This window comes from Wyeomyia smithii, chromosome 1 (assembly GCF_029784165.1).
Source record: "Wyeomyia smithii strain HCP4-BCI-WySm-NY-G18 chromosome 1, ASM2978416v1, whole genome shotgun sequence".
Lineage (NCBI taxonomy): Eukaryota > Metazoa > Arthropoda > Insecta > Diptera > Culicidae > Wyeomyia > Wyeomyia smithii.
Genome location: NC_073694.1, coordinates 57,578,103 through 57,692,505, shown reverse-complemented (window position 1 = coordinate 57,692,505; position 114,403 = coordinate 57,578,103). Strand labels below are relative to the sequence as shown.

Here is a 114,403-nt window from a genome sequence, read left to right as displayed (position 1 = left end):
ACCGGAATGTGGGCACACGAGAGGGTTCGCTCCTTCTAGGGAAACCTAAACCCGTAGTTTTGAGTTTATCATCATTTGTCGCGGTTGCCCGGTTGCGGCGGCACAAATAAGGAAATCGGAATGCGTGGCTCGGTTACGAAATACCCACTGGCAGAAGACCACTTACGGCCACATGAATTTCCCGGCACAAAAGTGCCGCGCGAATTGAGTACCAACCAAATCACGTTTACGTTGTCAATAACTATAAAATTCAGCTAATTAGCTGGGGCCATCCAAGAGGAACTCATCAGTCTTTCGATAACGATGACAAGTGGAGGTTAATCAATCGAACTGTTTTGTTTTTATTCGCTGGTATTGGTATCACTTAAACTTCCAGCGTGCAAAATTTATATTGTTACAATAATAGGCTTATCTCTAATGGATAATAATTGTGACAGGTGCGCGGATGCAACACCAGCCACCCGAACAAATATTGACGTAATCGAGTGCACACATTGTAAACACACCATACAACCGGTTTAACTATATAAAAGTAAAGAAAACAGTTAATGACGTTCTGCCACCATGGTTGAAGTAGTATTGATGTCATTGTTTGCACTGTGGATTGCATTACCTGTTCAATTTATGAACTTTATTTATCTGTCATTCAATGATCTTATCTTGTTCGGAGCGGAAATAGGTTACTGTGGCCATCTCTTGCAGTTTGAAACATACACTTTAACTCGATAGTGTCGATTTCGATATGTGTTCTAGCGGTTAGACTCGTACACTCGTACATGTTATCTATTGACTTCGTTATCGGTATAAAGTTAAAACACTTTACCTTACAGCTTGCAATTATCGCAGCCATTTGTGTTGTACGAATTTCATCGAATTTTATTTCTATGGCTCAGTGTGAATAGTTAAAATCAAATTCATGGACCCAATTGTCATCTTATTCAAATTAAAAATTTTATCACGATCTCATGCAACGTCTTAAGTAAGGGTTTCGACTTCGAAAACTTTGAATGATGCTAATAATGAGACAAATGTTCTTTTGACACTGTTACATCATTCTGAAATCAAACTAGCTATGTCCACCAACTGTAGTCCTACGTCAAACATGCGCTCGTGTCTTGAACATCAACTTCTTTCCTTTTTCATTTTGTCTAGCAGGAAGCATGCTGCTTCCGGAGGCAGCTGCAAAGAACAAAACGATCAAATGTTTCGAAGCAAGAAGTAGGAAAATTTAAACAGTGCACGTAGGTGGTATCGTGCTGGATCGAAACCCGTACAGTATCGAAATCCGTACACCTTGATGTTTTTCTTTAGTTTTAGGCATTACAAAAATGAAAATTCAAATGATAGTTACATGGACATGTCTGTTGAGCTGTTGGCCTTCTGTTAAATTAAACTTTGCGCCAGTAGGCCATGATATAAAAATATTAAAAATAAAAAATCAATCGTGAATCGGTTCCAGTTGTCATTTCGTTGTATCGTTAGAGAACTTACTAAGGAAACGTTCTTCAGATCGAAACGTTTTTCAAGTGGGATATAAGTGTTTCACTCTGTGAACCTTTTTGAAATTGATGGAAGAGGTAAGTCTTTGTCATTTTTGAGCAGTATATTGTCTGGTAAATAGTGTAAACTGTATTTATTCAACAAAAACTGTGCCGTATGGATTGTGATCCTTGTTAATTGCTTGAATCGAAATCCGTACAGCGTGTGTATCATGCATATATTGTTGAACTTTCTTCTTGTTTTCAGCATATAATGAAAGAAAACAAGTATAAATAAACGGCAAATAATTTCGAAGGAGCTGTGACTGAGGTGCGCAAAAGAAAGTCGTACCGGGAAGCTTCGAGAGGTTCCGGCGTTCCGGTTACTACAATAAGGGGTGCCGCAACGAAACGCTACGAAAATTGCACTATTTCAGCTGATATAAAAAATTAGAAAACCGCGTGAAACTTTAGGAACCAATTGATCCTCAAAAAATATTTATTCATAAATTTAAAGATAAATTATAAATAAAAGATGTTCTTTTTTGTACTTCTCCATCTATACGGATTTTGATTCATTGCTGTATGGACTTTGATCCAGTCTTTATCGCGTGTGTGCCGGATTTCCATTCAAAAGTGTACGGGTTTTGATTCAGACAAAAAACTGTGTACGGATTTCGATTCAAAACATGTTCTATTCAAACATGATTTTTTCGAGTTTCAGAGTGGTTTTAATCATTTTGCTTGGAAATAGCGATAAAATATAAGTAGACCTATAAGTAAACATGTCAGTTTAAAGCAATATTTGATTTCTTGATTTTATATTGACCGTCGAAGATTATCATGAGCTTAGGTGTACGGATTTCGATCCAGCACGGTAGTTTTGTTACTCATCCAGGGCAGATGCTCGAACGGTTCGAGCTGACAAAATCCGTTTCTTCGAAGTATGTCTTGAGAAAGCACAGAAATAGGATCTCTTGTCTACGCATGCTGAACGAACTGTTTAGTTTTATTTGAATCATATTTTATAGGAAAAATTTAATTCGCTAACGCTAAGTAGCTCAGTTTTGAGATGCTTAGTCAGACTGATGGCTTCGTTAAAGACATTGACAAAGAAACAGATTTTTTGGGCTAAACACCATTTTGTGACACTTTACATGCATTTCGTGTATTTTTCTGTTACTGCATTCACTATACAGCTTTTTTACTTCACTATACAGGCCATTTTTTAAAAAAATGGGATTTTAGTTTTGCTTGTCCGTGATGAGTCTGAGCTAGTAAAGTTTCACAAAGAACCACGGTACACTGTTTTCAAAGCTGTAAAAACGTGATCGAAATTATTTTGACTCGAAAAAAATGGTTTTAGAGCTTCAGTGTCTTCAGAAAAGTTGTTCCAATAATTATTCTCCATTCTATAGAAATTGTGCTTTTGTGATTAATTCACCGAAAAGGGTGAAATGAATTTCACTTCTTACATATAAAAATCCACTTTGTTGAAATTGTGGCACATTTTATAAGCAATAACTTCGCCGAAGACATCATGCTTCTTCCTGCCTATTCAAATGGACCTTTGTGGAGTATTCTGTTGAATGCCCATTAATATCTTTTTCCTTTAAATGTATCTTTTTAAAGTGAGTTTCAATTTTTTAATGTTCTACAAAGTTGTTTACTATAACAAAACACACAACCGAAGAAAGTGTTTTATTAACTCTAACATTTCTTTAGTTAGTAGATATTGATTTAAAAATCATACACTCAGTATCTAGCAGATATCTCCACTAAAACCGTAAATCTCCGCAGACGAAACCATTTCTATATTGAAGTAAAAACTAAACATCATTAAGTCTAGATATAGACATTTGGCGCTCTTTGTAGATATCTGTTACTAATTTTGTACATTATTTTATTAAAAAAATTTAACAACTGAAGAAATATAATAAATATAAAAATAAACATTATTTGGATAAATTGTGCCTTAAAAATTGCAAAAAAAATCACTGTGAAAATTACATAGAACAAATTGATTTCAGGAGAATTCTATAGAAAACTCCACAAAAAAAATAGGCATGTGCCACAACTTTGTCGAACCAAACGGGTTTTTATATGGAAAAAATCGAAAAATTAAGTTTGTTTTCGCACTTTTAGGTGTTTCAATCACATATTGCATCTTTTATAAAATGAAGAGAAATTAATGAAACAACTTGCTCTTAAGCTCTACAATCAACTTTTCTTGGGTCAAGATAATTTCGATCACGTTTTTGAAGCTTCAGGAACAGTGTGCACCGTAAAGTTTTATTTGATTTGAATATATTCATCATCCTTTATGTACAACAATTCAGTAACTTCCGCTTTGTATAGATCGATAACGGTGCCGGCTACGCCCTTATGGTCAGTTAGGGAAGAAAGTAAGTGTTAGAATCTTTGTTGATACAGTGGTAAGACGGATTTTATTTTACTTGTGATGTTTCCGCTACGTATATATAACTGTACTGCTCTACCAATGCCTCGTTAGTTTTTCTCCTGCTGTAGAGCCACAACACAACTGCGTCCATTAATTACGACTGTTGTTGTATGACCTATATTTGATTTGGTATTAGTTAAATATCCTCTCACAATTAAGGTGTGATGTACTTTGGTTGGCGTAGTACCCGATCTCACTTAGGATCGACTCGTTTCATGAATTTTAATACCTTACTAGGATCACAGTGCCAAATTTCAAGGGGTTCTAGTAGCCCTTTCCCGAATATTGACTTCTTTTGATTGAACAATGCTCTGCAGTTGCTGAGTATATTTTCAACAGTTTCATTTTCAAATTGGCAAAAACGACATTCTCAGGGTGGCCACTTAATCGGGAAAACGGGAAATTTTTCATTTAACCGGGATTTTTTTACCAAGATTTTTCAAAGTATTGTGTATGATGCAATTACAAATGATGGAGAAGTTGGAAGTGCAGGACTGCAAGTTGGCCCCTTAAAAGTCACATTTTTCTTCAGCAGTCAATTTTTTAACCAAAAAGTCACTAAACTTACTTTTTTAACCCGCTGACCAGCTTATCAGTCCTGCTTTTAAAATGAAATAAATGTTGACACCAAATGTCTTAAAATAGCATAAAACGTGATATCTATAAAAATTGAATGGACCCTGTGGGACTTCTCAAGATGGTAAAGCGAATTGAAACCAGGGTCAAAAACCGGTCCGGAGTCTGGGAATGGAAGTTGCCAGTTTATCGAGAAAACGTTTTTAGTGAAAGAATCAATCATAAATTCTCATATGTACAATAGAAACTGTTTCAATTTCTAAGAGCAATGCAAAATAAGATTCACTGTACAATCTTACTAACATTACTAGTTACTAGTAGTTATTTGAATAAACAAATTGAGGATTAAATAAGTGAAACACAGTTCTGATTCTCCAGTTTTCCAAATAGATTTTTATTTCAACTTGTCTTTTTGAAGAATATTTGGCGAACTCTAGCGAAACTACCTACCATTTCCGCTTAGAAACTGAATGCTGGTGTAAATTTGGGTTTGGGACGAACTTGCTATGCGGAGCAGTTAATTGAAAAAAACATTACAAACTTGACACAAAATAGAGCAAGCATTATTTTGGAATTTTTTGAAAAACTAATTTTTGTACATATTTCAAATTCGTATTTTTTTCTGTAAATTATACAATTTGAATGTAAAAAAACTATTTTCGATGTAAATACAATCAAAAATGTTCTTAGAAAACAGCATAATCGTTTGGGAGGTTTTTCAAGAAAACATTTTATTTATTTCATTTGTTGTTGCATACGACTTTTTACATGCTTTTTGTTTTGCAACTGATCTTATGGTACGATGCTGGCCTAACTAGTCAGTCGTCGTAGGTTCGTGTCTCGGTCAATCGCCAATCGCCCCGTGCACTAAACAGTAGGCTGCTCAATCTGTGACCAATAAACAAAAATACTTTAAATATTCTAAAAGCCAAAATAATTAGCTTGATTGGTGTGATGTTTCCGGCAAAGCTGTAGATGGTAGTTCTATTTAAAAAATTGATTGAATATCTCAAAAAGCTTATTTTCTGAATTCTAAGTTGCCAAATGTTACAACGTTGATTGTTTGAACACCGAAGAAGATAAAATTTCTGAAGATTTTTTTTTTTCGAAACCAGAACGATTTGTTTGATTGGTGCGATGTTTTCGGCAAAGTTGTTGGCAGTAGTTGAATATTAAAAATATTATAAATTAAACATTTTAAAGAGCTGATTTTTGAAAAATCTTATTGTATTTTTTAAAAACTGCATAATGTAAACTGAACATTGATGATCATGGAGAAATAAAAACTAAAAATTCTTTAGAAAAAATCCTAATAAAAAGGATTTAAGAAAGTTTCAGGAAACATTTTTTTTTTGAAAAGTTCAAAAGAAATTAAAAATAAATTTGTTTCCTTTTCAACGGTTTCTGCAAGACATGTTCGTGCAGTAAAGGAATTTTAATTTGAAAAATAATAATTTAAGATTTTTTTCTGATTTCCAGGTTATCTTTTTAAGTTTCGAAATCACTTCTTTTGAAATGTTGGTCCCCAATATCATTTTTTCTATCAGCTTGACCATTTTGAGCGCTCGATGCAAACAAGTTGAAGATGTTTGCAGATGACCATAGAGATGCAACTTTGATGGACTAACAAATCAAAATGCTGAAACAGTTGTGAATTCACTTCTGAATAGTTTTGAATCTATGTAACGCGTGATAAACGAAATACAGTAGAATCGCAGTATTTTTCCTGAACGTAAAATATCATTATCTTTAATATAAGAAAAAAAAAACACTAATCCGTGTCACAAGTTTTGTTCCCTAAATAATCAATTCAATCAAAATATTTTTTAATCTTAGGTTAAGTAGTTTTATGTTCACATTTAACTTCCCATGACTTTTTCCGATGATTTGAACAACGGAAAAAAAATTGTACGCAAAGTGCTGTTTTGTTTGTTGTTGTTGCCCTAATAGGTTGTTATGCGTTGAACGGTGCTTATATCATATTTCAAGAAGACAGATAGACAAACATAATGAATGCACAAAACAGCTAACACGATTATTGACTGCTTAATGGAAGATTTGCAAATTTGAGAAAATCGCAAAAATTATATTTAACCTGTCTACTATGAAAAGGCAAAAGTTGCATTTTATGTAACTAATCAACTGTTTGTGTAGAATGTCCCGAGCAAGTTCGGTAGAAATGATATGCCGTCGATAGAACATAACCTAGTTACCATTTCTGACAATCGGGAATTTCTTGGAATCATGCGGGAAAAAGTCGGGAAAAATGCGGGAACTCGAAGATGTAAAATGAGTGGCCACCCTGCATTCTGTAAAGTGAGTTCTTGCAATTTTATTCAGATGATACCTACTCGGACAGTGGCCGGTCAACAGGCCCGTTAGTACCCGAAGATAATTTTTTATTGAGATTAAGTAAGATCCAGGCTTCTCCTGCGCTCGGTTCGATGAATTTTTTTGTCTTGTCGAGATGTTAGTTCACACGAACGATTATAGTTACATCGTTTGCATAGCCAATTACCTCATACTCTAGTTCTGCTAACTTTTCAAGAAACTCACCTACAACTAAGGACCACTCCTTCAATATCAAGAAAAGCAACCAAAGCTGTTTCTTTGGCTTGAAGCGATTTCTGCATTTTACTAACTAGCGCCGTTTTTATAGATTTACCAAGCTTCTTGACTTGATAAATTCGTCCAAATTTTTTTCCGTAGTCTTTTAAAGAACAGAGGAAAGACTTATGGGTCTAAAGGCTTTGGGAGTCGTGATGTCTCTTTCTCCTACTTTTGGAATAAAGTCAACTCGAACCTCTCTCCAGGATTTTGGTAACTAATGAAAACGCTGGCTCGGAAGAGCTCAGTCAGCTGGGGAATAAGAGCTTCTTTTTCCTGTTGTAGTGAACCTGGAAAGCTTTCGTCCTTTCCAGCAGGTTTGTAAAGTTGAGAAGAACTTAGAGCCCCTAGCAGGCGTGAAGATTTATCAGGCTTCAAGATAGCCATCTGTTGGCCATAAATAACCTACCTCATCTGAGTCCTGTACTTTAGCAGATATAGGTAGTGACCCTGGAATATGAGTGAATATGAGTTCTCATCATTGCTTCCAGAGTTTCTAAGGAATAACCAATAAAACAGTCATCCTCTTCCAAGACCATTTGAACGATCTTTTGAATGAAATTTTTGCAGCCTCGCATCGTTGTTGATCTCCCGTTCCAACGCGTCTCCAGTCCTTTCTTTTGTCTCGTTAGTTACTCTTTAGTCAAGTATCGGCAATTATAATTATAATTGCCTGGAGGGGTGTTTTTTTTACATTCTTTTGTAAGATTTGGACCTCTGCGACCATTGTATTGATCTTTTGTGGTATACCTCTTCTTTAGTCCAGGTACTTGTGGCAGACATATCACTATTGATAGGAGTGATCGTCCTTGTCATATCGCACCCTTTCTCCCAATTTGGCTGAATTTCATATGAAATGTATTACCTCATTAGGATTTGCAGACCAGACCTCGAAAGGCTCCATAGTTCCTTTTCCAAAGGCTCTTATTCTGCGCTGTATTAATGCACTGCATTGGCAGAGCAAATGTTCTGCGGTTTCACATTCGAACCCACAGAGGCGACAAATCTCGTCATCTGACTGACCACTTTGTTTTAGGTGATGCTTACTCGGACAATGTCCGGTGAACAGACATGTTATTGTGCTTAATGGTGGTTTATTTTCATTCAACTTTTTTTTCGGAATTTTTAGCGTAAGGGAAGAGACCAAAGTGAGGGATAGAAGGGAGCCTGAGAATAAACCCATGCATTGAAGTCTTTCTGGTACTTATGATGAAGTTGAAATATTCTGCAAAGGTTAGCTTGGTGTCTCTTGATGTCCTCTAGGTTACAGAGTTCGCTTTGATGGTCGTAAGTTCGAATCTTAGTTAGAAGCAGACCATTTTTGATTATCAAAGGATTTAAGCATGGGTTTATTCTCAGGCTCCAGTTTGCTTTCTCTCGAACATTTGTATGCCTCTGGAATGCGTCGCTTTCGCACCGATTAAATCGCGATACATATACTTATCGGTCGGTCTTCGTATAGAATTAACTTTGTAAACATTTGTTTATTTCTGCAGGTTGGATAGATGAACGCGCGTCGCGCTCATCATATTCATCGCATCACTTCATACTCATCGCTCATATAATCGTATCACTCATCAAGGTGAATCCTGATCCAACGTTACTCTTTCCTACTAACAAAAAAATCTCCTTCTTGTCATCTTTGTGGAGATTAGATTCTTACCACCTGATTGCGAGGACGTGGCTGGCGCCATGTTTGATCATTGAAAGTGTTGAGTTACTAAAACTTGTACAATGAGAATGGTCGGTCACTCCCTCCCAGACCCATTCAATTGATTCACTGTGTCATTTTACTGATTTGAATCAATCAAGGAGTAGCAACAATCGATATGTGCAATCAGTCAAGCTGAGCTAAGGGCTTCTACGTGCCTACCATTGCGTTAAGAATAAAAGTTACAAATTCCAAAAGATTCGAAGTTGTTGAGCGACTAGTGTAATGATTTTTTACCTCCTGAAAGTTTTGGAATACAAGAGATAATGGTAACTCCATCCTGAATCAAAAATAGGCACTAAATGAGAACATTTCTAAGTTTAAGGGAATTTTTCGTTTTTCAAACAAATTGTTAAGAATTTTAGGGATGAATGCAAAGAAGTTACGGTCACGGTCTTCTTCGGAGAATGTAGTATAAACTTCCTGAAAAAAAATTGCAAATTACAAATTTCGGTTTAATTTTCACCTATGTTTCCATCAAATGCATTCATGACGGGACATTACTACTTTACAGATTCAAGTTTACGTAATTTGTAATTTTTTTTTGGCACGATTTACTTGTAATTTCTAAAGGAATTTTGCAAATTACAAACAATATCGCACGGTAGTCTGTGGGGCCATTAGCGGTCTCGAACTAGATTAGTTGAGAGAATTCGTTATCGATATTGTTTTTGGCAAGCCCTCCCAGTTGGTCTCGAGGTACGATGCTGGCCTAACAAGTCAGTAGGATCGAGTTTCGGCTCGGGAAACACTGTTAGTGTCAGTAGGATCGTAGCGCTAGCCCCGCAATTGTCCTGTGCATCAAACAGTTGGCTGCGAAGTCTGTGTATATCAAACAGAAGTCATGTTCCAAATCGAAATGTAACACCAAAACTTTGCCTTTTAATTGTTTTCGGCACATTTTGCATGCGTAGGATAAAAGTACAACGATACACCGTGCCCCGGTGCTGAGTCGAGAAAATTTCCAGCTCGACAAGATCCTCGACCTGATCGGGAATCGAACCCGACATCACAACCGTGTGGGAGAGCTAGTCGATGGACATCGCTAACCACAGAGCCACGGAGACTACTCAAATTGGTTTTGCAAATTGGTGCTAGTCATTATTTCTTTTTCACAATTTGTACCCTTTTTCCTTCCGATTGTTTTCTTTCATTTGTGGGTTGAACAATATTGGTAGTCTACTATATTGTGTTCTTCGTCTTCTTTTCATTAATACAGTTTCTGAAATTACATTCTGTATACATATTTGAATTAAGTTTAGCCGCTATAATGTCGACATTTCCTTCAGTATATGCTAGATTCTGCAAATTCATTGTAAGAAGTCTACATTTTGCTCATTCGTAATTAGCTTCACTGAATTTGACACTTCTTTTTATAAATCATTGGAATATTTCATTTTTTCATAATGATGATTCATGAATAAATTTTGAAATCCAGTTTGGTGAGTAGTTTTCAATAACTATCCGGTCGGTTTTATTGCCCTTAAACAGTAGATATCGATTTTTTTAGCCTTGCTAAACCGATCAACACAACAATCTCACCCCACATTTCCCTAAAGCTCGACTTAATGATATACAAACTTGCGCGCATGCTAATTTATGGCTCCGATGACGAAGTGATCTCGCGCGTCCCAGCGACGACAGACATCTGCGATCGTTTTCGACGAATTTCACCCATTTCCGACGGGTCCCGTTTCGGACCCGGCCATTGAGAGATTCCCCTGCTCGTAAAGTTTGCAACGGTTCACAGTCTGACGTCATGTTTAGAAAAATGCACCCTCAATGCCGTGTGAGTCGTGGCGCGTGTTTTGATTTCGCTATGCACACAATCGAGCACATTATGCTGCCCGCGGGTGTTCTAGCCAGCAGCCGGCAATAGCCGGATGAGTCATCTCCGCGCACAAGTTGCTGTCTCTTTTCCGTCGGAGAGACGCGGTGCGTGTGATTATTATATTTTCAAGCACATGTGCGTTCAAACAATTGCAGTTTTTGTTTTGATGGGGCTTATGTCATTGCGTTGCCTTTCGTGCTCTGGTGAAGTGGAATTTTTATTGTTCATCTATCTTTCATCTGCCATCGCATCTGTTGGTTTAATGAGTCGATGCTATTTTCATTCGCACATTTGTTTTTCTAACTTTCAACCGTGAGAAATCGCAATCTTCAAAATGTTCACTATGAGTTTCAAAATTTGACGATTTTTCATCTTGAAACTAGACAAATAAAGATCCAACGCCCAACCCAACCGAATGTTTTCCTAAGCCACAGCAGCAGCAGCTCTAAATCAACAAGCTGTACATCCAAGGCAAAAGTGCCGGAGACGAAAACGGTGCTCTTATGGCTGCTGTTATTTTTAGAACGGACGAAAATTTCGAGATTCCTCATTCATACTTTCACACGTCGATGGAAGCTCACTCCGAAAGAAAATGGAACCAAAAATACGAAAGATATGATGCAGGAAATCCTGCCAAAAATGATGCTGCTATCTGGGGAAAAAACTCGGGAGCAGTGAGCGCTGCTCCCCCTTTGGGTCAAGCCTCCACCTACCTTGAAGAGGTTTCGAAGAAGTTGGACTCGCGATTCATCAGTTCCGATCTAAATTTAGCCATCTCTTCCTCCATCTTTCGCATTTCGGAATCAAAGCGCTCGCGGATGTTGGCAAACTCCGTATCAATCACACTGAAGTCGCCCAGCTTGATCGGGATGTTGCGTTTGTTTGCACTGTCGGCCATTTTTCGCTGCGGTCAAACAAATCTCCGGGATTGGGATAAGAAGCTTCTGGCACGGGTTCACACTTTGTTTCTCTTACTACTGAGTATCGATTATCCGAATCGACCTTCGCCGGTTTTGCTGCGACGAAACGGGTGCACTTTTTGAAGTATTTTTAAAGCACAAGGTCACACTTTTCCACCTATCTGTTGTCGCACACAGTCAACCTAATTTCTCTTGCTGATATCAACCTGGTAGCTTATAGCACCTACGATAATAATACAACTCGTACAGTTCACTACGAAAGACTCTCTTCGACTGAATGTCTCTTCGCTTGCGGTAAACGCTTTTATTTCATCCTTGCTTTTCATTCATGAATGAGATGATCATAACAGTCGCAGAAAAAGAGAGCGAGAGTAAACCGCCGGCACCGGTGGAGAGCAAAAGAGCAAACACAATTCGAGAGAGTACACCAGAAGATTTACCGTAAGTAACCCGAGTAAAAAATGACGCGTTTGAATTCTGCTGGGACAATCTAGAATGTTTCGGGCGTAAACAACAAACTTCAAAGAACGCAACGTGACTTAGTCAGACAATGTCGCCCACTTGATAGCAGATCATGGTGAAATATTACCTGATTCATTTGTGTGGCGATTATTAATACTTCCCAAAACTGATGGTTTTCATTTGTTAAAGTAGAATATTAAAAAAATAGATGCTATATCACATGAATTGATTTAACGTTTTTAAAACAAGCACTTTTACGCAAACAACCGGGTTTTCACCTGGTTGATACTACTAGCGAACATTAATACTACTAGCGAACACCAGAAGATTTACCGTAAGTAACCCGAGTAAAAAATGACGCGTTTGAATTCTGCTGGGACAATCTAGAATGTTTCGGGCGTAAACAACAAACTTCAAAGAACGCAACGTGACTTAGTCAGACAATGTCGCCCACTTGATAGCAGATCATGGTGAAATATTACCTGATTCATTTGTGTGGCGATTATTAATACTTCCCAAAACTGATGGTTTTCATTTGTTAAAGTAGAATATTAAAAAAATAGATGCTATATCACATGAATTGATTTAACGTTTTTAAAACAAGCACTTTTACGCAAACAACCGGGTTTTCACCTGGTTGATACTACTAGCGAACATTAATGATTTTCTTCACTTCGTTTGGAACCTAAATGCTCACTTTTTGCTTGGAACTATTAAACAATGATTTACGTGAAAAAATTTGATTTTTCTCAAAATCGACAAATAACAAGAGAACGATACAAAAATGTATGAAATTTATTAATCCGACCATGCCATTTCTAGCAGTAGATAATATTTCGCTAAATCGTAATTAGCCAACCAAATTTACGATTTGGTCAGTTTTATTTCGCAGCGGAGCAGTAGAAAAAGTCATAAAAATTAAGCATTAGCGTACAAAAATCATTTAAAACCGTGGACCTGCTTTCCGATTAAATTGGCCTTCAGGGGAGGGGGGGGGGGGCTGTTTTGTTCTTTCCTTGTTCAGTTTTCTTGGTGCTATCTTTAAGTAAAAAGCTGTTATTCGATGATTTTTACCATTTCATATGTTGATATACTGCTTCGTGGCTCTCTACATACTCTTTGCCTAATTTGAATTACAGGACCTAAATCAACAAAACCGTTTGTTGGGATGTGCATGTGCGACCCATGCAATGATTTTTTTATCATTCGTACGAAAAGATCGATTCGAACGAATTGTCAAGTTCTCAATTTCGGGAAAATAAAAACAAAATTAATTCGCGAGTTTGTGATCGCTTCGTAGATCTAAGTTTAGCGTTTATCAATTCTCGATGCTCCATTCTCATTTTCCGGTTAGCACCAAGTTTCTTGTCAACAGTTTCCAGCCCCGGCCAGTTTGTTCTTCGCCAACTCATGCTCAAAAGAAATTTATAGAGGTAAAGCAGCATTCTAGTCATTTCATGTCCTAATAAGTACTTGCTGATCGGTCTCATTTACATGTCATCAAATTCCATTCCTGTAAACATCCCCCGCGATACGAGTGGTGGGCGGCAGGTGTGCTGTAGTAATCGAAGCACTGTTTTCGTCTGCTGCTGTATCGGTATTAATTCCATTTTTGTTATGATACCTCCTAACCGACCGACTATTTATTCCACCAACGCGATCCGTTCTGAATGTGCCGAGTGACGAGTGTGATTTAAAAATGGACAGCGAGTAATAATGACGATGACGACGACGACGGTGGTAGCGGCGACTAGCGCTCTAGCTATATTTTCTGTGTCTTGCCGAGATGAAATCACGCAACCTCGTCTCTCAAGGGCTCTAAATGGTCAAGTGTAACATTCTAGAAGCTGTGAATAAAAACGATGACGTCGATTCGAAAGCTGATCAATGGCAGTTGAAAATTAGCGATCCAAATGAGAAATGTAATAAATTTATATTCCCTTAAAAAATGTGTATAAGCTTTTGAAGCTGTATTGAACGAAAGATTTGAATGGTTGATGTTTGAGAAGAATTCCGAAAACCAATTTGAATTGTCAACACGGGTTGAACGGGCATTGTGATCGTATAATAATAAATTTGATTAAATTAGGCAGATTAACACTTGAAGCATCGTTTATCGAAATGCCGAAAATATGCATCAGTTCGATAGCATCAACTTACACTACGTAATCGACAGCTTTCTTAAAATAATCATCGATAAGTCGCGAATTGCTATTCATTTTCTATTTACCCTTAGCATTGTTAGGAAACTCAAATAAATTTAAATAGTCCATCTGAGCAAAGTTTAATCACCAAAACGGAAGCTAATTTTAGATTAGGATTCACTTAATTCACACGGATTAGAAAAATGGCGCAGGAGTAATACAAACGCCTGGGGCTAACCGGAAAGTGGCCCACTAGGTAACTACGGGCCTGCCTCTACATCAACGTTAACATTTGAAAATTGTGCGTTTACAGTTAAAAACACTAGAAAAATGCCATAGTTATCTCTACTATTTTGATTTGGAATGAATTTTTTCCAACATGCTGGGTACAACTCAAGGTTTTTCTGGAAATATAATTTTCTCGAATAACATCAGAAACTGCTTCTGTTTTGAGAAAGGGTTGGTTCTGGAGTATGCCTAAGATCTGTCTTGAGTCTTCGTAGCCGCAAAGTCACCGATTCCGCTCTGGCAAGCGGGTAGTCATGGGTTCAACTCTTAGTGTAATCAGGACATTCGTACTCAAACTCGACATAAGCTTCGATATTTTGTAGGGACAGATAAGAGAATAGTAAGTATAGTGGGAAGACAATCAGATTTAGTAATGCCCATAATCTGCAAAAGTATCGATACCAGGCCAGCTGTTCCTACCTTTTTTACCAAAATGATTCAAAAGGATTCGGATTATCCATTGATTAGCTGAATGGCGCGGAGAGCAACTGCATAACTTACGAATCACTTTAAATATAAAACAATTGTATGTATCTTTGAAAATAAAATGGGAGACTTCTCAACTGCCACAGTACTCAATCGATTCAAAGAGTGAGCTACACATATTAAGTGTCTTCTCTAACCAGCTAATATCCTGCAGTGCATATACAATGTTTGCCCCTCAGTCCGTAGTTCAACCAGATGTCTTTACGATTATTTCACAGGGCTAGCACGTTGCAATCCGGGAACAAGATCCTCTGACAAAAAGAATGCCTCACGTTACTTCGTGTTGCCTTAGATTTGAATTTTCAGTAACACAAAACCTTGTTCATAAAAATCGATGCTGCTTTGTGTCGTTTATTAGCCGGAAAAGCATATGAAAATATATGTCTGAAATCACTGTTCATACATGAACTACATGCATAAAAATGATCTCACCTAGCCATAAATTTTTGTCCGTTCATTTGTTCAGTTGAGAAGGATAAATCGACAAAATGCCAAGGCGAAAGTATCGATCCAGCTTAACAGCGACGTCACTCGTATCTATGAACAAATTCGATACTTGGGGTCAATGGTATCGATACAGCGTCAGGTTGCGACCGAACCCACAAGCATCAACACAGTGCAGGTTATGCTTCTTAAAAAGTGAGCTGCAAACATGAAAAAAATGTGGATTGTAGCAAAACGCTCGGTTAACGGTCGCAATAAAAATTGAAAATTCATTCAGGAAGAATTCTTCTGTTGGTTATGTCTTTGTAGTTTGATAGTTTCAAAAATTTTAAAATTATCACAATTTGAAGTAAAGTTCTAGCAGGAATTGAACCATACTCAAATCAAAACTATTTTTTTTGTATTATTTGTCTTCGTCGACTTTCAGTCACGTACTTACTCTACCTTACCCTAATCTTACCAGTCAGCTCCAGGTTTCTTGCTGTTGGAAGAAGTTGTCTCCATTCATTTCAGGCCATGGCTGCAGCTCGCCTGTCATGTCGTCTGCGGAGACCCCGCTGATTGTCCTCCACTTGTCGAGCCAGCTCGCTTCGTCACCTCGTTCCAATCGGGTCGTTATCGTGAATCATTTTCACCAGGCATCCTTACGACATGCCCAGCTCACCGTGGCCTCCTGATTTTCGCCGTTTGGACGATGAGTGGTTCGCCTAGCAGCTGGTGTAATTTGTGGTTAGTCTACCTCTGCCGCGATCCATCTTCAACTTGCACTCCACAGTGGATAATGGTGCGCAGCACCTTCCGCTCGAAAACCCCAAAAACGCGTTGGTCCTCCACGATCATGATCCAAGTTTCGTGACCGTAGACGGGTCCGATCAGTATTTTGTAGATGGTCAACTTCGTGTGTTGGGGAATTTTATACGATTTTCTACAGGTTTTATTGTCAGCAGTTGATACTGTCTTCTTCAGAACCTCTTCCTCTGTACTTGGTCTTCGAAGCGTCCATGTCTGATGTCTGACTCAAAAGTGCTTCCGAAACTCTAACTACACACATCATCCTATCCATCGTCGACTTGACCAATTGCGTCAGTTTATTTGGGAAACCTTATCCCCTAGGGGTACACGAGAGCCTTCAGGAGGTACGCGACAGAAAAATCGGTAATGGCGGACAAAGCAATTTTTTTTAAAATACTCAATTTGTTGTTCAAATTTGCTCTTGAAACATGACTGTAGCAATCAAACAAACCATTGTTCAATGTGAAACCTGAACTAGACTACCACAAAATAATTTACCACTACTCCCTCCCACCAGAAGACTGGCATCTCTGGATCGATCCCATATAAATGTCAAATCAAACAGCGCACTCCATCTATTAAAGATGGAAGTTTGCTATGAAAGTGCTGGTAATTACATCGCTGCGAAGACAGAGTGTGCGTATGTGGTGGTCCAGTCTGTGCGTTCGGCTTGCGCTCGCATCGTCAGCACACAGACTAGCACTGCCAAAATTGTCGCTCAATCTCAGGCAGAGTTCCCAGTCTTCATATCATATCAATGTTTTTGCTCCCACTCTGCAAGAACATGCCAACCCATGGGGTACAATTGATTTGAAAAATATCGTCAAGGGGTACGCGGACAAAAAAAGGTAGAGAACCGCTGGTTTAGGGCTGGGAGGGAGAAACGGATACGAAGCTGTGTGAGTGTCAAAATGAACCAGAATGAGCTGTCACTAACTGTCAATTTGAACCAAGAGAAAAAAAGCGTTTTTTCGTGAAGAGTATTGTTATAACTGAACGGTAACGTGTTGTTTGAAAAAATATTCATCGCAAACAGTTTTTGTAATCATTGTCGTTTTACAAAATATTTTGGTTTATTTTTATGTAAAATAATAAATTTCATGGTTAAGGCTTTGGTTACTATCTCACAAAATAGTGAGATGTAGGATTGTTAAATTTTTGAAACTGCATGAAACCCTGAAAAACCTGCCTCAGGTTACGCTCTCGTACACATTTTCAGAATGTCTGCGCAAATATATATAAACTCAAAACTCTGAAGAAATTTTTATGCAACGGCAAATTGAAAAAACGCAGACTCGAAAATTTATGTTTTACAGACAAATTTGCACATTCAGCATTCCTGAAGTTAATAAAAACTTCGTTTGAGTCATGCATGCGTTACAGCAAGAAGATTGCTACACGCTATCAAAAAACGACGCATGTCCGTGTTCTCTGTTTTGAGTGTAGTATTCGTTTCTCCAGGTTTAGGGTTTAGGGTATCACCGTAAACGACATGAACCAGTGACCACATCTGGTTCCTGTAAATCAGGATCCGGTGAGATAAATTAGTACAATTGTCGATTGAACCGACCAAAATTGGTACCAAAATTCATGAAACGACTCCAGGAGTTGATTTTCATTCATTTTAAGTCCATTTGAAAAGTTGTTCCCTCCCAGCTGGTCTCGAGGTACGATGCAGGTCTAACAAGCCAGTCGTCGTAGGTTCGAGTCTCGGCTCGGTAGAGACTGTTTGTGTCAGTAGGATCGTAGCGCTAGCCCCGCAATTGTCCTGTACACTTAACAGTTGGCTGCGAAGTCTGTGTATAGTAAACAAAAGGTCGTGTTCCGAATCGGAATGTAGCACCAAGGCTTTGCTTTTGATAAGTTGTTCGAAATGGCCATTTCGGAGCAGATTCCCGATCTCGAACATGGTCCCGAAGATCCGGATTTACGGGAACCCTATGGGGACCAATGGCTCTTTAAATCCCGTATAAAAAGAATAGACATATTTTCAATATTTTGACGGGTCAAGATCGAAAATCGGACAAGAATTGAAGAAGTAAGAAACATTTAATTTTGGGGGGTACCCGGGTACTCTACCGAGTACTAACGTGTGTTAAAATTGCCGAGTACATAACGGTCGAATGTTTCCTGTAAAATCCTGTAGAACATGAGACATAACAATACACTTAAAATCATCAAAAAGAAAGTTGGATATGAAACTTTCAAGAAACAGAAGATTCACGGATTATCCCGCGAAAATGTTGCCGACAGAGTTCAAGATCTCGATTGCTTTTGGAGACGCACGCTGCTAATACCATATTTTTTTCAGAGAAAAAAAAAATTAATTTGGAGGCTGTTTTAAACGAGCAGAATGATCATGTACATAGGGCATGTCTTCAAGATGTTCCAGTCGATAAGTAGAGAGTGTAAAGATTCCAGAATGCTTTAGCTGTGATGGTTTAGGGGGCAATATTCAACAGCGAAAGGTTGCCACAGCTATTAACCAACACAGACGTGAAAATTAACAAAGAGTGCTATCAACAACACGTCATCAAAAACATTTGCTACCTTGTACCAAGAATTTTTCGGAAATAAAAGATTCTGCTTTCAACAGGATTCACCACCAGCGCATAAGGCCTTGGGGTTTTTCAGAAGTGGTACAAGGGAAATTTACCGCGTTTTATCAGTACCTCGGAGTGGCCCGCATCCTCTCCCGATTTGAATCCATTACACTTCAGCATTTGGGGATACATGATAGGAAATCTGGGTAATGTGAAATACATGACTTTGGGCACTATTAAGTACCTTTGTGATAATTTTTAAAAGCGTTTGTGGTATTCAAATGCAAAAGTGAAAGATTCGAATTGAACTAATCCTACTGTAACTTTACTACTTTACCATATCAATAAAAAAGAATCAGAGAAGAAATATTCATCTGAACTGCTTTTACGGCATTAATGATGTGTCACTTTCATGGTGACACCCTGTATATAACATTTGTTGACAAAATAAAAAAAATGGCTCTAGAAAATTTATAGCTTTTTAACCGTTCCTGTGAATTTGGTGCCCCTAGTATATGCAGAAGTGCGTCGAAAGGCTGCAAAGCTGCTTCTACGTTTGCTTACAGGAAAACTCTTTTAAGTTGCTTAAAAAGTTATATTTTCTAAGGGCACCAAAATTCACAGGAATGGTTAAAAAGCTATAATCTTCCATTACATTGATCGACAAACTCTCGTCTCATGAACGGCGAGTAATAGGGCTCTAAGATTTTAGGTAATAAACCGTTTTACGGACTGACAGAAAATTATGTATCCATACGAATATAGATACTGCCTTCATACACTGTCATTGGTGTATTGCTTCCTGCCAAAATTTCAATAAATTAAATTAAATGAGTAACATTTAAACAATAAGTGTTGAGTTGTGGGTGCATGAGTTCATCTTCATGCAAGCATTGTATTCCGTTCCAATGGGGGTTTTGTAGATTCTGTGCATAATTCCTTATGATCGATAAAGGGTCAAAACATCACATAAAAGGGTCTAAGGACACGAAACCAAGAGCTGAAAAAGGGAAAATGTAATTCTGTTCAAATACGATGCTCGATTTCAGATCAGTACAAGACTAAAGATATGAAATTCGCCTCCTTACTGATTATTGGTGATTGATACCTGTGAAAAAAAAAGAAAACCGTTATTATAATCATTGGTAAAACCTGAACTCAAGTTTAAGCTTGGTTGGCATCGGTAGCGAGAAGGTAGCTTGGCTCTCAATACAATCTAGAGTGTCTCAAAATAGATGATTCGAAAAAAGGAAACTGAATCACAAGATTGAATTTCACAGTCATGAGAAAAACAATATGCCCCATTCCACCTGATTATAGCCAACCAAGTTGCTTCAAATGGCAATAATCACATAATTCGGTGACAGCGAACACCGGTTGTAACTGGGTCAAAGTGACCAGACCAGAAGTTCTATGACCAGGGTCATCACGCCCAAGTAACTGTGAGAATCGTTCTGGTGTATGAGCACTTTTTTAGGTTATTTGAAAATGGTTTAAAATGGTATGTGGCCTTCAATCCTAAGTATCGAGTCAAAGGCTTAGAAAAAACTCATACTAACATTTTAGGCGGTCAAAAAACGATCCATTAGGTTTCGATTTTCTACAGGACACTTACCTCTAATAATTACCTTTGATATCGATGCTTGCTCATACTGTAAGATTATAACTGGTTTTGCGATTAATTTACAGATTATGTTCCCTGATACCGAATTTTGAATTTTGCACGCTATGACCAGAAATACCAAATTAGTCAGACGCTTGGAAATGCATGAATTTCCTTTAGGGTGATTCACTTTTTAGTATAGTGCTCGGAGAAGTAGCAACTTTAACCGGCCGGTTACACGTTTAGCCATGTCAAATATATGATATTGCTAGCAGCAACTCAGGATGACAGGAAGTGATACAAGAAGCTATGTCCTTTCTCTACTTGTTGGTTGACTCAACTAATAATTAAGGCCGCTTCAGTACTGGCGATTGGATTGTTAAGATGCGAACTCTAGACTCGACAGCGCGTTGCTACTGCTCCCCACGAAACACAAACTCACCGTCTTCATACTTACAATATAGCAATTTATTTAACATTTATCTATTTACACGATCCTCTCGTTATCCTTACCACTAGCTGTTTTTTGTATTGTTTCAATTTGATTTTATTCCTTCATTCTCATTTGTTTGTTTTGTGTTTTTAACTCCTGCGCTCGCCCGCGGGTGCGCCTGGTCGCTAGAACTGCGCCCTACTAAAATACCGAGCCGAATCGTGCCGATTCGAACCGCGATCCACTATATTAGCTGCGCGCTCTCAATTGCCCTGTCATTCACGCCTTCTACTATTAAACTAACTGGGTATCCTTTCCGTTCTAATAAATTTTGTTCTCAGTCCTTTCGTTTAACTACGCTTTGAACAACAATAGATGTGGGTTTCGACACAAAGGGAAGGAAGAAGTAGGATGAGGATGAAGGGAACAACTAGGTAAATAAAATATAAAGCAAATAACTTTAAAGAATATACAATTCCGCTTAACGACGACCCGCCGAGAAGTAGATGGGTGTAATTGGTTAGGAGGAGGAAGAGATGCAACAGGAGCACGGACACGGACATTCTCATATCCTACTGCTGCTACTGCTCTGATGATTCGAATGTTTATGATGCTGCTGCTGGTGGTGTTTGTTGGGAGGATGTGACTGATGGGAAAAGTGGGAGCTTTTACTGCTTCCGGGATTACTTAGACTACTACTTGGACTACTACTGCTGCGACTGGTACTGGCAGAGGATCCGGCCAATTGCTGCTGCTGCCGGGAACTGAATCGAGTTGCTTGGTGATTCGAGTGTGAAGATGAAGCCGGCAGATTGTTGAAGCAGTTTACCTTCGCCAGCTGTTGTTGTTTTTGGAGTAATTTTTGCTCTGCTTGGTCCGCAGCAAGCTGATTCTCCCACCATTCCTGGATACTATCAGCCATCTTTTTCCGTCGAAACCGTAGCGCCTCCTTAACGCACATTTCAATGAACGCCGTTCGAATTTGCAGATCTCCTTTAATCAGATGCAGGTGCTCCAACAGAAGAGAATAGTTCCGCCCTGGCCTTCGAATGTCTTTGAAAACTATCGAGCGGGTTTCGTAATTTTCCTCGCGAATTCGCTGCCGCTCCTGTTCGGTAAGCGGTTGGGGAGGCTTAGGATGACTGACTTGGGGTTTCAATTTGGGTGGTACGGGTAAAATGTGATCGCCACCGTTCAGAAGAATGCGTTCGCTTGTTACGGTGCTTTCGGGCAACTTTGTTGGCGGGGCTTCCGTTTTAGTGGCTTTCGTGGGTTTTATTGGTTTGATCGGCTCGGGTGCGGGAGGTGATTCTTCTGGTGTGGCGTAACTGTTACCTCCATTGTGACAGGTTTTCAAGATGTTTGATATTTCCAGTACATCTTTCATGTCACTCGGACTGGGCGCTAACGAAGTGATGTTCGTACTGGCGATGCCGCTATTGCTACTACTAGGAATAGTACTTGAAGTAGAAAACGTATTCATGATCGGAACCGCCATTATGGGCGTTGACGTGGTCATGGTCGTCGTCGCCGTTGTTACGTGCGTGGGATAGTGGTGCGGTGGGTGAGAGTGATGAAAGGGTTGATAAGGCATACTGATCGGCGAAGGTTGTGCATAATCCGAATGTATCGTTGTCGGGACACTTGTCGATTCCCCGGGAGGAGGTGAACCAGCACCAATACTTCCGCCTTCATCCGGACCTTCAATAAACTCGCGTACATGGGCGTTGATTGGGCTTTCCTCGTCCTTGTCATTGGGGAACTCGAAGTCCACCACTAGCCTACCGTCCTGATCGTCATCGAGCTCGGATTCCGAGCCGATGCTGCTACCTATGGAGGCAGTATCATCATCTGACGAGAAATCTGTCAGTGATGAACTCTCCGATGTTACACTAGACGAAGAGCTTAAACTGCCAGTGTATTTGCGCTTGAAAACGTAATCTTTTCTAATTGGCCCCGCTTTTCGCTTGCGACTCAGTCTTACGTTTGGATCTGTTCGATTCTTAAGCGCCCCGGCACCTAGCTCCCCTCGACCACCCTTCATCGGAGCCACGTCGTTTAAATCTGCTTCGTCCACCATCACCATATTTTTATCCTTCTTATAGGGATTACCGAACATGTGCTGCCTCACGTTGGTAGGTTCCAGTTCTCTCAGCGGTGTTTCTTTGTTCTTTAGATACTCCTGATAGTTACCCATATCGGAAATCGGTAGACAATGCCCACTATCCTTGGTATACATCGTGATTCCACTTGTCGGTAGTCGGAAGAAATTTTCCCGCATTCTGGCAATCTCGTCGATCAGGTCCCGCCTGGGTATATCAAACGGATTGCGATAATTTTTCGTCGCCGCCGGTCGCATCACAGTCGGTACCACAATGGTGTAATTGTCCAAACTGGCAATATCAGCGTGCATCTTATTGAAGGCATCCTTCAGCATTGGATGCGACACTAGATCACGCTTCAGTTGCAGCCCGGGATTGAGCTTCACCGTTTCCAGCTGATGATAGGCCGGTTTGGGTTGCTTCAGCTGTTTGAACACTCGCAGGCACAGATTTTCCTGGTCCTGTTTGGCGGTGTTTTTCATCTGTTTCAGATAGTTTGCCACTGCTGGACTTAGATAGCTGTCTAGATTCTCCGGAAGAATGTACTGCACCAGCTGGTACGGCACGTTTGGAGTCGTGGCCAGTGCACGTCTCAAGAACGGACAGTAGTACTGGGGAATCGACTTGACGTAATTGCTAAACTTATAAATCCAGTCGTTAGGCGGATTCAAATTATACTTGTGGAATAAGTCGTTAATTAATGGTAGAAATGTCTGATAATTGTACGGTAACACGTACAGATTGACCACTGTCATCGTACTGCTCGGTTTCAGGAAACCGAAAGGCATCTCGATCCCATGCATCCCGCTCGAAACAATCAGCGGCCACACCTTGTTAGTTTCCTTTTTCGACAATATCTGTAACGTCAGCGGGCTCGGCTCTAGTTCGTACTTATCTATGGGAAAATTTCGCAACATCACCGGTTCATCACAGCATGGAGTAATGATTTTTATCTTCGGATGAGCGTCTCTTGGCGGCAGACTGCTCGATTTCGGATCCGGCCAGTACGGCTCCGGAATAGGCCAGAATCCGACGGGAAAGGTTTTCTGTTGAGGATGTTTCTGCACGTAAATCATGCGCTTCAAAGGCTGGAACTGCAGATCCGCACCGCCATTCTCGCCGTTGTTCGTCATCAGCAGCTGATCGAAGTGAATAACAACACCCGGCTGCACCTTTTGCACCAGACTTTCAATGCACTGATTCAGCACATACTGGGATCGAATTTTATACGATCGACCGCCGGTCACCTTAAATGAAAGAGCAATCAATTAATAGAAGCTCATAACAAATCGAAACTAAGAAACTTACCTCACACATCTTCTCGATCATAGATTCGTCATGTGGTACCTTCCCGTCTACACGTTCATCCACTCGATTTCCACTCATACGCAAAACCAACGAAAACAGCCGTTGGTCCCAACGGAACGGTTCCTTTGTTAGCTTGGTCCCAGGAATCTGCGCGTGCAGTGGCAGTATAATCTCCTGATGTACACCGTTGCGAAACGAGTACTTTCCGCCGTCGGTGAGTACGATAATCACCGAGGGCTCCAGATAGAAGGGACACCGACCCTGTCCGTAAGTGTCGATACCGCTTTGCATTCGGTTCAGATTGAGCAGATCGAAGGCATTCTTCAGCGCCTCACCCATCGATGTAAGTCCGTTGCTCTGCAAGTTTTTCAGCTCGTTCATAAAAGTGGCATGATTCTCCTTCCAGCCGGCCTTCACGTTGTTCGGTGGATCTTCGAACGTCAGCAGCATGTACCGATCACCCATACAGTCCTGCGACCGCTGCCGATACTTGAGAAATGTCTCAACAGCTCCCTTCGCAATATCCAAATAGCTCTTCTGGACGCCGTTGACGTGTGCCTTCTGACACATGGACGCAGAAGTGTCCACCAGGAACAGAATGATCGTCATTTCTGCTTCGCTACGCTGACGCTATGGCGCTTGGCGGGCCGCGAGATCTCCGATGAGCTAAACGCTTTTTTCTCTTAGTAATACAAGGCACACAGTGCGGGTGTAAACTCATTACCCAATAGACGCTGCGTCTCCGTTGCCGTCAGTGCTAGTATCACCGCCGGAGGCGGGCATGGGAATGGCAAAACGGGGGGTAAACAACAATGTAAGGGCGCTTATCAGCTTCACAGTGGGCTAGGTGGATAGTTATTCAACCTTTTATTGGCGTTCTTTCTGTTTGTTTGTTGCGGATCTGCGAAGAAGAAAGTGAAAATCAGATGATATTTTTAGATATGAATGCAATCCATGGTTGCAGCGGGAAACGCAAAAGCCGCGTAGACGTAGATAATTGGTGAGTTGAGATCTGAAGTATCCTCTTTGTTGCGAGTTGACGTTTTTCTGTGGGTGTGTTGCTTTTTGTTTTAGTGTTGTCTCGCGTGGAGACATAAAAGCCCCAATCAAATTGGGCAAAATATAGCGATATGGGATGCGGTAAAGTAAAATAGAGACTTCACTGGGTCTACGTTAAAATTTTGGCAAAATGTTTCAAGCAATAATCGGCTTATTATTTTACCTGAAACTTTTCAAGTTTAAAAATTAAATTCTCTGATTTTTCCTAACATTTTCTGAAATATAACATTAATTTTCCTGATATTTTTCATCATTCAGCACAAAAAAAAGCAACATAGATGAACGCAACTCTATAATTCCAGAGAAAAGAGTATTCGATCGAATACCAAAACAGTAGAGGTCGCGCATTAACCTTTCTTGCGTCCAAGAGCCGCTTAACCCTCTCTCTACCATGGTTACTCTAAGCAGTGGTTCCCAACCTGTTTGGCCCCTCGGCCCTCTTTGCGAAACACAGAGAGCTTCGCGGCCCCCAAAAAGAATTTCAGATACAGGTTTTGCAATACGAGGCTTTATTTTGTAGTCTCATATCGTCCTCCAAGACTAATTTGTTCCACGTCTCGGTTCTAATACGCAGAAAAGTTTGAAATCTGCTTTTACAGAAATATCTGGAAAAAATTTTAGTTGCCCGTCAAACTTACCAAGAGCTTCGCGGTCCTCTTGCCGGCCGCGGACCTCCGGTTGGGAACCACTACTCTAGAGCCCCACCGACAAGTTTGGATGCCGAAAGCCTTTCGAAATGTTCACCAATGTTACTCAAAATGCATTATTATATTCTTGAACCATATACTGATTGTTCAAGAATATATTTTCAAGAAAAAAAAAACAACTGGCCATTGAACTGAAGATAGTTAAAAATAAGAAAGTGGAAAATAAAGGAAAGAGAAAAATGACAAAGGTATGCGAAATCTCTTAAAAATATGACAAAAACGTGAACATGAAGAAACTGGAATAAATAATTGAAAAACGGTGAAACAGTCATATGAACAGCATAAAAATATTTCAAGAACGAAAGTTTAAAAAATTTAAAAAAAAATCACATACAAAATGAAGAAGGATAAGAAAAATTTAACAAAAACGACAAAAAAAAAAAACAAACAAAACGGATTTTTAAACCCACAACATTAATAATATTATTAGAAATTTGCTGAGAAAAAGCGTATACAGTCTAAATCATGTGAAGTAATACAAATAGAAAGCAATTTTTAAAAATGACTGCCAAAGCAGAAATGATTTAAACTTTGTAAGATTTACATTAATAACATGAGAACAAAAATAAACAAATGTGAATGAATGAATTAAAAAAATAAAGCAAAAATCCAAACAATTTTCACAAAAAATGCACGGACTCGCGATAGAAAATTGAATAAAATCAAGCAATCAAACAAAACACAATAACAAAATTGAACGAACTTAAAATATATGAAAATAACTAGATATATCATGTGAGCTCTATCTAACTTCATAACTTTGAAACCAGTTAACCGGTTTAGTTGTTTTTTAGAACAAATTGAAGATAATTAACTCCAGTTGGAAGCAAAAATTATATAATTTTTAAAAATTTTACTATATTGTCGAGTTAAATTTACTTAAATTTCCAAAATTTTTACCATATGGTGAGTAAAATGCGCCCTTCAAAAAGAGGTTCAAGAGATATTTTTTATGTTTGCTCCGAAAAGATCGACATACAAATGAAAAGGGCGTATTTGTTTATGAAAAACACCAGTAACTTTCAATAACTTTCAATAATTCAATTTGTGATATTTTCGATACCAACTTCGATATCATCGAAAATTTTAACCACCCTTATTTTTGATAACATGACAATAAGCACTTCATCATGCGTTAGAGCTTTGTAAAAGCAAGTCTTTCTCTAGAATATTGCTATCGAGCTCTAGATTGAAATTTCCCCTCGAGTTCGATTTCTTATCTCAACATATTCAAGAATACCGCTTATCTCAACATATTCACTGAGTCACGGTGAACAGCTCGCATATTGACATCTATGTGGGCAATTATAGTTCTACAAAACACTTAAACCAAGGTTGCGCTATTTCCTGCTCCCCATCGTTTCGTTAAATTATTTCCAAAGCGACATCCGGTAGCAGGGGTGATAATTTGTTGTTTTATTGGAATCATACATAACGCCAGCTAATAAGAGGCTTCTTTTCGATCAGATGTTCGGAAGTGTGGGATGATTTTACCTGTTTCATGAACAAGTCATTTGTAATTTCTATATCCATTCACCCCAACAATGAAACAAAACGATTCCAATCGCGCCTTGTCATTACTCTAAGCATGACACGCGTACAACGGCCCAATTAGCACGATTATGATAACTAAACCCGCCAGCAGCCTGTGCTCAAATGTGCGTCTCTCGATTCCATTCCACTAAGCGAGCATGAAATTAGTAAATATCGACCCCAGAAGAGGCTAGGCTACCAACTAGAGCTGCGGTAGAGGAACAATCAATTTTCTAACGGAACAGTAGTACTACAACTGTGCTTAGCAGCAAACAGACAACTCTCAAAAACTCGACGTTGAAAATTAATCACAGTTAAAAAGCAGTCGTCGTTTATCACGATGTAAAATCGAATAACAGAACGGCCGTCTGTGGTTGCTATTAACGTCCTGCCGCAGCGGAGATAGTCAAGTCAAGAGAATGAGAAACCATGCGAGTGCATATACTCATTAATGTGCATGTGTTTAGTGTGCTAAACATTGAGCTAATTGCTCTTTATCGCCATCAATGAAACATTCTTCGTTCAGATACCACGGCAGCCATCAGGTCATTGCTTCCTGAGTCTGTTTTCGTGGCCCACTGCACTGTCAACTAGCGTGAAACGTTCATACCTATTTATACGAGTGTGCACTCACTTTTCTCTCCCTCACGAGGAGGGGGCGCCGATGCGTGAGACGGCCTTCCCCGAAGTTGATAAGCTTGCCACCACTTTTCTCACCGGACTTCTTGCTGCAGCAGGTCGCCAACACACGGTGATTCCGGTGCAGTTGAAACACAAACAACAGCACGCACGCTAAACGGTGGCCCAATTCAATTATATAAGACAACAAGGCAATTAACATTGATTTCGCTCTCGACCGTTCTCAAAACCAGCGAAGAGGAAAAACGGCAAACCCAGCCGAACATATGATACGGATGAACTACAGTAGTGTCCGTTTGGTGCTTGCTTACCTTCAATCTACTGACTTAGAGCTAGTGTTCCACTGAAACACGAAGCTACGTACGTGTATTACTAATTTCAATAACGTTGTTGTTAATGAAATTTTGAACGACCAAACCATTCTTCGCAATCGAAAGTTTACCAATAAATGGCCTAAAACACAATGCAACGTCACTGAGTAAATGCAATTGACGACGAAGAGGGAGCAAGCAGCCCAGTCCAAATCACATGGCTGGTTGCATCCTCCTGCTGCTACCGCTGCTGCTGCTGCAGCTATTTTTCTTGTTCTCTCTTTCTCTCCGCCTGTTCTATTGCTGAATTACGTGCACCTCTACTATACCGCTAATGATAAATTGCAGTTTGCATTTGCGAGCGATCGCGCGAATGGCAAGCAAATTCGCACGCCTCTGGCTGGTCGTAGTAACACACGGGCAACAGCAGTCCGAACGGTTTGGATCGGAGGGTTAAGCTGCAGGTTGTTGGCATCCATCGATGAGCACAATCACTGCCTGCCTGCCAGGACTAGTGGAAGCGGTTTGACGTTACCACCTGAACCGTCGAAGATGCACTTGATGCTTTACGCAGTTGAATTCGGTGACAATCTTAGAGGGAAAAATATAAAAAGTGAGCTTAGGTGAAGGATAAAATGTTATGCTGCTTAGCTTATTGTGGTATTATTTTTTGATGATGCTGTTACTACCATACATGAACTTCATGGAAGTACTTGAAGAAATCTCTTCGCAAATCAAGATCGGTTTTTTAAACAACGTGACACAAGAATTGCGTGCGAGGTTTCTGGACAACTGCCCCCCGTGAGAAAAACACGACTCATTGGTTATTTCTTCATCACGAAAAATTTTATGCGAGATGTCTCACGGTATCTGACCGTCTTGAGATAAACACTAATATATCTCAAATATAATGACACTCATATGTGAGGCGTATATTTCTGACACTTCACATCAGAGTCGAGGGAAAAACTAAACAGGGACAACCATCAGAAAAAACAGGAGGGTTGTATGCAAAGCCACGACCGCAAGGTTGAAGTAGAATACTTTTACAAGAAAGATAACCCGTGCTGCTTGCGTGTCATTCATTTTTTCTAGTAAATAAACGTTGACTAATCAGATCAATTGAATTTTGCGCTTCAACAAGGATTGACCATTTTCAAATATATAGTAAGTTGCTTGTCATGGTTGGGGCTTGACAATTTTTAAATTTTGAGATGAAACTTTTTCGGATGCCGTGCTCATGACTGAAAGAAAAGATAATTCAGTACGTTTTGAGACACGGAGATGAAGTAAAATTTATAACTTTTACAAATTTTAAAATGTGAATTAACTCATTATAAAATATTAACTCTTCGATCAAGTTTTTATTTCGTCCTGAAAAGAACAATTTGTTGTTCATTTTAGTATCGGATAAGATGCCGATCATATCTTTGCGTTGTCACTGACAGTGTGAATAAAATATTCCTTGTGATAAAATAAACTGTGGAAAGCTGATTTAACATTAAAAACTAGACGGCTCACGTGTTGTCAAAATGAGTCAACTTTTCATTGAATGCATTTACTAGTGGCCACTATCGCACAGAGACTGCATTTCACTAAAGTGCCTCACTGCATCAGCCGCTATCGATGCTGAGATCCGCTGCAATTAGTTCGCTATCCATAGCCATGCCACAGTTGTGGCCGCTATACGCTGTCATTGGTATCCACTGTCCCTGCATAAGCTGGCCCAGCTGATATCGTTACTGGAATCCACTGCAACTAGTGCGCTATCCATTGCTACGCCATAGCTGTGGCCGCTTTCCGCCATCGCTGGTATCCACTTCACTGCTAGTGCTGCTGCTAAGGGAGGACGACTGCTGTTGTCGCTGTCTAGAACTATTATGAGCGGCTCCGACTGAAACAGACTCCTATATAGGCCAAATAGCATGTTTTACGCGGATTTCGTTTTTTTTTTCTACGCGGATTTCGGAATTTACGCGGTTTTTTTTACGCGGATTCCGGAATTTACGCGTTTTTTTTCACGCGGCACGTATCCCCCGCGTAAAAAGCGACCTTAGTGTATATGATTTTGTCGACCGTACTTGGGAAGCAATCATATAAAGACGAATCAGAGGTCGAATTTTTCGTTTTGACAAGGTTTGACTATTTTCAATAGTACAATAGTGTGAATAATAAAATTACAATTGTCTTCTTTTGGGAAGAATCTTAGAAGATTTTCCAATCTATTGCTGCAAGAACGAAGGAAATCCATCGAATACTAAACGATTTATTAGCATTTGAAATTGGACATATTTTTCACTTTTTTCGGTTTTAGATTTTCAATTCACATCCCTATGTAGCCGAATTTCCTGAGAGAAGTATTCTACTTCAAAAATTATGTAAAAAAAAATCAACTTAATCAATTCAATTAATTTCTCAAAAAACAATACAAACGAAGGAAAGAACATTTAGCTCTGCGGCTCCCGACATTTTTGTTGTAGTTTTTGACACATTTTCAGGAACAAATTTTCAGGATTAGTAACATTTGTATACAATATTCCTTTTATTTTGATATTCGTGGAAAAACATTGTATCGTCAGGCGCCCTAATTCCGTGCAGTTAAGAAGGATTAAAGTTTCATAAATTGTTAAATTATAAATTTCCCCGTATTTGTTATGTTGAATATGATTTGGTTAGCATATTTTATATCATTTCAAGTAAAAATGGTACAATTGTCTATTTACTTTGAGATATTAAAACTAACTTAATAAATTTTTAAGTCTTCAATTCCATGCACTGTGAGAAGGGTCAAAACTCCGTGGATTGAAGCTGCGCGCTTCGCAAAAAAAAACCCTGTTTAATTCATATAATTGCAAATCATACCACAGTATTGATTTCTAGAAAATCTATTGAATATAAGATTGTATCCAATTAGTAATTCGAAAATCTGCTGCTCATTTACAACAGATCTCTGTGTGGATATCGCGCTGGCAACCCTCCCAGGGGTGTTTGGGTGACGATCAGCGGTACGAGATATGTAGATTTCTCTGCAAGAGGCAAATTTTTAGAATCCGTGTGTTTGCAGATTTTTGTCAGTCTCTTATATTTACGGTGGCTTGCTGAAAGTGTGTGCTAATTTTTACAGAATTTTGCCTGCGCGAGCGAAATTTTTTCGAATCACGGATAGATTTTTTCCAGTTTTTTGCGCAGTTGCATACATTTTTCAATAAAACATCTGGCAGCTCTCGTGACAATATATGTAACCGCTTACCCACTTCTTGCTAGAAACACCATCCGTAAATGAGTTCTCAATTTTTGTTGTTTTTAAATATTGAGCAACGCAAATTCGTAAGTGATTAGTATTAACAGGAAACCTACTCTGGCTGTATTGATCACCCACTTCTCGATTTCATAGTTCAAGGCTCGGGAAAGGCTTGTATTATTGTGATACCGACTCTTCCGTCTGTTCTACAGAAAACAAGCTAGGATTCTAAACAACTTTGCTGTATTACGTACTTTTCAGATATCAGGGTGCCCACTCATTTTACATTTTCGAGTTCCCGCATTTTTCCCGCATGATTGCAAGAAATTCACGATTGTCAAAACTGGTAACTAGGTTATGTTCTATCGACGGTCGAACCTTAAAATTGGAAGTACCGTGGAATGGGGTGAAATTGATCAGTGGGGTGAAATTGATCACCTGAAAGTTTGTGATAGAAAATACTAATGAAAAGAAATTGCTCTTACAACACTAGGCAATGTTAACGTGTCCTTAAACGCAACTTTTGCATGATTCACATACCTGTCAAAGTTAACCCTTGCATGCCCGGTGCAATTTTTCATATTTTCGAAAAATTCTTCTAACTCAGTCAAAACTCAATCAAATTTGATCAAACTAGTTTCCAAATAACAAAAAAAGTATTGAATTTACTTCAAGTAATCTTAGTTGAGGGTTAATGACGTTAAATTTGGAGAAGTGAGTAAAGTTTGATAAAAGCTCAAAAAATGTAATTTTCAACAATGATCATTCCATACCATTAAAGAAATACTGATGAATTCGCAGAAAACCACAAAGATTTCATTTTCAGAGCTAGTTTCTGAGCTTTCGCAACAAACCGAATTGAAGTCGGTCTAACGACGATCAAATAAGAGCAAATTCAGCAACAAGCAGCTCGTGAACCAAAATAAACAAATTTTAACCCGAAATATCGTTATTTTCTTTTCCAAACTAGCAGTAAATGATATTTTTCAGCACAGAAATCATCATTTATCTTTAGCATATCGAAAAAAAGCACATTGCCAAAAGAATGTATGGATTTCAATGGTGATCAATTTCACCCCAATTTACCTCATAGTACCTTATAGAATTATCGAATTTATTTCATGAAATAGACAATAGAAATTTCACCAATAGCCATAGAGGTTAACTGGATCACATACCAGTACTTGTTTTAAAATTATACTATTTCGGGAAAAATGTACATGAAGCTAGTTAATTGGAAATTGTTATAAAAATTGATCAATTTCACCCCGTTCCATGGTAATAGCGCATATCACTTTTTCCGAATTTGCTCGGGACATTCTACACAAACAGTTGATTAGTTACATAAAATGCAACTTTTGCCTTTATACAGGTTAAATATAATTTTTGCGATATTCTCTAATTGGCAAAGCTTCCATTAAGCAGTCAATAATCGTGTTAGCTATTTCGTGCATTCATTATGTTTGTCTATCTGTCTTCTTAAAATATGATATAAGCACCGTTTTTATTCAACGCATAACAACCTGTTAGGAGAACAATAAACAAAACAGCACTTGCGTACATTTTTTTTCTCGTTGTTCAGATCATCGGAAAAAATCCTGAGAAGTTAAGGATGAACATAAAACTACTTAACCTAAAAGTAAAAAATATTTTGATTGAATTGATTATTTAGGGAACAAAACTTGTGACATGGATTTGCGTTTTTTTTTTTTCTCAAATTAAAGATAATGTTATTTTACGTTCAGGAAAAATACTGCGATTTACCTGTATTTCGTTTATCACGCGTTGCATAGATTCAAAACTTTTCAAAAGTGAATTCACAACTTTTTCAGCATTTTGATTTGCTTGTCCATCAAAGTTGCATCTCTCTGGTCATCTGCCAACATCTTCAACTTGTTTGCATTCAACGCTCAAAATGGTCAAGCTGATAAAAAAATGATATTGGGGACTAACATTTCAAAATAAGCGATTTCGAAACTTTAAAAATAACCTGGGAATCAGAAAAAAGATCTTAAATCATTGTTTTTCAAATTAAAAGTCTTTTACTGCACGAACATGTCTTGCAGAAACCGTTGAAAAGGAAACAAATTCGTGTTCAAATAATCATCGTTGTAACATTTGGCAACTTAGAATTCAAAAAATAAGCTTTTTGAGATCTTCAATCAATTTTTTAAATAGAATTATTATCTTCAGCATTGCCGGAAACATCACACCAATCAAGCTAATTATTTTGGCTTTTAGAATATTTAAAGTATTTTTGTTTATTGGCCACAACCAGCAGTCAGCTGTTTAGTGCACGGGACGATTGCAGGGCTGGCGCTACAATCCTGCAGACACTAACAGTCTCTCTCGAGCCGAGACACGAACATGCGACGACTGACTAGTTAGGCCAGCATCGTACCCTAAGATCAGTTGCAAAACAAAAAGCATGTAAAAAGTCGTATGCAACAACAAATAAAATAAATCCGGAGTGATTTGCGATAAGGGCGCAACTGGCAAAAGATAAACATTGAGGAATATCAGTTTGAAGATTTGCAAGTACATTTTCAAATCGTAATTTCAAAGGAAGTGACTAACATTGACATCAATACCAAAAATCGACGTAAAATAACACTGTCTTATAGTTTCCTAACAATACTACATTAAATTTGTGCATTTATGGCTAAAATCTGCGCTTTTCTTTTAACCCTTTTCGAATGAGCCCTAAATCATTCTGACAACGAGATTCGTCCATCTCTATTTCGCCTTAAAGCATTCTGACAACGAGATACGCCCACATTTTTTTCGCCTTGTTTATATTTTTTCTTCAGGTGCGCCCCTTTAAATGCGCCTTTATTTTGCAAACAATCTTGATCCGCCCTTTACTGTCGCCTGTCTATGAAATATTTCGCAAGTAAGCCCGTTGTTTCAAAACAATGTATAGGGCCTAGTTCCAAAGTATCTTTTGTTTTGGGTACACTGTTTTGTCGCCCTTTACTAAAAACTTGATTCAAATAATTTTATCGATTTATACAAAAGAATGGATTCTTGCCATGAATTGTGTGAGTCTTTTCGAAACCAATGGTGTAATAAAACGATTTGTTTACATTTTGTTAGTTGCGCCCTAAACGCGAATCACTCCGGAAATAAACGATTATGCTGTTTTCTAAGAACATTTCTGATTGTATTTACATCAAAAATAATTTTTGCCTTTCTCCTAGAAAGGTATAGCAATCACTTGCAAAACCGAAAGTATAAAAGTGCTCCAAAGGGCCGAATGGCATATATCACTCGACTCAGCTCGACGAGCTGAGCATTTTCTGTATGTGTGTGTGTGTGTGTATGTGTGTGTCTGTGCAGATTTTTATCCTCACTCACTTTTCTCAGAGATGGCTGGACCGATTTTCATGAAATTAATTGCAAATGAAAGGTCTCGTTGTCCCATAGGACCCTTTTAAATTTCATTGTAATCGGATTTTTAGTTTAGAGGTTATGGTTCAAAATGTAAAAATCATGAAACATCATTATCTCGAAAACTACACAACCGATTTGAACAAAATTGATTTCAAATGAACGGGCTACCTAAAATACCCTTAACTTTTGAATTTCATAATAATTGAATTTGTGGTTCAAAAGTTATAACAAGAACGTGTTTTGAAGACTACTTAATCTCACTCATGTTTCTCAGAGATGGCTGAACCGATTTTCATAAAATCAGTGTCAAATGGAAGGTCTAGTTGCCCCATAAGACCCAATTAATTTGTTTTGCAATCAGACTATTACTTTTCCTGTTATGTTTAAAAATGTGAAATCCAGCTATGAAAAGGAACATATTCCGAAGACTACTTGAACTCACTCACTTTTCTCAGTGATGGCTGACCCGATTTCTACAAAATTAGTGTCAACTAATAAGTCTAGCTGCCTCGTAATGTAATCGGACTGTAACTTCGTTTGTAAAGTACCGAAATGTGAAAATCACGAAACTTCATTATCTCAGAAACTACACAACCGATTTGATCAATATTAATATCAGATGAGCGGGCTAGTTAAGGGTTAACTGATGAATTATGATTGAACACGTGGTTTCAAAGTTTGGCTGCCCTATACGTTCCCATTTCATTTGATTGTAATTGAACTTAAGCCATCGTTATGTATTAAATTTTTAATAAAACAACGAAAGTCTATTATTTCAAAGATTACATGACTAATTTGAACATAACTAGTGTCATACGAACAAGTCATCTCTCAAACTTACAAATAACAAACTTCATAACAATTTGATATGTGGCTTAAAAGTTATGGAAAGAAAAGAAATTCAAAGGCTATTTAAAACTATACCTGTTTTGATTGATATATGTGGTCTCAACATAATTTAAATGTGGTTTTGTACTATTTGGACGTTCCAAATTCGTTGATTCCTTACGATGTGTTTAAAGTCTGCAAATGCACGACGAATCGGCCATAGGATATGATCAAAGTCAAAAGACAAATCGTTTGAAATGAATGGTTTTATCGAAATGACAAAATCTTCGACTTTTGGCTTTTGGCGCCCTAATTCTGAATATATTCATATTGGGTGGTATTCGGTCATTTTCAGCAGATTTTCTGGCATCAATCTGACACCGGAAATACCCATATTGAGAGGTATTTAGTTATTTTGGTTCTTTTCCAGAAACTAACAGTGGTCGTCTTTAAATTCAAAATGGTGTCAAGGGTCAATGTTTGGTTTCTATGCATCATCTCGATTACGGTGATATCCATGTTGAGTATTATTTGGTCATTTTCGACTGTTTCCTATAAGTTGCCATTTAGCGATTCAAAATGGTGCCTGAGGTCAATTGTTAGCTCATTGCATCATTCTGGTTCCAGAGATACTCATATTGGATGGTATTTGGTTATTTTAGGCTGTTTTTCACAAACCAGAAGTCGCCATCTTGGATTTCAAAATGGTATTTAAAATAATTTCTGGCCTCTGAACGTCATTCTGGTTGAAGAAACACCCATATTGGGTGTAATTCGATCATTTTCCGCTGTTTCCCAGGAACCGGAAGTCGCCAACCTAGAATCCAAAATGGGGTCTGTGGTCGATTTCAGCAGCTATGTATCATTTGTTACCACTAAAAACATTCACCTGCCAAATATGGTTCCATTTAGTTGATTAGTTCGCGAGATGTGCAGAAATTTGTGCAGACACATGTGCTTCCATAAGAGGGAGTGGCGTCGAACCATTATGGACATATTTTTTACCCTTTAAAACATCCACATGCCAAATTCGGTTTCATTTGCTTGGTTTGTTTTTGAGTTGTGCAGAAATGTATGTTTCATTTGTATTGGACCCCTCCTTTCCAGAAGAGGGAGGGGTCTCATACTATCATAGGAACCTTTATCGGGACCAAAAACCCCTACATACAAATTTTCACATCGATCGGTTCGGTAGTTTTCGAGCCTATATGGATCAAACAGACTGACAGACCGGACTACATTTTTATATGTATAGATTACAACATCAAGATTTTAGAACCTAAAGAGTGAATATACATTTAATAGATTTGCATGAACGCTTCATTTAATAGATTTGCATGAACGTTCATGTAAATCTATTTTTACAAATAAAAGTTTGAATGAGAAAGGCTGGGTCTGACCGCTAGGTGGATTAATTTAGGTTTTTACAGTCAAATTGTGTGATTTACAGAAAAATACAAATTTGAAAAATGTACAAAAATTAGTTTTTCAAAAAATTCCAAAATAATGTTTGCTCTATTTTGTGGCAAGTTTGTAATGTTTTTTTCAATTACTTGCTCCGCATAGCAAGTTCGTCCCTAACCCAAAAACCCACCAGCATTGAGTTTCTAAGCGGAAATAGTAGCTAGTTTCGCTAGAGTTCGCCAAATATTCCTTCAAAAAGACTAGCTGAAATAAAAATCTATTTGAAAAACTGGAGAATCAGAACTGTGTGCTACTTATTTTATCCTCAATTTGTTTATTCAAATAACTACTAATAACTAGTGATGTTAGTAAGATTGTACAGTGAAACTTATTTTGCATTGCTCTTAGAAAATGAAAGTTTCTATTGAACATATGAGAATTTATGATTGATTCTCTCACTAAAAATGTTTTCTCGATATACTGGCAACTTCCATTCCCAGACTCCGGACCGATTTTCTACCCCGGTTTCAATTCGCTTTACCATCTTGAGAAGTCCCACAGAGGCCATTCAATTTTTTTAGATAACAACAGATTTCGACGTTTTATGCTATTCTAAGACATTTGGTGTCAACATTTATTTAATTTGAAAAGCAGGACTGATAAAAGTAGTCAGCTGGTCAGAGGGTCAAAAAAAGTAAGTTTAGTGACTTTTTGGTTAAAAAATTGACTGCTGAAGAAAAATGTGACTTTTAAGGGACCAACTTGCAGTCCTGCACTTACAACTTCTCCATCATTTGTTATTGCATCATACACAATACTTTGAAAAAATCTTGGTAACAAAATCCCGATTAAATAAAAAAATTCCCGACTTTTTCCCGCATTTTTCCCGATGTAATTCAATTCCCGACTTTTTCGCGCATTTCCTGTTTTCCCGATTGAGTGGCCACCCTGAGATATTCTCCAACTTGCTCAAAAGAGTCGGGCGGACAATTTCTTCAAAAACTACTTTGGCAGCAACCACTGGCACAAACACTTCCGGCGTTCCCCAAGGGAGTAATCTTGGACAACTAAAACTACGTCTCTCAGAAAGTTCGGCTATATAGGGATGTAGAATAAAAATCTAAAACCGGAAAAAGTGAAAAATGTCAATTCGAATGATAATAAATCGGTTGATTTTCGATGGATTTCCTTTGTCATTGCAGCAATCAATTGGAAAATCTTCTAAGAATACTCCCAAATGCAGAAAAAAAATTATTTTTTTTCGAACTATTGTACTATTGGAAGTTATCAAGCTTTGTCAAAACGCAAAATACGATCTCTGATTGGTCGTTATATGATTGCTTTCCCGAGCACGGTCGACAGAATCATAGACCTAGTAGTTCGGAATGTACTATTTGGCATGTTTCAGAAACTGCTCATATTAGTTCTACAGCGACAACAAGCCTTGCTTAACAGCAGCAGCTGTGTCAGCGGATAGCATCAGCAGCAGCAGTGGTATCAGCAGCGATATTGGCAGGGCCAGCTGGTACAGCGGCACTTCCTCTAGTAAAAGCTGTCTTTGTGCAGTAGCGAGCAGCATCATCAGTAGGTACATTAGCCGACATTTCTTCTAATGAAAAGTTCCCGTTTTTAAGAACACACAAACGATTTGGAATGCTGGCATTAAAATATATGGTGCTTCAAAAGTTCAGTGTAATAACAGCCTTCAACTGTGTTAACAGAAAAAGGCGATGCGATCAACATCATATCCGACATGAAAATAAACAACAATTGTCCTTATAAGAACAACAGACAAATTATAGAAGATTTATTATTTTCTCGTTTTGCACTAGAATTAAAATCATTCACCCACTTTTTACTATTTACTTTTTATTTTAATCTGCACGCACTCTAACTGTTGCAACTAGTTTGCGTTGTATATTGTTTGTTCCATTTCAATTCAGTGATGTATGTGCAAATTGAAATTCGGTAGCACCTCAACTCCTTTTTGGCACAAAATTTCAAACATATTCAATACAAGTAATGTAACAAACAACCGTATGTAGTTCTACGTCAACCTCGCGATCGTGGTTTTTCATACAACCCTTTTGATTTTTCAGTCCGTTTATAATGCACTGTTTCGAGAGATTGAACTACGCAATCATGTTGACTCCGTCTACATTGGTTTTGCAAAAGCAGTCGACATGGTTTCGCATGCGTGTGATAAACCAAGAGCATTAGGTCTCCCTGATTGGCTGGATGAATGGATCCGTTCTTACTTAACCAATCGATATGCTCTCATAAAGTTACATTCAACTTGTTCGGAATCTTTTTCTATCACCTCGGGTGTTCCACGAGGCAGTATCCTGGTGCCGCTGATCTTTATATTGTTCGTGAATGATTTGTGTTCTCGTGTATCATGTTTCAAGCATTTGTATGCAGACTACCTGAAGATGTACAGGATCATCAATTTCAATCTCGATTGTTCGGCTCTCCAACGTGATGTAGACAATCTACTACGATGGTGCGAAGAAAATGTAATTATAATCAATGTCAAGAAATGTAAAATAATCTCAGTCTCCGTGTAAAAAAAAAATTATCCATGATATTCGCTTTTCGGAGCCTAAATAGGAGCAGCTTCTTGGTTGTCGGCGTGAAACATAGAGTAGAATTTCCTTAAGCAATTGACCGCAGTCGATGATTTCGTCAAATATGTCGCAAATAAGCATTATCTTGATCCTTAGTCGCCTTGCTCCTTGCGGTTCCAAATTGATTAATGCGCAGCGAGCTAATGAAGAGTATCTTGCCATGGTAAATTGCGTATTCTAATGAACAATCTCTGTATCCGTTCAATTTTGATAACGAGCGAAATATAAAACGGAGCCCAAATAGGAGCAGCGTATCCGAGAAGTCTACCGTTCTCTCATCAAAAAAGAACAACTATAGAAAGTTTCAGCGAAATCGGAAATGGCCGATCAGAATCGATTTGCGAAGTAGCATGGAATGATCTACACAGAACTACATACTGCCAGAACAATCCACTCAACTCTTGCCTCCTTTTTTTACGTGATTATTAAATCTACATCAACGGACAATAGATGTCTCAATGACGATTAAGTGTCTTTACTTATCGATATCGAATTCCTTTTTCGTCATTTGTGGCAAAAAACACAGAAAAGCTGAGTCAGACTGTATCACGAGAAAAGCTCAAATCGAAGACGGCAGCCTCTCTATTAAAGACTCGCTGTGTACCGACTATAGTGCTGTATTGTCCGTAGTCAGTGCGTTGGAAGGGTATCATCAGTATGCATCGTGTGCATCGTATCGGGGCAGCAAACAAACTCTTTCAAACGATTCAATCCTCACCATCCCGTTTTGGTAATATGGGTGCTAGACAACGGAACGGTATTCGTGAGTAGAACAATATAATCCCTTGAGGTAAAGTCCTTTGCGATACGGTAAATGAATCCAGAAGTGTTTTCGATGTGTTATCCAGTATGTAGGAAACATGTCCTTTGAAAGTTAGCTGGCTATATTTCTTTATTTCACAAGCTCACCTCGTTTTGACCTGGATCCAATCTAACTGCTGTCAAAACCCTTCTTTATTCGCTTGATTTTGTCCCAGTATTGACCTGGCGTGCTGCTTGAAGCGCACCGTAAAATTCTACAGTTTCAACCTACCACCACATAAGCTTAGTTCATAAACACTATTATCTGGCATCTCTTGCTTACTTGCGCCGTAAATCACGATGTCGTTCCTTTATTCCTCAGTAGATTTGCTCTGACGTAGTGGAATATAGAAATTCGTTACTAGATAACACTGAGATTTTTTACATGATCGACTCGTTGAATTCGGTACCACAGAACTTCTAGTCTAAGGCCTTTGTCATACTGAGCGCCAACGCGAGCGATCGGACGAGAGCCTTGCCGTGGGTTAATGAACAGCTCTACTTACGGCTATTCATTCACCTACGTCAAGGCTCTCGCCCGATCGCTCGCGTTGGAGTTCAGCATGGCAAAGGCCTAAGATAACAGGATTAGCTAAGATAATTACAGAGCATTTTCCAGCATTGACGAGCATACATTTCAGGTTGCACCAGTTCATGAAGCTATCGAACTCTAGCTGGAGGCAGGCTGCATGCACCATGGAACGGATTTTTATGTAATTCTTTAAATCGTCAGTGAAGGATAAACAAGAAGATCAACGGTTCCAAATGGCTGCCTTAGGGAATTCCAGATAAGGCACTGGAGATCTACCGAGACGAATCCGTGTTGAAAGTGAAGTGTGGCAGTAAAGGGGTCATGCTCAAACAATTAAAAATAAGTTAGGAAAAAGAAAATAGTTCACAATGACGGTATTTCTCGGTATTTGTTAGGTTATTCTGATCAAGGAGTTTCAAAAATAATGAACGTAAATATAACGGGAAAGGTTGGAGTATGATAAACCCATTATCTTTTTAGGAATTTCATCAATTTGAGAAATGATATATCATAGTTCAATTGAGGCAATATTAGATTGTGTTCTCTTTCAAACAAAAATGATATTGAATGTATGCACAACGTCACCCAGCTGGGTAATGTTTTGTGAAATTAATTGATGATTTAATTTGTTCCAAATATATGCCCCAAATCTTTTCCAATTAGCACTGTGTTAACATCGGGTGTAAACTGCAAAAAAAAACACATGTATGTGATCAAAATCAAAATTAGCGCAACAGATCAATTCCCTACAGGCATAAATTAAACCTGCTAAGACTATTAAGTTGAAATTATTTATATAATTTCTTGAAGCACTTTAATTACTTCCTGCTGTAAAACAGGATGGATGTTTCACCAAGTAAAGGATTTAAATAAACAATCTTCTTTCAAATGCAACCGTAATTACAGACATTGTAACATTCCCAACAACTCTCCAGGAACTTGATTACTCAAGTGAGGATAGGACTATCGGAAAAGTTGTAACTGTTTGCTAGGGTTTCAAAGAATTGAAACCTTTGAGGAGAATATCAAATCAAATCGGTTTGTCCTAAATCATCTTATTGGCATTGGTGTCTCTTCTACCAAATATTTGTCCCAGCCAGGCTTGTCAGATCTACGGATTTATCCGTAGATCTACGGATTTGTTCACTTCTACGGATTTAGAAATATATGAGAAATCCGTAGAAAAGAAGTAGAAAACAGGGTAAATCCGTAGAAATCCATAAAAATCCGTAAAATCTACGGATTTTCACGAAATAGTTCTGGGATTCCCAGCATCTGTTATTAGCGGTTTCCGTCCACTATTCAGTTACTTTCGATTAACAAACAAAAAGTTTAAGGACACCGCTAGATCAGTGGCTATTAAGATGGCAATCTCACATTTGTGAATACAGTTAAAATTAGTGTTTAGAACCGTTGCGTACTTATGTTCCGCATCTGAAAGAACTGTAATAGAAGTAATCATCGCCGAGTAGATGTCAGCAGTTATATAAATGTCTTACAAGAATAAAATTTCAATCCTGAAGCAGTTTCTATGTGTGACAAAACTACATTTAAAGCATTGAATTGGAATATTTGAATGCATCCTGAAACTGTTTCTTCTCTCAACAGCACAAATGAATGCTAGCAAGGTCACTACAAACAATTCGATTACCTTACTTGGTATTACTGTTTACACCAAGGCAATCACTAATTTATCATCAATTACTATTAGCATCAAATTGATCACTGCCCAATTAATGTTTAGACTTAATCTTGTACTAGGCATGACAAATGCAGTGTCATTATTTTATTTTAACTTAAGCATCTTCAGTCATTTTCAATTTTTCTTGTTCTAGTTTTTTTAAATTCTCTTGCTTGACAATACCGATAAGAAACTAATTTCATGAACTAATAGCTAAACTGTTTTGAATAAGAACCTATCTATTAAATCTCTAATACAGTGCTATATGTTTAAGTATCAGTAACACATTTTCTTTTCAAAGATTTCCATGTTAATTTGTTCTTGGATGTACAAAAGAGGAAAAAGAACAAGTTTTTCTAACCTTACCACAGTCGAGTGATGAACTCAACTTGCTTTCCTGTGTTATCCTGTGTGAAGCATTAAACGTCACGTCAATCGAAATTGCCATCCGAATCGTTGCTAATTCGCATTGTCGTTTGCATTGCGTCAACAAAGGCTTAGCAGTGCGCTGGGCCCTTTCTGTTTACAGCGATTCCGCGTTCCGCGAATCAGATATCTTAAAATATAAACATTCCCAAAATCATCTGGTGCTCAAATCAACCGGAATACTCCTATCGTAGACCCAAACCATCGTAAATCATGGTGTCTCGAGCAAAATGCACAGAGCGGCGCTGCATCTCGCGTTTGCCTTCACGAATTTGCAAGTGATACCGTTCTCATGCCGCTCACGACGATCCGTTTTCTCTCGCCGTACTCGCGGCTCATGCGCTCACCAGCGAGAGCCAAATTCGACAGGCAGCGTACAAAACGCTCGAACACGCACCCACCGTGAGTAAACGAAAGCGCTGTTGGCCAACCGAATCGAACGCTCTGACGGTTGGCACCGTTGGTGCGAGCAGGACCGCCGATCACGTCTCACCCGCGAGCAGTATCATCCGTCTCGTCTGCCAGCGGATCCCACCGTGGAGCGATGAGAGTGTGCAAAGGAAAAATTATTTCCATTACCCTTACCTTGCCTCGAACGCAGCAAATCCGCCCTGGACGGTAGCGCGTTAGGATCCCCCGGATGTCCTGAATCGATCGGAAACCGTCTCGTGACCGTAAAGTACACCCGCAAGTTGCTTTTGACCGAAGAAAATGTCCACCACACAGTAATCGCGAACAGGACGATACAGACCACCGCTTGTTTTGAACCGTTCTCTTCCACTACTAGTTGACAACTGACAGACGGAGAGGTTCGCGACTCTCAGTACGGCTCGAAGTCGGTCGGTTTGCCTTTTTGCACACGCATACCGCCAGCACCTTGTCTAACTTCGAACACTTTGAACAAAATCAACGCAGTTTAAGAATTTTTTTAGCATACCCTCTCGCTCGCTCTCGCGCAGAACAAAGGAGCAGAAGAAGAGTTGGCTTTTTCTGTCAGCTCTGTTACATTCGGTAGAATCGGTAAAGTGTGCGTCATTGAATGAAAAATTCGATCGTAAAGCGACAAAAGGGGTAAGTCTGAAAATGGAGCACATTGGGGTTAAATAATTTGTATTGTTTCCTAACAAGCAAGAACATTCACGAAAACTTTGGGTTGCTGACGTATACAAATTGATTCATCTCATAAACGAGTGTTATTGCGACAATAGCTTTTAATGTAAACTTAATTTAAACAATATACAATTTAAAATACAGCTTCTGAACATTTTTTTTTAATCACTTGAGGAATTGGTCCTGACGACTCTGTTGATATTGGGTTGGTTTTTACTTGCGAAAGTGAAGGAAGGGAATACTTTTGCTTTTGTTTTCACACATAAATTGACAATTGCATATGAAAATTCGTGTAGGAGCGAATAGCCTTAGAAATATCTTTTACTTGTGTCAGGGCCAACAAAAGGTCAACAAGACTTTTCCTAATATTATTACACTGTAGTACATAGGGTAAACGTGGCGCGTAAATCAGACGTTTCCCGCTTTTGTAGGAAATTCGCGTAAGAAGCGACTTCAAAAATATACATTGCATAGAAAATTTAAAATTTCGATTTTTTTTTAAATTATAGAATCAAAAGATCAAAGCAAATTAGTACGAATAAACAGTAGCTCTTGTCGCAAAGCGTTCTCAAACGGTTTTTTTTGATGTTACGATCAATTATGTTTAAGTAAATAATAGTAATGTTTGCAATAAAAAAAGATTGAAAACAAATAATTGTCGGATTTCTCCATTTTTAAAACTTATTCGAATATTTTTTTTTCGACTGGTCACTTCACAACGCGACAATTCTTATTCACGTCTGTCTCAAAACTGACAAACCCACAAACCCGAAGGACACTCAATGGTCAAGAAGGGATACAGTGCTGCCACCTTGAAAAGTTTAGTTTATGAGTTAATTCATACTCGCATATGAGCGAGACGATTGAATGCCGTTAACGCGACTTGCTATTCATTCACCTTTACACGATTGATTTATTCAATCGTAGGGCCGATACACGCTTATCGAAAACGTTTAATCCTAATTTTATTATGCCGATTTTTAAAACATTTTATCGTACCTCTTTTTTAATTAACCGCCCTATATATTCCGCAATATTATCTACAATAATTTAAACAAAAACCTGACATTCAAAAATACCTTATTACAATTGAGTAACGTTAATCTCATAACCCAAGATATCTCAGCGTTAAAGCTTTTGAATTATCGTGCAAACTGCTACACTACTTTACAAATAAATATGTTTTCTGTATACAGCGTTTAAAAAATGAACACCGTGTTGAGACGCTTTACATACTTTTTGCGTACATTTCAACTGATGTCTAGTAACCTCCTAAACTTTGTAGAGTCGTATAACAGGACATTTAATAAATAATATAGATGAATTTTACTTTGAACGTTTTAATTTTTGATTCGCTTAATCTTTAATTCCACAATACCCAAAATCACTCTAGAAAAGCATACTTCAACTAACCCCAAATAAATCTTCCTTTTTAATAGGACGACCAGAAAGGTGCGATCGAGCGTGGATCCGCGCTACCAGCATATTGGAGAATAAAATACCGCAAACCTCACAGGACAATCGCGCGCCAGCTGGAATTTTCTGCTGCTCGTAACTAATGATACTTAAACCAGAACTAGCAGAAGATTTCCGTGCTCGCTTTGGTATCCTTTTCTCCTTGGGCTTCTGAGTATGCGACTCCAGATGAGTAGCCATGTTATTAGTTTTTGTACCGCAAACTTGACAAATTGTTTTTAGACTTTTTTCGTTCAATGGTAAGCTACTTTCTTTTTCTTTGTGTATGTCTTGGACACTGTCTTGCAGTTCCAGGTCCATCTGTTGCTCCTCAAGTGTGTTCGCGTCATTATCCAGAAAGTCTAACTGGGAAAAATTGGATGATTCTGTGGGCTCTAATTTTACCATCACCTCTGCTCTACTTGACTCATAACAAGCTGTGCTACCATCCTCTTCTTCGTGTTTGTCCTGAACACCATTGTGCAGTAACCCCACGGATTCCATCGTTTGCTCTTTGAATATATTCGCGTCATCATCGACAAAGTCTATTTGATGATTAGGTAGTGACACTTCTACTGGCTCTGATTTCACCATCAAAAAAGCCTCCGAATCATCAATTTCGATTGGTTTCTCTTGCTTGATAGAGACGGGCTTAGCTGGATTATCAATCTTTGAGACTTTCTCTGTTCTACTTTTGCCAGGACTCTTAGAATACGTTCTTACAGACTACAAGTAAAGCGTTTTTAAAAAAAGGTCACATTTTACACATAAAGCAAAACTTACAGTGCCTGGACGAAAATTTGGTTCCTTCACTTTAACAGGTTTCTTCTGAACTTGTGGCGAAAGAAACACTGGAGGTTTAAGCGAACACAGCAACTTTTCCATGCCGTAGAAATGTCGTTTAACTACTCGGCAAACCGTTATAAACATATCTTTTTCGTCGTCATTTACAACCCAAGATTTTCGGAGAGCCATTTGTTCGTTCAACTGGAGCACTTCGTTAGCTTTAAAACAAGTGTTCAAAAAGTCCTGCATCATGTTCCACATCGTGAAACAATTACAACAAACTGGAATATTCTCTTTAGCTATCTGCAAAGATATGTGATCAACTTTGAAATTGATATCATATGTTTACCGTAAAAAGTCTTACTTCAGCAGTGAGAAGTTCCAGGGCGAAATTGTGCAGCGGACCGCGCGTATCGCCTAATATTATTGTGACCAGTTCCTGACGATTGCACAGGCAAAGACACAGCCTGCAACGCAAGTTCTCCGTACTGCTAGAGCTCATTTTGTCTCTATGAAAATGGTAATAAATATTTTATCGCTTCGAGCTTTAGTTTTGCTTCGTTCTGTATTTATTTTGAAAACAGCAAAAAAAAGAGACAACTCAAAGTTCAGAAACTGTTATAAATTTTGACAATGAGCTGCTTCAGGGTCATTTACAAATCACGTAACGGGCCATGGCTGAATCTACACGCTTAATTGTTTTTACTCTAATCTGATTAAGATTTACTCAGTTTGGTATTTTTCAGAGGGGATTCACAGCTGTCAAATTTCATGTATTGTGTCGCTAGCACTAAATTGGAGTTCGGAAGTCTGACTTTCGACTTCCGAACTTTCTCCCGACTCTAACGTCAAACATAAGATTGACAGTCAAAATCAAAACAATATGATTGTTTTGAGCTAAACACATTGGTTAAAATTTCATATAATTTAAGTCTCCGGAAATCTTGTGTGAACAAAAAAAATCTCCGAAAATTGCGAAAAAATAATTAAATATCGGGTTACACTACAGCTGTTTCACATATAAACATGTCTAACATGATTACGCAAACAGTATTTCATCAACATGCTTTGCCCAACACCGTTTATCATGCGTTATACGGCTATTACTTCCTGGGAATATCCAGAACGGAACTTGCACAAATATACGGAAAATCTATATCAACTATAGGTAAGACTGATTTTGATTATGTCATCAGACGACTACCTGATGCTAAGTCAAGACGTGGTATATATTTTTCACTAAAAAAAGATGAATTACAATGAACAGTTACAAGATGCTTCACCTGTAACCTGGTGCCGGAATGGGGGGAGGGGGATGACACCCTAATTTTTCGCCCGGGTGTCGCTGTCACGTTACGCTACTGAATGGAAACCTTTTTATTTTTTTATATTTCATAGGTAATTGGATAATTAAATATGAACATGACGGAGTATATAAACGAAAGCAGAGATTACAGGTTTACAAAAAATTCAGTATTGAAAAAAGACACTGGATTGTTGAACTCTTCAATCGAGAACCCATACTGTTTTTGGATGAAGCGAAACATAGATTCTACCAAAAGTTTTTCGTTTCCATCAGTGCATCATCAATATGTATCATTTTTCATGTTCATTCGAGAGTTATTATCCATTCCTTGGGATCTCAGTAATCTCGTTTTCTTGGACGAAGTAAGCTTCGACAATCGCGATATGCTGCGCAAAAAGGGATATGGTGTGGCATGGAAAAAAATTATTTTTCGCGGTGAATTCTGCAGAAAACCACGAGTATCGTTCCTGTGTTTTCTCGGCGTTAGTGGAATGATTGACAGTTTCTGGACCGATGGAACTTTTAACAGATTAAAGTTTTTTGATTGTTGCCGAAAGTTTGCCCTGATGAATGAAGAGGTACATGAATATCCGGGTTTACACTCTATCTGGATTATGGACGGTGCAAGGATCCATTGTGATGCAAATATGATACGCTACCTTCGATCGATTGGCATAATTCCGATATTTTTACCACCGTATTGTCCATTTTTTAATCCAATCGAGATTGTATTTAGACTTATAAAGCGACTATTGAGAAAAGAACATCTTGAAGGTTCTCCGATCCTCTCTGATAGTTGCGATGTAGTTACCCGTTTCAGAATATTCCCAGCGACAAAAATTTTTGAGCACTGTGGTTACCTTCAGGGTGGTACATTTCTGCCAGAGAATGGATTGCGTCATGAAATAATTAGATAATTTTTCTATATTCAAATTTATTCAGCTTTTTGTACGCCATAATGGCGAACGCTAGTTAGTTTTTTATTTTATAAAGCATTTGATTGATTAAAATAAAAACGAAAAAAGAATATTATATTGCTTAGTAACGCTAACGGTCTTCGATGTGATTTTTGAACTATGGAATAGCTGAAGATTTCAATCTTGGTGATCCACGTCCTCACAATCAATCACGCTGTTCATGAAATTATTGCTCAAATCGGTATCCTCCGGTCGAACTGTGGACTCCATGGAGGTTAAAAGATCGTTTCCAGCAAATCCTCGTTGTTCCAGTTCTTCTATTTTCAATAGGGCTCCATCTCATAACATTTTAGCATTAATTACAACCTGTTTTACATTTCCAATCTCTCTCAGCCATCCACTATTATTGTGTTGAGCGACAATTAATCCTTTATGTACGGCCTTCAATCTGCTTTGCTCAGACGTTGCAACCCAACGAAAATATTTCGATAATTGTAATGGTGGTGTTGCAGATCTTTTCAATTCATCATGCTTATGCGCTGGAGATGAGTGAATAAAATTTGCCCATAGAAGCCATGAGCTGTAATGGCCTTCCAGATGAGTATGATTATCGCGGAGTTCATCCGCTAGAGCTGAATCGTCTCTTATTGAATGTGCCCCAGCTTTATCTGTATTTTGTGGAGAAAGTAACTTGCGCAATATGGCTTGATGTTGACTGCTAGTTTCCACATTCATCGACCAAACGTACACATATACTCGCACCTGCTTATCTTTCCAACCTCTCAAAATTCTAGCTGTGAGAGAATCTATTGAATAGCATTTCTTTTTAGTAGTGTCTTGCAGTGAGACGAAGTCATTCGCATCATTCACTGTGGGAGTTGCATTTTCTGACCATTTGGGGATATCGTTATCAAATATCACCTGCCGTTCAATTTTTACCTTTGCAACATCACATAAAAAATCTACGATATCAGTAACCGTATCTCCATAAACAGTTAGCCTTGTCCATTCTTTTGGACGCAATTGGCTTTTAAAGAAACGTTGAAAAAAGATGGCAGTGAAGGTGAAAACATATTCATTATGCACTGAACCAGCTTCACCTTCCCTATCGAGTGTGCCAGTGGCCTCTCCACATACTCGTATGCATATTCGCTGGTTTCGTCGAAATTCCTGGGAATAAATTTATCATTTGTACATTTGTACACGAATTAAAAGACTTTATACAACTCACGTAACGGATCCCTCCATATTATGTTCAAAATTAACTTTTAAAATAGCAACGATGTTCAAGTCAGATTAAATACTTCTTGTTGATTTCACTTGACAGTTGCTTCGCAGTGCTGCGAGAATATAAGTTTTGTCATGATTTTGACGTCGAAAGTCAACTGAGTTGCCAGTTTAACAGCGCCCTGTTGATAATTTTTATTTAAACGCACAATATGTGTGCGTTATCGCAGATCAACTCTGGTCCATGACGTTTGTTGGTCCATGATGTTCATAACTATGAACTATAATGGGAAAAAAATCACTACACAACCCATTATTCATAAAAGTTTTCCGCGATTTCTCGAGTTTTGATAAAAAAAAAGTTTCAGTTCAATAATATTTCACATCGATCAATTTCATGACCAAAAGAACAAAAACCAAAACAAACAGACGCCATGTTGCCAAATATGTTGGTTACACGATGTTTGACGGATAGATCCCCCCTGGCATTTTTACACTAAAGCAACTGGATTAGCAAAATGTATCAAAGTACCTTATGTTTTTTGCTACAAGAAAACCGTATTAATTTCATTAGATTACCTTATGCATTTTAATTAGGATTAAATAATTCAACGCACTATGCATTCCATACGACAACCTTATGAATTTTGAAATTATAGAAATAAGAAACCTAAGAAACTAAAAAAATGATTTTCATGGAATTCAATGTGATAGGTTTATGAAATTCAATATTCATTCCCATGTTCATCACCATTTGAATTTTTCTAATAATCTAATATCGCAACATCCCTTTCACTGCTTTACGGCTTCTAACTGTTATGCATTATGCAAGTACAATTTTTGTTTATACGAGCGCATTGCATAATTGGAGCTCGTGTAGGAGTGGCACATTCGATATCAATCAATTGAAGAATACTAACTATAACAAAGCTAAGAACTTTTATTTCTACCTCAAAACCTTTATTCAAATTCTTCAAACAAATAACAGTGAGAAATTTTTACTTTGTCTACAGTAATTTCTCCTGTTCATCTCATGAATGCTCTGTTCTCTAAATCAACTACGCTAAAAGAGTCAATTCTTTGTTTTGCCTCATATGCCATAAACCTTGTTCAAATACTTCGTAAATTCCTCTATTTCTAACAGTGTTAAAATTGAATTTTCAGTATTTATCACAAATTGTGTCACGGTATATAAACCCTATAATGTAGGAACGAAAAACATACATAGTGTTTCCAACATTTTTGCCTTAAACATGAATACTCACGTTTTTCTTGCGCCAGCCAACTACCCAGGATAATAATTGTTGTGTGTTTCGTTAACCTCTGGTTGTACTCCGGTTGAGGTTGAGGTATGTTAGCGACTGGATTTTCGTGATATTCGTTTCTGCAAAAGAAATATCATGTAAGTTTATTATTTGTCTTGAGATCATCTTTTATAGCAACATACGTCGGAATAATTCCAAATTCACTTCTTGTTCACCGTTTAACAAATCCGCAATAAGCTTCAGTTCCTCGAAAGGGGTAGGGGCCATTTTTGCTTTTTCACATGTCTTCCTTATAACTTTTTCACTCAAGCAGCACCAATGAATTTCATGAGGCGTGTCAATGAAAATCCTATGTTTGACGTAAGAAAATCACATGTTGGTGTAAACAAAATCATAGGTTTTGTATATAACTCATATTTGCCGTATGAATTCCCAGTTTATAAATTTTTATGTTTCATAAGACGAGCCTTATGAAATTTGCTAGTCCAGTTCCCTGAGTGTATGCCAAATATCCAACAGCGAGAGGCGAGACAGCTTTTATCTAAGTTACTCTTATGATTGGGAGTAACTCTATTTTACTCAATATTACTCCGAAATTTTCAGATGACTCACATCTTCGATTACCTTGAGAACAAGACAAATATATGAGCGGTGAGATCGAGTAACATTCATATTTATATTGGCGGTGAGTTACTCTCTTACACGGGAGTTATTCTAATTTACTCAATAAAACACCGAAATTCTCAGATGATTCACATCTTTGATTACCTTGAGAGCAAGAAATATATATGAATGGTTGGACCGAGCAACATTCATGTGTATATTTGCGGTGAGAAAAAAACTTAAGGATGGATATTCAGAGACACGAGAGTTACTCAGATTTGCTCTTTATTTTTCAGGTTTCTTCAGAACAACTCCGAAAACCGTCATATCTACAAAAAAAAACACAAACATAAAATTCTAACATTTTACTCAAACTGGGTAACCTTTTTTTAGTGGTCCCCGTGGTTCTGTGGTTAGCGATGTCGGTCGGCTAGCTCTCTCACACGGTTGTGATATCGGGTTCGATTCCCGATCAGGTCGAGGATCTTTTCGAGCTGGAAATTTTCTCGACTCAGCACTGGGGCACGGTGAATCGTTGTACTTATCCTACAACATGCAAAATGTGCCAAAACCAATAGGTATCGATAACGAATTCTCTCAACTAATCTAGTTGATCGAGACCGCATTAGCCCCCCAGGCTAGCGTGCGATATTGTTGTTGGGTAACCTTTTCATTAATTTCATGTGCATGTGCAAAGTAGGTTTTACTCAGTTTTTGACGTACGGCAGCTTTACTCAAAAGTGAGTAACCGTAGAAGTCGAGCCTTTGGCATCTCTATACCGAGTAACAGTGAATGACAATGAACTCATGCCCTGAGCCCAAACTCATTAGTGCCCATTAGTGTCAGCTGTCAGATAAAGGTGTATGCAGACTTAGGAAAAAGACTGGAGAGCGACACAATACTGACGACTTTTCTCCCTTTTCACTCTAACAGCCTCATGAATAAGCTATTCATGAGAGCTCACATACAGCTACAGCTTACACAAGGCAACGAAACTGTCTTGTGTTGCACACGACAGCTCATTCTTGCGCATGTATTTTGTTCGTTCGGACATGACAGCCCGTTTGCTCATTTTGAGGATATCCTGTTGGCTTGGCTTGCGCTGTTGACAGCCTGCTGATCGGCTGCAGCTGTCATCGACTCGCACTTTTTCGTTTCTCCTTTTTCATAGGCCAGTGGCATATTGAATACAAAGCAAACCGTTTCATATGTGTTTTCATTGTTGATATTATTTCCCACGTAAGAAAAAGCGTGCTTCGCACCATCTCTCTTTATTACTTTCATTGGCCTTACTGCCGTAAATCATAATCACCTGACATCCCGCTCGGATTCGTGCCGAAGGATGTCGAAGATTATAGGCTCTCATTTGCAACAGCTTGGAAGAACCAACAGACATAAGGAGATTGGCATTGCATGTATGTGCTGTCATCAGTTACTGTCGTCGGGTTATGTACCGAATGTACAGGGAGCAGGGAGAGCTGTGCAATGCAATGACAGCCGAATTAGTTCACGCTCACTCGGGATAACCCAAAACTGAGTCAAAACCTAATCAGTTTCGCTAAAACCGTATGTATTCAAAATTGAGTAGAAGTTGTTTTACTCATTTTTGAGTTCCACCGAATGTTATAAAAATTGAGTAAATATTACCCATATTATACCTGATGCGCGATGCGTAAAAGTTACTCATTTTCGACTCAAAAATGAGTACTTTAAGCTTCAATGAGGGAATTTCGGCAAAATTATCATTATTGACTCGATATTATTATACTTTGCATTTTGAATCAATTTTATTTTAAAAAAGGCTTATTTCAAGAAATTTACCTTTGTTCGCCGGGACACGGGAGATCTTTGAATTTATTCGCCGTATATCCAACCAACGAGTCCTGGTGAAAAAGAATAATTGGCATTAGTTGCAGTCAATTATTTCAAATTATGAATTACCTACCGATAACAACTAATTTCAAACATTTCTATTTCCTCCGTTTTTCAGACGGTTTGCTTGGTTTGCTGTTTGCTTTTAATTGCAAAAAAAGTTATTAACAACACGCAAGCACCAGTTACCCAATTTTGAGTAAATTTGCCGCCATGATCAATTTAATTCTACTCATTTTTTGACGTCTTCGAACAACTGAAAAAAATGATTAAAATTCAACTCAGCCGCTGAGTAGCCCAGAGTGAGCGTGTTGAAAATTTGCTGTCATGGATATGCAGTCTTTTTCATAAGCTTGGGTGTATGAAAAGTGGCGGTAATATGCTATCTTGTTTACACATACGTTGAGATTACAGACGGTGTTATGAACAGATACGCAAAGAGTGAGGTCGAAAACTCCAAGTGAACCGTCAAATCGAGGCTCCAAGTGTGCAAAGTAAACAAACTCATGCGTGTTACTTTTCGTACAGAATGTGTGTTGCGATCAGTTTAAATTCTGTGAATCACGTACAATTATGGTTCCAACGAAAAATGTGTTCGTCATGCTCATGTTATGAGTGATGCATTGGAAATTATTATAATTGTATGAACAAGCACTGAAACTCAGTAAAATATCCTTACAAAGTTTCGAAATTTTATTACACTTTCTAGTGCGTATGAAAAGTCATGCGAAAATAAATGTGGTTGCCAGAATTGTTTAAAATAAAATATTAGCAAAGGGTTGCCATATTTACTGCTTTTCTCTTTGCGTATCTCTTTATAACACAGTCTCTTGTTGAGATGTTCGCCCTTGAAACATGGCGCGATGCCATTTGGCTGGTAAAAGTACTCAGATTATGGTACCTTCACTTTTAACGAAATTCAGTGATATCTTACTCAGTTCAGCAGAGTAATAAAAAATGAACGTGTGGAAAAAAGAAATTCAGCTAAAATTGAGTGTGTAATACACTCTATGTGAATGACCCCTCTTCGACATCGTCTGTTGTTTGTATGTGACACAAAAGAAAATATTAAAATAGTAAAAAAGTTGAAGTGTTCCACGATAATCCACCGTGTAGTTCAAAGCGTTTCACCAAAGTTTAATGTTTTGATAATAATATCGGTTAGCAAAATAACACATTCGTATTTCGACCATTGTCACGACAACGTGTTAAGTGAAAATCGGAGCGTGAATGAATCGGTTGTAAGCGGAATTCAACACCTTTTTTGAAAAAGCAATTTAATATTCGTCTGAAAACCAAGACACTGTAATAGTGATTACCTGAGAAGAAAAAAGAAGTGAGAAAAGTGATAAAAAATAAATAAAACATGAATTTGAGCGAAAGGACGCCGTATTGAAAAGTGTAAACCTAGAGCACGTGCAAAATGCAAGCGGATACGGATCCTCCGGATCCACTTGAAACAGAGAGAGGAACGACATCTCAAGTGAAAAATGATAATACAGTTAGAAACACGTGCTTCACTTACAGCAATGTAGATAGCGCCCCATATCGGATTTATTTTGAATTATGCAACAGAAATGCAATGGCGAAAATAAATAAATTCTCACTTGGGTCCATGCTGAGAGGTATGGGAGACTATAAAAATTACATCACGGACATGAAGTACGTTGGACAACACAAAATCATGGTTTTTATGCGAAGCTACCAAAAAGCCAATTCATTAGTGGAAATGATCAATAGCGAGGAAGGAATTTTTAAAGCTTATGTACCTAAACATTTGGTTTGCGTCACCGGTGTTATATCAGGAGTTCCAGTAAATATCGACGTAGATGAAATCAAAGCAGATGTGGAGTGCGAAGTGCCGGTTGTAGATATAACAAGAATGACAAAATGGTGGACGGAGAAAGGATACCGTTAAATCGTCTGATAATAACGTTTAGAGCAAATGAATTACCATCTAGAATCAGAATTTTTTGCTGTGCGAGTCGAGTATCACCATGCACTTCGAAAGTTGTCTTAAATGCTTAAGATACGGTCACAGAACAGAAAACTGTAGAGGGGGAAAAAGATGTGACAAATGTACATTACGACACGAAACCATGGCAGAATATCAGAATTGTCAGAATGAAATGAAATGCATACATTGCAGAAGCAAAGAACATAGATCAACAGACGAAAACTGCCCTGAAAGAAAACGGCAACAGAATATCAAATTCCTGATGGCTAAAAAGAATTTAACCTATGTGGAAGCAAAGGAACATTTTCCTATAATCAGTCAAAACGTTTACGAACCGCTACGTAACGCACAAGAGTATCCCAGCGTGGCAGAGTGCTTCGCTACAATTACTGAAGGTAATTTCACATGGAAAAACCCGTTAAGAGAGCAATGGAGGAGATCAAATGAAGACCGTAATCCAATCAAACCAGCAACTAAAATTGGCACATACACAAACAAACCACCTAACCCAGGCGTAAAAAGAATTCGCACAGAATTACCTCTGACAAACTTAGCAGAAACAACTTCGCTGCGAAGAAATGAATTATTACAAAACGAAACAGTACCTAACACAACAAAAACCGAACTAAATAATCCACATCGTGTAACGGAGAAAGAGCAATGGGAGGCAAAACTAAAACAAGCTCAAGAAATTGCGAATAGGACACAAAAGGAATCTATGATGTCATTTTATACAGATTTTATTAATATGCTCGGATCGAGAGATGATATTAAAGATATATTTAATACATGCACAAGAAAACAAATTTTTAATCTTGCAAATTCGGTAGTGTTAAATACAAATCAAAGCTTCGAATCACCATAACTTTGCAATGGATTGTAAAAAATTAAGAATTTTTCAAGCAAATATACAAAGTTTATCTAAAAATAAAAGCGAGTTACACAAAATTTTAACAGGAAATCAATTTGACACAGCTCTACTATCGGAAACCTTGACTCAACAATGGTTAGAAAATTCTAACACATACAAAATTGCAAATTACCACTTTATCCCATATTCGAGGGACGACAATTATGGAGGCGTAGGAATCATGCTTAAGAATAATATGAATTATAACATCATATCATTGTCATTCTGTGCCGAACACGCATCAGTACTGGACGTGTTTGGTGATCGGTCCGATAGAGTATAAAACAAAAGACGTGTGAACAAGTGTTGGCATTGTTTGCCTGGTCGAGTGAAATAAATCCGGGTTCAAGGTCGTTCCTTTGTGCAACTGTTTCGCATCGTGACTGCCAGCTGGTGCGTAAGCCGATTTGGCTGCTGGCTGGATTGTGCTACAGCAGTGGACGAGACACAAACGAGGAAAAAGAAGAAGCCATCAGTGTCAGCGAGTCGTATCGCTGTGTGGAGTGATCTCACACCTGGCTCGCTGCTGGTGGCTGTTTGGTGCTGCTGTATTGGTGCTGCTGGCTGTAACGGCTGCTACTTCGAACGATCGGACAACCAACCTTACTGGAAGGGAGAAATAAAAAGGTACGTGTTCTTGTCAGCGCTAGTGCGCTAAACATAGCGCGATGGATGTAGATCCCTCGCCTCCCGCGCCACCATCCCCGAACCCCTCTGACCCTGACCCTTCTGTTACCCCCTCCCCTGTTCATTCTTCAGTCCCCCCTCGCCCCAGGCTTTACCCAGACGGAGCCCAGGGCAGCTATACTGTTTATTTTCGGCCAAAGGCAGGACCGAAATCGAAAAAGTTGAACCTCTTGCAGATTTCTAAAGACCTGACGAAGGAGTACAAGGGCGTGACCGAAATTTCCAAGGTCCGGCCTAACAAGCTCCGTGTCGTGGTCGGTAACCTGAAAGAGGCCAACGATATAGCTTGCTCTGAGCTCTTCACACGCGAGTATCGCGTTTACATACCCGCACGAGACGTGGAGATCGACGGTGTCATAACCGATTCGAGTCTGTCCGTCGAGTGTATACTGCAAAGTGCCAAAGGGTGCTTTAAGAACAAAACGTGTCCCGAAGTAAAGGTGCTCGACTGCAAGCAATTGCGGTCAGCATCGATCATCGGTGGCAAAACAGTATACACTCCGTCAGACTCGTTTCGAGTTACGTTCGCCGGGTCTGCACTACCAAGCCACGTCTCGATCCACCGGGTTCGTCTCCCTGTGAGGCTCTACGTGCCCCGCGTCATGAACTGCCTGAATTGCAAGCAGTTAGGCCATACAGCCGCCTACTGCTGCAATAAGGCACGTTGTGGCAAGTGTGGGGAGTCTCATGCGGAAGATTCTTGCAGTGTTAACGCTGAAAAGTGTATTCACTGCGGAGAAAATCTGCATGAGCTCTCGACATGTGCGGTGTACATGCAGCGCAGGGATAAAATAAAACGGTCTCTCAAAGAGCGTTCAAAGCGTTCCTACGCTGACATGCTGAAGAAGACCGTTACCACTTCTCCCGTTACTTCGAACCCCTTCGATCTGTTGCCCTCTGAGGAAACCGATTCTGACGATTCACCAGCGGGAGCATCTTACGCCAATCCTGGGGAGTCTAGAAAGAGGAAAAGTGTTTCCTCTCCTAAACTTCCCAGAAAAGGTCCTAAGATTTCTCAAAGTGAAATGAAGGTTACAAACAAACCAAACAGTGCTGCGGAAAAACCGAAGAAAACTCCTCCTGGGCTGGCAAATTTAAAGTCCCAGAAGGAGTTCCCAGCACTGCCAGGAACATCTAAAACCCCAGTTGCTCCTTTTACACTCCCAGTTGATGAAACAAACTCTGGATTAGTGAAATTTTCTGACATTGTGGACTGGATTTTTGAAACTTTCAATGTACCCGATCCAATTAAAATTTTTCTTACAGCATTCCTCCCAACAGTTAGATCATTTTTGAAGCAGTTGACTGCCCAATGGCCTCTCCTTGCAGCGATTGTATCCTTCGATGCCTAATTCAACTGCGTATATGAAGGATTCTATCTCTGTCTTACAGTGGAATTGTAGAAGTATTTTACCAAAAATTGATTCGTTTAAAGTTTTGATAAATAAAAACAAATGCGATGCATTTTCCCTTTGTGAAACTTGGCTTACTTCAAATATTGATCTCAACTTCCATGATTTTAATATTATTCGCCTTGATCGAGACACCCCATATGGAGGAGTACTTTTAGGGATTAAAAAGTGCTATTCTTTCTATCGTATTAACCTCCCCTCGATTTCAGGCATCGAAGTTGTCGCATGTCAAATGACAATACAAGGTAAAGAGCTTTGTATTGCCTCAATATATATTCCCCCCAGAGCACAGGTTGGGCAACGGCTGCTCTTTGATTTAATAGAACTTCTTCCCTCGCCACGTTTGATTTTGGGAGACTTCAACTCTCATGGCGTGGCTTGGGGTTCCCCATACAATGATAACCGCTCCTCTTTAATCTATAACCTTTGCGATGACTTCGACATGACTATTTTAAACAACGGTGAAATGACACGTATCCCGAAACCTCCAGCGCGCCCAAGCGCTTTGGATCTATCCTTATGTTCGACGTCGCTACGGTTGGATTGCACATGGAAGGTAATCCTCGATCCTCACGGTAGCGACCATCTGCCTATTCTTATTTCAATTACTAACGGGTCAACTCGCATGCGACCAATTGACATTCCGTATGACCTCACACGAAATGTCGATTGGAAGTTATACGAGGAAATGATTTCAAAAGCGGTCGAGTCGATTCAACATCATTCACCACTTGAAGAATACAACCTCCTCGCGGGCTTGATTCTCGACGCCGCGTTGCAAGCCCAAACGAAGAAATATCCCGGCGTAACGATCAAAGAACGGCCTCCCACTCCGTGGTGGGACCAAGAGTGCTCCGATGTCTACACGCAAAGATCCGACGCGTTTAAGGCCTACCAGACGGGAGGTATACCTGGCGACTATTTACGGTATTCGGAGCTTGATACCAAGCTTAAAAGCTTGGCTAAAGCAAAGAAACGTGGATATTGGCGTCGGTTCGTGAACGAGACGTCGAGGGAGACATCGATGAGCACTCTTTGGAACACAGCCCGAAGAATGCGGAATCGCGTAACGGTCAACGAAAGCGAGGAGTCTTCAAGTAGGTGGATATTTGATTTTGCCAGGAAAGTATGTCCGGACTCTGTTCCTGAGCAAAATATTGTTCGCGATGCGTCTCCGGGCCACGACGCGATAGAATCACCTTTTACGATGGCAGAACTTTCAGTTGCCCTCCTGTCCTGTAACAATAACGCGCCTGGATTAGATAGAATCAAATTCAACTTGTTGAAGAATCTACCCGGCAATGCCAAGAGGCGCTTGTTGAACTTGTTCAATAAGTTCCTGGAGCAAAACATTGTACCGCAGGATTGGAGGCAAGTGAAGGTGATCGCCATCCAAAAACCAGGGAAACCAGCTTCTAATCACAACTCTTATAGGCCGATTGCAATGCTATCCTGTATCCGGAAATTGATGGAAAAAATGATACTCCATCGTTTAGACCACTGGGTCGAATCAAATGGTCTACTATCAGAAACTCAATTTGGCTTCCGCCGTGCCAAAGGGACGAATGATTGTCTTGCGTTGCTTTCAACAGATATTCAGCTGGCGTATGCTCGTAAAGAACAAATGGCGTCTGCGTTCTTGGACATTAAGGGGGCTTTTGATTCCGTTTCTATTGACATTCTTTCGGGTAAACTTCACCGACAAGGATTTTCTCCAATTTTGAACAATTTTTTGCACAACTTGTTGTCCGAAAAGCACATGCATTTTACGCATGGCGATTTGGCAACTTTTCGCATTAGCTACATGGGTCTTCCCCAGGGCTCATGTTTAAGCCCCCTTCTTTACAACTTTTATGTAAATGACATCGACGAATGTCTGGCAAATTCATGCACGATAAGACAACTTGCAGACGACAGTGTAATCTCTGTTACAGGAGCCAAAGCTGCCGATTTGCAAGGACCATTGCAAGATACCTTGGACAATTTGTCTGCTTGGGCTTTACAGCTAGGTATCGAATTCTCTCCGGAGAAGACTGAGATAGTAGTTTTTTCTAGGAAGCATGAACCTGCTCAGCTTCAAACACAATGAATGGGTAAAACGATTTCTCAGGTTTTGGTACACAAATATCTTGGTGTCTGGTTCGACTCTAAAGGCACCTGGGGTTGTCACGTGAGGTATCTGATGAAAAAATGTCAACAAAGAGTGAATTTTCTTCGTACAATAACCGGACAATGGTGGGGAGCCCATCCAGGAGACCTTATAAGGCTTTACCAAACAACGATACTGTCTGTTATTGAGTACGGGTGTTTCTGCTTCCGCTCCGCAGCAAACACACATTTGATCAAACTGGAGCGAATACAATATCGTTGTTTGCGTATCGCCTTAGGTTGCATGCAGTCGACCCATACGATGAGTTTGGAGGTTTTAGCTGGAGTACTACCATTGAAAAACCGCTTCTGGAGCCTGTCTTCTCGTATTCTAATCAAATGTGAGGTCTTGAACCGTCCCGTGATTGAAAATTTTGAAAGGTTAATCGAACTTAATTCTCAAACCCGTTTTATGACATTGTATTTCAATCACATGTCCCAAAATATTAACCCTTCTTCGAATATTCCAAATCGTGTCGACTTATCAAATACTTCTGATTCTACTGTGTTTTTCGATACATCCATGATAGAAGAAACTCGTGGAATCCCGGATCATTTACGCGTGCAGCAGATCCCTAAAATTTTTTCCAATAAATATCGAAACATCAACTGCGACAATATGTACTACACTGACGGATCACTTCTTGATGGGTCCACTGGCTTCGGTATCTTCAATAACAATTTAACCGTCTCCCATAAGCTCGATAATCCTGCTTCTGTTTACGTCGCAGAATTAGCTGCAATTCAGTACACCCTAGGGATTATCGAAAAAATGCCCACGGACCATTATTTCATCTTTACGGACAGTCTCAGTTCCATTGAGGCTCTCCGATCGATGAAAGATGTTAAGCACTCTCCGTATTTCCTGGGGAAAATACGGGAACATCTGAGTGCTTTATCCGAAAAATCTACTCAGATTACCTTAGCGTGGGTCCCTTCTCACTGCTCGATACCGGGTAATGAGAAAGCGGACTCTTTGGCTAAGGTGGGCGCAACAAACGGTGATATTTATGAAAGACCAATTGCCTTTAATGAATTTTTCGCACTTGTACGTCAGAATACGATCATCAGTTGGCAAAATGCTTGGACCAGAGGGGAATTGGGAAGGTGGTTACATTCCATAATCCCCAAAGTATCGACGAACCCGTGGTTCAAGGGGTTGGATGTAGGTCGGGATTTCATTTGCGTGATGTCCCGGCTTATGTCCAATCACTATAGATTTGACGCGCTCCTCCGTCGTGTTGGGCTCGGGGAAAGTGGTATCTGTGCCTGTGGTGAAGGTTATCACGACATAGAGCATGTGGTTTGGTCATGCCCTGTACACCGTGACGCCAGGTCTAAATTAATAGCTTCCCTGCAGGCCGAGGGTAGACAGCCGGCTGTTCCTGTTCGTGATGTCTTGGCGAGCCGTGACCTATCCTACATGTCCCTTATATACGTTTTCCTGAAATCCATCCACGCCCCAGTCTAGTCCCGTTCCCCTCCGTCTACACCCAACAAAACGACAAGAACACGTTTGAACCTTAAGCACAAAACCAGCAACCAGACCCCGCACAACAGAACCAGGACCCAAGGACTACGAGCCTCTGTCCCAACTCACGACATCGTGGCTCAGCAGAACGAATCCATACATGCCATTCGACGATTATCAGACGACCATTGAACAACAAAACACTGATTGGAAATCCCATGCTAGTTTTAAGTTAGACTTAATTTCAGCTCGTAGTCGGCAGCGAGGATAAAAAATTTGCTTTAGTTTTTAAGTCATCAGATATAATTGGCGCCGTTAAACATTAAATTGTATTTGTGCCGTGTCAAATAAATGTTATGTGAAAAAAAAAAAAAAATCATATCATTGCCAAATGTATCACGTCTTACACAAGTAGTGGCGATAGAAATTATACACTTGAAATTGGTGATTGCAGCAATTTATATGAGCCCGAGTATCACGGTAACTGATTACGAGGAAGATACTAGAAAAATTTTCGCAGCTGTTAAGGGATACAGAAAAGTACTGATTGGTGGCGATTTCAACGCGCACCATTTCACATGGGGCGGCGGACGATCTGATAGAAAAGGGGTGATATTATCTTTACCCACTCGTCACGCTCAACGGAATCATCAGGGCAGACATCAATAAATGTTTGGATCTCCTGGACACCGCAAAAAAGCAGATAATCCCAATGAAAATGAAACAAGCGGCACTTTGGGCAATGAACGGCAAATACCATAACAAAGGTAGAATATTCACGGATGCCTCGAAAGTTGGCTCAACTTGCAGTGTTGGAGTTTACATAGAAAACAGTAATTGTAAGCTTTCAGCAAGATTACTACGGAAAACTAGTATAACATCCGCAGAGTTAGTCGCTATACACTTGGCACTCAAACATAGTAGGGGTCTTCACATCGAGCTCGTATACGAATACCCAGCCGTAAACTGTGTATCTTCCACTACTCGTCAATGGAGGTGAGTATTTTTACGGCTGGGTATTTGTTTACGAGCTCGATGTGAAGACCCCTAGTGACACGCATAGTTTAGAAGGATACGTAATATACACAGACTCGAAATCAGCATGTACGATGCTAGAAAACGCACAAGAAACGAGAACCGGAGAAAAAATATTGACGGAAATACTTGAACTATGTTGGAAAAGAAATATTATAATTCAGTGGATTCCCAGTCACGTCCAGATAACTGGAAACGAAATCGCCGGCCACCTCGCAAAATGTGGACAAACTTCTCAAGCAACAATAAATAACCATCTACTGGTTAAAGACGTGCAAATGTATATAAAGAAAGAATTAGAGAGGAAAGCTTCACAATGGTATGAAGCGTATTCACAAGAAAAAGGAAGAACATACTACGATACACAATCGACATTCAAAAAACAACCTTGGTTTAAGGGAAAAGATCTTAAAGGAAAGGAAGTGAAACTTCTGAATCGTACTATGGCAGGACATGATTACTCGAAAAAATGGCTAGCGAAAATGAAAATTATTGATGATCCCAATTGTAATGTCTGTGCTCAAATTGAAACTGCGGAGCACATCATACTGATATGTCCGCAATACAAATCAATCCGTTCAAAATTTAGCTTCGATGGAAAGTTTAACAAACTAACAGATTTATTTAAAACTAACAATATTTGCCTATACAAAGAAGTTATATTATTCCTAAAAGAAATTAAAATGGAACTATAAACTTAAAAGAGTCCATAGTGACGTTAAAAGGAATAACAGGGCATATAGTCTAAGTTACTAGCCCTAATTTTGAAGCTGACAGGAGTTGGCTTAAAGTAGAAACAAGAAGAAGAAGAAGAAAGCGTTTCACTAATTTAACAAGAAAAACAATTGAATCCATTTTGTAACAAAAAACGTAGATTGAGATAAAGTTTAGAATGGTCAGCGAAATTCCAGCTAAGCTACAGATCGGTACCAAAGATGGTGTTCAATACCCGCTAGCTGTGAAGTATTGCGGCAATTGCTCGATGCCCCTGGAATACTGCGAGTACTATCCAGACTACGAGAAATGCAAGCAGTGGCTAGCCAAAAATCTCCCGGATGAGTTTGAACGTATTAAATTGGGTGGAAGCGAAAGTGGCAGCGGGAGATCAGCTGGCGGAGCTGCAGGTGGATCTGCTGCTGGTGCAGCTGAAGATGCCGGCGAGGAGGACAAGAAACGGCAAAAGCGAGGCGGAAAGGGTATGATGAAAACTAAGAAGGTTAAGGACGATGTCGTGAAGAAGATTTGCGTGTCCCGGTCGGCTCGCGGTAAGAAGAAGTCGGTTACCGTTGTTACCGGGATGGGCACATTCGACATCGATTTGAAGGTGGCTGCGAAGTTTTTCGGCACAAAATTCGCCTGCGGTTCGTCAGTAACCGGTGACGACGAGATTGTCATTCAGGGGGATGTTAAGGATGATTTGTTCGACGTGATTCCGGAAAAGTGGCCCGAAATAGATGAAGACTTCATCGAAGATCTGGGAGATCAGAAGCGATAGGTTAAGTCGTCGACTAGCTGAGATATCCATATGCATCGTAGGCTAGTTTGTTTTTATTTTACAATTTAACTTATTTGTATACAGGAAATATCAAGTCGTCATCCACGTCCTCAATCAAGACGCACCTCATTCGTTTTCTTCCACTTGATGACCCACCCCCTCGGTGCTACTCGTGCGAAGTTTTGCGCCGAGTTCGATAATCAGATTGACCTGTTCGTCAGTTAGCCGCTCGTCCGAGTCTTCGATCATGATCTGTATGTGTAGCGCAGAACTGGGCGGATCGTTGATCATCATCAGACATTCGTTTTTGGTTAGATTAAATTGCTTCATTGCTCGGAGAAAAGCTACTATCGACTCGGAACTTTGCTCTCGACAGGGCGTGTCTTCCAGATACTGGACCGTTTCGTACGTGATAGTTGCTAAATTTCGCAAACCGTGTTTCTTTTTGCTGCTTTTCATGTTTTTTAGTGCACTCATAACCTCGAAGTTGGTGAGAACGGCCGCGTTTGGATTAATGCTGGAATTATTGCGTATGAAGAACACTGTTTACGTGTGGTATTAGGAATTACTTACATTTCCATTTTCAATAATAATAGTATATATCATTATTTCTTGCAAATTAAATTAATATCATAGTAAAATGGTTATAAACTATGTACAATAAATATTAATAAATATTTTAAGAAATAGGGATCACAACAAAAGTATAGAGAAATGTCATTTCATATTATTGAGGAAAATGAAACAAACCTACACTGGAAATAATTCCCAAACATTGAAAAAGTATAGTTTACGCTTAGTATTAATAATAAACGAGAACTAATTACGTCAACAACAGAGCAATTTTAAACCAACATTATTTTTGTGAAACTAGAAAACATAATCTGCATTTTAAAAATACAAAAGAACGAAAAGAACAGTCAAAGGTTGAACGTAACATGTGAATTGTCGCTGACACGACCTTAGGTAGTTTCATTTTCAGCTGTTCCAACTGTCATCTGCACGACGCTTCGACATATAAAATTGCGGGAAAACTTGCCAAATCTTGCCATTTCTCGCAAGTTTCTGCAAGGCGACAGACCTTTTGTTTCCGAATTCATCACAGAGTGTGCAATTTTTCTTAAAAAATAAACTATATAGTAGAGAAGCTTGTCGAAACTTTGAGACTGTGTTTATAGATAGGGTTTACCGTTTGTGTGCTTTAAATTTTGTAGGACAAAAATGGTCCACAAATCGAACAAGATGTATGTCTACAAGCGAGGTAAGTCTTGGAAGTTTTCTTAGATGAATATCTTTTATGTAGTATTCCGATTTTGAACAGACGGTCGCAAGGAAGAGGTCCACCTGGATAAAATCACTTCACGAATTCAAAAGCTTTGCTATGGACTGAACATGGACTTCGTCGATCCGGTATGTAGTTTAGCCTTTAGTCTTTAGCCTCTGTATCAGTGTTCAACGTTTCATCATTTTGTCCACTATGCACCCTAGGTGGCCATCACACTGAAAGTTATCAACGGATTGTACTCCGGAGTGACCACCCAGGAGCTGGACAATTTGGCTGCGGAAACAGCCGCGACTTTAACAACGGAACACGCGGACTATGCCATCCTGGCCGCCCGTCTGGCAGTGTCCAATTTGCACAAGGAAACGAAGAAGCATTTCTCCGGTAAGTTGTTGATCAATTGCTATATATGACCTTTGAAAATTTAGCTTGCTTTTGTTGCAAAATGAGTGTGGATATCGATGCAGAACGAAAACGACAAGAGATGGATTCTGCTTATAATGTAAGAAAGTCAGGAATATTCATGTTTAGGCTGTCCGTTATCTAATTCGTTCGCAGTAAACAGCTGTTCTATTGGCGGTTACTTTGCTCATGTGTACGGTCTAATTATCCGATCAACATTACTGGTTTATTCTTGTAAATGAGGTAGCATCGATTTACAAATCAAATGCATGGATGTTTGTTATTCTCGGTTGCTTTAGTATTTAGCTGGTATTTATTTAGTATTTAGCTGGTATTTATTAATAAATAACAAGATTGCGTAAAACAAGTAAAGTTGTATAATGAAGCGTAGTAACTAATTTCTTCGTTTCACTTCTCTGCTAGATGTAATGCACGATTTGTACACCATGGAAAACGAATATCTGAAGGAGAAAACTCCTATGATCTCGGACTTCCACTACAAGGTTATAACGGACAACGCCGATCGGTTGAATTCGGCAATAATCTACGATCGGGACTTTGGCTACAACTATTTCGGTTTCAAAACGCTGGAGCGGTCCTATCTGCTCAAGATTAAGGGTAAAATTGTTGAAAGACCACAGCACATGCTGATGAGGGTTGCTATTGGAATCCACGGCGAAGACATCGACGCTGCTATCGAGACGTACAACCTGCTGTCGGAACGCTACTTTACACACGCTTCACCGACTATGTTCGCAGCGGCTACGCGCCGTCCACAGTTGTCATCCTGTTTTCTGCTGACGATGAGCGACGACAGCATCGAAGGAATTTACGACACGTTGAAGCAATGTGCACTGATCTCTAAGTCGGCTGGTGGAATTGGGCTAAACGTGCACTGCATTAGAGCGAAGGGTACTTACATCGCAGGAACCAACGGAATTTCCAACGGACTGATTCCGATGCTCAGAGTCTATAATAATACGGCAAAATATGTCGATCAGGGTGGCAACAAGCGACCGGGTGCGTTTGCCATCTATTTGGAACCATGGCACGGGGATGTGTTCGAGTTTCTTGATCTGAAAAAGAATACTGGCGCAGAAGATGTGCGAGCGAGAGACATGTTCTACGCGTTGTGGATTCCGGATTTGTTCATGAAGCGGGTGGAAGCGAATGAGGAATGGAGTCTTATGTGTCCCCATGAATGTCCTGGACTAGCGGAAACCTGGGGAGAAGAGTTCGAGAAATTGTACACGAAATACGAACAGGAAGGTCGTTTCATTCGTAAAGTAAAGGCACAAGATTTGTGGTTTGCCATCATCGAGTCGCAGGTTGAAACGGGTGTGCCTTACATGCTCTACAAGGATTCTTGCAACCGCAAAAGTAACCAGCAAAATATTGGTACTATCAAATGCTCCAATCTATGCACGGAAATTGTGGAATTCTCCTCCAAAGATGAGATTGCGGTGTGCAACCTTGCCTCGATTGCGTTGAACATGTTTGTCAAACCGGACAAGTCCTACGACTTCCAGAAACTGAAAGAAGTGTCCAAAACTGTTACCAAAAATCTAAACAAAATTATCGACATCAACTATTATCCGGTCCCGGAGGCCCAACGATCCAACATGCGCCATCGACCAATCGGAATCGGTGTGCAAGGATTGGCCGATGCGTGCATTTTAATGCGTTATCCCTATGACAGCGAGGAGGCACAGTTACTGAACCAGCAAATATTCGAGACCATCTATTACGGCGCTTTAGAGGCTAGCTGCGAATTGGCCGAAAAGAAAGGCACATACGAAACGTACGCCGGATGTCCAGTCAGCAAAGGAATTTTACAGTACGACATGTGGAACAAAGAGCCCACAAGTCTGTGGGATTGGGCTGCCTTGAAGGAGAAAATCGCTCAACATGGTGTGCGAAATTCACTGCTTCTAGCTCCTATGCCCACGGCTTCGACGGCACAAATTCTCGGTAATAATGAGTCGTTTGAACCGTACACTTCAAACATCTACAACCGGAGAGTGCTGTCTGGAGAGTTCCAGGTAGGTTTACAAAAAGTAGTCAATTGATTAATGTTTAAGTTGATTTTTTTCTGCAGATCGTCAACCACCATCTTCTGAAGGACCTTACCGAGCTGGACTTGTGGGACGAAGACATGAAGAACAAAATAATCGCTAGCAACGGTTCAATTCAAAACATCGAAGAAATTCCAAAGCACATTCGTGAGCTCTACAAGACCGTGTGGGAAATTTCGGTAAAAACCAGCATCAAAATGGCTGCCGACCGCGGTGCCTTCATTGATCAGTCACAATCGTTCAACATTCACGTGGCTGAACCAAACTACGGAAAGCTAACTTCGATCCACTTTTACGGATGGAAAATGGGACTGAAAACAGGAATGTACTATTTGCGCACCAAGCCAGCGGCTAGTGCCATTCAGTTTACCGTAGATAAAACCAAACTCGCGGATTCGGTACGCATCAATAGTAGTGTTGCGGGAGCTGCCAACACTTCTTTCACAGCGAAAATGAACGGAACTAGTAGCACTCCTAGGAAAACGAATGGCGAGGCTGCAACCTCCTCGGCCAACAATTCTCCACAGATGAACAGTTCGTTAGCCGACCGTAGCCGTCGGATGGCTGAGATGGTATGTTCGCTGGAGAACAAGGATGACTGTATGATGTGTGGATCATAGATCTCGCTAGTGGTAAAAGGCGTTGACGCCCTCCTCCCTTTATAGAAGCTTCTGGATTATAGTTTTAAGGCTCTTTCAATTGTAATATTTCAGCCTTCATATACACACATGGATGACACTAAATATATTTTAGGTACTTAACTGGTTATGTTAGCCTAATTTTTTTGTCACTGCACTTTGTTCGGAAAATAAAAACGCGTGTTTTACAGTCGAGTTTTAGTTTTTGCTTATTTTTCGCTACTATTTCTGTTGTGCCAAATACTGAATCGCCGCCTCAAATTTACTGAACGAAATCAAGGGAGACTTGCGGGTGATGAGACGCCCAACATCGAGCAACATGTCGACAACTTCTTGACACAGCACGATGCACCACAACGGGATACTAATCGGAAGCGATCAAATGAATTGATTTGATTCGGTTAACATTACGCATTGTCAAACCAAATCAATCAGCGAACTTGAGGCGGCGATTCGGTTTTTGGCACAGGGTTGTTCGGCAACCTCGAGACGTACCCGTCCCACTACAGCCTATTGACTTTCATCTGAGCCGTTGCGGAACAGAGTGGTCTAAAGACCATTTGTTTCGAAAATGAGTTGTTTGCATGAACCGCATCTACTCAAGAAGCTGATGTTGGGAGATTAAAAAAATTTCGAATAATCGACCTTTAAGGCTGATTTCTATCGTGTTGAAATTTCGTCCGAAACAGAATGGCCTTTCTAATACTAACATGTAACACGTAACATGTAGCATATTACATGTGATAAGTAACAAGTCACTTGTTCTGTACATGACACACATAAAATGTAACATGTTACACGTAATGTAACACGAAAAATGTGACATGTAAAATATTATGTAATATGTAACATGTTGTGTTACATGTAATGTTACACGTGACATCTTACATGTGACATGCTATATGTATCATATACAGAGCCGGATTTACGATTGTGGGGGCCCGGGGCCCAGTTTACAGTGGGGGCCCCAGAATAAAACAAACCCGTTTTTTTATCGTACGAGTTCAAAACACTTATTTCTCATTGAAAAGTTACCAAAAATTTGCTAGAATTTTTTCTTACGAGTTTTTTTTTTGCAGAGAACTTATTGATTGAATAATCAACATTCAGCTCCTTCAGAATATTGTACTCTCAACTTAACAATGCTAAGTTTGACAGCCTTTCACTCTTCATAGTCGTACGCAACCTATTTTCAATCAGTTTCATCTTCGATAAAGACCTTTCTCCAGTTGCGTTCGAGATCATTAGGCTCAAATAAATAAATGTATGCAACTGCTCGAAATCCGGAATTTTTTTCTTGATATCTGAAAAATAAAAACCTACCGCAATTCGAAAAAAATGCGATCCGCAAGCAAAAATTTGCACACAATTTGAGAAAGACTGCGCAAATATAAGGCTACGCTGGCAATAATCTACAGAACCTAGGAAAAAAACTAGGGGTAAGCGGGGTAAGACGGCCCCCTAAGCAATCCTGTTTATAGAAAAAAAAGTTGCGGCTGCAATTTCATTTTTTCTTCGCTAAGAGGTTCTTCTATTCAATACCCGCATTTAAAAAATAAGAACTGATATAGTTTTGTTTATTTTCCAGTTTTTTTTTCAATTTTTAAAAATTCATTGAAAATGTGCAGACCTTTTTCATGCGGGGTAAGCCCGCCCACCAGCGGGGTAAGATCGCCCACCATTTTTTGAGGATAAACAATATTTTTAGGGCCGAAACGGTTGATTTTATCGGTATAGTGTCTCTGACAAAGTTGTGGACGTAATTTTTTTTTCTTTTTAAATAAAATATACACTGTGAAAAATCTGAAAAAAAAAATTCGAAGTTTCAACTTATTTTGTTTTCTGACTATTCAAGTTCAGATCAATGTTTAGGTAACTTTTTTGGTTTTCAAAATAAATAGATTTTTCAGAATTGGGGGTTTTCAAGATATTGAATTCATAATATACCTATCTTTAAGCTAAAAACTAAAACTCATTAAACCTGTCTGTATGATTCTTTTGAAGACTTATTATGTATAGAAAAATACTAATAATTATTCTTTCGTTTATTTATATTTTCAATTTTCTATGTTTTTTTTTTTTGAAGAACAAAATTATCAACGACTCTATACACCAAACAAACCGTCCAAAAAAAAAATTCTTCACAAAAATTTAGATATTAATATTTCTATTACTCCATGATCCAACAACCATAAAATTTTAGCTTACCTTTTGTAGATTTTACGGGCAAAAACATATTTTTTCAAATAAATTTGAAAAAAAATATATTTTTAATTCTATTTTTATATCTTTTCTTTAAATTTTTTTAGAGTGTGTATTTTTTTCGGAAGTAAAAAACTACTATTTTCAATTCTGCCGGAGACGTCATACCAATCAAACAAACCGTCATGGCTCTAAAATTATTTTGGTTCATTAACACCATTTTCACACAGGTTAACTTTTTTCAAAAATAAGTCTTGTTAAAATATATTACTAGAAAAGCTTCAACCAAATCGAAAATGGTCGATTAACATCGATGTCTTATGTGGCTTGAAGTTGCTTTACTGATCCTGTAAATATTCCCTTTGTAGTGTCGAGGCATTTGGGTCTTGAAGTAAAACAACAAGCAGTTGGATACGTGGCGGTTGTACCCCTTGTATAGTGGGCGACTTTACCCCCAGTTGAACGAATTCATATTTGACCGAAAAAGTAGTCAAAATTACAAGATTACTCACGGCCTTCGATATTCCCGAAAGAAGATAGATTCAGGCAAGCGATTAAACGTATATTCACGAACAAAACAATAGATTTTTAGACTGAAAAACCTTAAGTCCTTAAGTCCTTAAGTTGCCGCAAAACAATAGCGCATTGACTGGTTGCCAGCTGAAAGGTTGTTTTTGATTATTTCTGCGACCGTTCGCGCACTATCAAAACAGAAAAACGTGCAAAATGTTATGTAATTATACTGTGATAGACACGTTAAAGAAATTTTTCAATTATTTTATAACTTGGTAGTAAAACTACAGTGGGCGGTCTTACCCCGCAGGGCGGTCTTACCCTTATCTGCGCACGGACTCTGAAAATCTGCATTTTGCAACGCAAATCTAGTATCCCTGATTCGGATAGGTAAACTTATTTTCGGAATCAACAGCAATGTATTAAAAAAACTTGTGGATTATCTTCTTTCCTGCTTGATTTCCCATGCGCGCTGGTTCGATTCAAATGGTGTGTTAATGTGTGTCATTCCAAGAGAATCGAAGGTGAAATCTTATGGATGTGGTTGTGATATTGGCGCTCGCGAAAAAATAACACTGAAGGAAAGTTTCAGATTGAAATGGTCTGTTAAAATTTTCTTACTGTAAATTGAACTTTTGATTGAATCTCATTTTTGATAGAGAAAAGAACTTTTTCTCGTTCTGTGGGGGCCCCAAAAATGTGGGGGCCCGGGGCCCGGGCCCCCTGGGCCCCCCCTTAAATCCGGCTCTGATCATATAACCAGTGGTTGCTAAACGAAAATTTAGCGACGCTAATCGCTAAGCCGCTAACCGGAAAATTTACCTCGATAATCGCTAGACGCTAATCCCACATTAGCGGAACTTTCGCTAATCGCTAACTTTTTAATATGTAAATATTCATATCGCTATATTTATTGTAGAGATGGTCGGGTTTGGCATTTTTAAAACCCGTACCCGAATTTTTTTTTTTTCGGTTGAAACCCGAACCCGAAACTTTTTTTGTCGATCAAACCCGAACCCGAAAATTTTATTTTTGTGAAACCCGAACCCGAGATTTTTTTTTGAGGGGTAGATTTTTTGTACCAATTTGAGGCTGCCCTGAAGCGTTGGGCCTTGAATGGTATTGAAATGCTAGTGTTTTTGCAGTTGCATGAAATTAGACATCATCATCTTACAAAAATGATTATTTGATATAGTCGGGTTTCGGGTTTTCAGACCTAAACACATTCAAAAATTTTTAAACCCGAACCCGACACTTTCAAAAATTTACAAACCCGAACCCGACGGGTACGATGCGGGGCTCGGGTTTCGGGTTTGAAAACCCGAAACCCGCTCATCTCTAATTTATTGCTCGTGTTTTGTAAGATTTGGACCACTTTGATCTTTTTTGGTTAAACAAACGAAAACAATTACTTTTTAAAGCTAAAAATTTACAATAAGAGGTTCACGAAACGGTATTCATATTTGATTTCGTAAAAACAAGAATAACAAAAGTTATTTAGCTTGCATTGAAAATAGATACTCTTAGGAATGTTTTCATAAAAATTCAATTATTATCTGAATCGAAAAAGTAGAACCAAAGTTGTCATAATTTCAAGCGCATTTCAATTTACCAAAGTTCTTGGTGTGCCGAAAATTTAATCTAGACCTTGTGCTTGTTCTTCAAAATGCTCCTGTGGCTTGTACGACAACTGGAACTCCATTCTAGGGTAAAAAAACTGACAAAAGTAACTTTCGCAGTAAAGTATGTTCATCTTTCGAATCAATTTACGTACGCCATCAGCAATCCACAGTTTTTCTAAATATTTCTATTGTCGCTTCTCTACAAAATTTAGCGAATTAGTGATTAGCGTTTCGAAGGCCAAAATTTTAGCGACGCTAACAGTTTCGCTAACTAGCTCAAAAATTAGCGAAACCGCTAACTGAATTTTAGCGTCGCTAATTATCGAATTAGCGGAATGGTGCCCACCACTGCATATAACATGTGACACTAGCCATTTTATACGAGTTACCGTCATTTTCATTGTCATTTACCAGGTTTGTGTACATAGACCACTCTGTTCCGAAACAATTCGAGGATTCCAGTGAATATATATATGAAGTCAGAGTAGTTTATGTACATTGGTGAGATAAAATCACCGATTTCGCAAAGAAACTGTTAATTTTATGTATCCCAATGTTAAACCACTTCATAACCTTTATATTAGAATATTTTGTTTGAAGGAATTCGTTGAACAGAATTTTATTCAGAGATTTTTCGAAAATTGCTTTTCCTGAACAGTTTGCTCGATGGCACATAGACCACTCTGTTCCGCAACGGCTCAAATGTGCAATTGAGTTCTTTTTAAGCAGCGCGTACAGCTCATGGTTCATACGCCTCCACCATTCTACATCGTTCATTTGTACTCAGCATCACCTTCCGCTCGAAAACTCCAGGAGCGTTCAGATCCTCTTCGAGAAGCATTGTTGTCTGGATTCCGTATATGGCTTCCGGTACGTTTTGTACAGCGTCAAGTTTTTGCATCGTCATACTCGATTCGATCCAAGTGTCTTCCGAAGTGAAAAGTATGCCCAATTTCAGCCTGGATGCGTTTCTGAATCTCTTTGTGGTCGGTGGTCACCTGTGTCACCAAATACACGAGCTCGTCGACCACTTCTAGGTCGCCTGCTAGGTTGATGTTGTTCATCAAGAATCTCGCTTGCATGTATCTCGCTTATCCGCGGTCCGATTCATCAGGCTTCGGCTTTCAGTCGGGCGTAGGTTTCCTCCGCCGTCGGAAAGCTACGTGCTATGATGTTATCAGCGAAATCCAGAAGCTGATCTGATCTTGTGGAAATCACCCGCCTCGATTCGTGCATTCTTTAACTCATTCTGGATCTGCCTGTATTTAGAAATGTGACGTCTGTGGGTGTTCAATGACAAGCTCGTAGCAATCAATATTAGAAGTTAGCAAGTTGCTGATAAAGCAAGCATTATCGACATCTCTTGTGATGTTGAGTGAGCCAAGATGGGTTGCCCGCAGGGCCCTGTATGACTGGGAAGGTTATATCGGTCATGCCACGGCAAATGACATAGCGCAAAACAGACGAACTTTTGATTTCATTTTGGTAACATGGCGCCCATACAACGGCTGAAAAATCGAGCGTTGGCTGTACTAAACGCAATATAGATCATTCAAGCACATCCTGGAAGTATTTGTCAAACCGAAAGACTTCCAACTAAGAACCACGTATGACACTATAGTCTATAGATTGTTTAAAGTTGGAAAAAATCGAGTATTACTCCAAGGTGGCTCCTCGATCGGACAGCTCTCCCACACGGTTGTGATGTCGGGTTCGATTCCCGACCAGGTCGAGGATCTTTTCGAACTGGAAATTTTCTCGATTCAGCACTGGGCCACGGTGTATCGTTGTACTTATCTAACACATGCAAAATGTGCCAAAAACAATATCGATAACAAATTTTCTCAACTAATCTAGTTGATCGAGATCGCTATTAGCCCCACAGGCTAGCGCGCGCTACTGTATGTTGGAGGCCAACTGTCTCTCGTCGTGACCAGTGCACGTTGAGGATGTTGTGACGTTGAAACGGCCTTTTATTTTCAACATACAAGCTGTCGCTATCACACTACAGTTGAATCTCTTTATAACGATTTTTTTGTTATGACAAATCTCTCTATTGCGACATTCTCAATGGTCCCTTCTGTTTTACATACATAAAAATTATTCGTTCTATTACGACATTACTCTATTACGACGGTCTCTTGAGAGTTTGGAGCTTGAGCTTGACGACCGCACATTTCGTAGTTGCTCCTCCGTGATCGATCTGAGCTAGTGAAGTTGCACAAGGAAGCACGTATATGGCAATTTGGGATTAGTTTGCCATCTTTATTGTACAACAATCCAGTAGTTACCGCTTTGAATAAATCTATAACGGCGCCGGCCACGTACTTACGATCGTAAGAGTGAGGAAGGATGTTGTAAGGAAAGAAGTGTAACAGTCGTTTTTGTCGGAGACCGAGTCTACCTCTGCATCTCCACGACTGCGACGGAACGGTAGGGTTTGGTCACCGTGGTAAGTGACAAAATCGAACGATGTTGCGCGCGACATTAACTTATCACGGAGGCGAGCGATCAATATCTTAAGTTTCAAACACCCCGAATCAATGCGAGTGGCGCCAGGTAAACGGTCAGACTGAGACCAAGTTTATTTCTAAATCTCTACGACTGTGGCGGAAAGGAATGTTTGTGTTATCATGTCTCCGTGGTATTTGACGGAATCGAACGATGTTGATCGCGAAGTTCACTCACCACGAAGACGAACGAACCTTGAGTATCTTTCCTGTCTTGACGCTCGCGAAAATCATCTACAACCCGAAGCATTCAGGTCCTATATAGATGTTCACTTTTTATCCCGTATATCCTCAAGAAAGCAAACGCACCTCGATAGAGGCGGTTCTTTCTAAGGTGACGCGTATTCAATTGCGACGCTCTCTTGAGAAATCGTTTTAAAGTGATTCAAATAATATAAAACCGGAGCCCAGCTCGTTTTTGGTGCCACAGCTCTGGCCTTGCGTCCACAAATCCTCTGTATCTTTTCTACTTTCCGGTAAAGTTCCTGGAGCGCAACGATTTCGAAGTGGCGGGGTTCTAGCTGATTCAGTAGGATCCGGTCGCTACCCACGATTTATAGTTCCATGTACCGATCATCCAGTCGTCGTCCTTATTTCAACGTGTAGGTCGTTGTTGATTGTTCCAGTTCGTATTTACTTCTTGAGTATTCGTAGTGTTTTATTTTTCTGTCATGCAGCCTTACTAAGGTTACCATATTGTGTAGTTCAATCATTAGGCAACAGGAAGAAACTTTTACTTATTTGTTTATGTTTCGCTTCTCATCAGGAAAATAAATGTCTGTTTTGATTCTTTTAACTTATGAGGTGCTTTTTGAAGCATAAATTCGAATAGTAAGGTATGTAGCATTGTCATATTTGCATTTAAAATGCATCTAAATGATATATCTAATGAAGCAAAAGATAGTATTGCAGTGCACAATGCACAATGGTCCAGAAACCGAATTCAGGGGGAAATTTGGATCTAGAAATGTTGCTATAGAGCTACATTTTAGATAAAAACTTTCTGCTACAAAGTTGTTACATATGATAAAGCGCTCATTGAAAGATTATCAAAAATTAGTGTGACCAACATTTTCGATGCAATCAAGTATCTAACTTTTTTATCTTTGTAGATAGAAGAAAAATTTGTTCTACAATGTTATAGCTCCAATAATTTTAAGTAACTTTGTAAAAATAAGTTTTTCTCTGTCTTTGAAAACTACTGATTTATATTGAAAAAACATATTTTACGCTCTAACTTTTGAAGTAGAATACTTCTCTCAGGAAGTTCGGCTACATAGGGATGTGAAATGAAAATCTAAAACCGAAAAAATTGAAAAATATGTCCAAATTCAAAGACTGATAAATCGGTTAGTATTCGATGGATTTCCTTCGTTCTTGCAGCAATAGATTGGAAAATCTTCTAAGATTTTTCCCAAATGAAGATAATCGTAATTTTATTACTCACACTATTGTACTATTGAAAATAGTCAAGCCTTGTCAAAACGAAATATTCAACTTTCTGATTGGTCGTTATATGATTGCTTCCCAAGCACGGTCGTCAGAATCTTATACCTTGCAATTTTAAACATGCTATTTGGCCTATAAAAGAGCCTGTTTCAGCCGAAGCCGCTCATAATAGTTCTAGACAGTGACAACAGCAGTCGTTCTCCCTTAGCAGCAGCATTTGTTTACTAGCAGCACAGTGGATACCAGCGATGGCGGAAAGCGGCCACAGCTGTGGCGTAGCAATGGATAGCGCACTAGTTGCAGCGGATTCCAACAACGATAGCAGCTGGGCCAGCTGATGCAGGGACAGTGGATACCAATGGCAGCGTATAGCGGCCACAACTGTGGCATGGCTATGGATAGCGCACTAGTTGCAGCGGATCTTAGCATCGATAGCGGCTGATGCAGTGAGGCACTTGAGTGAAATGCAGTCTCTGTGCAATAGTGGGCACTAGTAAATGCATTCAATGAAAAGTTGACTCATTTTGACAACACGTGAGCCGTCTAGTTTTGAGTGCTATATCAGCATTTCATTGTTTACTTCATCACAACAAATACTTTGTTCGCACTGTCAGTGATAACGCACAGATGTAATCGGCATCTTATCCGATACTAAATTGAACAACAAATTGTCCTTTTCAGGATGAAATAAAAACCTGATGATTAAAGCGTTAATGTTTTCTCTTGAGTTAATTTACATTTTTAAATTTGTAGAAGTTATAAATTTTACTTTATTTCCGTGTCTCAGAACGTACTGAATTATCTTTTCCTTCTGTCATGAGCACGACATCCGAGAAAATTTCATCTCAAAATTTAAAAATTGTCAAGCCCCAACCATGACAGGCAACATACTATATTATTGAAAATGGTCAATCCTCGTTGAAGCGCAAAATTCGATTGATCTGATAAGTCAACGTTTATTTACTAGAAAAAATGACTGACACACAAGCAGCCGGGTTATCTTTCTTGTAAAAGTATTCTACTTCAACCTTGCGGTCGTGGCTTTGCAAACAACCGGCCTGTTTTTTTTATTTCAAGTTTCATCTCAAAACTGTCTTTGAACGACTTTTAGAGCTTTTCAAGAGAAACAATTTGCAATGCTGATATCGTAAATATCTCAATTTTACTCAAAGTTATTAATATTTTTCATCAAAAAATATGCGTTTTTCATTTGTATGTCATTCATTTTGGGACAAACATAAACAATATCTTTTGGTCTCATTCTGAAGGGCATACCTGACTCTATAAACGGAGGAATTTTTAAAAATATGTTATTTTTTGAATTTGAGTAAATTCAATTTAAAAACAAGACGAAAATTTCAATAATTTTATACATTATGCATAAAAAAGCACCCAGATTTATTTTTTGATATTTTTTCTAATAATTAGACGTAATTACCTTTAATTTGACCCAAAAAGATCGAAAATCGATCAACTGGTTCAAAAGTTATGAATTTTTTTAAATAACATGCATCGAATATAGCCGTTTTTTATGGTCAGTGGTTAGTAATAAACAAACGTTATTAATTCGATACCGTCCAGTAGCTATCGTCATTGACAATGACGATAATGTCTGAAGACGTAAGCGTCATCGTCGATAACGATAACAGACGGTATCGTTATCGACGTTTATGATAAATTATCGATTAACAACCTTGAATGCGACCCATGCCGAGAGATGAATGGAAGAAGGGTGGCTAAACAAACTCCCAGCCGCTAACGCAGCCTATGGAATACCTAGCACTCTCCACAGTACTATAGCCTTACTGCCTCGGGTGCTCGTGTCACGCAGCTGACCTTTCTTTCTTGGCAAACTCGTGAGATCAAAAACGAACTCAATTAATAAAAATCAACAAATTTCAAATCCGAGCCCCGGCAACCTTACTTTGCCGGAACAAATGAAGTTAACAAGCTCCATGACTAGCAGCCCTACAAGGCCGCACGCAACAGACAGAACCGAGGATGTCAGGAGTAACTTTTAAGGAGACGCTGTAGGCCACAAGCATGTCCGCCGCTACCACCTGCACATTGCAATTCAAGGACAGTGAAGGAGGTTCCGCCTAAAAATTGAAAGAAGAGTAACGGCAGCCTGACCAGTCGCAATCCGCCAAAACGTGTAAGTCGCGCTTCTGTTGCCTACACTTTTAGATTTTATTGCCGAGAACTCAACAGCTGATAAATTCAGCGAAATATTCTACAAGTTTTCGGCAACATTTTCAAGAACATCGGCAAATGAAATGTCAATGCTTGCTGGTTTACGGTAGATCGATATGTTTGCTAAATGTTCGTCGAAATAATTGGGTTGGGGAAAAAGAAATGTCATATTTTTGATCGAAATTTGACGCTTCATTTAACATACTTTGAATTATCCGATTTAGGTCAAATATGCGCCATTTTGTTCGCAAACTTGTTGCAATTTAGAAGGCAACTTCATTATTCCCCCTTAATAACCACCCCCCCCTCCTTATTTGCAAAAACTCGGACAGCCAGTTTTCGCAAGCCTCCTTTGAGGCCAACTTAGTATCACCAAGAGCCTTTTGCATGGACCGCAAGAGATGGCAATCACTCGGTTTCAGGTCAGGACTATACGGTGGGTGCGAAAGGACATCCCATCCGAGCTCCCGTAGCTTCTGGCGGGTCATCAAAGATGTGTAAGGCCGAGCGTTGTCCTGGTGGAAACAACACCATTCCTATTGAATCGCTTATGGTCAATCGCCTGCTTCAAACGGTCGAGCTGCTCACAATAGAGAACCGAATTGAGGGTCTGGCCATAGTTGAGCAGCCGTTGTCGTAAGTGATCCACTTTTCATCATAAGTCACCATCTGCTTCAAAAATGGGTCGAGTTCGTTCCGTTTCAGCAGTGCATCGCAGGCGTTGATTCGGTCTAAGTGGTTTTTTTTGCGTCAACTCGTGTGGCACCCAAACACCCAGCTTTTTTTTTGGAATCCAATCTTCTGCAAATGGTTCCAAACAGTTTCATGGTCTATACCCAGTTCCTGGCCAATCGAGCGAATATTCACATGCCGGTCTGCTTGGATGATTTCCACGATTTTATCGGTTTCTATGACAATTGGCCTACCAGTACGGGGTGTACAGCCACTACAGCACTACACCAGAACGAAATCGATCAAACCAACGCTGTGCTGTGCGAATCGTTACAGTATCGGGCCCATAAACTTCACAAATTTTTTTTGGCCGCCTTCGTTACATTTTTACCTCTCAGGTAGTAAAAACGTAAACCATGACGAATTTCGTTGTTAGGAAATTTGCCAAGATAAATAAAGTGTGTATAGGTCCCAAACTAAGCCTATATAGGCTGACCCAACCTAAATGGTAAGTTGATTTTTTGCAACCAACAGTCAAATCCTAGGACTACGATTCTGTTCAACAGAAACATTAAATTAGTTTCCATTACAGAATTCATCCAACGGAATTTGGTCTATAAAGCATCCCTCACTGAATACAACACTGAGCTACGCAAAGCCAAAGGAGATACGCAGCTCGATTCTGTGAGGACATTCGGGCTTTTTCTAAGGCAACGCGACTGCAAAAAGCGATGTCCAAAGATCATAAAGGGTGATTTTTTAAGAATTTGGTTTTTCTTCAAAAAAACGCATAAAAATTACAAAACTGTATGAAATCTTCATTTGAGCCGATAAGTTGGTTCATGTCATTTACATTTTAAAGATAATTTCATTCAAATGTTGGCCACGGCTACGTTTCAAATGGTCCATACGAAAAGTCCAATTTTGGGTCACTTTTTCGAGCATTTCGGCTGGTATCTCACGAATAACGCGTGTAATGTTGTCTTCCAAGGCTGGAATTATTGTTGGTTTATCCGTTTAGACGAGAGACTTAACGTAGCCCCACAAAAAATAATCTAGCGGTGTTAAATCGCATGATCTAGGCGGCCAATTCACAGGTCCATTTGGTGAGATGAATTGCTCACCGAACTCATTCCGCAATATTCCCATTGATTCGCGCGATGGGTGCCACGTTGCTCCTCGTCTTGCTGAAACCACATGTCAACAAGACCCAGCTCTTCCATTTCCGGCAAAAAAAATCAGAAATCATTTTGATCGTATTTGAAGAAGTACGGACCAGTGATGCCTTCAGCGTGTAAACCGCACCAAACCATGCATTGGCGATTCTTGTATTCAAATTTATTCACTTATGTTCGAGCGTCTTGATAGAAAAATTTTCACTACACTTTTCATTTTTTATTCACTTTCACTATTTAATTCTATCACTTTTCACTTTTCACTTGCAAATACGTATTTCGGCACTGACATAGTGCCTTCGTCAGTGCTTATTTGGACTGTGGAGAAAATAGCGAAACCCCAAGAATTTTATACCTAATTAGGTAAACGACTGGGGCAAATTTTAACTCAGAAAACGTAAACAACTTGGGTTAGGCAGAGAAATGTGCGGCATGGTGATCCATGCCTTGTCGGGGAGTTTTCGGTAGAAATTTATAAAGCCAAGAGAAATGATTACCCTGATCTCTGTTAAGGAGGGTAGCTGGGTTTTGTTTGAAAATTTCTAAACTTTCTGCGACATCTAATTTCCAAGGGGATGTTACTGATCGAACTAGACTAATGTTGTCGGTAGTCATAGCGTGATCTTCATGAAATATATGTTCGGCTATTTTGGATCTGAAATGCAGATGAGCAAAATGAGCAGAATGGATATAACAGAAGAACCATACAAGCCATTTATGACAAAAAGAAACGAATCCAACATAGGAAATCTCACACAACACTCACTCCGCTAACAGAAGATCGGAAAAGAGTAGTGGTTGAATATGACGTCAGTTTCACTCGTCAACTTCGTAAAAATTTAGGAAATTTGGTATCGATATTATCTACAGTACGTTCTCAAAACAATGGAAAAAATAATCGGTGAGCACATCAAATCATCATATCTTTCTAAAACTCCTCTCGCAATGGAGAAACGTGGTTTTGACAATTGCATTATTCATTGGATAAGCGAGATGTTATCAAAAAGAGAAATAGCAGCAAGCCTTGGTAGCTCTAATATAAGTGTAACAGCTATAAAAGGGTGCCCACAAGGAGGGGTGATATCTCCTCTGCTGTGGTCATTAATAGTTGATGATCTTCTAAAAAAATTGATGGAAGAAGGCTTTGAAGTAGTTGGATTTGCTGATGATATTGTCATTATTGTCCGTGGCAAGTATGATGATATCATCACAGACCGAATGCAAACTGCCTTAAACATTATTTCCTCGTGGTGCGATAGGGAAGGCTTAAATGTAAATCCTTCAAAAACCACTATCGTCCCATTTACACGTAGAAAAAAGACTAAGCTTAATGATATTATGCTAAAAGGTGAGCTTCTTAAACTCTCAGATAACGTCAAATACCTTGGAGTAACTCTTGACAAAAAACTTAACTGGAATACACATCTAGAGCAGGCGATAAAAAAAAGCTACAAATACTCTATGGATATGTAATAAAACTTTTGGTAAACAATGGGGACTGAAACCGAAAATGATCCATTGGATATATTCGGCTATAGTGAGACCCAGAATTACCTATGCTTCACTAGTCTGGTGGACAAAAACAAGGGAGAAAGGTGCTCAAGATAAGTTGGAAAAACTTCAACGGCTAGCCACTCTCTCAATAACGGGTGCAATGAGAAGCACACCCACCAAGGCATTGGAAGCTCTACTGTTTATGCTTCCACTGCACCAACTCATACAATTAGAAGCCGAAAAGAGTGCCTTACGGATCAAAAGATCATTAAGGCTCTTTGAGGGTGATTTAACGGGTCATCTAGGTATTCTAAAAACTATTCGTATCAATCCCCTAGTGATAAACAATGAAGACCGGATGGAGAAAAGATACAATTTTGAAAGACGATTTCGAATGTTTGAACCTGAGCGTGATGTTTGGGAACGCGGTGGTCCTGATCTCCGCCCAGGATCAATCATTTTCTACACAGATGGTTCAAAAATGAACAATCGAGTGGGAGCAGGAGAAACTGGCCCAGGAATAGACCTGTCAGTTCCAATGGGCCAATGGCCAACTGTCTTCCAAGCTGAAGTCCAAGCAATACTAGAATGTTCTGAAATATGCCTACGCAGGAAATACAGACACTCAAACATTTGCATGATGTCCGACAGTCAAGCAGCGTTGAAGGCTTTGAAGTCTGCGACATGCACATCAAAACTAGTTTGGGAGTGTGTTCAATCACTCCAAACACTGGGTTGTAATAATCAAGTAGACTTATACTGGGTTCCTGGTCACTGTGGAATAGATGGGAACGAAAGAGCCGATGAATTGGCAAGACTTGGATCGTCTCATCAGTTCATAGGACCAGAACCCTTCTGTGGTCTATCCGCTTGTTCCCTTAGAATGGAACTAAAAGCATGGGAAACTCTGAAAGTGGAATCCAACTGGACAAACACCTTCATCGGTAGGCAGTCGAAACGGTTCATCACTCCGAACGTTTCTATGACTCGTAAAATACTGGATCTTTCAAAAAAAGATCTAAGCACGTATACTGGTTTAATAACAGGGCATTGTCCGAGCCGTTATCATTTGAAGGTTATGAAAAAACTTCAAGATGATACATGTCGAGTATGTGGCATGGAAAAAGAAGACTCGGAACATCTGTTATGCCGATGTCCGGCAATTTTTATCAAAAGATATAAGTTCTTCGAGAGAGGTCTTCTGGAACCCTCTGAAATCTGGAGAACAAATCCCAGTACGGTTGTGCGCTTCATACGAAGTATAATACCGGACTGGACTAATGCTATTGGCCAGACTATAACGACCACTTCCAATAGTGATACGTTATCCTGACTAAGCAAAATCAAAAAGGGGGAATATGTCACAAAATATCAAAAAATTGGTCGCAGTGACGAAAATACCCAACACGGAAAAAAAAAAATCTACAGTAGTAGAAATAATCAAATGAAAACAAAGTTGGGGTCTACTAAAGACACTATTGACAAATTACATAGGGCGGGTGTTTATAAAGTTGCATGTCCACATTGTGATAAAGTTTACATTGGCCAAACAAAAAAAATAGACATCCGGTTTAAGGAACATACTTCAGAACTTGTAAAGGCTAAGAAAGACTCAGAAAAAGGAACAACTCACCATTTCAGATCCAAAATAGCCGAACATATATTTCATGAAGATCACGCTATGACTACCGACAACATTAGTCTAGTTCGATTGACTTTTGGGCATTGTTTTTTGACTTCTAAGTCATTACTGTTAACAAAAGAGAAGCCTTTTAAACCCGGGACTCAAACCATCTCCGTACCTTTATATATTCCATTGATCCTGGAGGGGACTGTTAGTATTAATAGAATCACAGCGTTAGCCCCGCAATTGTCCTGTATACTAATAGTTATAGATTTGAAAAGGGAGATGAATGAGTAGTATGATTGTTAGAGAGGCACACTGTCGCAGTGGAATATATGACATCGGGATTTTGTTAAAAAGGCGGCTCTGTCTCGTCATTTCACAATTACTAGATGTTTGACGATTTCAAAACCTAGAAGATTTCTCTCGTCACTTCGCTGAAATTGTATCCCGAAATCGTAAGAGATACGCTACAAAATTGATAAAAAATAAATCAGGACGCTCAAATAGAATCACAAAATCAGGACAAATTAATTATAGCAGTTTTTATATAATCAAATTTTTATAAAATCAGGACATGTCCTGCTAAATCAGGACGGATGGTATCCCTATACAGAGCCTCGGACCTAGACGCATGACGTCACGTGACTCCGCAGCGCTCACACGTTAACTGTTTATGGAGTTTTCTATCAACTAGGCACTAAACTTTGTTGAGTCTATGAAGTTCCCAGGACCCGATGTTATTCTACCAATCTTCCTGCAGGAATGTTCGAACCCATCATCACTCTGGAACATATCCCGGTCAGCTGGCGGAACGTTAAGGTGATGTTGATACCAACGCCGGGCAACAATATGCTTATCAATAAGGTAAATCTACTATAACCACTATGCATTGCCTAGTGATGAAAATCGAGACGTCACTGACATGTGAAGAGACAGCGGTCCGTGCTCTTATTGATATTGAGGAAGTTTTCGATAACACGGCTCTAGAAAATAAAGGAGTCGACCAAACTACAACGAGCTGGATCCAAGTAATGCTTTCGAGCAGGAAGATCACAGCCGCATTGAGAGATACGTCTGTCAAAGTAGTAGCAGTGAAAGGGTGTCCTCAGGGTGGAGTTATCTCTCCACTGTTATGGTCACTGGTGGTAGACGTCTTCCTAACCAAGCTATCGCAGTTAGGCCACAGAGAACAGACATTCATGTTCATATAAAGAAATTTGAAAATCGTTGTAAAAATTTGAATCCAAATACATTAATACACTAACGAAATCTGTCTTGTGGTGCGTTGTTGTTTAAGTTTATCTGTATTTTTATGCTTTTGTAGGGTATAATACATGTTTTTTAAAAGTATAAGTGATTCACATTACTGTTTTCATCTTTGATGTGCGAGTTTTGATTTTTGTTTTACTAAGCTTTCTAATTGTAGAGATTTTGAATTTTGGATTGTCCACTTTGGTGGCGCTTGTTTGAAAGAAAACTACTTAAAACTACTATTTACAGCTTAAAATTACTATTTACAGCTTAGAACTAACTTAACCTACTATGTACAAACCGCTTATTAAAGCGTATTCTGAATGCTGACATTTATGTACAAATTTGGTTTTGGTTTCTGTTATTCTGGCATCTACTTTTGGAGTAACTGCTTCTTGGTGGAGATCTGTGATCCTGGTGTCATAGGGACAATCGAGGATCATCCGTAAGATTCGGTTTTGCGCAATCTGTATTTTGTTCCTGTGAGTTTGTGCACATGACTCCCACACCGGAGCTGCGTAAAAGACCGCGGGGGCAATTATTTGTTTGTAGACTGCCAGTTTGTTTGTTCTTGAGAGGCGAGATCTGCGACAAATTAGCGGGTATAGTGACCGAACCAAAGCTGAGCACTTAACCAGTGTCCTCTCCACATGCGATCGGAAAAGAAGTTTCTCGTCGAATAGCAGTCCAAGATAGGTAACTTCGGAAGACCACTCAACCCCTGTACCGTTCATAACCACAACGCATGATGGAGGGGGCTTCAGTTTGGGGGATTGTCGATGAAGGAACATTATTGTCTGGGTTTTGGAAGCGTTGATCTTGATTTTCCAGGTGTTAGCATACTCGACAAAGGCGTCTAAGCATCGCTGAAGTTTGTTGGTGATCTCACGAGGCATTCTTCCCTTGACGGCAATTGCAGTGTCATCTGCGAACAGAAAGAGCACGCAGCCATCTCCCAGGGAAGGAATGTCGGAGGTGTAAATGTTGTATAGCAAAGGGCCCAGCAGACTGCCCTGCGGGACCCCTGCTGGGATGGAAAAAGTATTTGATAAACAACCATTCAGCGATACCCTGAACGACCTCTGCCGAAGGTAGCTGCAGATGATTTTCGTCAAATATGATGGAAAGTTGAAGGCACAGAGCTTGTATACCAGACCGTCATGCCAGACATTGTCAAACGCCTTTTCGACGTCCAACAATGCCATGGCTGTGGACTTGGATACAGCCCTGTCCCTTCTGATGTTGTTCATCACCCGCACCAGCTGGTGCGTGGTGGAGTGACCCTTCCTAAACCCAAACTGTTCCGGGAGTAAGATGTTGTTTTCCTCAGCCACCTTCATCATGCGGTTGAGGATCAGTTTTTCAAACAGTTTGCCCAGCGATGAGAGTAGGCTGATCGGACGGTAGCTTGATGCTAACGTCGGATCTTTCCCGGGTTTGCGGATCGGTATGATCTTGGCTATCTTCCAAATGCTTGGATAGTAGTGCAATTCCAAGCATCTGTTGAAGATAGAGCTCAACAACAGGTGAACCCTGTTGCTGAGCTTTTTTAAGACCATATTGAAGACCCCGTCAAACCCAGGAGCCTTCATGTTCTTAGTACTCATCAGCGCTGAGCAAACCTGTTCTGCTGTGATTTTATGTTCTTGAGGAACGGTACAGGGGAAGTTTTCGAGGTCGCGGACGCACTGCTCGACCTGGTCTTCCATTGGACTAGCCATGGTCGAGCCAAGCAAATGCGATGAGGCAATGTGATTGCCTACCGCATTTGCTCTCTCGACCGGTGCAACAAGAAGCCTCTCTCCGACCCTGAGGGGAGGAACTGGTTTGGGGTGCGATTTCAGCACTTTGGCTACTTTCCAGAATGGCCTGGAGCGGTCGTCCAAACTTTGGACTAAGCGTCCGAAATTTTCGTTCCGGAGTGAGACCATCCTGGAAGCAATTTGCCTATTCAGATCGGTCACCTCGAGCCTAATGTCCAGATCCCTGGTCCTCTGGAACTGGCGTCTACGCACATTCCGCAATCTAATTAGCAGCCGGGTATGGGAATCAATAGCAAGGAACTTACCCCTCACAGGAACACGTCGCACACACGCCTCGTCGGCCACGTTTATGGCTCGTTGGAGACCCTCCAACGCCTGGTCGATGTTTTCCACGCTGTCGAGCGGCGGCGCCTCGTCGATGTTGTTGTCCACCATTCGAGCAAAGCGCTCCCAGTCGACATGATGATAATCTTTCCGCAGACAGCTGACAGGAGCAACACCGATCCCCACCTCAGCAACGACAGGTTGGTGGTCTGAGCTCAGATCGTTGAGGGCCACTGGTTTGGAGAGCTCGATGTTGGCCAGGAAGAAGTCCAGGGTTGAAGGGTTCCCCGCTGGGGAGATGAAAGTCGGCTCATCCGGAAACTGCACCGTATAAAACCCATGCTGCGAGTGTTCGAAGAGTTGACGACCGTTTAGATTCTGCCGATAATTTCGCCAAGCCTCGTGCCGAGCATTTAGGTCTCCCCCAACGACGAAGCGGGAGTTGGTCCTGGTGATGGTTGCCAGGTCGTTCTTGAACTGCATTGCTGTACCGTTGCTGATACTACACTGGCGAGGACAGTAGACGACGATGAACCGGATGAACCCGGTAGCTGATTTGACCTCCACACTAAGGGCTTCGATGATGGCGGTGTGGATGTGCGGCAAGATGTTGTATTTCATACCTTTTCTAACGATGATCGCTATACCACCCCCCCTGGAGTTGGTGCGATCGAGACGGATGATGTTGTGATCCGGCAGCCAAAAACTGTCGCCGGACTTTAGGTGGGTCTCTGTGAGTAGACCCACGTCGATGTTGTACTTGCGGAGAAAGTCAGCAAGCTCAATGTTTTTTGCTCTAATAGAGCAAGCGTTCCAGGTGACGATGGAGATGGGTTTAGGATCCATATTGGATAATAAATTTACCGAGCACATGGATTTGCTCGGGCTTGTTGCGACACGCACGAAGGGCATTGGTCATGCTGCTAAAAATTTCTAGCAGCTCATCCGCAGAGTACTTCTCGGACTCAGCGCCCGGTGGTGTTGTTGTGGGTGGACGCCAGTAGCCAGGGGGGGGAGGCGACCGTTGACCGGCTGACCCGCCGGATGGTAAGTGTGGAAGGTCAAGTTGCGTACGCGTACTTGGGTGCCCTGCTTGCTGGGATGAACGCAGAGGAGGAAAATCTTCCGCCCTGAAGACCGGTGGTTTGTCTTTCTTCCTGCTCGGCTGGTTGGTTGACGACGCCTGCTTGCGGATATGTTTGAAGCTCTCCCTTTTCGGGCACTGTCGATCAGAGCTCTGGTGATCACCGCCACAGTTAGCACACTTAAACTGTACCGCACCGGCACCGTCCACAGGGCAATCCGATGTAGAGTGGTCCTTGGCGCAAATGTTGCAACGCGGTTTAATGTTGCAGTTCCGGGTACCGTGACCGAAGTTGAGGCACCTCTGACACTGCGTAACGTCTCGGCGGCCTCCTCGATAGGGCTCCCAACGGATGATAATGGAGAACAAAGAGCGGATGGCTCGCAAAGCGCTCAGTGTAACTGTCCCTTTTGGGAAATGAACCAGAAAGAGGCAGTCCGGGTATTTCCTTTCATTTTCATTCCTGCGTTTGATCGGATAGACAGCAATTGGGGCCAATTTGTACCGATCCTTGATTTCGGCACCGATCAGCTTGGGGTCGAAACCTGGCAAGCCTCTGATGACCACCTTGAAAGGCTTTTCCCCAGGAATGTCGTGGGTGAAGAACTCAGATTTAGAATTTTTCAAAAACTTCGTGGCCTTCTCAAAATCCACCTTCGTGTGGAGCATAACCTTCGTACCGATGCCGCATAACTTATATTCAGCTGCTACGCCCAGCGATGCAAAGTCGCTAATGAGCTTGTTGAGAGGAACGTTTTTCACTACCAGCGGGGGAAGCTTCACTTTCACCGTATTGGGGCTGGCAGAATCCGGAACATCAGTCGGCCCGCCAAAATCTCCAACGTCGCTAGCGTTTGTCACCGTGTCGCAGTCAGCCACACTTTTCGAAGTGCAACTGCTTCCACCTGGTTTCTTCTTTTTACTGCCTACTTCAGCAGCAGAGTTTTGTTTCGCAGGGCTCGAGCCTGCTCTTCTCTTTTTCTTTGACATCACACAGCGATGCAAGCGACGAACTGTCGCACAAGACGGAATAAAATTTTTAACTAACCCGGCTTTTCAGAAATAGAACTGTACTTCTCAACAGTCTGAGAGCGAATCAATGATCTATGTATCTGTCTTGTGGTGCCCCAGTTGCACTGCATAAATATCGCTGTATCGATATTTTATCGATATCTGTGCTTGGTTTTTAAGCGACACGAGCGCCACATGGCGGGAGCATTACCACTTACTGGTCAATGACGGTTGCAAGTTTTTACACATCTTTTGAAAATAAACTTTTAGTAAGTTGAAAATAAGAGGAACGTCTGTTCTCTGTGGTTAGACTACGAAGTCATTGATAATGCTGATGACGTAGTCCTTATTATTCGGGAAAAATGTGATGCACCTTTGACTAGTAGCATGCAAACGGCTCTTAACACCACCTCCCAGAGGTGTTTAGAAGAAGAGCTGAGCATTAATCTTACTAAAACAGATATTATACCCTTTGCTAACCGAAGGATACATTCAATCACTTCTCCGGTTTTGAATGGGGTAACATTGGGTTCCAGCAATGAGACCAAATATCTTGGAATCATTCTAGATAAGAAGTAATATCGAACGTTACTTATCGTTACATATGGGCAGGGGCGGACGAAGGCTGATTTGAGCTGCAGGCAGACTGATTTTGCCGCCCCCTCAAGTTTTTATTTTATATGAAACGCATTTTCTATAGACTCGAAAATTTGATTAGACAGCATGTGTTGTGTTAACAATTCAAAAATTACCTTTTCATGCTTTCAATGTTGCAAATTTTTTTATCGTTTCCGACATATCAATTTCTTGAAGCACCTGTCTTTCTATCGATATTATCGCCAAGCCACACAAACGTTCTTGCGACATGGTCGATCGTAGTTATGTCTTTATAAGTTTTAATTTTGAGAAACTTCTCTCGCCACTTGTTACTTACTTACTTTACTTTACTTTACTTTTAAGGCGACAGACCGATTATCAATCCAGTGCCGAATCCAGAATACGTCGCCATGTCACTCGGTCTTGGGCTGCTATCCTCCAATCGCCCCTAACACCTATTTCGCGTGCATCCTCGTCGACAGCACACATCCAACGAGTGCGGGGTCTACCCCGAAGTCGACGACCTCTATCGGGATTCCTGCTAAATATAGCCTTCGCTTGACGCTCATCCGGCATTCTCGCTACATGCCCAGCCCACTGAAGCCTGCCGTGTTTTATCCGCTTGACTATACCCGCCGATTTGTATGCCTGGTACACTTCATGGTTCATGCGTCTGCGCCAAACACCATTTTCTAGTTTGCCGCCAAGGTTTGAAAAAAAAAACCTACGCTCAAAAACAGCAAGAGCTCGCCGATCAGCCTCTTTCAGCGTCCATGATTCATGGCCGTAGAGAGCCACCGGAAGAATCAGTGTCTTATAGAGTGCGAGTTTAGTTCGGATTTGCAGACTGCGGGACCATAGCTGGTTACGTAATCCGTAAAAGGCCCGGTTTGCGGCTGCTATCCGCCTCTTTATCCCACGGCTAACCTCGTTGTCACATGTCACTAATGTTCCCAGGTAAATAAATTCGTCGACTACTTCAAATGTTTCCCCATCTAGCACCACCGCAGCACCAACCTCCAACGGACTACCACGCACTCTGCCAGCTACCATCTATTTCGTTTAGGCAGAGTTTATGACAAGCCCTGATCTCGCAGCTTCTCGCCTGAGAGGTCCGAAGGCCTCTTCCACTGCTCTACGATTAATACCAACAATGTCGATATCATCCGCAAAACCTAGAACAAACAACAATATCGCACGCTAGCCTGGGGCTAATGCGGTCTCGATCAACTAGATTAGTTGAGAGAATTCGTTATCGATATTGTTTTTCGGCACATTTTGCATGTTGTAGGATAAGTACAACGTCACACCGTGCCCCAGTGCTGAGTCGAGAAAATTTTTCGCTCGAAAAGTTCCTCGGCCTGATCGGGAATCGAACCCAATATCACAACCGTGTGGGAGAGCTAGCCGAACGACATCGCTAACCACAAAACCACGGGGACCGCCTAGAAGCATGTGCGATTTCGTAATGATGGTGCCGCTTCTCTGCACACCAGCTCTACGTATAGCACCTTCCAATGCGATGTTGAACAATAAGTTCGACAGCCCATCACCCTGCTTCAAATCATCTAACGTCACGAAAGGGTCCGATATCTCACCGGCTATCCTGACGCTTGATGTAGAACCTCCAAGGGTGGCACGTATGAACCTAATCAGCTTTGTTGGGAAGCCATGTTCGAGCATGATCCGCCATAACTCATTTCTCTTAACTGAATCGTATGCTGCCCTGAAGTCTATTAACAGATGGTGCGTCTGTAAGTTGAATTCTCGAAATTTATCGAGGATTTGTCGCAAGGTAAACATTTGGTCCGTCGTGGAGCGTCCCCCTCGAAAACCGCATTGGTACTCGGCAACAAAGGTCTCCTGCAACGGCCTCAGTCTGTGGAACAGGATGCGGGAGAGAATTTTGTACACGGTATTGAGAAGAGTTATGCCCCGATAATTGCTACAGTCCAGGCGAAGACCTTTTTTGTAGATCGGGCATATGAGACCCTCCAACCAGTCCGAGGGCAATTCTTCATCAGACCACACTCTCAGCATAATCCGATGGATGGCACGATACAGCTGTTCGCTCCCGACTTTGAAGAGTTCGGCGGGAATGCCGGCCTTCCCAGCTTCCCAGAGTTCGGCGGGAATGCCGGCCTTTCCAGCTGCCTTGCAGTTTCTCAGCTTTTTCACTGCTTTCTTCACCTCGTCCATGGATGGTGGATCCACAGCTTGACCATCATCCTCAATAGTCATCCTGCTCCTTTCGACTCCACTGTTTCCCTCACCGTTCAACAGCACCAGTGCTGATAAAAGTCATTTTCCCCAGCAAAATTCTTCGAAAATTACAGCCAATCATTTTCAATTTTCACTTCCAATGATCGCAGCACTCTTTCAGATACACTAGATTGTCGTCCTAGTAACATGCTGTTATACTCAGATGAAATAGATCGCGCGCATCGTTCACGGTTACGGAATAAAATTTGACGACAAATCCAACCAAAAGATCTTCACTTCAAAGCGAAAAAGAAAAACAAACAGTCCACTCAACCAAAATGAAGCTCTCCGAAACACTTTTTCACTGACACTGACCGATGCCTTGACTATCTTCGTTAACTGATAAACTGATTTTTTTGTCTTGCTTTCATCGCATGAAATATAATGAGGTGTTTTGACAGTTCACTTCCATGCAAAAAGCGGGAAGGGAGAACTCTGAAAGGATTGTAAGAAAATAACGTTTTTGGATGCTTTTTTTCACTTTCACTCAAGAGTGTCAACAAATATCAACCCTGAACAGCACACTGAAGTGTTATTTCCAACGCCTGGCCACCTCTGTTTTATCGGTTATCAGGTTCCCCTCACTATCGTTGCTCATGACAGGATCTGACACGTTTCGATTCCTAATTCCGTTGACCTTCTTGTAGAAGCTCCTCGCATCGTGCCTGGAGAAGCAACCTTCCGCCTCCGCAAGAAGACGCTCCCAATGCTGTCGTTTCTTCCGGCGATGGAGTCTTTTTTCAGCGGCTCTAGCATCTCGATATCTACCCACGCTCTGACGAGTCACAGTCGTGGCCAACATGTGACCCCTGGCGCGGTTCTTCTCCTCCGTCACTCGCTGGCCCCCAGCGTCAAACCACTCATTGGACGCAGCTGCCGCAGTTGTACCCAACACTTCTCGCGCTGTAGTGCTTATCGAACTGTGGATGTGTCTCCTGCACTTTCATTGTATGTCTTTTCCAGGAGCTCAAAGAACACCACTTGTTACACTAATGGGTAAAGTGAGTAAAATTCTCAAAGATACAAAAACATTTGAAAAAGTATCAATCAGTTGATTTTTTGTGATGTAGTTTAACGCATTCATTGGAGTCGTCTCAGCTGGCAACATAGGTGATAAAATAACAAGTTCTTGGTGCATTTCATGTCCATCGATGTCACACTCTTTCTTGTGTGTGAGGATTTTCTGTAAATGTAGACAACTTTTCTCTAACTGATCTGTACTACAACCCATTAAACTGTGAATATCATACAAGAAGCTGAAATTGTCACTGTGATTTTTCATTAACTGGAATCGATCATCGAACGATGCAACAGCTACATCCAATACAGAATAGAAGAAATTTACTTTGAAAGAGAGTTTTTTCGATGTAATTGGTTCATCTGACTGTTCGTATGCAAACTGTTTCTTTATCATTCTCGGCCGAATTCGTGTTTCTGTTTGAAACTCCGGATTTACTTCTAAAATGTCGGCACGTTCTTTAGCATCAGTAATGACGCTATTCAAACCTTCGTTTCTCATATTTTTCAAAAAGTTTTAAACGCTGCCTATCAAGTCTATGGTGTTTTCAAGACTGCTATTTATTTTTTGAAGGTGCTTACTCACTAAATTGATTTTGAACAAAATTGAATGCCAAGCTACTAAACTGCATAATTTGATTTTTTTAATTTTTTTGCTAGGCTTTTTGCAGTATTTCTTGCAAACGCATCTTGCTTCAGATCCTCGATTGCTTCATATAGGGCATAATAAATTTCTCCTATATCAAACCTCAAGGGAGTGACAGCATCAATTCGACTTTCCCAACGCGTTCCACTCAGAGGCTCTACCGTAAGAGAAGTAATGTGTTTTTTGAACGATGAGTTGAAGCAGAAAAGAAGTTGAAAATTTCTTGCACGACACTGAAAAAGTCTACTGCATCAAAACATGACTTGGCACCATCGCTAACAACAAGATTGAGAGAATGGTTGCTGCATGGAACGGATTGATTTTTACAAAAATTGATTTTTACAAAAAAAAGTTTAAGATAATTAGTTTAAGAGGTTATGACAGATCTCGACGTTTCATGCATTTCTAAGACCATTTTTTTCAATATCGAACATTTTACGAACTACCTGTGCATTTTTTATCGGCCGAAAAAGTGAAACTTTGACCGCTTCGAGGCACCACTTTTCGAAGTCCGACTGAGCTGAAATTTTGCAAGAAGACTGTGGCATGTGGAGTGTTAGTACAACGTTAGTACATGAAAATGTGGATGGTCGCGTCGCACGTGAATGGAAATCCTGCTAGAGAGAGAAAAAATTTTTTTCGTCGCTTAAAAAATAAACACACGCATTAGCCGTCTGTTTGCCGCCCCTCGATGATTGACGAGCAGGCGACCGCCTGCTTCGCCTACGCGTTAATCCGCCCCTGCATATGGGGGGGGGGGGTCTGAAATCTAGGTTTTTAGCGTTACGTAATTTGTGTACGACGCCTCACTATCTCTACATCTCCATGTTAAGAAGGAAGCAGAGTTTGACGCACTTAAGGATCAAACACAATGGATACGTTTGCGTTGCGTTGACGTTCTTTTGACAGAAAATGTATGGGCTAACTGTCAAATTGCCGCAAACGCAGCCGCAACGTATCCATTGTGTTTAGGCATTTAGGCTGCGAAGAAATACAACGATGCTCGAAGCACAGACTAACAGACATAACACTTTAAACAAATTTCTAATAAAATCATCGTTCGGATGATTCCAGTACTTTATGGCAGTAACATGTAGCTCATAGCTAGCTCAGAGAATTTACCACAGGGTCGTTTTATGCTGTCTGTTCGCTTCACCCATACACTCTTAATTGTACCTACCGCGTGGGAGTTATGTTCGATGTAAGCAGACGATGTTTATAGCGAAGGTGTGCCACTTTAGGGTTAACAACTTCGCAATAGGAGAAATGGCTCAAAGACTGCACTAGTCTCAATCTCCGCTCGGACGACCAAAAGGCGAGGACTGAAAGCTCCCTTCTGAGCTCGGTTACCGCGGATCAAGATTGTGGCTAAACACACGCAATGGATAGTAACTTCTGGTATATATAAAAAGCCATCAGTTCCTATCCTAATACAAAGTTTATTTTCCCTAATCTGGACTAACATGTAACAATTAAACAAAATGGGGGGGTGGTACTTGCGCTTTACTCCTGCCGATGTTGGTGTCCGGTTCCGCTTATACTTATATTTGCTGCTGGTCGTCTCGTCCGTGCCGACTCGAACACCCCGGTATCTCTATACACCTGGGCCGCTGTTGCCGACTGATTAGGATGATGATTACTGCCGCCGATGGATGCTGATGACACGGCTTGATTGCTCTGCTGGCTACCGATGTTATTCTTCCTTTTACGATCGCCAACGCAGGCGTGCTGGCCACTGGACAAAACCAACACCTTCCTACCTGGTGGAAACTGCTTCCGAAAATTGTTGGGTGGTGTAACTTGCCGCCGGTGGTGTAGTTGTGGTCTGGCTACCAATAATCCAAAAAAAAACGGCCGTTTTGCAATGGCGACTTGAACGTTGAACCTGTCCTGGCCAGACCAACCCCTCCGGGTATTTGTTGAGAGCTATGGAAAAAGGCCCACAGTGGACCTAACAGGCGCGTTAGTACATAATTAAGTTTAGTACACCCACATGCTGTCCTTGCAAGACCGCCCCCCTTCAATACTAATTTATAATGAACAATAGAATATACCTTTTTTCCCGATGGCTTCAATCTCTCCGTCTTTCGACACTATGCCTACGTAATTCTTCTCTCTATTGCCTAATTTCACCAAAATCACAATTGGACAATTTATCATTACTTCACTTTACTATTAACAACAAACTTACATCAGAAATGACTTTTAACTTTTTCTTCTAACTTTACTTTCTCACTTTAACTTCTAACCTCTAACTGCTATACCTATCCCTCTCATGTGCTTTGGCTATCTCACTCCTTTTCCGAGTCCACTAAACACACGCGCGCACTTCTATTCCTTGTGGTGGTTGAAGATCAAGAGACCGGACTCGTACCCAAGTCGAGCCTTATAAGCCCCTTACTCTGGCTTGGAGACTAGAATCTCCGACTTTGGCCGAGTTCTGACGTTTCTTTTGTTTATTTTTGCCCCTCTAGGGGGTGACACCAATGAGGAAAATTTTCTTACATGTCACCTTCAAAAAAGTGACATCCGAGAAATTTATTATCAATTAGGTGGAGGTCAGGGTGAAACCCTCGGATTTATATAAATTTGCTCCTAATAATATAGTTTCAACCAATTTTTCAAAAATTGGTAGATTTAGTGCAATTGAAAATGAGCATGCTAACTCTCCCAATTTTTGATAAGATGATTTCGCTATATTCTGATGAGGGTGACACCCAATTTTCCGCCCCGGGTGTCACCCGGTCACGCTACGCCACTGGACACCGCTGTCTCTTTGGGTAAGTGGCCAAGCAGAGATATTCGCAATATACATCTGTGCTATAATATGTGTGAAGCGCAGCTATAGACATGTAAAACTCGGAATCTTTTCAGACAGTCAGGATTCACTACTGGCGTTATAGTCTGCCACATGTGCCAGTCTGGGAGTGCGTTGCACCACTTAGGGAACTTCCCCGTCTCAACAATGTTATGCCACTTTGGGTACCATGTCACTACGGAATCGAAAGAAATGAACATGCCGACAAGCTAGCAAGGCAAGGATCCGCTCACCAATTCATTGGACCTGAACTATTCTGGCCACTTCCACATCCACAGTTTCTCCAACTATGCATGAAACGCTTCTTTCTCGCCATTGGGTCTTCCTTCGTGAGGGCATTGCACGTTGAGGATGCAGTAGTTGAAGAAACGACCTTTTATTTCAATATACCCATTAGGGTGGGGAATCGTTATATGGGAAAAATTAAACTTGAAAGCAGAAAGCCAGAACCAAATTTTTGAAGTAGAATACTTCTTTCAGGAAGTTCGGCTACATAGGGATGTGAAATGAAAATCTAAAACCGAAGAAAGTGAAAAATATGTCCAATTTCAAATGCTATTAAATCGGTTAGTATTCGATGGATTTTCTTCGTTCTTGCAGCAATAGATTGGAAAATCTTCTAAGATTCATCCCAAAATAAGATAATTGTAATTCTATTATTCACACTATTGTACTATTGAAAATAGTCAAGCCTTGTTAAAACGAAAAATTCGACCTCTGATTGGTAGTTATATGATTGCTTCCCAAGCACGGTCGACAGAATCATATACCTTGCAATTGAAAACATGCTATTTGGCCTATATAAGAGCCTCAGTTTCAGCCGAAGCCGCTCATAATAGTTCTAGACAGCGACAACAGCAATCGTCCTTCCTTAGCAGCAGCACTAGCTCTGTGGTTGGTCACCACGTCTCAGGAGCAGCGCGGTTTTTCTCAGCGTGTGTCGCCAGACTGCCATTATTCCCCCTGTGTTGGGGCAGCATGAAGATTGCATTGAATTGAACTTTTGACAACACAAGCAAGCGTTCTGTGTTGGATCCTAGCAATTTAAATCTGTCGCGCCCGTCTAATTCACTGAATGTGAAATAGCTTCCACAGTGCATGTTGTCCGTGTATCTTAATTCCCCCATTGTTAGGGCAGCTCAAAGGCTGCGATCAGCAACCGATTTTGAACCGCAAAATGCCTTTTTGAAGACAAATAAACAAGTAATTGAAGGTTAATAATTTTCTGGTATCAACACAAGCAGACATTCTGTGCGGGATGCAATCAAATTCTGTTGCAGTTGTATAATTTTAACTTTATTGAGGTAACCCCCCACTGTAAGGGCAGCACAAAAGCTGTGAACAGCATAAGCGATTTTGAATAACAAACTGCCCTATTAGAACACCCTCACAAAAGCAGTTAGTTCGACTATGCAGAGCTAATGTGAAGTCGATTCAATCAATCAGCATGAACAAAATTTCGTCGTCTCCCAGCTGCTAAGTTGCAACATGATGCAACACGCAGCAGCGAGCAAACGAAATCGCTTGATGTTACAAGCCGCAATACGGTTAGGGGTTAAATAAAATATTCTACTTCAACCTTGCGGTCGTGGCTTTGCACACAAACTTCCTGTGATTTTTTGTTCTATTTGGGGCCCCAAACAATCCAGGGTTTATTGAAAGTCGATTGGTTTTGTCTCCGATTGGCGCATTGCATTTTAAATTTATATGGAGATTTGTATGGAAAAACTAACTTTTTTGCATTTTCTATTCTAAAGAGCTCCAAATGGCTTAAACTATAGGTTTCATGACTTCAAACGGTAGGTTATTTGATGTCTAACAACTTAGTCGAAGACACTACAGAGCTAGGGTGTGCCAAAAAAATACTAGAGGTGTTTAAAGTTGAGTATGTCGCAAATTTATGTTGCAAATATTTTTTTCTGCCAACCCTGCCAGTGTACCGGCGTCAGTCAGATTTCCATCAGAAGTAACCTCTAAAAACACGTTGTAGATTATATCTTAGCCTAGAATATTGACCTTAATTTGTTTGCTTGGTCCAGCTGAGTGTATAAACTCGTTACGACAGGTTACTTCTGATGGGAATCCTACTGACACCGGTACATTGGTGATGTTGGCAGAAAACAAGATTTTCTGCATTCAAATCGACATACTCAACTTTGAACAGCTATAGCTCTTCTTAGGGACATTATAGCTCTTCAGTGTCTTCTGGAAAGTTGTTTGGCATCTAAAATACTGTACTTTTACATCGTCAATTTTTATACGGACGGCTCGAAAATGGGATCCCTAACGGGATCTGGTATATACGGACCCGGTATCAGGGAAACGTTTTCCCTGGGAAAATGGCCCACCGTTTTTCAAGCAGAGGTATATGCCATATATATCTGCGCAAAAATATGTCTGCAACGCAACTACAGACATGCGAAAATCGGTATATTCTCGGACAGTCAAGCAGCACTACTAGCACTTAAGTCCGTCAAATGCGCTTCCAAACTTGTTTGGGAATGCATTGAAACTCTACGGGAACTTTCCCGACAGAATTCAGTTTTTCTGTTTTGGGTGCCCGGACACTGCGGAGTCGAGGGTAATGAACACGCTGACTACCTAGCAAGACAGGGATCAGTTCAGCGGTTTATTGGTCCCGAGCCGTTTCTGGGTACGTCCATTTCCGCTATCAAAAGCGAACTATTAACTTGGGAAAGGCTAGAAATAGTATCCCAATGGCAACAGGCACAGGGTTGTAGACAAGGCAAACAGTTTATCTATCCGAACCCTGGAACCGCCAGAAAGCTACTTAGTCTAAATCGTAGTGACCTACGGATAATCACGGGACTCCTCACCGGACACTGTCCCGCTTTTTATCATTTAAAGAAAATCGGCGTAGTGTTGAACGACACCTGCCGATTCTGCAAATCTGAACCAGAGAGTTCAGAGCATTTGCTTTGCTCTTGCGAAGCTCTTTCGTCCTCTAGGTACAACTTCTTAGGAAGTTACCTTTTAACTCCATACCAAGCATGGAGCTCCAATCCCAAGCAGGTCATTAGTTTCATCAACTATGTTGTACCTAATTGGGGTACAGGTTTACAACAAAACAGTTCTACTCCATCAATGAGTACGAACAATCCGTAACCTGTGCACAGCAATCGGGGCCCGCCACAAAAGACAATCAGCAAGAATGTCGCAGTGGCATTTCAGTACCCAGTGCCCTTCAGGCATACAGAGAGTAATACTTTTACATAATGTACTGAATTATTAGAGCATTATTGAGCACTCTAGAAAGGTACATGCAAAAAAGTAGGTTTTCCCATATAAATTTTCATACAAATTTGAAATGCAATGCGCCATGCGGAGACAAAACCAATCGACTTCAGGTAAGTTTAGGGTTGTTTGGGACCCCGAAAGGAACCAAAAAAACCTGGTTCTGGAAAATCGTTTTTTTCCTCACCCTAATACACATTACCCAAGTAACATTTTCATTGCCTTACAGCTTTATTTGTGTTTTATTATTGTTTTATGAAAGCAACGATTATTCATTTAAGTTTTATGATGTATTTATCAGAATACTGTTGGTTTTATGTCACTGCTGTGTTTATAGCATCTTCCACATCGTTTTCAAAGCAATAAAAAACCTAAATTAATCCACCTAGCGGTCAGACTCAGCCTTTCTCATTCAAACTTATTATTTGTAAAAATAGATTTACATGAATGCTTAAATCCAATAAATGTTTATCCACTCTTTGGGTTCTAAAATATTGATGTTGTAATTAAAGTATAAAATATGAAATTTGACGTAATGTTAGTACTTAAGAAATAGCGAAATAAAAGCAATGACTCTTAATTTCGAACAATTTAATCACGAGCGATGCCGGGAACGTTCAGATAGTACGATACCACATTTAAATCATGTTGAGGCCATATATATTGATCGAAGCAGGTAAAGTGTTGAACAGTCTTTGAATTTCTTTTCTTTCTAAAACTTTTAAACAGCATATCAAATTGTTATGAAGTTTGTTATTTGTAAGTTTGAGAGATGACTCATTTGTATGACACTAGTTATGTTCAAATAAGTCGTGTAATACTTGAGATAATAGACTTTCGTTGTCTTACAAATTAAAACATAACGCTTGCTTAAGTTTGATTACAATCAAATGAAAAGGTAACGTATGGGGCAGCCAAACTTTGAAACCACGTGTTCAATCATAATTCATCAGTTAACCCTTAACTAGCCCGTTCATCTGATATCAATATTGTTCAAATCGGTTGTGTAGTTTCTAAGATAATGAAGTTTCGTGATTTTCACATTTCGATACATTACAGACGAAGTTACAGTCCGATTACTGCAAAATTCAATAGGGTGTTATGAGGTAGGTAGATCTTTTATTTGATACTAATTCTGTGGAAATCGGGTCAACCATCTCTGAGAAATATGAGTGAGTCCAAGTAAGTTGTCTTGGAATATGTTTCTTTTCATAGCTGGATTTCACATTTTTAAACATAACAGGCAAAGTAATTATCCGTTTGTAAAAAAAATCATTAGGGTCTTATGGGGCAACAAGACCTTTCATATGACACTAATTTTATAAAAATCGGGCCAGCCATCTCTGAGAAACATGAGTGAGATTAAATAGTCTCCAGAACACGTTTCTTTCCATAACTTCTGAACCACATGTTCAATCTTCATAAAATTCAAAAGTTAAGGGTTTTTAAGGTAGCCCGTTCATTTGAAACTAATTTTAATCAAATCAGATGTGTGGTTTCTGAGATATTGATGTTTCGTGATTTTTACACTTTGATACATAACCTCTAAACTAGAAATCAGATTACAATAAAATTCAATAGGGTCTTATAGGGCAACTAGACCTTCCATTTGCAATGAATTTCATTGAAATCTGTTCGGTCAGACCATCTCTGAGAATAGTGAGTGCGAAAAAAGGTGCACATACACACGTACACACCCACACACAAACATATACACCTATACATGCTTATATGCAGAAAATGCTCGATTCGTCTAACTGAGTCGAGTAGTATATGACATTCGGCCATTTGGATCACTTTTCTACCTTTTAGTTAGCCAGTGATCGTTAGGAGGAAGTCAATATGTTTACTTTCATTATGTGATTTCACATTTTCATGAACAACGGATAAAGTTACGATCCGATTGCGATGAAATTCAATAGCAACCTATGGGGCAACTAGACCTTTCTTTTGACACTAATTTTGTGAAAATCGGTTCAGCCATCTCTGAGAAAAATGAGCGAGTTTAAACAACCTCAGGATAACTTTTCTTTACATAACTTTTGAACCATATGTTCAATCATTACGAAATTCAAAAGTTAAGGGTTCTGGAGACAGCCCGATCATTTGAAACCAATTTTATTAAAATCGGTTGTGTGGTTTCTGAGATATTGTTGTTTCGTGATTTTTACATTTTGATACATAACCTCTAAACTAAAAATCCGATTACAATGAAATTCAATAGCAACCTATAGCGCAACTAGACCTTTCATTTGCAATTAATTTTATGAAAATCGATCCAGCCATCTCTGAGAAAAGTGAGTGAGAAAAAAAAGATGCACATACATACACACACACACACACACACACACACACACACACACACACACACACACACACACACATACATACATACATACATACATACAGAAAATGCTCAGTTCGTCGAAAGGGGTCGAGTGGTATATGACATTCGGTCATTGGGACCACTTTTATACCTTTGGTTTTTCCAGTGATTGCTATACCTTTCTAGGAGAAAGGCAAAAACTTCACTTTTATTCAATTCTGTTTGCTCTAAACATATGTTTTGTAATAACTATATATCTCTTAATACGGCTACGAAAAAAAGCTTTTATAGAACCATCAATTTTTTTATTGTGGTTTTAAAAAAGAGCATGATATAGCTACTAATCTGCAATATAGTTGCCGCATGACTATAACTTTCAAAATTAAACTAAATAGATTTCTCTGTTAAATCGCTCAATAATATATATTTCAAGTACATTCATATTTAGTTTCAAAATGAATAACAATAAGTGGAGGAAAATAAAAAGTAGTGGTTATTTCAAGCGGAAAGTGAAGCAGAATTTTCTTAAAATTCTCAACTCTGACACATTGAACAAGCCGTCAACGATGAAGCAGCCAAATGGCCAAGTTGGCGATAATAGTTCAATCAGACAGAGAACCTACGAATTACAAGGAAGCAAAATCATATCCGGTTCAAATGAAAGTGTTAACAAATGAAATTCCACCCGAAAGTTCGGAATACGAGGAGACATTTAGTGGTTTATTAATTAACGATAAAGAACTCGAAGATAATTCCGAAGACTTGGATGATGCCTTCCTTGAAGATCTACGGTTGCTAACTGATCTTCGAACTTGGGCTGTTACCTTCAATATAAAGCAAACCGCACTGAAGGTTCTCCTTAGAATACTGATCTGTCGTCTTTCTGATGTTCTTCCGAAAGATCCTCGAACACTTCTGAAAACTCCAAAGGAAGCATCAATTCAACAAATTGGAGGTGGCATGTATTGGCATAACGGATTCAAAACCTGCATTGAACAAATCTTCTCAGAAATTGAATCACCGCTTAGTATTTCCATAAATATAAATATAGATGGACTACCAATCTACAAGAGCTCACGAGATGAATTCTGGCCCATACTATTCAATATACATACAAAGCCTTCCATTCAGCCGATGATTGTGGGCATATACTGCGGAAAGCACAAACCTACAGACATAGTTTCTTATCTCGAACCATTCGTCGAGGAAATGGAAGAAGTTATCAGAAATGGGATTATTGTCAATGATCAAAAAATTACAGTGGAAATTCGTTGTTTCATATGCGATTCACCAGCAAGGGCATTTGTCAAAGGTATTATTCCGATATAAGTTTAAATAGAATAAAATAACTCAAAAAATTTATATACATAGGTGTGGCAAACTTCCATGCCCAAAATGGATGTTTGAAGTGCACAACTGTTGGCGAATACTCGTACCTATCGCACTGCAACTTTTTTCCTAGAAGCGGGTGTAGGGGACGCACGGATGCAGGATTTCGAGCCAAGACATACGGTTCACATCACAAGACAGATACACCTCTCCTAAGATTGCCAATCGATATGATAGAAGACTTCCCAGTGGGAGACTCTCTTCATCTTCTTGATCTTGGTGTGATGAAAAAGTTATTAGTTGGCTGGCGTGATGGAAATATCGGTACATACAGAACAAAATGGTCATCTAAAATAACATCAGAAGTTTCCAAAAAGCTGCTGCAAATAAGAACTGTAGAGATACACCGATCGATACGAGGTTTAGATTGTTTGGCCCATTGGAAGGGTTCTGAATACAGGACGTTCCTCCATTATATTTCTGCTGAAGCCAGTTTTACCAGCTGAATTCTACGAACTCTTTCTTGTGTTTTTTGTGCTATAACTATTTGCTCTTCAGAAGAATACAAACAGTACTTGGACTTGGCCCATGAACTTTTGATGCACTTTATCGAGCATTTTAAAAAGTTGTATGGGCAGGACTATGTTACCAGCAATATTCATAACCTTAGTCATCTTGAGGATGAAGTTAAAAAGTTTGGTATATTGCAAACCTTCAATGCTTAGGTATCCTTTCGAAAGTAAACTGTATCAAATCAAAAATTTGATCCGCACTGGACGAAACCCATTAGCTCAAATTGCGAGACGGTTGAGTGAGTTCAATCAATTGTCGAAAAATATGCGTTCAAACACTAATATAAGAAACTCGCAACCAGCATTGAGAAAACAAATAAATATGGATAGGGCCGAGTCGTTAGAAAACGACACAAGATATTATGCAAAAATAGAATGGAAGGACTTCTCACTCAGTAATGATCAGGTTAACAAATGGTTCTTGACAAAATCTAACGAAGTAGTTGGTTTCACATGTGTTGCTGCTCAAAATGAATCACTGGAAATAAATGGCAAAGCTTTGAGAGAACTGGAGTGTTTTTTTGAAACACCTATTCGCTCAACCTATCTACACATTCATAGTTCAGACTGTTTGGAAATGTCATCTAAGCGATATACAACCGACGATATTAAATGTAAAATGGTATTGATACCCTATAACGAAGAGGGCGAAGCTGTTTTTATTCCACTACTTCATACTTTGCAATAACATTAAGCTATTGTTTGTCACATTTCAGAAGAAAATAAACTAAACATAAAATGAATGCAGAATTGTAACAAAAATAATGAGAAAATAACATATTAAACATTGTTGCATCAAGCAATTTCATTTGTCTTCGTGTTATCCTTTTGGACAACATATTTAAGGTTTTTTGGCCGGTTCTTATGCTTGGATAAATTTTTAACTCCCAATCTTTGCTTACTGTTTTTTATCACTCTCTTGAAGAATTCTTCACAGTTCACCTCAGTAAAGTCTTTGTCAGCGAGCAAAATCAATTTCAAAAACAAAGCACGGAAGTTCTTGTAGAATTTCAGGGGTACCTTACTGGTACATTCCGATCCCTCTGCGCTATGCGATCTATTTTCATCTGCACCGCGGCTATTTCCGGTCCATGAACATTCTGTTAGAAACTCTCGCGTCATGAAACAATCAATCAGTTTGTAACAGTAATCAACACCATTTGACTTTCCATTTGAACCGCAGATGAAGCTCATGTTTGAAACAATTTCACCAAATATAGCATCGTCTTTCAAATTCTCCTCCGGTTCGGTAAGCTCTGATGCAGTGTTAATAGGCTTTGAAAACACATTAGTGCGCTTAGCAGAGAGGGTAAGCGGACGGTCTATTATTCAAAACAGCTTGTGCAAGGTATTCAATACTGGTTTGCATCGTTGCAATGCACTGTACTATTTTCATTTGTTCGTTACGAATGCTAGTGAGATTTAATAAGATGGTGTCCAAAACATTGTTGGCACGATCATCGTTTCCTGCATCGATTTCCTGTGGGATGATTACAATTGAGTCTCCATTGTCCGCATCTGCTTCTTCAGTCAGCAACAGCACGGTGTCCGGCTCAGGTTCAAATGAAGGGTTCTTAAAATCATATTATTAGCTTAGCTTAACATACATTACATAGAAAATTGAAAAGTTTCTTACCAGATCATTGTCTCTGTAGATTGCTTGCTCCTACTTGTCGTTATCCAGCCGTTCAATTGATCGATTGAAATCTTTCAGTACGCTAACATCTCCTAAGATGTTTGTTTGCTGAAGTCGCGGTCTATTTACTCGAGTAGGGGGAATGAAAACCAAATTTTCGTCTGCTTCTGTGTCCGATGCAGATTCCATTTTTCGTATTTCTTCTTCCGCTGCTTCGCGATCATTGAAGACTCGTTTGTTGACACAATTAATCCGTTCCCAGTTTGTAGCAGGAACAGAATTCTCGTCGTGCAACAGTTTTGCCACGGCACTCTTTTTCGGCCACAACAAAACACCGTTTTGTTCCCATCTCGCGGGCACAACAGTAAAACAGGTTTCGCCTTTTTCGATTGTCTGAACTACCTTGAATGGCATTTTAAACTAATAGCAAGTTAAAACAAACGATAAAATACAGAGAAAAGAAAAGCAACGAACGGATACCAACTTTGTTTTGATATGATTCGGAACTGTCAAACGTTTAAAACCGTGTTGCCATTATATAAACAGTCGTAAAACCAATAGGTAATGGATAAGATTGTTTGGTTTCGTATGAAGCCGTTTGATCTGGATATTGATTTCAAGATGCCACAGTAGGAAAAAACAGTTCTGTTGCAGTATTAGAAAAGTGTAACATGCTTTATTCTACTATGTTAAGAAATACAGCTGCAATTTTGTCGCCATGTTTAAATAATATTTTTCATCTGAACAAAATTGCAATTTTTCTACATTTTCTTGTAAAATATAGTTTCGATTTAAGGAATGGTGGACTTCTACACTTGTTTGCCAGAATTCAGTGAGTCGTAATGGCTTACATAAAGAAGAACAAAAAATTATTTATTCCTGACAATTTTAAAAATTCTTCTTCAATTAGACAATTTTGAAGGCGCATCTCTTTTGAGGCCCTATTAGATCGAAGAACCACCAAAAATTTTAATTCGCCGGCAATGTTAAGCACACCAAACCACAAAAACGATTTCAAAAGTTTCGAATGGAGGAAAGCATTTACCACCTTTATTCAAGTAGCCACCAAAGTGTCAAGCTCTTAATGAGAAAGCGTTTGTTTTGTTTTATTGAATTCATTCATAAAACACTTTTGCTGGCCTTTAGAAAAAACAGTTTTGTTTTAAAATAGTTTTAAAGATGTTGTACAAAGATTGTGAAAAGCACAAAATGAAGTGCAAAAGTTCTTATGAGGGTTTTTATTTAAGGCTCTCACATCGTTCTATAGAGTGGGCCCTCCTGAACTATATGCAGTTTGGAAGTGGCACTAATGGCGCAATTAGTTTTAAATGGGGTTTTGTGATGTTTACCACATTTACTGCTATAAATCTATCTTAAAACTTAAAATGTTATTTGGGAAGGGTGAGGAAAAGTGATCAATTTTCAAGAACAAAGTCTTTTTGGTTCTTTTTGGGGCCCCAAACAACCCTAAATTTACCTGAAGTCGATTGGTTTTGTCTCTGCTTGGCGCATTGCATTTCAAACATGTATGAAAATTTATATGGGAAAACCTACTTTTTTGCATTTACCTTTCTAGAGAGCTCAATAATGCTCTAATAATGCACTACATTATGTTAAAGTATAGTATTTTAGATGCCTAACACCTTTGCAGAGGACACTGGAAAGCTAGAATGTCCCTGAGAAGAGCTATAGCTGTTTAAAGTTGAGTATGTCGATTTAAATGCAGAAAATTTTGTTTTCTGCCAACATTAGCAATGTACCGGCGTCAGTAGGATTCCCATCAGAAGTAACCTGTTATTACGAGTTGGTACACTCAGCTGGATCAAGCAAACGAATTTAGGTCAATATTCTAGGCATAGAAAGAATCTACAACGTGTTTCAGAGGTTATATAGGTACACTGGCAGTGTTATAGAGGTACACTGGCAGTGTTGGCAGAAAAAATGATTTGCAACATAAATTTCGACATACTCAACTTTGAACAGCTCTAGTATTTTTTTAGGACACCCTAGCTCTTAAGTGTCTTCGGCCAAGTTGTTAGGCATAAAAAACCTACCATTTCAAGTCATGAAACCTATGGTTTGAGCCACTTTGAGCCCTTTAGAATGGAAAATGCAAAAAAGTTGGGTTTTCCATACAAATGTCCATATAAATTTGAAATACATTGCGCCAAGCGCAGACAAAACCAATCGACTTCCGATTAATTTAGGATTGTTTGGGGCCCCAAATAGAACAAAAAAAACTTGGTTCTGTTTTTTTTTGCAAATAACGATTCCCCACCCTAATACACATCCTGATCGGCTGCCACTTGATCACACGGTTTTGCATCCTGCATCAGCATTATAATACCGGTTCCCATCTCGTTTGTGGCACCACCGCTCCGGTAATCCTCTGTACCTTTTTTCCTTTCCGGCAAAGTTTCTGGAGCGCAACGATGTCAAAATGGCGGGGCACTAGCTAATCCAGTAGGACCCTGTCGCCACCCGAGACGGACAGCGATCTACAGTTCTATGCACTGAGCCACCAATCATCGTCCTTAATCCGTCTCCTAGGTCGTTCTAGATTGTTCGTAGTTCGTGTTCGTAGTGTTTAACTTTTCGGCAGATGGCCTTACACTGGCTACGGATGCTGAGTCCCGACACGAGGCTGCCGTCGTGGGTGTAGCTGGCGAGACATCTCATTTCAAAGTTGTTTGAACCGCCCCTGGCAAGAGCAGTGGAGTCTGCAGTTCTACGTAATATTCTGGATACAAAAAAGATTCTTCCATTTTTTACTCACTTGTTCTTATCCACTGGAACGCTTTTCTTATCACTAATACTTGATTTTATTTCAGAAAAATTCCCAACAGCTGATTACACTCATTGAATTTGTTCGACAACTTCAGCGAAGTATTTGACCAAAACCCAAATTAATCCACCTAATGGTGAGACCCAGCCTTTCTCATTCGAACTTATTATTTGTTCAAATAGAATTACACAACACTCCCATTTAAAAAAAACACCTTGAAAATTTCTGCTGGATTTAATTTCCACTTTAAATAACGAATTTCTGGTAGCCAACAGCACAACTATAACGAACATTCAAAACCTAACATTCACACACATATGAGCATACATTAACATTTACACATGCAAATACCATGAAATAAATATGTTTCAAATACGTCACGCGAAAAATCCACTGCCGACTTATTCTATTGCTTACCCCTAACTACACACACTGCTGTGCATGCGATGTTAAAGCGACTGAAAGGAATGTCTCATCACACACAGGAGAGTCAGCTGACGCTTATAACTCTTATAGACCTGTGTGATCGAGACCAAAGCCTGGAAAAACATTTATATGGGAAATCCGTAGAAAAGAGGGGAAATCCGTAGAAATCCGTAGAATCTACGGATTTTAACGAAATAGTTCTGGCGACGCTGAGTCTGAGTCATGCCTGCGAGTGCTACACAACAATGGAAGGTGCTCCGTAGGGCTAAATTTTTTCGAAATAATTTCTATCTTTAACAACGGCTTTTACCCGTTAACCATCTACGGATTTTAACGAAATAGTTCTGGCGACGCTGAGTCTGAGTCATGCCTGCGAGTGCTACACAAAAATGGAAGGTGCTCCGTAGGGCTAATTTTTTTCGAAATAATTTCTATCTTTAACAACGGCTTTTACCCGTTAACATTCAAGTCCAATAAAGGCAGACAATGTGTGCAGCCGGGGAAGCGAGAAATAAACGAACTGAAAATATGATACAGAAAAACATACTGCATCCAGACGGGACTTGAACCCGCAGTCTCCCTGACTACTTCACTGGTTGCCGGAATACTTCCTAAAATGGCCAAATTCTGCCTAATCTGGTTATAGTACAACATCAAATTTGTAAAATGTTGAGGCCACATATTTTGATCGTTGCTATAGTTTTAAACAGTCTCCGAGCTACTTATCTTTCCATACCGTTCAAACCTCATGCTCAAACATTATGATGGTTTTAAAGACAAGTTTATTTGGTCCATTAAATCCAACTATGTTCAGATCGGTTGTGTAGTTTCTGTGGTACCTTATTAAGTTTTGTGATTTATACAATTTGATACAAAACGGATAATGTTAAAGTCCTATAACAGTGTAATTAATTAAGATTTTATTGCGCAACTAGATCTTTTATTTGAGACTATTTTAGTGGAAATCGGTTCAATCATTCTGAAAAAATTGAGTGAGCTTAAGCAGTCTTTGGAATATATTTCTTTTCAAAACGTTATTTCTTATATATTTATTTTTGCTTTTATAACGTGATTTGACATGTTTATAAATAACGGACAAAGTAACAAACCGATTACAATGAAATTCAAAAGCAACCTATGGGACAACTAGGCCTTTCATTCGAGACTAATGTGTGAGTTTAAACAGCCTCTGGAAAACATTTCTTTATATAACTTTTGAACTACATGTTTAATCTTTATTAAATTTATAAGTTAAGAGTTCTGAAGATAGCCCGTTCATTTGACATCAGCTTTGTTAATATCGGTTGTGCAGTTTCTGAGATATTGATGTTTCGTGATTTTTACATTTTGATACATAACCTCGAAACCAAAAATCCGATTACAATGAAATTCAATAGCAACCTATGGGGTAACTACACCTTTCATTTGCAATTAATTTCACGAAAATCGGTCCAGCCATCTCTGAGAAAAGTGAGTGAGAAAAGAAAGTTGCACATACACATACATACATACATACAGGAAATGCTCAGCTCGTCGAACTAAGTCGAGTGATATACGACATTCGGCCCTCTGGAGCACCTTCATACCTTTAGTTTTTTCAGTGATTGCTATACCAAAACGAATAAGAAGTACTTGATCGGTATTGATAACAACAGTTTGCAAGAAGCAAATCACTGAAGACGTAGCTTAGCAGGCAAAATTTAGACTTTTCTTGCGACCAGATTTAACCTAAACGCAGAGGTCAGGAACCTATCCCTTCTTGAGACTTTCGGATGCAACTATCTAACACTCACTTCTATCGAAATATAATCTTATAATTGCATACGAGCCAGAGGCTCCCACTAAAGCAGTACACCAACAGAACCGACAGCACCACATTGTCTATCATACAGTAAACGTATGCTACATTGACCAAAACGGCCAACAACACTACCAGGACACCACTGGTAAGACAGAGCGCACTCTTGGTTAGGCACCACTGGCGCGCATTAAACTTGCGCTTAATCACCAAATCCTGGTAAGAACAACTGATAGCGTGCCCAACGCCTATCAGCACACATCCGGATACAGTCCAGAAGCTGGATCGGGTCGAATATACGCAAAAGTAACCGAACGTTTTAAACAGAATACTGAAGATGAGCAGCTTGTCCTGCTGCTTGCGAAATTTAATGTCACACCAGAGTAGCAGCAGCGAGCAGCCTGCCCAAGCGGAAGAAATGATGACAAACGACATCAGCAGCATCTGGCGGGGTTTTCCTCGATAGTAATAGTGGTATGACATAAACCGCGGTAGTAGCGTCAGGAAGAGAATGAAAATGCACAGATCTGTAGACTTCAGCAACAGGCAACTGTAGAATTTCATCTCGGTAAATGCGAACCGAACGGACGTCACTATTTTCGTGTTGAAATGCTGCTTGAGGTATAAACCTCGGTAGAAAGTTGTGATAGATTCCACCAGCTGATGGAATAATGTCCACTGATCCTTCTCGTTGAGTTTGCGAGCGAACACAGAGTTTGCTGTAGCTGCTTCATACGCTGCTATGTTTTCTTCGTCTTCTTTGATGATGATTTCTAAGATTTCCACTCCCTCTGAATTGAAATATTTACCCTCTCGGTTTAGCATGTCTTCATCAAGGTCATCTTCGAGATTGATTGGCATTTGGATCTCCTCCTCCGGCCGACTATAGTTTGCTGGATTTTTCCAGCTCATGTCTTCTTCCATATTTTACTCACTTGTTCTTATCCACTGGAACGCTTTTCTTATCACTAATACTTGATTTTATTTCAGAAAAATTCCCAACAGCTGATTACACTCATTGAATTTGGTCGACAACTTCAGCGAAGTATTTGACCAAAACCCAAATTAATCCACCTAATGGTGAGACCCAGCCTTTCTCATTCGAACTTATTATTTGTTCAAATAGAATTACACAACACTCCCATTTAAAAAAAACACCTTGAAAATTTCTGCTGGATTTAATTTCCACTTTAAATAACGAATTTCTGGTAGCCAACAGCACAACTATAACGAACATTCAAAACCTAACATTCACACACATATGAGCATACATTAACATTTACACATGCAAATACCATGAAATAAATATGTTTCAAATACGTCACGCGAAAAATCCACTGCTGACTTATTCTATTGCTTACCCCTAACTACACACACTGCTGTGCAGGCGATGTTAAAGCGACTGAAAGGAATGTCTCATCACACACAGGAGAGTCAGCTGACGCTTATAACTTTTATAGACCTGTGTGATCGAGACCAAAGCCCGGAAAAACATTTATATGGGAAATCCGTAGAAAAGAGGGGAAATCCGTAGAAATCCGTAGAATCTACGGATTTTAACGAAATAGTTCTGGCGACGCTGAGACTGAGTCATGCCTGTGAGTGCTACACAACAATTGAAGGTGCTCCGTAGGGCTAATTTTTTTCGAAATAATTTCTATCTTTAACAACGGCTTTTACCCGTTAACCATCTACGGATTTTAACGAAATAGTTCTGGCGACGCTGAGTCTGAGTCATGCCTGCGAGTGCTCCACAAAAATGGAAGGTGCTCCGTAGGGCTAATTTTTTTCGAAATAATTTCTATCTTTAACAACGGCTTTTACCCGTTAACATTCAAGTCCAATAAAGGCAGACAATGTGTGCAGCCGGGGAAGCGAGAAATAAACGAACTGAAAATATGATACAGAAAAACATACTGCATCCAGACGGGACTTGAACCCGCAGTCTCCCTGACTACTTCACTGGTTGCCGGAATACTTCCTAAAATGGCCAAATTCTGCCTAATCTGGTTATAGTACAACATCAAATTTGAAAAATGTTGAGGCCACATATTTTGATCGTTGCTATAGTTTTAAACAGTCTCCGAGCTACTTATCTTTCCATACCGTTCAAACCTCATGCTCAAACATTATGATGGTTTTGAAGACAAGTTTATTTGGTCCATTAAATCCAACTATGTTCAGATCGGTTGTGTAGTTTCTGTGGTACCTTATTAAGTTTTGTGATTTATACAATTTGATACATAACGGATAATGTTAAAGTCCTATAACAGTGTAATTAATTAAGATTTTATTGCGCAACTAGATCTTTTATTTGAGACTATTTTAGTGGAAATCGGTCCAATCATTCTGAAAAAATTGAGTGAGCTTAAGCAGTCTTTGGAATATATTTCTTTTCAAAACGTTATTTCTTATATATTTATTTTTGCTTTTATAACGTGATTTGACATGTTTATAAATAACGGACAAAGTTACAAACCGATTACAATGAAATTCAAAAGCAACCTATGAGACAACTAGGCCTTTCATTCGAGACTAATGTGTGAGTTTAAACAGCCTCTGGAAAACATTTCTTTATATAACTTTTGAACTACATGTTTAATCTTTATTAAATTTATAAG

General features: G+C 39.7%; 8 protein-coding genes, 1 long non-coding RNA gene and 1 pseudogene across 10 annotated transcripts in view; 3 read left to right on the top strand and 7 right to left on the bottom strand.

Annotated features, from left to right (window-relative positions):
• Window positions 1-11,882, bottom strand: part of LOC129717116 (heat shock protein beta-6) — a 45,540-nt gene extending 33,658 nt beyond the window's left edge. Inside the window, exon 1 of one of the 2 annotated variants that reach the window (XM_055666961.1) lies at window positions 11,378-11,882. In XM_055666961.1, the coding sequence (XP_055522936.1) occupies window positions 11,378-11,562 (185 nt within the window). In that variant the 5' untranslated portion in view covers window positions 11,563-11,882. The remainder of the gene's footprint in view (window positions 1-11,377) is intronic. The other variant, XM_055666968.1, reaches the window with a different exon arrangement.
• An 8,910-nt stretch (window positions 11,883-20,792) lies between these two features.
• On the bottom strand, window positions 20,793-44,220 carry LOC129717072 (integrator complex subunit 6). The gene is made up of 3 exons (XM_055666917.1): window positions 43,957-44,220; window positions 24,190-25,090; window positions 20,793-24,128 (listed from the first exon to the last, which is right to left on the bottom strand). The coding sequence occupies exons 2-3, from the start codon at window positions 24,796-24,798 to the stop codon at window positions 21,345-21,347; spliced, it is 3,393 nt and encodes a 1,130-aa protein (XP_055522892.1). The 5' UTR covers window positions 24,799-25,090; window positions 43,957-44,220; the 3' UTR covers window positions 20,793-21,344.
• Window positions 44,221-45,805: 1,585 nt separating this feature from the next.
• On the bottom strand, window positions 45,806-47,349 carry LOC129717065 (uncharacterized). Its single transcript, XM_055666910.1, has 3 exons — window positions 47,087-47,349; window positions 46,720-47,025; window positions 45,806-46,662 (listed from the first exon to the last, which is right to left on the bottom strand). Exons 1-3 carry the CDS (start codon window positions 47,222-47,224, stop codon window positions 45,886-45,888), a joined length of 1,221 nt encoding a protein of 406 aa, XP_055522885.1. The 5' UTR covers window positions 47,225-47,349; the 3' UTR covers window positions 45,806-45,885.
• A 374-nt stretch (window positions 47,350-47,723) lies between these two features.
• Window positions 47,724-48,945, top strand: LOC129716768 (uncharacterized; annotated as a pseudogene).
• A 208-nt stretch (window positions 48,946-49,153) lies between these two features.
• Window positions 49,154-51,704, bottom strand: LOC129716767 (uncharacterized). Its single transcript, XM_055666606.1, has 2 exons — window positions 51,642-51,704; window positions 49,154-50,115 (listed from the first exon to the last, which is right to left on the bottom strand). Exons 1-2 carry the CDS (start codon window positions 51,702-51,704, stop codon window positions 49,285-49,287), a joined length of 894 nt encoding a protein of 297 aa, XP_055522581.1. The 3' UTR covers window positions 49,154-49,284.
• Window positions 51,705-64,315: 12,611 nt separating this feature from the next.
• LOC129717048 (density-regulated protein homolog) lies at window positions 64,316-65,152 on the top strand. The gene has a single exon (XM_055666895.1). The coding sequence runs from the start codon at window positions 64,426-64,428 to the stop codon at window positions 65,026-65,028; it is 603 nt and encodes a 200-aa protein (XP_055522870.1). The 5' UTR covers window positions 64,316-64,425; the 3' UTR covers window positions 65,029-65,152.
• On the bottom strand, window positions 65,060-65,747 carry LOC129717054 (DNA-directed RNA polymerase III subunit RPC9). The gene is made up of 2 exons (XM_055666901.1): window positions 65,602-65,747; window positions 65,060-65,545 (listed from the first exon to the last, which is right to left on the bottom strand). Exons 1-2 carry the CDS (start codon window positions 65,607-65,609, stop codon window positions 65,155-65,157), a joined length of 399 nt encoding a protein of 132 aa, XP_055522876.1. The 5' UTR covers window positions 65,610-65,747; the 3' UTR covers window positions 65,060-65,154.
• A 306-nt stretch (window positions 65,748-66,053) lies between these two features.
• Window positions 66,054-69,620, top strand: LOC129717043 (ribonucleoside-diphosphate reductase large subunit). The gene is made up of 5 exons (XM_055666888.1): window positions 66,054-66,289; window positions 66,350-66,438; window positions 66,517-66,694; window positions 67,136-68,754; window positions 68,811-69,620. Exons 1-5 carry the CDS (start codon window positions 66,250-66,252, stop codon window positions 69,405-69,407), a joined length of 2,523 nt encoding a protein of 840 aa, XP_055522863.1. The 5' UTR covers window positions 66,054-66,249; the 3' UTR covers window positions 69,408-69,620.
• Window positions 69,621-105,745: 36,125 nt separating this feature from the next.
• Window positions 105,746-107,274, bottom strand: LOC129717037 (uncharacterized). The gene is made up of 2 exons (XR_008726672.1): window positions 106,774-107,274; window positions 105,746-106,710 (listed from the first exon to the last, which is right to left on the bottom strand). It is a non-coding gene; the product is annotated as an uncharacterized LOC129717037 (long non-coding RNA).
• A 4,505-nt stretch (window positions 107,275-111,779) lies between these two features.
• LOC129716765 (uncharacterized) lies at window positions 111,780-112,706 on the bottom strand. Its single transcript, XM_055666605.1, has one exon. It carries the CDS (start codon window positions 112,704-112,706, stop codon window positions 111,780-111,782), a length of 927 nt encoding a protein of 308 aa, XP_055522580.1.
• Between the last annotated feature and the right edge of the window lie 1,697 nt (window positions 112,707-114,403).

What these genes read in the sequence shown, in the direction of transcription:
- LOC129717072 (XM_055666917.1), bottom strand. Translation starts at nt 24,798, where the DNA reads ATGACGATCATTCTGTTCCTGGTGGACACTTCTGCGTCCATGTGTCAG. An exon ending in TGATCGAGAAGATGTGTGAG is followed by an intron (nt 24,129 to 24,189) that starts GTAAGTTTCTTA and finishes CTTTCATTTAAG; the next exon opens with GTGACCGGCGGTCGATCGTA.
- LOC129717065 (XM_055666910.1), bottom strand. Translation starts at nt 47,224, where the DNA reads ATGAGCTCTAGCAGTACGGAGAACTTGCGTTGCAGGCTGTGTCTTTGC. An exon ending in TGGAACTTCTCACTGCTGAA is followed by an intron (nt 47,026 to 47,086) that starts GTAAGACTTTTT and finishes ATATCTTTGCAG; the next exon opens with ATAGCTAAAGAGAATATTCC. An exon ending in CAAATTTTCGTCCAGGCACT is followed by an intron (nt 46,663 to 46,719) that starts GTAAGTTTTGCT and finishes CTTTACTTGTAG; the next exon opens with TCTGTAAGAACGTATTCTAA.
- LOC129716767 (XM_055666606.1), bottom strand. Translation starts at nt 51,704, where the DNA reads ATGGCCCCTACCCCTTTCGAGGAACTGAAGCTTATTGCGGATTTGTTA. An exon ending in TGTTAAACGGTGAACAAGAA is followed by an intron (nt 50,116 to 51,641) that starts GTGAATTTGGAA and finishes ATTTATTCCCAG; the next exon opens with GAATTTCGACGAAACCAGCG.
- LOC129717048 (XM_055666895.1), top strand. Translation starts at nt 64,426, where the DNA reads ATGGTCAGCGAAATTCCAGCTAAGCTACAGATCGGTACCAAAGATGGT.
- LOC129717043 (XM_055666888.1), top strand. Translation starts at nt 66,250, where the DNA reads ATGGTCCACAAATCGAACAAGATGTATGTCTACAAGCGAG. An exon ending in ACATGGACTTCGTCGATCCG is followed by an intron (nt 66,439 to 66,516) that starts GTATGTAGTTTA and finishes TATGCACCCTAG; the next exon opens with GTGGCCATCACACTGAAAGT. An exon ending in AACGAAGAAGCATTTCTCCG is followed by an intron (nt 66,695 to 67,135) that starts GTAAGTTGTTGA and finishes CTTCTCTGCTAG; the next exon opens with ATGTAATGCACGATTTGTAC.
- LOC129716765 (XM_055666605.1), bottom strand. Translation starts at nt 112,706, where the DNA reads ATGGAAGAAGACATGAGCTGGAAAAATCCAGCAAACTATAGTCGGCCG.